This window comes from Pinus tabuliformis, chromosome 4_1 (genome assembly GCF_031772625.1).
Source record: "Pinus tabuliformis cultivar Carrire ecotype Pingquan chromosome 4_1, CPIR1, whole genome shotgun sequence".
Lineage (NCBI taxonomy): Eukaryota > Viridiplantae > Streptophyta > Pinopsida > Pinales > Pinaceae > Pinus > Pinus tabuliformis.
The window spans coordinates 128871794-129015972 of record NC_142303.1 but is presented as its reverse complement, the minus strand read 5'-3'; positions in this window follow the sequence as shown (position 1 = coordinate 129015972).

The window sequence follows — 144179 nt, the reverse complement described above, 5'->3', positions numbered from 1 at the left end:
GACCCAGGTTCAACGTTAATTAACCAAACAAATCCCTACACTACTGGCCCTTTCTAAATCAGTCTGCAGAGCGCGGAATGAAGTCTCGCTCGAAGCCATATGAGGGGACGTTGGAACCAAGTTTTCGCACCCTGATATGGTTGTGATGTCAATTGATTCCCTCTATCTCTACCTTCGCGCATCTTGCTTCACTCTAGGGCTTGCAAGACGAGCCCTTTAGTTCATCCTTCAATACCTCCACAAAAGGGTATGATCGACCTTCGTGCAACCCTAGCCTGCTACTCAAGTACTTTCGCACTGCTATGGCAACGTGCCGTGTAGATTCCCCAATTAATCTAAGTGACTTGCTTATCTTATCAAACAATTATAGTTAACACCGCGTAAACAGATATTCGTAAATGTGTTTAATTATTCAATGCAATTGCATTGATTCACGCATAACATAAGCATAATAAAGGAAATTCATACATAACGTATCAATATGCATCAACAGAGCAAAGACACAGGAATTTTCGAGTATTTCTCTTTATTAATATCTTCCAAGTGTTCATAACTTTGTCCACCCTGCATACACAGCTACAGGCGTCCGCGCACTCAGCTGTGACTTCTACCCTAGGTCTCTGTGTACTCAGCTGTAGAGCCTCTACCTACGCTACATCCCAAGACTTAGACTTCTTACCTTAGAGCTACGACTCTCTTACATTGTGTGTCTCTAAAACTACTTAGTGCTTAGCTCTTTTTATACAATCCCATGGTCCTCGGACCATGGGTAGATCTCTTACAACCGACTTCAGTTTAAAAAACTAAGGGCGGGCAACCCTTTATGACTTATAACACCTACGCACTCCACGACCACAAAATGCAGAGTCTTTACACTTTTACTACAAAATTTGACCAAAATATGGGCTTTTAGCCCCAAAATTTCCCTTTGGGGGATCCTGTTCCCAACATGGTGACAACATGGGTGATCGAATTAGAGGCAAACAGATTTCCCAAATGTAGGAAGGCAAGTGGCAAAGAGAAGATATCCCAAACTCGACATGAGATACATATGAGTCTCATGTTCAAGAGCGACATGCTGCCTTTACACAAAATACAATACATGTTTAATTCCATTTTTCCCCACTATCGCTAGCGACTACCTCATTATTTTTAATCACAAGCTTGAAGAGGATACCATATGCTTATCATATAAGCTCATCTTTCGGATGAATCCATCCTAGTAGGTTTTATGAGCCCTAGGAAGGAGTAACTTGGTCTCGTCATGGTGACAAGTCTCGCATCGTTTAAGTTTTACGAGTTTGACAGAGGGGTAACTAGACATCGTTTTCATGTTTAGAAACTTTTAAAAAGAGGCAAAAAGGAAAATTCAAAGGCCCAATTTCATAGGTAGTCTCTTGAATCCGAAAAGGTAGAAAACAATATTCAAGATAACCTCTTAGCCATGTTCAACTAAGGTATTCCTTTTTCGTAGCTAGTCTATCTCAGTCTGGAAAATGGTTAAACTTATACTAAGTAGACATCTTTTCATTTACTTTTACGAGTTTGAAAAGACAAGTGATCGATAGTATTTTCATATTTATGGAGTCTGACAAGAGCTAAAAGAGGACTCCTCCTAGAGGAATGAGTGGTATAAAAGTATAGAAATTGGTTTCGGTCATGATAGAACTGCTCAAAATGTTAGGGTCCAACCCTAAACCCTCTATTTATGTAATAGGGCTGAGTCATAATTATAGTTAGTTAAAGAGTCAATAAATCCCGTACTAATAAATGTAAGTGCTTGACCCCCATTTAAAGAAAGGGACCATAGTTAGTTGCAAATGTGCCATGCTATTAGATAGATGGTATTGAGAGAACCATGGTATTGACCCATGGTATTGCATGTATGAATCCTATATAAAGAATAGAGCCTCCCCATTGAGGAGTGTGGTGTCTTATTTTGTAATCGAGCTCTGCTATGTTGGAGGTTTCCCCCTCAAAGAGGCAAGTGAACATTGCTTTCATCTCTGAATAATAAAATACTTGTTGTTTTTTCTCATTTTGTTCTATGTTCTAGGTTGTATTTCTTTGTATATTTGGTATTATGGCATCTGCTAGCAAGTTAAGAACATAACAAGTGGTATCAGAGAGCTTTCCAAGGCCAGTGATATCTCCATTTTTAGAAGAATTGTTTTTTTAGGCTAGAGACGTGTTCCAACATATTTAAACCACAGGATTTGGGGAGGCATGGACACAGGAAATACAAGAGTGGTCACTCTTGTTGGACTCCCTTGTAACCCCTGTGGCCCTTCGAGTAGTAGTGCATTAGACGGAACCGTGCACAGACTATCTTCCACGTACCCTCTAGGTATATCGGAAGCCCCCTAGGCTTACCTGAAACCTCGCCTTAGATAAATCGTTGGCCGTCTTGCTACTATAGTACACCGCGAACAACACTCAGGGAGAATACTCGTGCGTACGATAGGGTAGTCGGGTAGTATAGCTAAGGGTGTCGAGCCTCATCATTGGGTAATTATATGGGCCTCAATTCACCTCCTAGCTTAGTCAATCCAACTATTCTGATAACTTATTGCATACTTTTGATTATATTTTGTTTATGAGACGAGTTAGAGTTGGATATTTTTCTTTGTGGTCTAATGTGTATTTAATGCAGGATTAAAGGATAAAAGCAAGGAATTTTGGAAAAGACCTTGGTCAAAACTTGAATGGGACAAGGGAGAGGAATTATAGGAGGGAAATCCTCCTCATTTACTACCCTTCCATTCAAATATTCCTCCATCAGCTCAGAGTACAAACAACCAAATCATGAGGACTAAAAGGTAGTCGAGCAAGTGAAAGACAAGGCACCAGTTTATCTCAAGTTTGGGAGCCAAGCCTCCTTAATTTTAAGGAAGTCATTGGAGACTTCAGATGTATAAGTAGAGAGGCCTAGGAAGTCAGTAGGATTCACATTTTTTATTGTAAAGCTCTACTCTATTTTTGAGCTGCAAGACTTGGGACAGTTTTTGATGTAATCCATTGTTTTGATAATAAGAATGAGTTTTGTTTTGAGCCAATATTGAGTTAACTCATACGGCTAAAGCTCTTGGGTTAGGACGCAACCCTAGCAGCCAAGGCTCCTCTTTATTGTACATGTATGTTAGCATATATTCATAGTTTAATTGTTCATTTGCATAGTAGCTGCATTTCCGTTACAATAGGGTAGATTAGATTGGTTGTATGTTAGTTTTCTTCCATTTGTGCCTTCTTTCAATTAGAAGGTTAGCAAGGAGAAAAAGGATCACCATAAGGTTGTTAGCATTTGTCTTAACCTCACTTCCTCCCTCTGGGACCATGAATTGAGGAAGAGGCCCTTCAACAGCCCCAAAAACATAAACTTCTAGTTCTTGCATGAGCTTTGGAGTTTGTTGGCTTTGATTCAGTATTTGGTTCATTTCATTATCATATTTTTCCATATTCATTTATGCAATAATATCTCACTCATTCTTTCATTCCCTTCAGCACTTTCTTCATGCAGAATATAGGCAATTGATTCATGATTTTCTATTTTTTGAAAATGTATCGTATTGCATAGTTCTTGGAAAACACACATTTTTTAAGGAAAGCACGTACTTCAGGAGGAAATCCAGACTTCATCACCAACAACCAGCTTCCACTTCATCCACCCTAGCTATCTCATGTTCCACCATCACCCTCACTAGTTTTTTTGTCACTTTTCATTGAAATTCCCCTAGATACAATGAGTGAATATAGCCATCTCTTATCTTGGATATTGACTCCTGAGTTCTCCTAGACCTTCTAACACCCCATCCAACTCATCACACACCTTTTTCAAGCTTCCCAACACCTCACAATGAGATCTCGGTTATATCCTGTACGTTTCCTGTAATTCCTACAGGATCATCCTATAGGTTTCTAGTACATCCTATAGGTTTTCCTGAAATGGCCTGTTTTGAGGCTGAATTGATGGGGAAGCTCTAGGAAGTCACAAAATTCCTCCTAGGACCCTTCCGCACCATCCAACCACTCCATATGACTTTTAGCCATCCTCAATCACCTTCCATCCACCTGTCACATCCACAAGAACAATTAATTTGCATACTTGATTTTGCCTAAAAAAAAGAAGTGAAAGCAGATTTAGTTTAGTTTTCTTGCTTACGCATTAGTATGGTTTTATGTTATTTAATTTTGTAGCGTAGAGATTAGTGTTGATTTAGTAATTCTTCTTAGCATAGTTGTTTAAATGGTTAATTAGGATATGGTGTGATTTAGCATTACATGTTGTTTTCTTCATTATTGTATTAGAGTAGCTCTCTTAGAATAGATTTTCTCTTGTTCCATCAAAGAATCAAGCTTCCTCTAACTCTATAGAAATCTGGCTTGGAACCCCTGGGGTCTCTCGCCAGATGAATAGTGACAACAGGCAGGACCTTCAATTTTACTTGTGCATATAGCATTATCACCTCCAAGTTTGTACAAACCCTGGGTTGATAAGTAAAGTTGGTAGCCTAGGAGTTTCATCATTCTTGCTACAATACTGGTGCTCATCACTTTTTGGCGTCATTGCCGGGGAAGTGTCTGTGTAGCATGTGATTACTGCTTTCTTTTCTTCTATTCCTTGTCTTCAATTTTCTGTCATTAGTTTATTTCTGCAAAAATAATCTAGTCGCTTCCTTTCTTTCATTTTTCATTATCTACTTTCCTTTCCATTTTGCAAGTAGGATTTCAATTGAGCAAGTAGCTTTATCATCATGTTAGTGATTTTAGTTCAATCATCAATTTGATTTCTGCAAGTACTTTCCAGTTTAAAAAAAATACAAAACCAACCCAAAAACATTTCCTTTCATGCCTCGTAGGAATAGGGACAATTTAGGGAAATTTTTGCCAAATACCCCCCACTGCATTCAACTGCAAACCTTCTCTCTTCTTCGGTGGCTGTGAACTGGAGGAAAACTTAGATGAGAAACCTGGCATATTTGAAGGACCTACGAGAAAAGAAGAAGAGGAACCCATTCCTACTGAACTAATGGTTGAAAACTGAAATGACAGATGTAATAGAGAGAGAGAGTTGAGGGTGTCTTCGCCATTAGGGAAACCAACGGGGACACTAAGATGAAGAATATAAGCCCCTTTGCCCTACCTCATTTCCATAGCCTAACCACAGAGGACCCCGACAATTTCCTATTTGAGTTTTTTGTTATATGCCGAACCTATGACCATATAGATGATGAGAAAAAGTTAAAACTATTTCCATATACCCTCAAGGATGCAGCATTGCGCTGGTTCATGGGCTTACCTAGAGATAGCATCACAACTTGGGCTCAGATGCAACAACTTTTAATAACAAATATCGAGACTACTGTAGGTCAAAGGATACTAAAGAAGAAATTTTCAGGATGACCATAGGCCAGAATGAATCCTTAGAAGGCTACGAAGAAAGATTCCAGCTCAGTTACAAAAGGGCCAGGTGCACACTTGACCCTGAGTCACTAAAGCTGATCCTGCTCAAGGGAGTTAGAGAAGACCTTCTAGATACCTTACACTTGTTAGCAGAAGGATATATCTACCAATTACCCTATGAGGATATCAATACTGTCTTTAGGAACCATTCTAGGGAAGCCAAGAAAAAGGGTATGGGTAGTCAACCTATGGCCAGTACATCATCTTCCAACTCATCCATCAAGGGTGAAATTGGAAATATATTGGAAGATTTCAAAAGGGGTATGTTGCGAACCCTTACCTTGCAAATGGAAACCATGAAAATCAAAAGGAATAAAGAGGAATTAGAGAGAGCCTTGGCCATCTTTTGTCCTAAATGCACCAGGAGGCATCCTAGGAACGAATGTCCATTAAACTATATTGAAATTTGCTCAGTCTGTGAAGAAAAACACTCCAAAGACAAGTTCCATTCTTTACTTGGACTCAAAGCTATATATATCAAGGAGCTGAAGGGATCACTGAGCAGCTTTACTACATCAACAAAAGGATATCTCCTAGGCTAGACCATACCGGCAGGGCATGCAAGGGTCATCCCATGCATATTACAACCCAAACCAAACCATAGCTATAACTTCTTGGGGACCCCCTCCTCATCCTTCCTAGTCTACAACTCCTCCTTGGTCCTAAGCATCTCAGTATCATTCCTAGCTAGTCAACTAGTTATTTCAGCCTTACACTCCACCACAACCTCAACGGAATACACCACTCCAGGGGTGGAGGCCCCAACACAACAATTCTCTAGCTATATTGCCTCCACCACTTGCACAACCACAACTCCTACACTCTACGCCACCCAAGAAACCCCAGATGCCTGCCCAGCCAAATCCAAACCCGAACAATAGGTAGCCTCAGCAAGTATACAGTGGAGAGACATCATATCCAACTTATGCTATGGAAATCCAGGAGATTAACCTAAGATCTGGGAGAGTTATCCCGGATAACCAACCTTCCCCTCTACATAGGGAGGTTGAGTAAGAAAGAGAGGAAAGTAACCTTAAATTAAATCCACCCTTTCCTAAGAGATTAGCCCAACCACTCTAGCCTGCCTCGAAAGAAAATGAACTTTTGGGAGAATTGAAAAATCTATGTGTAAAGATTCCCCTTCTCTAGGCAATAAAATATGTTTGCATTTAGAATAAGTTGATTAAGGAGAAATGATTCAAGCATCCAAGAACAAGAAAAAGGGATGCCCCTACCATTAATTTCATTGGGCAACTGTTTGACCTAATGATGGGGCAGGTAATATGTCCAAAATATTTGGACCTTGGAAGCCCTGTAGTAGATATGCACATCAATGATGCAACCTTAGCCGCACATACCCACAATATGCATATAAAATGCATGTCATATACATGTCCCAGGAATTTTAAAATTCCATACTTAGTAAAACCTTCACAAGTTAAGGTTTAATGCTCCTTCAATAAACTCTATGTGGAAACATTTCATTTAACTGTCCCATAGGTTTCGACTATAGGTTATTTTCACCTCCGAGACTTATCAACCATACCCTGGATTTTAGACTTTGGTTAGAACCCAACTTAAACCATAATACATTCCCGCTTATTTCTATTATAATTCCCATATAATAGAAATATTTCATAAACCACACTTAAACCTTACTTTTCCTCCATTCCACAAACCTTCGCACATATATCGATTCTCTCTTTAGCACATCAAATCTTCGACATCAATCTCATTCCTCAATCCGACAGTTATCTCACAACAACTCATGACAACTAGCCTAGCCAATCTCCACCATCGATCAATCTCATTCGATCCAACGCTACCGCATAATCTCGTTTGAAATCTTGGACGACTGGTACCACGTCAAGAGCGCGCGAGAAAAGTAGTTTTCTCGTGCTATGTGTTGCCCGCTAAGGGTAATCACGTGAATTTTAGGAATACCACTTACCACCTTGAGACCACATGAGATACTACTTACCGCCTACAAATACCATGCCACTATTTAGCTAACACGTGTTTTTAATCTCCGCCATTCATCCCCTTGACTTTATTTTGCGCGACTTAATATTAGCCTTCTATCACACACAATCTTCTTCATTGATCTGACTGATCCAAGGGTTCCTGTGTATTATTACATTCTTTTGTTTCTTACTGTGCAATAGCCCCTTCGGCTTTCTGCCTGAGTATTTGTTCTCTCCTTACGGTCTTCACTTATTCCGATCTCGATCTGTAGCTCTGTTACTTCAATTCTTCGTACCTTTACGCTTCCTTTGTAAATCCTTAGGTTTTTAGAAACCTTATAGTTATACCTTCATTGTAACATTGAAGGTTGTCTCCAGTACTATCTGTGTGTAAACGCATACACTCTTCTCTGCACTTCTTCTCTAATTCTACACACCTGTAAACCTATGTTACATAGAATTACTCTAATCCACACACAATTTATAATTCCATTAATCGATACACACCACAAAACTCAAAAATCAAATTCTCTGTCTTTATAAATAATTCTTTACATAATGAATCTCTCTCTCTCTGGGTTGATTTTCTAATCAGTGGCGTTTTCCTTTCCTGCTCATAGGCTTACAGTCAAACCTATCTAATCTCTGAACACTAATTCTCACTCTAACTAACTAACTCTCTCTATGCCTTTTGGGCTTACATTTGTACAAAAGGTTCTGTAACCCATTTTTGGTTCAGATCCTTAATCTTCTCATCAATTCCTAAAATCTCTCAATGATACCTTGGGGATATCAATAACTCAACTAAATCCTAAGGATTCTCTTTAATCCCCATAATCATGAAACCAATTCCTAATCTAAGATTTACAATATTTCCAAATCTCTCAATCCTCACTAATCGCTCATCATCACTCATGTTCTCCTACATTCAAGAACATTTACAAATATCCTCACAATATTTAATTAATTCCTATTCTAAATATCTCTCATAAACTTACTTAGAAACCTTAATAATTACATTAATTTAATACTCAGGAAACCAAATTCCTTGAAAACACAATACCCCCTATGTCTACTAAAATACAATGAAATTGTTGATCTGGTTGCTCCTGCATCAGACTCCCAAGGTTGAAAACATTCATGATCTCCAGATCATGTGTTCTCATCTGTTGATAGAAAACCTCCAGGGTCCCAAACTTTATTTTGTAGTTCTTTGAATGCTCTGTTCCTTTTTTTCTATTGTACGTTTGTTGTCTTTTGTTTCACCTTCTTCTCCTTGTCAATTAGTTTCAAATTCTGACTGATCACTCTTCCTATTGCTGTCAATCTCCTCCATCTGGACTGCTTCATCATTAATTTCCATAATTCTTCAATATCTATATCCAACACATCCTTGGGTTGGTACATACTCTACCATTGTTGTTGTACTCTATCCACTCATCTTCAAACTGTTGTTCATTATCTTCTCTTTGAAGTTGTCGAATTATTACTACCGCCCTTTCATCCCTACCCTCTTGTGATTTTCCAAACAAACTCTGTTCAATACATGTAAATTTACTTTCAAACAATAAATGGTCTTGCAATTCCCCTTGTACTTGATTCCTCTCAACTACATCACTATGATTCCTTGACTGATTATGACAGTCAATTTAACTTCTTCAAGCATGGTATCTTCATGCTTTTCTTTTTCCTCGTCAACATGTCCAACCTGGAAACTTCCAATCTTCTTCAGTTCTAAAACTGACTATTCAACTTGGAACATGTCTGTCTCATTTTCATCAAATCCTGTAATCATAAAACAATTATCAAAATTAAAAATATAAGGCCTCATTACCTTTTACTTTTCTGCCATCATCTCAGTATGCTGCTCTAATTTTTCCTTCTCCATCATCACATCAGTATGTTGATTCAATCTCTCTAAAGAATTCTCTAAAGGATTCTCATGGCTGTTAGCAAATCTCTCTTCCACACCATCTGCTTTAAGGATGTCTTTCTGCTCTTGTCCACTATAGTGAACTCCTCCATCTGCAATCACACTAGCATACTCTGACTTTTCCAGCAAATATTCCAGTAATTCAATTTCTCTTTGACACTTCATAAGTACTTCATCATCACTTATAATTCCTGCACTTATACATAGTTTATCAATTTGAGAATTACAATACTCAACAGTCTCAACTGTTGCTTCACATATTAGTTCTTCAAACTAACTTTCATCTCCTTCTTTCACAAGAAATTGTTCCTGTGTTGTAATAACGTCAAACATCAATGTATTACTAAATTATTTCTGCTACAATAATTCACTGCTTTTCTCATTCAAGAGACATTCTCCATCATTCTTTACTTCAGATTATTTATCTTGTAAAAGATACTCTTCCATATTGTTGACAACTTCAAAAGACTTCTCATCCTCTGCAAAACCTGTAATCACATCAAAATTATTAGATTCAAATATACAAGGTTTCACATCCTCCTGTTGATCTGAATTTGTCCAACAGTTCAAAAAATCATCAATAATTCCTCCCTCAGCAAAGCAAACTTCTTGTTGTCTTGAATTCGCACAATTGTTCATAAGATCTTTCACAAATCTCCAATCTTCATCTTCACCCAGAATTTCACCTTATTCTGCTTCACAAATGGAAACTTCCATTTCCAACTCAGCTTCTATGAGTTCTTCATACTTCAATTGAACATTCATTACCTACTCAAGCTTCATCAGCTCTTCTACTAACTGCATATTCACCTGCTAATTTCTCTTCTCTTGTAGCCTCTACCACTTTACTTCCTTCCTCATGACACAACCATGTCTCTGGTCTTCCTTATTTCTCTGCAACATCTTCATCAATAACTCAAGATGGAAATTTATCTCAGCTTTTCCTCTCTCAATTCCCTCTCGACTCATTCTCTTTCCATTTGTCTTGGAATCCTTCTTCTTCCCTTTTCTTCTGTTGTGGTCTTCCTCAAAACCTATATTATCTCTACTATGACTGTCAGTAGCCATTTTGTCTCTCTCTTCATGGGCTCCTCGCTCAGTCACTATGAGTTATACTAAGCCTCTACAACAACAATTCCTCCCTACTGCCACATACCTCACCAAGATTTCCATTGTAATTAGTCTTTTGGCAAGCACTTGGTTTGCTATTCTCTCAAACATCTTTGAGCACTTCTCTCTGCTCCTTCCAGGATTCAACTCATCTGCACCTTTTAAGAACAAAACTGTCCTCTTGCATTTCAATCCCGAATGAAATACTACGTTTTGGTCACCTCTTCTTTCACTTAGAAATTCTTACTAGCTTCCTTCATCCCTTAGAAATTCTACCCACATCCTCTGTGGAATTTCCTTTATGATATTTCCGTGAGCTGCAACAAGACCCCTGCAGTAACAAGTCCTCCTTGCTACACGATACCTCACTAAGTTTCTCTCCTCTGAGCTTAGTCTTTCGTTATCTTTCTAGTTCTTTTCTTTGGAACCAATTGAGCACTCCTTACTCTAGGTTGCTTCAATCTTCTCAACTTCTTTTGTTGCTACCTGTGTGACAATATAAAGACCACAAAATATCCAATATTTAAACCAAATTAAAACAAAGACATATCATCTCACCTTCAAGACTTATGCATGATCTTGTTATACCATTCACCTGCACTTTGAATGGATTGTTCTATGTTTCTTTGCATCTGTAAATTATGCTGCACTTTATCTCTGTGTGCCTACTGTTTTCAGATTTAAAATTTGATATCCTCTTGCGTGTATACATACCTTCAAAACATAACTTTGTTCAAAGTTTTCTCAAAGAATTCTTACATGGAGAATTCCTTGTTCAGCTCTGATACCAATTGATGCAGCCTTAGCGGCACATACCCAGAGTATGCATACAAAATTCATGTCATATACATGTCCCAGGATTTTAAAATTTCATACATAGTAAAACCTTCACAAGTTAAGGTTTAATGCTCCTTCAATAAACTCTATGCAGAAACATTTCATTTAATTATCCCACAGGTTTTGGCTATAGGTTATTTTCACCTCCGGCACTTATCAACCATACCCTGGATTTTAGACTTTGATTAAAACTCAACTTAAACCATAATACATTAATCCCGCTTATTTCTATTATAATTCCCATATAATGGAAATATTTCATAAACCACACTTAAACCTTACCTTTCCTCCATTCCAAAAACCTTTGCACATATATCGATGCTCTCTTTAGCACATCAAATCTTCGTCATTGATTGCATTCCTCAATCTGACGGTTATCACACAATAACTCGTGCCAACTATCCTAGCCAATCTCCGCCGTCGATCTATCCCATTCAATCCAATGCTATCGCATAATCTGACTTGAAATCTTGCACGACCGATACCTGGTTGAGAGTGTGCGAGAAAAGTAGTTTTCTAATGCTACATGTCGCCCGCTAAGGCTAATCACGTGAATTTTAGGAATACCACTTACCACCTTGAGACAGCGCGAGATAATACTTAACACCTATGAATATCGCGCCACTATTCAACTAACACGTGGTTTTAATCTCCGCCATTCATCTCCTTGAATTGATTTTGCACGACTTAATCTTAGCCGTCTATCGCACACAATCTCGTCCGTTGATCTAACTGATCCAACGGTTCCTGTGTACTCTTACATTCTTTTGTTTCCTACTGTGCAATAGCCCATTCAAATTTCTGCCTGAGTATTTGTTCTTGCCTTACCATCTTCACTTGTTCTAGTCTCGATCTTTAGCTTCATTACTTCACTTCTTCGTAGCTTTACACTTCCTTTGTAAATCCTTAGGTTTTTAGGAAACCTTACAATTATACCTTCATTGTAACATTGAAGGTTTTCTCCAATACTATTTGTGTGTAAACACATACACTTTTCTCTGCACTTATTCTCTGATTCTACACACATGCAAACCTATGTTATGCAGAATTACTCTAATCCACACACAGTTTATAATTCCATTAATCAATACACACCACACAACTCAGAAATCGAATTCTCTGTCTTTATAAATAATTCTTTACATAATGAATCTCTCTCTGGCTTGATTTTCTAATCAGTGGCCTTTTCCTTTCCTACCCGTAGGCTTACAGTCAAACCTATCTAATATCTGAACTCTAATTCTCACTCTAACTAACTAACTTTCTCTATTCCTTTTAGGCTTACATTTATACAAAAGGATTTGTAATCCATTTCTGGTTCAGATCCTTAAGCTGCTCATCAAGTCCTAAAATCTCTCAATGATCCCCTCGGGATCTCAACAACTCAACTAAATCCTAAGGATTCTCTTTAATCCCCAAAATCATGAAACCAATTCCTAATCTAAGATTTACAGTATTTCAAAATCTCTCAATCCTCACAAATCACTCATCATCACTCATGTTCTCCTACATTCGAGAACATTTACAAATATCCTCACAATATCTAATTAGTTCCTATTATAAATATCTATCACAAACTTACTTAGAAACCTTAATAATTACATTAATTTAATATATAGGAAACCAACTTCCTTGAAAACACAAGACCCCTATGTCTACTAAAATACAATGAAATTGCTGAGCTGGATGCTCCTGCATCAATCAATGGCACCATTGTCCCACACACTCTGATCGATCTTGGGGCTACCATTAATGTGATGACCAAGGACATCATGCTCAAGCTCAACCTCCAAGGGTCCTTGAGGAAGACCACAGCAGTTCTGCAACTTGTAGACCATTCCACAGTCAGCCCTAAGGGATTTGTGGAGGATGTGATGGTATCCATTGACTCCTGGGAGTACCCTTTAGATTTTATAGTTCTCCAACCTAAGGCTGAGCTTACTGGTTACCCTCTCATCCTTGGGAGGCCATGGTTGGCCACAACCGAAGCTTACATTAGCTGCAGAGCTGGGAATATGAGCATCAAGAACCAGGAATATGTCCAAGCAGTTAGTCCTATGCCCTCCTGCTCAACCTTCTCTAGAGCATGATTTACCTTTATGGTTGGAGGAGGTGGAAGAAGATGAGGTTTATTCCGCCCAACTTTATGGTTTAGAAGCAACCATGAGAGGAGGACAGCAAGATGAGGATGACTTGATCGAACACCTACTCCAAAGTCCAACTCCTGGTTCATTACCATCAGAAGAGGAAGTAAGGGAAACCCAAAACAATCATCCAATTGACTTATGCTTGGCCGATTCTAACCCACTCCGTGCCAAAACCATAGAATTTGGCCCAAATAAAACCCTGAAAATTAATCCATCCCTTTCTGTTCCCGAAGAGGAGAAGCTATGCAACATGTTAAAAGAAAACCTAGAAGCCTTCGCTTGAAGTTACAAGGAAATTAAGGGAGTACACCCCCCAATGTCTACTCACCACATATACATCAAAGAAGGTTGCAAGCCGGTCTAGTAACCACAAAGGAGGATGACTCCAACTCTTAAAGATATAGTGAAAGAAGAACTGCAAAAACTGCTAGATGTGGGATTCATTTACCCTATCTCCGATAGTGAGTGGGTGTCTCCACTTTAGGGTTAGTTCCCAAGAAAAATGGTAAGTGGAGGATTTTTTTCAATTACAGGGAGTTGAACAAAGCCACAAAGAAGGATCATTTTTCTCTACCCTTCATTGACCAAGTGCTAGACGACGTGGCAAGATTTTTTTTTTCTTTCCTAGATGGATTCAGTGGGTACAACCAAATCCAAATCTGGCTAGAAGACCAAGATAAGACCTCATTCACCTGTCCTTGGGGTAATTTTTCCTATAGGGTCCTTCCTTTTGGCCTATGCAATTCTCCTGCCACTTTCAAGAGAGCAGTCTTGAGTATTTTCGTCGAATTAGTCCATGATGGAGTGGAAATTTATATGGATGATTTGAACCTTATGGCTGTGATTTTCAAGAAGCCCTGACTAACCTAGGAAAAGTACTGCACAAATACGTTCAAATGAACCCGTCTCTCAATCCTGAAAAATGTGAATTCTTAATGGCTGAAGAGACCGTGCTAGGTCAATCAATATCTCAACGAGGACTGCAGGTGGACCCGAACAAAATAGCCATCATCCAAAGGGTCCCACCTCCACAAAAGTAGAGAGATGTTAGGAGTTTCTTAGGGTTAGCTGGATACTACCGAAGGTTCATAAAGGACTTCAACAAGTTGGCCTATCCTTTATTTGGGTTGTTGGCCAAATATTCTGAGTTGAAATGGTCAAAAAGTTGTCAAGAGGCCTTAGACACTTTGAAGGGTAAGTTAACCACTGCACCAATTCTCTGAGGCCCAAACTGGGCCCTCCCCTTTCATATTCATGTTGATGCCTGACACAAAGCCATAGGAGTAGCCCTAGGATAGGTAGAAGAGAAACTACCTTATGCCATCTATTTTATTAGTAAGAAGTTGTCAAAGGCTGAGCTAAATTATACTGTGACCGAAAAGGAACTCCTTGCTGTTGTGTATTCATTAAACAAATTCAACCATTACATTACAAGCTATCAAACATTTGTGCATATTGACCCTGCTACAATCAAATATTTAATGAACAAACCCAATGTGAATGCTCAAATTATAATATGGTTGCTTTTATTATAGTAGTTTGATCTAACCATTGTTGATAAGCCTAGTAAGGAAAATGTTGTTGCAGAGTTTTTATCTAGGGTGAATCTGCCTGAGGGTGGATGACCAGTTACCAGACGAGCACTTGTTTGCTATTTCAGTTCTCTCTCCATGGTTTGCTAATATAGAAAACTATTTGGTATCAGCAAGGTTCCCACCAAACTTTCCCTCCAAAGAAAAGAGCAAGATAGTCAGGAAAAGCACCCCCTTCACTTGGATTGGGGGCAATCCTTTCAAACTTGGCCTAGATCAAATTTTGAGAAGGTGTTTAAGGGAAGAGAAAAATTTTGACATCCTTCTGACCTGTCATGATGGGCCTTGTGGAGGTCACTTTGCAACAAAGAGGACATCATTCAAAGTGTTACAAGCAGACTATTATTGGCCCACTCTTCATCAGGATGTGAAAAAGTACACTAGTCAGTGTGATCGGTGCTAGATGATGGGAAAGCCTACTCCAAGAGATGAAATGTCTCTACAGCCTCAAGTGACTTTCGAGCCATTTTAAAAGTGGTGCATGGACTTCATTGGGCCTATCGACCCTCCTTCAAAGAAAAAAAATACATTATTGTGTGCGTTGATTATTTAACTAAGTGGGCTGAAACAAAGGCAATTAAGGTAGCAACAGAAGAGAAGGTGGTTGAGTTCCTAAGGGAGAATGTGTTCTACAAATTTGGGTACCTTAGAGAGCTAGTCACAGACTAAGGTAGCCAATTTACCTCCAACATGATCGAAGAAATGCTCAGCCATCACAAAATAAAGCATAGGACCTCTACTCCCTATCATCCACAAGCTAATGGGCAAGTGGAGGTGACTAACTAGGCACTGGAGGGCATATTAACCAAGGTAGTGAGTAGCAGCAAGAAGGATTGGGTAGAAAGACTAGTTGAGGCCACCTAGGTCTATAATACCACATGGAATACCATCACTAGATTTACACCCTATGAGATGGTCTATGGGAAAAGGGCCTTGTTTTCCATTGAGATTGAATATAACACATTAAGGATGGTAGCCCAACTAGATTTGGATCCCATGCATGCACAAAAAGAGAGATTGTTCCAACTGAATGGCTTGGATGAATTCAGAATATAGGCCCTCCTACATACAAAGATAGTTCAGCTTCAGAGGAAGATCTGGCATGATAAACATATTAAGGAGAACCAATTTTAGGAGGGTGATTGGGCATTGTTATATGATTCTAGCTATAAAGGCTTCAAGAGAAATCTAAGGACAAGATGGATTGAACCTTATGTTGTGGAAAGATGCAATGATAAGGGTTCAGTGCAAATTAGAACTATAGATGAAGAATCCATTCCGTTGCTTGTTAATGGGCACCGATTAAAAATGTACAAGAGACCTTCATCGAAACAAGAGTTCATTTGACAATATCAATCAAACAATGATGATGGTGGAGCAAGTTCCATCTCCTCCCTCATCAAGTCACTGAAAAAAAAAAAAGGACTCAGGTGAAAACCTCCATGAGGTGCCTGAGTCCCATCTATGGGTTGAAAACCTCGTGAGGTGGCCCAATGATTAATATATATATATATATATATATATATGTTACAGAGTAATTTGTCACTGTCTCCCTGTTAGTCACCCTACTGCGTCAGGAGTTCATAATAATCAAGTTCATGCCCTCTGAACTGGCCAAAAACCCACTTTTCCAAAGTTTTCCTCATCAGCGCGACTGTTTTTAAAATATCCGCGCTGACTGGCGCTTAATAACAGACCTCATGCGCTGCCAGCGTGGAAGCACATGACTTTTCCGCGCTGGTCGAATTTCATGGCCAGCGCAGCCTCTGTTCATATTAAGTCGCGCTTCCATGGCCCTGTCCATTATTACTTTGCGATGTCAGTGCGCCAGACCAGTTTTGCACCCGCGCTGATCCAGTTTGGGCGAGTTTTTTCTAACAGCCGACCTTTCAGATGACTCTAGACCTGGTTGTTGGCCTTGTGAGTATCGCCCTCCTTTCTATGGCATGTCTGTTCGTCATTTGAAACCACCTCCCTTGAAGATAAGCTCATCCTCCCACCATTCATGGAGACTCCTTCTCCTATTTAAACCTCTACCATTGCCATGAGCAGCTAGTTTTAGTTTTTAGTTTGGATTGTGTGGAGTTTATAGTGCTTAGATTGTTGCTACTATAGGTAGTTGGTGTGATAAGTGTGGAAGTGCTAGATAGCTTAGGGAAGGTTGTGGAGTGTTCCTTGTGTGAGAGAGAGAGAGCTCTTGTCTTGGGAGATTCATTTCCAAAGGTGGATGCTTAAGAGACTTGCTGACTGGACCCTTTTGAGAAGGATATCGACGTCAGAACATTTGGTTGTACTCTTCTCTGTTATTGATTAATAATAGATGACTACTATTATGGTTCCATTCTCATTTGTCTCTGCAATGGTTAATGTGAATTACATCCTTTCTGACTGATGTATAGTTGCTTTTATTAGATTTCACGCTTGTGTTTGTCTTTCTCTTCGTGTGTGCAGGTATCTGTTCGTGGAGATCGCGGGGGATCGTGACCGGCCAGAGCGAAGGAGTGAGAGCGGCATCTCTTCATCAAACAATAGCGTTGGAATCCAAGTAGGTGTTCTTTGCCTACCTTTTAATTGGAATTAGGAACTTGCATAGTAGAATTGACTGATTGTTGCTAGACCCATTCTGGGCTAGTAGGGATCACCTCTATCCGTAGAGGGGATTTACCTCTCCAACAATTTGGCGACTCCGCTGGGGAGCTGGCCTTTTGTCTCTTGTGTCCATTTTTGTGTTTGAGTTTGATTGTTCTCTCTTTTCAAAATTGGAGATTAGTTCTCTGCTTTTAGACTTCCTGGTTCAGTCTGGGAGGTGTATAAATTGTTTAAAGAGTTCTGGCCTTGGTTTGGGAGTTTTTGGCTTGATTTTGCCTCTTTTTTAGCCTCAGCACGGTTTATATCAAAACAGTTGCGCTGACAGCGCATAGCTGTTTCTTTAAACCTGTTGTCATCACGCTTGTACGTAAAACAGTCGCGACGGTTCTGAAATCGAACCAGCGCGCTTAAGTCGTGTCCTTCCGCGCTGACAGCGCCAAGTTGCTACGCGTGACCTCTTGTCAGCGCACAGTTGCTGAGCGCTACCCGCGCTGATCCTGTAAAATTGAATTTGTTTCAATTTTGCCTCCTGAGCCTGTTGGTTTGACTATCTCCAGCTTTTTCTACTTGGTTTATGACTTGATATTTATTGTTTGAACTGTTACACACTTGCTTGCAAAGTCTTGTCGAACGAATTTCGTTTTTGTGTCTCGTGACCTAGTGCCATCATCCAGTTTTCACTGGACTGACCTTGTTTTGTTCGCTTGTTCACTTGTTCGCAAAAGTTCTTTGCTGCTTGCCTTTGCTACTGTGGAAACCTTCCTTTTTGCTTTCTTTGCTTGGTTGTTTAGGTGGTTGTTCTCGAACCAGTCCTTCGGTTGTTTCAGTTACTCCTCGCCACCCAGACATAGATTACAATTGCTTGGGTTCAACCAGCTCTTTTAACGCTTGTTGTGTGTTCCATTGAGTGATTTTTGTTTCCTTTACTCGGTGTTGCTGTCTCTCAAAATTCATTGTAAGTGCATTGTGCCATTGAAAAGGAAATCGAACTAGTATCTTTTGCATTCGATAGTTAATCAAAGGAAGAGAATTTTGTTAATTTGCATTCTCAAAGAAAAGTCTTGTTTCTTTGTCATTAGTTGCATTAGATTGTTTGATCGTTTGAGTTCGTTTTGTTTGATTGAAAACTCTTAACCTTCTCGTAGTTAGAATTCATCGAACGAAACGGTGTTCTGTGGCATATGGCTTGCATCTAGGTAATTGTGAGAGATCACACGATAAGGCCTGAAATCGAAACTTAAATTCAAGATCAACCATAAAATGAACTGAATAAACCTAAAAACGCATTGGAACTTAACGCAGATATCTAGAGGTCTAGGTTAGAGACGTGTTCCGGCGTCTTTAAACTTAGTCACTATTGTTTCACATTACGGTTGGGTGATTCCTCCTTTTGTGACTCGATAGTGGTCTAACACGGACTGTGCTCCCACGTACCGTCGCATATATAGGGAGACCCCACTAGGCTTTTATCCTCGATCCATAGGAAGCCGAGTCTGCTGCCTTGTGAACCATAACGCACCGAACACAGCATTCGGGAAGATTGACTGCAGTACAGAAAGTCCTTGGTTCTCATACAATTGCCAAGGTGTATAAGCAGTTTTACGGATTGCTTGGTAAACCCTTCAACTAGAGTCTCCAGAGCAGTCACTTTTGATCCTTTTCGGACTCCCTAAAAGAAAAGGTGCCTGTGAGAGTCTTGTCACTTTTTGCTCATTAAACATTCGAAGGAGACTAGAGTCATCTTTTCGTCCTTTTCTCGACTCTTGAAATATGAAAAGGTCAAGTTTGGTTCCTGTGTCTTAAAAATTTATTCGGCCACGATAACATCACCTGGTTAAATCTTGTGTTAGCTTGAATAGGTTTCTTTCGCTATGGCAACTTTTCCAGGGTTCACCAACCCAAGCTCCCCTCCTGATGGGCATCTTGGTCATTTCCCTCCTCTCGGGAATGTTGGTGCTCCCTATATGGCAACGTTATCCCTTCCAGGGTTAACTGTCGGGTTGCCTGTGTGGTTGTTTTCAACCTCTCTGGTCCCTGTCGTGTCGGCTGTTAGTCCATCAGTCCCTCCACCTGAACAACGTCATGTTGATCCTAAGGTGGATCTCTCCCCTTCGACGCCTTCTTCTACGTCTTCCTCTTATACTTCGCCTGGTGAAAGTCTCGATTCGCATAACCAGGTGGCTAAGAAGAAGAAGAAGAAGACCAAGAAGAAGAAGTCTCCTAAGGGAGAGCTTACACACGCCGTCCCCCCCTCAAGTCCAGCTATCCACTCCAGTACACCTGAAGTCGGGTCACCTTCTGCTCCTCCGCGGAAGGTCAAGTTTCCTTGTCGATTATGCAAGGAGGACCATCTTCTTCGCGATTGTCCTGGCATCCCCAGGATACTAGAAGTATGGTCTCATGATCCGGCCCACCCCTCATCGTCCTCTGAAGCTCACGGCAATGCTACCTTATCAGTTGGGAATGGTAAGGGAAAAGGGAAGATTCGGATCCCCTGTAGACTTTGTGAAGGCAATCATCCCCTTCACCTTTGTCCACTAATGGATAAAGCCTCTAGTGTCTTGGAAAGTCTTACAGCTCCCTCACCCTAACTCCCCGTTGGATATCAACGTCTTTCTGCAGCTGTAGATCCTCTGCCTCCCGAAAATGAGATTAGTTCACATTCTTCTCTTGTCCAGGCCCCTCTTCCCAAACCCGGCTCTGCCCAGCCTGTTCCAGACCAACCATTGGTCGGAAAGAGTGTCGACTCGAGTCCGCCGCTCGCTCACTCTGTTTCGGAAGAGAATCATGCTCACGTTCTTCTCGTCTCTTCAGATTCCCAGGAGTCCCGAAATGACTCTCCTAACCCAGCTGCTCCCGAAGGTTCTCCTTCATTCCCTTTAGCACCTGGGGGCAATCATACGATTCCCCCACCAAGTAGTCTGGTCACTTCCTTTGATTGGAATCGCCTAGTCGCCGGTCGCCTTCCATCCCATGTGCCTTTCCAGATTACAGTACTTGCCTGTGATAAGGCAGTACCTGGCACTGTTCTGGATGAAGGTGCGTCGGTCAGTCTTATGTCGTACACTACTTGGCAAGCTTTAGGTTCCCCGCAGCTCGGGCCGGTCACGCAGAATCTGTTGGCCTTCGACGGAGGAGCCTGTCCATCTCTAGGAGTTCTCCCGAAGTTCCCTATTACTTTGGGAGTAAAAACCGTCTATATAGACGTTTTGGTTACCCAAGGTGTTTTAGACTTTAGTCTTCTCCTTGGTCGCGACTATGTTTACGCCATGGGGGCACTTGTTTCTTCGCTTTTTCGTGTGGTCTGCTTTCCACACGATGGAAGAATTGTGACTGTCGATCAATTGTCGTTCGTTAGTCCCCCAATGCCTCCTGCACAGTTGTCGCCCCCTCCTGGTTTTTATCCACCAGTTGTATCTGCCCCACCGCAGATCAACTACGTGGCCACCTACCCTGTGCCTGTATCCAGTGATGACACCGTCGTGCATAGTGTCCTGGGGGCATTGGGCCCGGACTTCCAAGATGTTTCCCTTCCATCGGGAGTGGTAATCTTGGAAGCCCCGACTTCGTATTCATTATGATGAAGTTCGGGCGGAGCATAGTTCATTTTCCTATGTCAAGCTCCCTAAAAAATGAAATTGGGTCTGGTTGGAGCATAGTTCCTTTCCGGTGTCAAGCTCCTTAAAAAAATGAAACTGGGTCTAGCCGAGCATAGTTCCTGATCTCGTGTCAAGCTCATTAAAAAATGAAACAAGGGTTATGAGGATAGTTCTTTTACTGTGTCAACCTCATTAAAAAATGAAACACCTCCCTTTCCAAATCGAGTCTTTTGATTAAGATCTCGTAAAATACAAGTCGAGTCTTTCATCGATCTCGAGAGTGAACCTTCATTCCATCCACTTTGTTGAATGCAATGAAGCTTGGGGGGCATGTACCTCGATTTGCGTCATTATGCTGGGGGCATGCGAACTTATAACAAGCATAGTTTTTTGTTTCAAGCTTGTGTAAACATGAAACCGAATCCAAGCAAAGTTCTCCATGGTTCAAGCTTGTGTAAAAATGAACCCATACCCGATTTACATCTCGTGATTGCCATTTTTATCTGCTGAATTCTACTAGATGAGCCTTGGTTGTTTTCATTCCATCGCCGCCATCTCTTTGGGCGATCATATGCTTTCACTTGGTTGTTTTTCCTTTCCTGAGGAACCGCAGCGATGAGTGGTTTTATTAGCCAGCCTCTTGACCATTACATGTTTTGAGCAGTTCCACCATTGCCAGAACCAGTTGCTACCCTTTATACCACTCGTTCCTCTAGGACGAGTCGCCTTTAAGCTCTTTTCTGACTCGTAAAATATGAAAAGATTGCCAAGTATTTTTCCCTTTTTAACTCGTTAAAGAGAATAAAAATGGAGGTCTGCTTTCAGCTCTTTTCCGACCGTTTAAAGACGAAAAGATAGCCGAGTCTCCCTCTCAACTCGTTAAAAAAAAAAAAAAAAAGCGAGAGGTGGTCGCTTTTAAAGCTCTTTTTTCGACCGTTTAAACTAAAAAGATTGCCGGGTGTTTGTCATTTCGCACTCGTTACTGGCTCCAAAACGACGTACTTCCGACCGCTTTTCTACTTTTTTGGGTCGAAGTCACTACTCATGAAAAGTACTCCTCGATCATACTGGTCGGGCGGTTCTTTCGAGTATTATTTTATACTTTTTTCGGGCTCGAGAGACACAACTTTACGAAAAAGGACCCCCCTGGAGTTTTCTTTTCCGCTGTCTTTTCAGACTCTCTAAACAGGAAAAGACGCCGAGTTCTTCCTTTGTCAGACTCGTTAAAACTTAATGACATCGGACACCGTCGAAATGATGCCTTCCAAGCATATGCTATCCCCATCAAGCTTGTCATCCTAAAATAATCGGGGTACCTGCCATAAATGGCGGGGAAAATGGAACTGAAATAATGGTCGTGTCGGCAGTATGTCGCTCTTGAACATGGCACTAGTCTGCATTCGTGTCTGGGTGGGGATTTCTCATCTTGTTTTACACTAGCCTCCATGGGTTTGGGTTATCCTATTTGACCTCTCATCTGCTCATTGCCTTGTCACCATGACCTTTACTCATTTGATGTCAGATACTGCCAAATCCGCTGTCGTGCCGCCGATATGTTCAAGATAAGTTGACCTCTGCAAACTTACAACCTCTTCTGATGCCTCACACAAATCATTTTACCTCTGTCTCGTGTCGATGATGTAGGAAACATCATGGCCCACCTTCGATCAAGGTCACTTCCTGTCGACTTCAGCTCATTATCCAGGAAGGTGACTTAGAGACTCCCTTCAGGTGCCTTAGAGCCTGCATGCCTCAATAGCAGGTTCTTCGCATTCGACGCGAGGTTTTCATCAGTGGCCTCTGATCGAATGATTCTGCGGGTGTTCGACACCAGCTCATTGATTCACATGCCGCGGATTGTACTTATAGTACCTTGAGGACCATTGTCATTATTGGTGGTTCCTCTCGCGTATGTTAACAGTTTTCATCATTGACTGGGAATCAGATGATGTTCATGCATGTTCGACTTCAGCTCATGTATTCACATGCTTGGACTTGTACTTTGTTGGGGTCGGGACGGAGCGCAAGACCCTGGATCTCTGTCTGTTATGTTCCAGGCTGCGATTTTGTGGATGATCATTACATGACTCATTGATGGATGGCTGCGCCCATACCTGAGTCTTCATGGATGGCTGCGACCATACCTTATCATTACTATGGTCTCTTTAGCTGGGTAGCTTCGTCCATTCCACAGACATTTCGCATGTCTTTTGGATGGCTGCGCCCATGCCTAGACTGCATGTACTTGATTATCAGAGACATTCGGTCCTTCCTGGTGGTGTTCCAGTTCGGCGAGTTTTGTAAAGCATTTCACCCCTCCCACTCTCTCGGTCTTCATGCTTTAGGGGGCATCTGTTACACAGTAATTTGTCACTGTCTCCCTGTCAGTCACCCTACTGTGTCAGGAGTTCATAATAATCAAGTTCATTCCCTCTGAGCTGGCCACAAACCCACTTTTCCAAAGTTTTCCTCATCAGCGCGACTGTTTTTAAAATATCCGCACTGACTGGCACTTAATAACAGACCTCATGCGCTGCCAGCGCGGAAACACACGACTTTTCCGCGCTGGTCAAATTTCATGGCCAGCGCAGCCTCTGTTCATATTAAGTCGCGCTGACATGGCCCTGTCCATTATTACTTTGCGATGTCAGCGCGCCAGACCAGTTTTGCACCCGCGCTGATCCAGTTTGGGCGAGTTTGTTCTAACAGCCGACCATTCAGATGACTCTAGACCTGGTTGTTGGCCTTGTGAGTATCACCCTCGTTTCTATGGCATGTCTGTTCGTCATTTGAAACCACTTCCCTTGAAGGTAAGCTCATCCTCCCACCATTCATGGAGACTCCTCCTATTTAAACCTCTACCATTGCCATGAGCAGCTAGTTTTAGTTTTTAGTTTGGATTGTGTGGAGTTTATAGTGCTCAGATTGCTGCTACTATAGGTAGTTGGTGTGATAAGTGTGGAAGTGCTAGATAGCTTAGGGAAGGTTGTAGAGTGTTCCTTGTGTGAGAGAGAGAGAGCTCTTGTCTTGGGAGATTCATTTCCAATGGTGGATGCTTAAGAGACTTGCTGACTGGACCCTTTTGAGAAGGATATCGACGTTAGAACATTTGGTTGTACTCTTCTCTGTTATTGATTAATAATAGATGACTACTATTATGGTTCCATTCTCATTTGTCTCTGCAATGGTTAATGTGAATTACATCCTTTCTGACTGATGTATAGTTGCTTTTATTAGATTTCACGCTTGTGTTTGTCTTTCTCTTCATGTGTGTAGGTATCTTTTCGCGGAGATCGCGGGGGATCATGACCGGCTAGAGCGAAGGAGTGAGAGCGGCATCTCTTCATCAAACAATAGCGTTGGAATCCAAGTAGGTGTTCTTTGCCTACCTTTTAATTGCAATTAGGAACTTGCATAGTAGCATTGATTGATTGTTGCTAGACCCATTCTGGGCTAGTAGGGATTGCCTCTATCCGTAGAGGGGATTTACCTCTCCAACAATATATATATATATATGTATATCTATATATATATATATATATATATATATATATATATATATATATATCTATATATATATATATATATATATATATATATATATATATATATATATATATATATAAAGAGAGAGAGAGAGAGAGGAATAAGAAGATCCCTGGGTGAAAACCTTCCTTGAGGCGCCCAGGGAAAATAGCTAGGGTGAAAACCTCTCTGAGGCAGCCTAGTTGTTTTTCAAAAAAAAAAGAGAGAGAGAGAAAAATATATAATTGTTATTTGCAGGTGGGAGAGAAAGACAATCAAGGAGAAAAAGGAGGATTCAAAGGGAACCCTGCCTCACCCATATGCATCTCCTCCACTCCTTACCATGCATCCCTCCATCATTTTTATCATTTTTCCACTCCATTGATTCGATTTATGCGAAGATTGTGTTTTCTATAGGATCCCCTGTATTCCTACAGGATCCCCTGAAAACCTATAGGATGATCCTATAGGAATTATAGTGGCCTAGAAAACCTATAGGAAGAAATCCATGGGCACATGATAGGTTTGTTAGGTCCCTAAAATTCACCCTATGCATGATCTAACACCTCACCTCATCCACCATCAACATCCCTACTCTCACCATTCAAAACAAAAAAGGATCGGTTTCAACAGTTTCTCCTAGTCATAGAAGAAAGAAAAAAAAAGGAAAACAAAGAGGAGTAAGAGAATTACTGAGTGTCCTTTACTTTACACACACTTCTACTCTTTCTTTCCATTCATTTCACCATCCTCACAACCCCATCTAGCAACAGGATTAAAGATTTCTAAGGGAGAAACAGCTACAGGACATCGTATAGGAAATCCTGTAGCAGCCTATCCCACATAATTCCAATCACCAACAAAAAGTATTCACTAGGATGATCTAGGAGCTCCATAGCAGGAGCAACATCAGATCTTCAATCACAGATACCTGCAAAAGCTAAGAAACCATTACCAGACAACAAGAGGAGATAGAAAAATGGCATGCAGCAAATAAACAGCGCAACACCTCTGATATTCAACAACTATAGCATGGCATCGAAACCATAGGTAAGTATCTTGTTCGCTCACTCATATGCATCATTTAATCAAAATTTGTAAGGGTTACAAGATATTTGGTTTATATGTGAAAAGTTGGCTAGTTAACTTGGCCACCTTCATTCAGTCAGCACATGCAGAACCAGGTGTCCTCTCACACATGGTTGTAGTCAACTCAAAGACCGAGGAGGAGTAGCACAAGAAGTGGTTAAACTACGGATCTACGGGGTGAGAGATGATTACCAGGAGTGGGAAATGATGAGGTGGTAGTGGGGAATAACAGTCCAAAAATGGCAATGTACTTATGTTGCCAGCACACCACCTCACCCCGAAACACCATAAAGGGAAACAAAACATCGTTCCCCTGCATTCATGCATTTCACCTCCTCGAAACTCCCTCACTCAAGTCTCTCCCATAACCTAGGCCACCCACCTGAAGCAAAGATCCATCGTTCTGCACAGGAATTCCTACAGGAGCATGCACATGAATTCCTATAAGATACAGTCTACAGGATACACAGAGGCAGTCTGCAGGATAGGCAGAGAAGAGTTTAAGAGGGGATATCACGGGAATTATCCACTGCCACCATTATAAAGAGGTAAGCTCTAAAACTCCATCCCCATTTACAAGAAAATGAACCAGAAATACTCTAAAATCTAGTGAATTTAGCAATTGTGAGAGGTGAATTACATACATAGTCAACTCTGTTTTGCTCATGCATAAAAAATTGTGTCAACCCTCTCATTTTCTCCTCAAGCTTCACTAGCAAGATGAAAGGAGGGTTTAATAGGAGAGAGCCCACAAACACTATGAGAATACAACAACACCCCCAGGTGCTTGAAATATTTACAAGACACAACTGGATGGGGTTTTTCAAAAAATTCACAGAGTATGATGATGAGGTGGCTTAGGAATTTGCTCTCCCTCACTCCACACAACAGAATTCATGCCACTATTTTAGTAAGAGGCCTCACTATAGATCTCACCCTAGAGCTCATTAGTAGGGTCACCACACTTGCCCTAGGAATTCCATGGAGAAAAGAAGACAAAGGAGATAGTTAGGTGGAAAAAAGGAAATTCTTTTTAGAAAGTGAAGAACCCACTGAGGACAAAAATGGAGTAAGGAGGGACAGTTTGCCATACCCATGGAGTGAGGTAGCCTACCAACTCATCAAATATATCTCATGTGAGAGTAGATATAGTGTTTTTTATGGCTATCATTTTAGTATCCTTGAATAATTAAGATTTGGGGTAGAAACACTAGTTCACCAAAGACTTAACATACCCTATTTCTTGTTGCAATCACTCATAGACTCCAGAAACAAAGAGATGGAAGGGAATTCCCAACAATTGGCTCACCATGGGTTGATTAGGATCCTCATTGAAGATTCCCTCCAAACCCTCAGAATCTCTATAACATGGTCATTCTTCAAAGACTTGCCAGTAGAGGATGACATCAAAACCCTCACTTATGATGTTAGTCCTTCGGTGAGTGAGGAGGAGGCAAAACAGGAAGAGGAAGATACAGAGATAGATGAGGATGAGATGGATGAAGAAGAACTTGACACAGAGGAACATGATGAAGATGAAGAAGAAGAGGTAGAAGAGAAGGAGGATGATGATGAAACATAGGATGAAACTAAGGAAGGAACTGATGGAGATGAGGAAGAAACACAAGAGGAAGAAGATAGAAAAACAGAGAGGAATAAGGCATTGAAACAGAAGGGAAAGAACACAAGGAGGATTCACCTAGGATGTCCCCAAAGGCCACTGAGAGAGATTCGGCAGCTGCCTTCACTGCTCTCAGCACCCTAGTCAAGAAAAAAGGAAAAAGGAGGAAAACCTCACTATATTTCAGAACAAGAAAGAGCACAAGAATCAAACAAGGGAAGCCACAAATATCAACAAAAATTCCTATTGAGATTGAAGATTTCCCTACAAAAAGAGATGAAATTCCTTCCCCTAAGTCATCAATCACATATGTAAGGAGGCCTAATACTAAATCAACTTCCTCAAAGGGTAAGGAAATCCTACAGGATCCACAACAAAACCTACAGGAAGAAAAAATAGTCCTACAGGATACTCTGCTGAAACTACAGGAGGCACAAAAATTGGAAAGCAAGGTAGGGGAGCAACAAGAAACAAAAGAAGAAGACCCAGAGACAAAGGAACCAAGCCCCCAACCTAACCTAGACTCCTATTACCGGTTTATTGAAGGAGGCAGGGTAATACCTCAAAAATTTTCCATCCCATTGTTTTTCGAACTTGAGAAGGAGAGGGCCAAAACCCACTGATGGATGCAGATCACTAGATCAAAGGAGGTGGAAGACATTGGGCACATGGAAGAGAAACTCAATGAAATGGGCAAAGATCTAAGTGGCTCAAGGGACAAAGAAGAAATCATGAGAGGTCAGCTTGAGAGAGAAAATGCATGGCTGAGGGGACAACTACAGGAAAGAGAGAACAAACTATCATGCATGGCCAGCCTCTCCTTCGAGGCCATCCAATGTAGGATTCCAACTAAACCCTATTCTCTTTACCTTAAAGAATAATGGCTACAATTTCAGATTAAAACACTAGCACAAAGGGGCACTATGCCATTTCAGGACTATAGGAAATTTATTGATCTTTGTGATCAAAGTACACTAGAGGGTAGGGCCAAAATGGCTGAGTTTTATTTTCACAACATGGCCCTCACATACATGAATGTTTGGGATCCTAATTCCAAGCTAGGAGATCTACAATTAATGGATTTAGCATCATGGATGAACCGTGAGGAGTCAAGAGATGCAGAGATGAAAATAATATTGGCCAGAGAGAAAAATAAACCTCTTTTCATCAGAGCTGAACAATCAAGTCCCATGGCGCTCATTAGTACCCATTACTTGATTGCAAATGATCCTCAACTGGCACCTAGATATCTTGCTGCCAAAGGGCAAGAAATTTCACATTTTGAGGATATGTTTACGCTGCTAGGAGATGATAGTATACATGCATGCCTAAGGAGATGGAACACACTTGCACACAACTTGAATATAAGAGAATATCACTCCCCTCAAATCTTGAGAGAGGAACTCAACAGGAAATCTATGTATAAACAATCAATGCAAAGGTGGAAGCTCAATTGGATAGGCCTAAAACTCAGTACACCACTACTCCTAGGGATGCTAGAAGGGAGAAAATAAGAAGAAGAAAAGAGGTAGTGGGAAGAAGTAGAAAAGAAAGTAGGCTTCTATGAACAAGAAGAAGAGATGACAACAGAGGCATGGGATGTCAGAGAGGCTACCAGAGCCATGAAGGACATGGATATTGACTAAGTTGCTTAGAGGATGAGTAACAATTTCAGTAGGGGGTTATGATGAGCCTTATCATTGGGTAATTATATGGGCCTTAATTCACCTCCTAGCTTAGTCAAACCAACTATTCTCATAACTTATTGCATACTTCTGATTATATTTTGTTTATGAGATGAGTTAGAGTTTGATATTTTGCTTTGTGGTCTAATGTGCATTTAATGCAGGGTTAAAGGATAAAAGCAAGGAATTTTGGCAAAGACCTTGGTCAAAAATTGAATGGGACAAGGGAGAGGAATTATAGGAGGGAAATCCTCCTCATTTCCTACCCCTCCATTTGAATATTCCTCCATTAGCTCAGAGTGAAAACAACCAAATCATGAGGACTAGAAGGCAGTCAAGAAAGTGAAAGACAAAGCACTAGTTTCTCTCGAGTTTGGGAGCCGAGCATCCCTAATTTTAAGGAAGTCATTAGATACTTGAGATGTATAAGTATAGATGCCTATGACCTTAGTAGGATTCATATTTTTTATTGTAAAAATCTACTCTATTTTCGAGCTGCAATACTTGTGACAATTTTTGATGTAATCTATTGTTTTGATAATAAGAATGAGTTTTGTTTTGAGCCATCACTGAGTTAACTCAGAGAGCTGAAGCTCTTTGGTTAGGGCCCAACCCTACTAGCCAAGGCTCCTCTTTATTGTACATGTATGCTAGCATATATTCATAGTTTAATTGTTCATTTGCTTAGTAGCTACATTTCTATTACAATAGGGTAGATTAGATTGGTTGTATGTTAGTTTGCTTCCATTTGTTCCTTATTTCACTTAGCAGGTTAGCAAGGAGAAAAAGGATCACCATAAGGTTTTCAAAATGTGTCTCAGCCTCACTTCCTCCCTCTGGGACCATGACTTCAGGAAGAGACCCTTCAGTAGCCCCAAAAACACAGATTTCTAGTTCATGCATGAGCTTTGGAGTTTCTTGGCTTTGATTCAGTATTTGGTTCATTTCATTATCATCTTTTTCCATCTCCATTTCTACAATAAGATCTCACTCATAATTTCATTCCCTTCAACACTTTCTTCATGCATAATATAGGCAATTGATTCATTCTTTTCTAGTTTATGAAAATGTATCTTGTTGCATAGTTCTAGGAAATCACACATGTTTTAAGAAAAGTAGGCACTTCAGGAGGAAACCTAGACTTCATCACTAGTAGCCACATTCCACTTCATCAACCCTATCCATCTCATGTTCCACCATCACCCTCACTATTTTTTTTTGTCATTTTTCATTGAAATTCCCCTAGATACATTGAGTGAATCTAGCCATCTCTTATCTTGGATATTGACTCTTGAGTGCTCCTAGACCTTCTGACACCCCATCCCTCTCATTGCACACCTTTTACAATCTTCCCAACACCTCATAATTAGATCTTGGTTGTATCTTGTAGGTTTCCTGTAATTCCTATAGGATCATCCTATAGGTTCTTAGTACATCCTGTAGGTTTTCCTGAAATGGCCTGTTTTGAGGCTGAATTGATGGGGAACCTCTAGGAAGTCACAAACATCCAGCTAGAACCCTTCCACACCATCCAACCACTCCATAAGACCTTTAGCCATCCTCCATCACCTTCCATCCAACTGTCACATCCATAAGAACAATTAATTTGCATACTTGATTTTTCCTTAAAAAAATCAAAAAAGGAACTGAAAACAAATTTAGTTTAGTTTTCTTGCTTACGCATTAGTATGCTTTGATGCTCTTTGCTTCTGTAGCTTAGATAACCGAATTAGGTTAGTGTTGATTTAGCAATTCTGCTTAGCATAGCTATTTAAATGGTTAATTAGGATATGGTGTGATTTAGCATTACATGTTGTTTTCTTCATTACTGCAGCAGAGTAGCTCTCTTAGAATAGATTTACTCTTCTTCCATCAAAGAATCAAGCTTCTTCTGACTCTATAGAAGTCTGTCTTGGAACCCTTGGAGTCTCTCGCTGGATGAACAATGACAATAGGCATGACCTTCACTTTTACTTGTGCATATAGCACGATCACCTCCAAGTTTGTACGAACCCTGGGTTGATAAGTAAAGCTAGTAGGCCAGGAGTTCAACATCCTTGCTACAATAATGGTGCTCATCAAAGGGTACAGTTGATCGTCCTTAGTTAGTGCCTTGAAAAATTGGGCCGAGTACTACTGTTGGACCCTTATGGATATTTCGGTTTGTAGCACGTGACACTCCTTGAGACCATTGTTCCCTCGTCTCTCTGAAGGTCACCCATTATATTCTTTGCTAGATCAGATCTAGCAATTGGGGTTCTGTCACAGCTGCAACAATTAGATCCATGAGTTGAGGGTCTACCGCTATAGTACCATTTAGATCTAGTAGCTGGGGTTTTGTCGCCACCACAATCCAACTCACATTTAGTAGTTGAGGGTTTCGCAGGAAGATCTGAATATTTGTGCAGGGAGGCTTGTGGCTCCTATACTCTGGGGCGATTCTCGCAAGACATTGGGTAGGATTAAGTTTTCTAGAAATTGGCCACTATAGTATTGATAAGCAGGGAGTAAAACTCCTTTCAAAGTTAAAAAAAATGAGTCTGGGGCCTGCCCGGGACGCCTATAAGAGACTTATCCCATAAGAATCAGGATGATAAGGTGTTTGAGGTGGTACCATTCACTTGTCAGATTCAATTTTCGAGTGGTCCCAATTTTTTTCACAGTGAAAAAAAGTGAGCAGGATCTGTGTATGGTAGAAACCACAGCTCAAGCCATGGCCAACAAGAAGATCGAGAGCCTTGAAAGACAATTGGCTTCTTTCAAGAGCCTAGTGGACCAGATGCAACAATTCATGGACACATTCAGAAGGGGCAAGTTGGGGTTGCAATCGGAGGCACATGGGTTTAATGAAGACCTTGAAGGTGAATCTAGCCATCATATTCACTTCCATGGAAATCACCAACATTACCAACCTCGACCACTCAAGTTGGACATGTATCCCTGTCTCAAAGAGAAACAGGGATGCATCTCACTCAATTTGTGCTGCAGGTGAGATGCATCCCTGTTTTCCTTAAGGACAAGAGCAATGATTGAATGAAATTGTTTCTACCTCCAGATTTTGGTTTTTTCTTCATTGTTTTCATCTCTATTAAGTAGTTTTGCTGTCTATGATCAGTATATCACTGTTGAAACCTTCTTCCTTCACATTATTCAGCCTCCATTGATAAGTAATTGTGAATGTTTTTTTATGTATTTTTCATCATTTACAGTCCTCCTTTGCAAATAGTAGCTTAATCAAACTGTCGTCTTTTGATTTGAAAGTGTCGCAACTGTCATTTTCAGTCAAGAAAAAGAGTGTCGTAAAGTCTTCCTCTTTTAGATAGTCGATTACACTTTTTCCATTGTATATGATTTGAATTATCAATTCTTTGAAGTGTCGAAAATATTTTTCATTCGAAAGAGAAAGTGTCGTCTTAGTCTTCCTTTCGTTTTGAAAAGAAATTGTTAAAGTTTCGCTTTGAGGAAAAATAGTTTAGATTTGTACTTAGTTTTCTTTTTGTCATTCTCACATTAAGGGAACTCAAAAAAAAATACATGCATGTGCATTTGCATTTAGAATTCATGCGGAAATTGATTTAGGAAAAGTGCATTTAGTGTGTGCTCTCTACTCTATGTTGAAAGAATCGTATTTTTCTTTCCTTAGTAGCTAGGATTTTCATTGCTAAAAGAAAATAAACGACTGTTTATCATTTTAGATTGCATATTTAGGAGTTGTAAATCTACATCACGTGGTGAACCTTGAAAGGAAAACTTCTTAAGAAATATCAAATATGAAATAAACCTCAATGAACATAAAACGCTTTGGAACCTAATGCACAACATCTAGAAGTCTAGGCTAGAGACGTATTCCAGTGTCGTAAGGCCTGGTAACTATCGTTTTAATCGTAGGTTGGATGATTCCTCCTCTTTGATGCGACAAGTGCCAATATGGACTTGTGCTCCCACGTACCGTCGAGTATATATTGGGAGACCACAATAGGATGATATCCTTTATCCTTAGGAAGCCGTGTCTGCCACTATCGATCGCAATGCACTGAACACAACATTTGGGAAGATTGACTGTCGTACATAAAGTCCTCGATAATTTATCTATAATTTACCACCGAGGTGTATATTGTAGTTTTGCGATTGGTTTGGTAATCCCTCTGTCTAGATTTCCAGAGTAGTCACTTTCATTCCTTTTTAGACTCCTTAAAAGAAAAGGTCCATCTAAGCACTTGTCAGTTCAGGCTCATTAAAAATCGAAGGCGACTAGAGTCATCTTTAGCTTTTTCTCGACTCTTAAAAATTGAAAAATCAAGTTGTGTCAAAGCGTCATAAAATTTATTTTATTTGAAATAACATCACTGTTCCCTCATTGGTCTTAGGTTGAGAAAATGGAGTCCACCAATCAAGGATTTCCCCTTGGGGGCAATCCTAGTCCTTTCTCCTCTTGGGGAGATATTGGTGCTCCACACATGGCTACATTGTCCCTTCTAGGACTCACAATTGGCCTACAAGTATGGCTATTCTCGACCTCTGTCATTCAAAACACTGTAATTCCTCAACAATCAAATCAGTAACCAGATGATACTAAAGTTGCTCCCCCACCTTCCACTTCGTTTGTTTCTCCCTCTCCTTCTTCTTCTTCGCTTGGTGAAACTAGTAACACTAAAAACCAAGTAACTGAGAAGAAGAAGAAAGGGAAGGAGAAGAAGAAGAAGAAGCCAACGGCGAAAGGGGGCAGCCATGCATTGTCTAGCAAAAACCCACACACTGCACCATCCAAACCCAAATATCTGTGTGTCATTTGCAAAGGAGACCACTATCATCGAGATTGTCCCTGCATCTCGCGGATCTTGAGAGACTGGTCTCCCCGCTTGCACAATCTAGTGTCTTCAACCTCTGTCGATCATGTTGAGAGTACACCGTCAACTAGTGAAAATGAAGTCAATGGGAAAAAAGGAAGATCTAAGTTTCCCTTTCTTGAACGAAGATAAAAGAGTGTTGGATAACCGTCCTGCTTCACTGCAACAACTTCCTCTTGGATACAAGAAACTCTTGCCAAGTCCATCACTAGTTGAAAATCTGACTGACAAACCTCTGTTGTCGGTCGAAACACCTATCATTGAAGATATACCCTCTGAGTCCACAGCGGACCAAATTCAATAGGTCGAGACGACAGTCGACCCAGTTTTGTCTTTAGAATGTCCACCTTCAGGATATAGTTTCCAAAGAGAATGAGAACGACACCATTCAAATTCATTTTGTTAACACAGAATCCAATGAACATGGGGACAATCTACCTGTTCCTCTACCAAAGGAGGGAAGCTCCTCAGTTCAAGAGATTCATCCGGCCGTTTATTTGGTCCCTACTCCAAGCAATCTAGTCATTTCCTTTGATTGGAATCTACTAGCTAGACCCCACCTACCATCTAATGTACCATTCTGAATCATAGTACAAGCTTACAAAATGATCATGGCTGGTACTATCATAGATGAAGGGGATTTTTTTATTATCCTTTCCTCAACTGCTTGGAAAGTGCTTGGTTCGCTATCGCTTCTGCTTAAGATTCAAAATCTATCAGGCTTCAATAAAGGAACCAATCGACCATTAGGGATCCTTCCAAATTTGCCTATAACTTTGAGAAGGAAAACCGTGAATCTAAACGTGATGGTAGTCCAAGGGCATCTAGATTACAATCTACTCCTTGGGAGTGACTACATTTACAGCATGGGAGCTATTGCTTCCTCACTCTTTCGGGTGATGTGTTTCCCGTATGAAGGTAGAATGGTCCAGCTCGTTGACCAGCTTTCATTCCCTAGTTCAAACATGGCTATTAGTCAAATTCCATTCCTAAATGGTCTTTTTGCACAAGGAATGTCTCATCAACCTCCAGTCCGTCCACCCGATGATCGTGAGTGATTCTGTGAATGTGACAAACCCAGGGGGCATGCGCCCTGGTCTGCTTCGGCATGAAAACCCCATATATAAGTGTTGTGGTCACCAACAACCCCCCTCTTTGTTTAGTATTAGCAATAATATCAAGCAAAGGGGGACCCTTAACAAAAATCTCAAAAATATTTTTATCAAAATTTTTGTATTTAACTCCCTAAAAGCTATATCGCATCGCAAAGAGAGAGTGAAGCGTTTTTCTATGCGCGTAAGTAAGCTGCGATGAAGCGATGTGATATTCATCGCATCGCATATTTTGAAAGCGCCCTTAAAAGAAAAACCTAAGGAATCGCTGATGGCCGATATGCGACGTCGCATATCGCAACGTCGCATAAGCAGCACACAATGAGCAAATGAAAATTGCGATATTGCGATTTGCGATCTTACAAACTGCGATTTTGCGATTTGCGATCTGCGACGAATGAGACTATTAATTGCTGCGATACGAATCACAGAAACCACTCATCGCAAAGTTTCTTCGGCATGATCTGTAAACCCAAAATCGAGCGTGCACCTTAAGGGAAATTAATGATTGCACGCTTGAGTATCCAAAGATGATCTTGTTGCGTTTTTCAAAGAATCAAGTCATTATGAGTCTCATGATTATGCATTCATTAGAACTTAAAGCTTTCATGTCAATCTTTTCGTCATGTCTCTTTTCCTTTGCGTAAACTGTAAGGCAGCAACTAATATAAATCTATATGCAGGAAACATCTAAGGAAAAGGGGAAAGCGCCAATACTTGAAGAATAGAGAGGAGATGCCTGCGCAAATGGATGCCACATGCAGCAGAGCCGCGGATTGTAGAGTATCACTCCACAGACACTGATGAAAATAGACTATCCAAGACTCAGAGTCAAAGGCGCACAAAAGCAACATGTTTGCAAAAGATCCTGAAGCTCAGATTGGATAAAGCAAAAAGAAAAACGCTAAAAAGGGATGATGCTTCAGAAAAGCCTGGAACAAAGAATGGAAGAAATTTTCAATACGTAAGATTGTTCAGGCAACGAAATCCCTAACTCAGTGAGTCATTCGCATGGCCGGAAACCGAAATAGCAACATCACAATCAGTTTGAAAGAAATCTGGGTTATACTAAGTATACACACAACAAATACACCCAGCCAGAGGAAGATTTTCAAAAATATCTTCTAGTTTGTCAGAAAGAGGTGCCAGCTTTTGTTATTTCTACTTTTATCGCTCAAGCAAAAGGAAAAGACAACCAGTCGACTCTTTCTAGGTGAACCTCGCATTGCTTACAGCACTAAGGAGCAGATACAGAAACGGTTAGAAATTAGATTCAATTTTTAGAAATAATTTTTTTTTAGTAAAAGGGCGGTCATTGAAGCCGTTCCCTAAATTTGTGTAATTAAGATTAGTTAGTTAGTAGTATTTAACCCTTCTCATGGCATTTGGAGAAGGGTCCGGAAATTTGTCAAAAAACTTGTCCTCAGAACATGCACTTTTGCACCCTCGGAGGTGGTTTTTGATGAATGGATGGATCAAGATTTATTTATATTTGCATTTTAATGTCTGCTACTGATGTTTCACTTCTGTACTCTTAGTAGATGTTAGAAGTAAGTAGAGATAAATCGTTATTGCTTGAAGTTTGTGAGTAAAATCAGTCATAAATGGTACTTTTATCTCTTGATTAATTTCTGCTCATATTCTCAAAGTGATATACAACTGATTTGTTTATATGTTGATGTATGAATGTCTGGGTTACCATTTGGCACTTTTGTACGGTGGAATCATTTGTTTGTGCTTAAGATATGAATAACTTACCATGCGATATGCTGTTCACAACTGTTTTGCCTAACTTCTTATGTAGAATGGTTTATCTTAATTGATTTATATTCTTATGATAGCTGAATGATCTTTATTACCAGTTATTGTATGAAACCTTTCCAGATTGCATGATGAAAGAATCCTACCCCGGGTTAGTATAGATTAGATGTGTTGTTTTTGTTAGATTACAGTAGCATAGAGTCAACTTAGAGTTTAGAATTAGATTAACTTGAAATTACCTTTAGATTAGCATCATCAAAATCTACACAGACACACACATCCTTTAAATTGGGAAGCTGGTCCCATCATCCCCAGTTGGACCCGCTACACCAAACGGGCAAGGAGCCGCCAACCAGGTTCCGGACCGGGTGGGTATCCCCCTTGTTGTTGACCCGATTTTGGGGCCCTCAACATATTTAGCGCTAGAAGGAGGGCACGAACTATGAATGGAAACTAAGTCAAAATCCAAATACCATTTTGAGAGTAAATCACCCTCATCAACTCCCCCGACTTCTCCAATACGGTTAAACCCGGAGTTAGAAGTCGCTCGAGTATCCAACGCTGATACCTACCCTAATATATCAGACCAACTGATCATTGAACCCCCTGAAATTCAAACTTTGATTCGTAAACTCCAGGGATTCTCTATTTTTTCTCGGAGGTCTGATAAATCTCACAGCAGCGTGACTTCGCAGTACAATCCTGCTCATCCCCTGACCAGATTGAAGAGTGAAAAGTTTGGTATTCAACCAAGTGAACTCCCTCTCCCTACTAGGAAAAGAGCAAGGAAAACACCACCAGAGTCTGACCGTGAGACTCTTTCATCTACTTCGTCCATTTCAACCCCCTCACCGCGAAGTCAACCACCCACATCCTCATCCCAAATCACTCATCCATCTTCCACAACCCTTCCTCTTCAATCATCGAAGATCATAATATCTTCATCTCCTCAGCATCAGGGCCCGTCTTCTGCACTTTCATTAACTAGCGGCTCAACGATGGCCCAGTCTCCATGGAACAATCCTGGAGCGGTTTTGATGCCTCCAACCCTGAGCCCAATACCGTCCCATCCCGAGAAATGGCTACCCAAATTCAATCCAGAAACAGGCATGTTAGCCGAAGAGCATATCAATAATTTCATGCTTTCTGTTAATCTCAACGGAGTTACCAACGAAGATGCTGTCATCCGGCTTTTTCCTTATACAATGCAAGGAACAGCCGGGTCATGGTACTTTTCGTTACCTTTCGGGTCCATCACAAGTTGGGACATTTTTCAAAGTCAATTCCTCACCAAGTTTGGCGATGACAGATCAACAACGACATTGATCAATGACCTATCTAATCTTAAAGCTGAGACTAGAGAACCCATTAAAGATTTCAATTTACGGTTCAATAAGATCCTCAACAAAATTCCCGCTGCTTCTCAACCCAGCGAGGAAGTAAGATGTGAATGGTACATCACGGCCTTACCATCAAACTTGGCTATCTTCGTAGATAGGGCAAAAAAGACGACCTTAGTTGAAAACTTGACTGAGGCATTAGCAGTAGAAAAACGCGTAGTTGCCCTAGAAAAGAGATCTGCAATAGAAGAACGAAAATCTAAGAAAATCTCTTTCAAAGAAGACACCAAGAAGAAGCAAACAAAAGATCCTTTCGATATGGAAGGATTACAAAAATTGTTAAAGGCCATGTCCAATGAGATGATTGACATAAGAAAGCAAGTAGCAGAAACTTCTTCAAAAAATCCCTACAGATCTTTTAAAAGAAATCTTCCCATGGAGATGAAACCACCCAATGTTGTCTCAAATGTCGAATCTGAAGAAGAAGAAGAAGAAGAGAATATCACTGAAGGGCAGACCGATGATGAAGAAGTTGTGGAACTACAAGGAATGTGGGATTTCATCCTCCCACAAGAAGAAGATCAAGAAGCATTTCCGGTTAGCACACGAAGCAAAAATCAACTTGATCCTCCCCAAACTACCCCTAAACAGAAGGGAGCAAGCGCTGCAACAAAAGATAAGGTCACGACAAAGAAAACAACTGCTAGAGCGACCCAATTTAACCCAGTCCAATCAGATCAAGCACCTCCATCAAGAACACTGATAGTGTCGGATGAAATGGAGTATAACATTATCGATGACATGAAAAAGACTAGGGCTAATATCACTCTTTACGATTTGAGCAAATTGAAACATCAACAGAAAATAATGATGAAAGAATTACATGCCGTGCCTACTACATCTTTACCTACAGCTGTAGCTTCCCACAACATGGGAAGACCTCCAACCAACATGATCAATGAGATTGATCCAAATGACATTGCCTTGATTGGAGGAAGATCAAGATCTCATACCCCTCCTTTTCTTCTCACTTATGAAATTTTCAATAAAAACGTGCACAATTGCTTGGTTGATTCTGGTGCTTCAACGAATATTTTACCCAGATAAATATGTGCCAAACTGAATGTTCAGCCACAAAAATCCGCAGTGCGCATAGTTCAACTTGATCGATCTCAAGTCGAAGTGATTGGTGAACATAACCAGGTGACCATAAGATTGTCGAGTAACCCGAAAGTATGCCAGGTTATCGAAATTCTAGTAGCTGATATCCCTGAATTCTATGGTTTAATTCTTAGCAGGGATTGGTCCGAAAAACTCCACGGATATTTCTCGACCGACTAGTCGCACATGTGGTTACCCTACAATGGTAAACCCAATCAAATAAAGGTTGAACAAGAGTTGCACCAAAAATACATAGTGACTGAATTGGAAAGAGAGAATGAAGCAATAGCATACAACAACAGTATCATAGGCAATTACTCAGTAGATTCTTTCCTCGGCAATTTCAATGCTCACACCTCACCTTACTTAGAAAATTCAGTTTTGTCCCAAGTTGAAAATTTTTCCCAAACTGATGATTCAAAGTGTTTTAAATTTTTAGATAACTTTGTAAATACATCTTTGTTTTGGAAATTATATTTTGATGGCTCTAAATCTAACGAGGGAGCAGGAGAAGGATGCGTTCTGATTAGCCCAGACGGAAACAAGACCATGCTTACATGCAGACTTGAGTTTGATTGCACAAACAATACAGCGGAATACGAAGCCTTGGTGCAAGACCTATACAAAGCAATCGGGATGAATGTTAAGTATCTTCAAGTCTTTGGAGATTCTGAAATTGTCGTCAAACAGGTACGTAACACCATACATTTCCTGTCAATTCATTTAAAGCACTATCAATCTTTAGTACGAGATCTGACTTCACATTTTATAGCATTCAATATTTCGTCAATCCCAAGACTCCAAAATGCGAGTGCAGATCTGTTAGCTAACGTAGCCTCTAGACTTATTCCCTCCGAAGCTTTTAGTCCCGATAGGTTCTCAATAGAATTAATCTTTAGACCATCCATCCCTGACAACATCACCAACTAGAGAGTATTCAACGATGACCCTAACATTGTAAATTTCCTCACTTCTGAAGGATCCTACTCAAATCAAATAATTGACGAAGACCATCATGATCACCAAATTCAACAAAATAGCACTGATAATGCTATACCTAAATCGGTGGTTAAGTTATAAGATTTATATGATTTGAAAAGTCGGTTTAAAAGGTCTGCCAATTCTAAACTCTACAGTTCAACTCTGAATTATGAATTAGTGAACCTAGGAACCGACCAGAAGCCGCAAAACATTAATCTGGGCCACGACCTAGCCCCTGAAGAAAAATCAGCATATATCCGTCTTCTGAGACAATACAAAAACGTTTTTGCATGGAATTACGATGAGCTGAAGACATACAACACTTCTATCATTCAACACACTATCCCTATGATTGACAATGAAAAACCTGTCCAGCAGAAGCTCAGAAAAATCCACCCCAACTTAGAAAATCAGATAAAGACTGAGCTAAATAAGTTGTTGAGAGCCAGAATAATTTTCCCTGTCAGACATTCCAAATGGGTATCCAATATGGTGCCCGTTAGAAAGAAAAACAGAGATATTCGAATCTGTATTGATTTCCTGAATCTCAACAAAGCCTGCCAGAAAGACAATTTTCCCCTCCCACCTATGGAGCAAATACTACAGGCAGTAGCAGGCTCAGGATTAATGTCTTTCCTGGATGGATTTTCAGGATACAATCAAGTGCTGGTACATCCCGATGATCAGTTAAAAACCACATTCCGAACCAAATGGGGCACATACGCATATCGGAAGATGCCATTTGGTCTGATCAATGCCGGCACTACCTTTCAGAGAGACATGGACATCGAGTTTAAAGGTTTAGTCAATAAATCGGTAATGATTTACCTGGATGATATAACAGTGTACTCCAAGAAGCGAAGAGACCATCTCAAAGACTTGAAAAAAATGTTTCAAAGATGTTTAAGGTATGGAATTTCACTTAACCCAAAGAAATCGTTTTTCGCATTAAGTGAAGGGAAATTGCTCGGATTCATAGTGTCGAAATCTGGTATTCACATTGAACTTGACAGAATCAAAGAAATTTCCGAAATATCCATTCCCCATAAAAAAAAGGCCATGCAATATTTCCTTGGACAAATCAATTTTGTAAAAAGGTTCGTCCCGGATTTTTCACGTATTATTTCTCCTTTACAAAATATGATAAAAAATAATTCAAATTTTAAATGGGGCCTAGATGAGCATGAAGCATTCAACTTGATCAAACAAGCTATCATCAACGCTCCATCTTTAGCTACCCCAAATTTTTCAGAATCCTTTATCTTATACACTTTTGCCTCAGAGAAATCTTATGCCGCGATTTTAACTCAAGCAAATCAAGAGAAGGTGGAAGCTCCAATCGCATTCTTTAGCTCGAACTTACAAGGTGCTGAGCTCAATTATTCAGACGTGGAGAAACAAGCATACACTGTTTTCAAAGCGATCAAATATTTCAGACCTTTCTTCCTTAAAGCCCATACCAAAGTCATCGTATCGTTCCCAGCGATAAGAAACCTGTTGGTACAGAAGGATGTGGGCGAAAAGAGGGTGAATGGGATTACCGCTTTACAAGAATATGATCTTGAGATCAAACCAGCAAACATCGTAAGAGGTCAAGGCTTCTGTAAGATGTTAGCTGGAGCATCGCAAATTCCTGAGAACTCATCTGAAGAGGTACATACATATGAGGTAAGCCTAAACGACGCAGAATCATTATATGCGGACACCATTTATTATCTTAAGAATGGGTATGCTCCATCACACCTGTATCACACCAAGAAAAGAGCTCTGAGATTGAAAGCTAAACAATACCAGCTCATAAATGATGTTCTGTTTAAAAGGAATTACGATTCTGTACTTCTTAGGTGTCTTGAGAAAACTGAAGCCGAAATGGTTTTGTAGGAATTCCACGATGGATCAGTAGGTGGACACTATGCTGGAGAGACTACTGCGCATAAGATCTTACGTGCAGGATATTATTGGCCCATGTTGTTCAAAGACTCATACAATTACGTAAGGAAATGCCAAATATGCGAGACTGCTGCAGGGAAACAAAAGAAACCGTCCATGCCACTACAGCCGGTTAACATCGAGCAACCATTCAGCCAATGGGGCTTGGAAATAATAGGTGAGATCGTTCCTCACTCTTCTAAGCAGCATAGGTATATCCTCACGGCAACAGATTATTTTACTAAATGGGTAGAAGCAGTTCCTCTCAAGACAGTTAATTCTGAAAACATTATTGAATTCATAGATCAATTTATCATCACTAGGTTTGGATTGCCAACGGCCTTAATGTTTGATAATGCATCATACTTTTCTGGAAATGCAATGACTGAGTTTGCACTTAAAAGAGGGTTCAAACTGAAGTATTCTGCGAACTACTATCCGTAAGGTAACGTGTTGGCTAAATCAACAAACAAAAACCTAATCAGGATTATTAAAAGAACAGTTGACCAAAACCAAAAGAATTGGCACAAAGCGCTGGTTAATTCTTTATGGGTAGACAGAATTACGAAGAAAGCTTCGATCGACACTTCTCCCTTTAATTTAGTTTATGGGAAAGAAGTGTTTCTTCCTACTCACTTAGTCATCCCCTCTTTATCTTTAGTACAACACATCGATGAAGTATCTACTTCCTCTTTGCAATTGAGACAAATGGAGATAATCAAACTAGAAGAACAACGAGAACAAGCTAAGAAAACCCATGCTCACCACCAAGCACTAATAAAATCCTCTTTTGACTCAAACATCATAACCAGAAAGAACTTTCAGATGGGAGATTTAGTTTTGAAATGGGATAAGGCTCATGAAGAAAAGGGCAAGCATACGAAATTTCAGAAGCTGTGGCTTGGTCCTTTTCAGATTGTAGAAGTCATATGCCCATCGACGTTTGTGTTGCAGGATTTGGCAGGTAGAAGAGATTCTTTACCTGTGAATGGACAGATTCTTAAAATGTATTTTCCATAAGAAGATCATTCTTCTATTTTTTTAGGATAGTTTTAGTTTGTTTTTTATTTATTTTGTTTTTCTCTTTCTTATAAATAAAATCGGTTGTAAGTAATCATTGAAAAGGATTCATGAAAGAGCACACTAACTCTCTATCAGATTTTGATTTCACTTGTACAAATAGCAAAACTTTTCGAAAAATCTGATTTTTATTATTGACAAATAGAGTTAACTTTACCCTGAATATGATATTAGTTTCAACCTCTCAAAAGACTTTGATGAAAGCAACCTTTGGTAAAAAATTGTTTTATGTCAGCACAATGAAAGGTATCATCAATAATAAAATAAATATTCTCTGTAAAGCTGTTGTTTTCAAACTCTATTATTGTCGTCCAGAGCTTTCTTAAGGAAAAACAATGACTTCCTCCCTGCAAAAGGAAACCGCAGCATTCAGAGAAACTATCCGAGAAAACACTATATCTCAAAGAATAAGAGGTCTCATCACGAGCCGGCTTATCATGATCACAGATATTATAACTTGTTGACTTTGCCAATACTGTCTATCAAAACAGGGCAACGACTCAAGATTTTTGCAATCAAAAGACAAGGGGTCTCATCACGAGCCAGCTTGTTCAACAAAAGTGTAAATCAAGTGAATGACTGTGTCATAATTTGGCCACCAAACCAAGACATTGTTCTTTAGAGAATAAAAAAAGGAAAAAGTGTCAAAAAGATTTTTCTCTGAAGTGTTGTAAATAACCTCAACCAGGAAAAAGGATCATTGTTGGATAACATGGTAACCCTGTCGAGGCTATGGACGCTTTCGGGCAGCAGAGGCCCTACCTACGACAAATGAGCATATTTTAAAGCCAGTACGCAGAGAAGACCTTATTTTATCTTTTAAAAAGGACCGAGTAATGTCTGGTATGAATGCAAGAACTAAGCCTAGGGAAGTAGACAATTGGACAAAAGGAAAGGTTGAAACAAAGTATCATTGACAGGATGAGGGGTAATCTACTCTATCTATCCATAACAAAATTTAGGCATATGAAATTTTTTTCTGTTTCGGAAGTGGAAATGTCAATAGAAAAGCAGAGATAACTGGTTCTTCACAGTGAATCGCCATTGTTGTGGTCACCAACAACCCCCCTCTTTGTTTAGTATTAGCAATAATATCAAGCAAAGGGGGACCCTTAACAAAAAATCTCAAAAATATTTTTATCAAAATTTTTGTATTTAACTCCCTAAAAGCTATATCGCATCGCAAAGAGAGAGTGAAGCGTTTTTCTATGCGCGTAAGTAAGCTGCGATGAAGCGATGCGATATTCATCGCATCGCATATTTTGAAAGCACCCTTAAAAGAAAAACCTAAGGAATCGCCGATGGCCGATATGCGACGTCGCATATCGCAACGTCGCATAAGCAGCACACAATGAGCAAATGAAAATTGCGATATTGCGATTTGCGATCTGCGATCTTACAAACTGCGATTTTGCGATTTGCGATCTGCGACGAATGAGACTATTAATTGCTGCGATACGAATCGCAGAAACCACTCATCGCAAAGTTTCTTCGGCATGATCTGTAAACCCAAAATCGAGCGCGCACCTTAAGGGAAATTAATGATTGCACGCCTGAGTATCCAAAGATGATCTTGTTGCATTTTTCGAAGAATCAAGTCATTATGAGTGTCATGATTATGCATTCATTAGAACTTAAAGCTTTCAGGTCAATCTTTTCATCATGTCTCTTTTCCTTTGCGTAAACTGTAAGGCAGCAACTAATATAAATCTATATGCAGGAAACATCTAAGGAAAAGGGGAAAGCGCCAATACTTGAAGAACAGAGAGGAGATGCCTGCGCAAATGGATGCCGCATGCAGCAGAGCCGCGGATTCCAGAGTATCACTCCACAGACACTGATGAAAATAGACTATCCAAGACTCAGAGTCAAAGGCACACAAAAGCAGCATGTTTGCAAAAGATCCTGAAGCTCAGATTGGATAAAGCAAAAAGAAAAACGCTAGAAAGGGATGATGCTTCAGAAAAGCCTGGAACAAAGAATGGAAGCAATTTTCAATACGTAAGATTGTTCAGGCAACAAAATCCCTAACTCATTGAGTCATCCGCATGGCCGGAAACCGAAATAGCAACAGCACAATCAGTTTGAAAGAAATCTGGGTTATACTAAGTATACACACAGCAAATACACCCATCCAGAGGAATATTTTCAAAAATATCTTCTAGTTTGTCAGAAAGAGGTGCCAACTTTTGTTATTTCTACTTTTATCGCTCGAGCAAAAGGAAAAGACAACCAGCGGACTCTTTCCAGGCGAACCTCGCATTGCTTACAACACTAAGGAGCAGATACAAAAACGGTTAGAAATTAGATTCAATTTTTAGAAATAAATTTGTTTTAGTAAAAGGGCGGTCGTTTGAAGCCGTTCCCTAAATTTGTGTAATTAAGATTAGTTAGTTAATAGTATTTAACCCTTCTCATGGCATTTGGAGAAGGGTCCGGAAATTTGTCAAAAAACTTGTCCTTAGAACATGCACTTTTGCACCCTCGGAGGTGGTTTTTGATGAATGGATGGATCAAGATTTATTTATGTTTGAATTTTAATGTCTGCTACTGATGTTGCACTTCTGTACTCTTAGTAGATGTTAGAAGTAAGTAGAGATAAATCGTTATTTCTTGAAGTTTGTGAGTAAAATCAGTCATAAATGGTACTTTTATCTCTTGATTAATTTCTGCTCATATTCTCAGAGTGATATATAGCTGATTTGTTTATATGTTGATGTATGAATGTCTGGGTTACCATTTGGCACTTTTGTACGGTGGAATCATTTGTTTGTGCTTAACATATGAATAACTTACCATGAAATATGTTGTTCACAACTGCTTTGCCTAAATTCTTATGCAGAATGGTTTATCTTAATTGATTTATATTCTTATTATAGCTGAATGATCTTTATTACTAGTTATTGTATGAAATCTTTTTAGATCGCATGATGAAAGAATTCTACCCCGGGTTAGTATAGATTAGATGTGTTGTTTTTGTTAGATTACAGTAGCATAGAGTCAGCTTAGAGTTTAGAATTAGATTAGCTTGAAATTACCTTTAGATTAGCATCATCAAAATCTACACACACACACACATCCTTTAAATTGGGAAGCTGGTCCCATCATCCCTAGTCGGACCCGCTACACCAAATGGGCAAGGAGCCGCCAACCAGGTTCCGGACCGGGTGGGTATCCCCGTTGTTGTTGACCCGATCTTGGGGCCCTCAACAATAAGGTAGGTTTCCTTGTAGGATATATGACTAGTCTGACACTCCCGTCCGTTTAGGATACAGGATCAGTCTGGAATAACACTTCCTCGTTAAAGGTTATGTGATTGGCAGTGGATACACACCTTTCACCTTTATCTATTTCGATGGACAGAGACAAAGAAGTGTTTTGTTTGCGACGTGTTCAAAACAACCTTGCTTTAATGCAAGAAATTCCATATGGTAACTTGGAAACTTTAATTTTCTTTATACCTGGGGGCATGCAAACCTTTTGTACGCAAGTGAAAAGCGACCAGCATAACTCTAACCCTGTAATTTTTACTAACTTCAACTGCTTAAGTTAGGTGATTGGTCTGATCCACCATTCATCTTTGCCGAGACTGGCGACAACAGCAAAGAAAAGGAAAAGTTTTGTACGAAACTATCCTACCTAACCTCGGTAGTTCATTAACCCTTAGGACAGTAGTTGGTCATTCCTAGCCTACATACAAAAGGCTCCGAAAAAAGGTTTTGCATGGGACAAGCTCCCTAAAAAATGAACCTACTAATGAGAGACATCCTTAATGGATGACTGGTACGAGCAATGTTTCCGCAAGGTTCAAGCTCGTTAAAAAATAAACCCGCTAATGAGCATATGATCCCCCAGAGTTCAAGCTCATTAAACGAGTCTCCTTTAAGCTCTTTTTAGACTTGTAAAATATGAAAAGATTGCTGAGCAATTGGCCTCTCCAGCTCGTTAAAGTGATTGGAAGTGCCATCCCTCCTCTATATTTTAATATTTTCGGACCTGAGGGATCATTACACAAAAAGATCAAGCGCTTGTCTTGTTCGACTCGCTAAATGATCGAAAAGTCATCCCATTCATATTATTTTATACCTTTCTGGACTTAAGGGATTATACTACAAAAAGGGACTACTGGAGTTCCCTTTCCGTCTCTTTTCAGACTCTCTAAAACTAAAAAGGACCGAGTTATCTTTGTCTCTAAACTCGTTAAAACACTAGCGAAAAACTTGCCATACGAACAAGAGAAAGTTTCATTGTCACTAGGCTCGCTAAAACATAGCGACAGGTTTTCTTGAAGGGAAAATTATAGAACAAGCATATGTTATCCTCCTCAAGCTTGACAAAAATAAAGAGGTACTGGTCAGCAATGACTGGGGAAAAAGGGAAGAAAACTTGAAGAACTTCATTGGTAGCAGGCCTCTCTTGAACATGACACTTTCACTCCGTCACCATGATTGAGTCAAGTTGGGTTATTCCATTCACCATCACCATTGGTCCTCCGTACCATCCATGGGATTAATGCTACTGATCCATCACAGTGTCGCCAATATGTTCAAGAGTAGTCACTCAGAGAATTCACCAACCCAGCTAATGCCTCATCCACTACAATACCTTCATGCTCCATTTTTCATGATCGCCACCCTGAACCTTGTATCATCAGATCAGTTTTCACCTCCAGAAAATCATTTTCTTCATTTCATGTCGTAGATGTGGGATTCATTAAGGCCCTCCTGTGACGGGTCGCTTCTTGTCGACATCAGCTCATTATCCAAGAAGTTGACTTAGGAACAACCCTTTCAGTACTTTGAAGCTTGCATATCTCAATGGCAAGTTTCTCACTTCTGGCGACAGGTTTACATCAATGGCCTTCGACCGAAATATTTTGCATGGTGTTCGACGTCAAGTCCTATATTCACACCACGTGAATTTTACTGTAGTACCTTGAGGGTCATTATCATTATCGGTGATTCCTCTAGCGCCTGTTAACAGCTTACATCATTGGCTGGTAATCAGGCAATGTCTTTCCATGTTCGACTTCAGGACATCTTTTCACATGGATCGACTTGTACATCGGGTGAAGATTGAACGAGTTTGAAGACCCTAGATCTAGTTTCATCCATCCGGGCTGCGATATATTCAGGAAAATAAAAACATCAAATGTACTCCATAGCCGCACAAATAATCATCCAAGCTAAGGGATGATGGCTCTACCAGAATCATCAGTCTGCAACACAAACGGTTGTCTATCCTATGTACATGAAAATGAATTTATAAAGCTAAGCATGGGAATGCTCTCCTTAGCTATATCATGAAAATATTATGAAGATAATGTATTGTATTGTATCTTATTACAGGTCACCTTCCAGTTCGAAAAACCTTGAATCCTCATGATAAAGCATTTCACCCGACATCAAAAGATTTACGACCTCATGCTTTAGGGGGCACCTGTTATAGACATATTTTGGCACTGCAACCCCAATCACATATGTTGATAAACCAAGGGCTCTCAAACCCCTAAAAGTGTTGTTTCATACCCTAAAGGATCAAGGTCAGCTGATTACATCTTTTCCCAGAAGTTCTCCTTGAAAAACTACTCAGAACTGGTCAAAACTAGACCATACAGATTGCTCCATGGTGAGGGTGCAATGCATCTCACCTGCTACACACAAAGGGTGTGATGCATACTGAAAATCCCTTCTGTAGGGTGCAATGAGTGAGAGCAGACAAATGGCAGAGGCAGTTTTCTAGGTGGAAACTCAGAGAATCTTCTAGAAACTGCTCATATGACACTTGCCTCTCTAAATTCGCCCAGGGATGAGTAAGAGATCATGAAATCTCCAAGTGGAACCAAGAACTATCAGTGAAATGAAACTAAACAAAATCCCAGAAGTTGACTCACCCCGCTGCAAATATATATATGGATCCCTCATCCTAGAGATCCAAAGGCTGGAATTTTGTAATTTGTAAGGAAGTGTTGTTGGTTTCTCTTTGAGACATTGTATTGTTGGGTGATCTAGCTTTTCATGAGGTGAAGAGGGCTTTCATGCTGGGAGGATGGCACTAGATCAGACAACTGGGTTGTAATCCTCTCTTCTACTACTTCTATCAATAAAGCTATTTGAGTTTTCCTCCATATACTTGTATATTTCTGAATCTTGTATTTGTGTATGCATTTGTATGGTTAATTTACATCTGATTCTACATTGTTTATGGTTATAGATCTCTATGCTTTGATGGTATTTTGCTGCTTTGACTCTACAAGTTTTCTTTGAAGTGGGACAAGTGAGAAAGGAGTGGCGAAGTTCTATCAAAGGAGAGAGGAAACAAGCAAGGAGCCAAGTGAAAGACTGAGGTTGGTACTCTCAACTTCTCTCTCATCTATCTCTCATAGAGGAAAATACAAGTTACTTTGAATTTTTTGTTTCTAAGATAGCTACCCGTCTTAGTGGGACTAGAAGCTCTGAATGGACACTAGTTTTCCCGGAAACAACATGCCCCCTAAACTTCATTTCATTCACTGAATTAGACTATTGGTTACTAATAGGTCGATGGAATGAAGGTTCACTCATGAGATCAAGTGAAAGACTGTACTAGGAATTTACGAGACCTTAAACAAAGACTCGAATTGAAAGGGGATTTGTTTCATTTTTTAACGAGCTTCACAAGGGAAAAGAACCATTCTCATGACATGTTGTTTCATTTTTTACCAATCTTGACACAAGTAACGGAACCATGCGCATAGGGACCTCTTTCATTTTTTAATGAGGTTGACATAGTAAAAGAACTATCCTCATGGGGGCCTATTTCATTTTTTAGTGAGGTTGAAATAGTGAAAGAACTATCCTCGTGACCTTGATTATGGACTATAAGAGACCATAGCTTCCAAGATATGCTCATCAGATGGGAGGAAAATGCTCGAGAAGGGATACATTTCAAGGGATATAATGGAAAGATCGGGCTCCAATGTCCCCAATACATGGTGCACTATGACTAGATTATCAGTAGATGTAAGCAAGGAACAGGTGGCCACATAATTAACCTGTGGTGGGGAATATACTGCTTTCATGTAAGGACCATTTAGGGAAGATGGTTGATTGGGAGTTGAATTAGGACCAACGAATGACAGCAGATCACTGGTCACAATTCTTCCTTCATGCGACAAACACAACACACGAAAGAGACAAGAGACAAGAGCTACAGTGACATAAACATAGTCACGGTCAAGGAGTAGATTAAAATCTAAAGGGCCTTGGACAACCATCACATCAAGATAGATATTTTTTCCTCCCAAAGTAATGCAAAAATTAGGAAGGATACTTAACGGTTGATTAGTTCCACTATTAAAAGCTAACAAATTCTGGGTAACAGGCACAAGCTACGGAGAACCTAAAGCTTTCCAAGAAGTGGAGGAAAAAATATTAGCATATGTGCCTTCATCTATAACTTTGCTAGGTACAACCATTTATAAGCTTGCATCGTGCTCTGGAAAGGCACATAATAAGGAAGATGATATCCATCCAGTCGACTCCAATGAAACGAGGTGACCATAATACTTGGAGAGGGTGGCATGGGAATGGGAGAATTGTCGCCTTGCATTATTGGAACAGGAGGATCACCCCCTTGTATCGTGGGAATGGGAGGATCACCCTCCAATTCATTAGAATGTGATGATGCAAGAAGAAAATGAGTGGTATGAGGTTCACTCTCTATAGGAAAGGTGCGATCACTTGAAGGTGGAATCGATTCAACCATTTCCTCAACCAATGGTTGGTTAGAAATGGACTCATGAGATTCACTTTTAAAGAGAGTGGGATTGACTTAAGATGAGTTCTAATCAATCACTTGATCAACTAGTTTAGGATCAAGGAAAAGCTTTTGATAACCAATCGAAAGATGAGGTGGAGAAGCGGTACGGTTATCCAACACTTTTCAGGTTTCATCCATACAAGGACAAAGGTGAATAGGATGATTCCCTTCACATAACCTATAGGTAAATTTTACCTTTCCCTTATTCCCATGGGCCTTATTATTACTAGTTAAATTTTTATCACAAACATGATCTCTAGAGGCTGGTGACAAAGGTTGATGTGAACCTGTGGACCACACTTCTAAGACCTTGACAATATTAGGACATTCTCGAATAAGGTGGTCACCCTTACAAATATTTCAAGGGAATTTCACTTTACGAGGTTGATTGGAAGGTTTCTCAACATCAATTGCATCAGTAGAATCGATTGCTTGGTGCCCCCTTGCTTATTTTTCTTCTTCTTAATCTTCTTATTCTTCTTCTTGTTATTCACCTCGTTACTAACTTGTAGTCTTTCACTAGATGAAGAGGAAGATGTGGAAGAAGAACAAATAGGCGAAGAAGGTAAAGCGTCAACTTTAAGATTAACTGGACGCTGATACCACTTAGGTGGTGGAGATGTTGGTTGAGAAGTAGTTTGGACATTTAGAACCACAGGGGTCGGAAATAACCAAACTGGAAAACCAATGGTAAACCCAGGAAGGGAAAATGTTTCCATATAAGTAGCACCAACATTTCCAAAAGAAGGAAAAGGACTAGGATTCCCATCAGAGGGGTCTCCTTGGTTGGGGAACTTAGGAACTGTTGCAATTAGTCTGAACCAAAGATCTACTAAGGAGTATTTCCATAGGAAGGATGTTTTTCCGAAGTCAATTAATTAATTTTTAGAAATTAACAAAACAAAATAGAAAAAGGGGTAAGTTAGGAAAAACGGTTTCACCAAGTATCCGTGAAATGCAGAATACCTCCTAGTAACCAAGAATTATGGGTAGGCAATCTCCCTGAATGTTGTGTTTGGTGTATCACATTTACAAGGTGGTCGAATCGATTACCTATGCATGGATAGCAACCTATAGGGGGATCTCAATATATATGTGATGATACATGGTAGTGTAGTCCGTAGTAGTGTTGTATAATGTGTAACCATTCGATGAGAGCGGTCCCATATACTTACCATGTGTGGAGTGCCTATGATATACGTGAAAGTACTGGAGAACGGTCCTATACACTTCTCTATGTGGAATGAGATTTCACCCTCGGCAAACAACACTGGAAAATAACAACAACTCCTACATTTAATGACATCATAACATGTCTCTAGCCTAGACTTCTAAATTATTTTCGTTAATGACAAATGCTCCTTAGGCTAGTTGAGGTAAATTTTAAGTTTATCTTGAATTATGTTTCAATTTTAAGGCTCAAAACGATGTCACTTGAACTCCTATTATGAAACTATCATGAGAAAAGGATTCTTTTCATTTCGATGAAAACTAATCTAGTAAGGGAAGAGATTCAAACAATGATGCAACAACAAAGAATGCAGCAAACAAAGCTTTCCTAACTAGATCTTTCACTTTCATTTTCTAAATACAATAACCAAAAGCGAAATGATTTCAATTTTTCTAAGATGCACTTATATGAATTATGATTTTCTTTTCGCTTTAAATTATTTAATGAAAATAATGCACCATTTAGTTTTCAATTATTGAAAAATGTGATCTATTTCCAATAATTAATTCCAAAAACTAACTTTTCATGCAAGTGATCTAATGCAATTTTAACGAAATGTAAATTTTTCGAAATGAAAACTAATTCATTGAAAAATGGATTCTTTTAATAAATGCGAAAGAGAAACCACTATTTAATTAATGGAACAATCAATAATTCTCAAGCACACAAGTAGTAAACAAAGATCTCAATCAACTCAAAACTTGAAAAATCTCAATCAAAATATGATTTTTTACCAATTTAAGCAAGAGTCACTCTTTTGCATTCCACAAAGAAATAACAAGCATACAGACAGAGTCTGATGTAGATAAATCCAAGAAGAGACCTCAGAGACCAAGAAAAACTAGAGTTTTCAATAGAGACCCTAAAAATTCTCACATCCAAGTACCAACGCTACTTTATATAGAAAAATGTGTGCTGACAAGGTCATCAACGCTACTTTGCACAGAAAAATGCATGCTTGAAGCAGTACTTTCATAGAAAAACTCGTGCTGGTCTTCAACGTGGGTAATTAGTGGAAGACAGGGTCTTCAACACGATTGTATAGGGAAAATAGGTGTCGGCAACGTGACTATAACTGATAAAACATGCATTGAGAGAGGAAATTTTAGGAAAAACAAGAAAGAATCTAGAATAAACACTAGAACTGATACCCTAAGACACCAACAATTCATAGTACACACTAAAAATCAATCAAAACAAAGGGTCCTTCAATGGTTGGCCAAACTCAACGAGAAGGAAAAAATTGAAAGGAAGATGAAAAGGGTGTAGGATTCCCCAACAGAGTCGCTAATTTGTTAATCAGGTAATCTTTTCTACGGATAGAAGTGATCTCTGTAGCCCAATGTGTGGTTCTAGTAACAACTGTGACAAAACAAGAAAACTTCCCTAGCCTAGATTAGAATGACAAATGAGAAAGGGAGATGGCCTACCTCTCTCTTATGCACTCGACCTTTGATGATGATCCTGATCCCTTAACTCAGAGGCTTGCTCCTCGCTATTCTTTGCATCTAAATACATGCAAGAGAGATCAAAAGACATAAACAAGAGAGATCATAGCATATGTATTCCAATGTAATTTATACAACAAATCAATGAGCATTATACTAAGAAAACTATCATAAACAAGCTTATGGTAAGTAAAGCATGCATTGTATTAATTATTAAATCAAAGAGAGAAGCATACAACCATTGCCTTGATGTTGAAGGACTCCTTCGTGATGGTTCCAAGTCCAAACCAAACTTAACAAGATCTCCTTTCCTCTCTCAACGAAATAGTAGCATCTAAGCACAATTGAGCAGAAGAATAGAAACTAGTTGTTGGAGAGGCAAATCCCCTCTACGGATAGAGGCGATCCCTACTAGCCCAGAGCGGGTCTAGCAACAATCATCAATGCTACTACGCATGTTCCTAGTTGCAATTAAAAGATGGGAAAAGGACACCTACTTGGGGTCCAACGCTTGTCGTTTGGAGAAGAGATGCCACCTTCACTCCTTCGCTTTGGCTGGTCACGATCTTTCCGCGATCCCCGCGAATAGATACCTGCACACACGAAGAGAAGAAAAACACAAGCGTGAAATCTAGTAAAAGCAACTATACATCAATCAGAAAAGATGTAATTCACATTATACATTGCATAGACAAATGCGAATGGAACAATAATAGCAGTCATCTATTATTAATCAAAATAGAGAAGAGTACAACCAAGCGTTCTGACGTCGATATCCTTCTCAAGAGGGGCCGGTCAGCAAGCTCTTCAAGCATTCACCTTTGAGGATGGTTCTTCCAAGACAAGAGACTCTCTCTCTCACACAAGCAAATCAACATAACCTTCCCTAAGCTATCAATCACTTCCACACCTATCACACCAACTACCTACAACAGCAACAAACTGAGCACACAATACAAGCTATTCCATAGTATGCCAACTATTCCAACTAGCTGCTCATGGTAATGGTGGAGGCTTATATAGGAGAAGGAGTCTCCTAGAAAGGTGGAAGGATGAGCTTATCTTCAAGGGGAGTGGTTGCAAAAGGGTCGAACAGACATGCCATAGAAGGGAGGCGACATTCACAAGACTAACAACCAAGCCTGGAGTTATCTGGAAGGCTGGCTGTTGGAACAAATTCGCCTAAACTGGATCAGCGCGGGTGCATAACTGGCCTGGAGCGCTGACAGCGCGAGGCATCAATAGTAAAGCCTCGGTCAGCACGGGTTGATACAAGCTCAGGTAGCGCTGGTGAGTCAGCGCGGAAAATCTGTGTGCTTCCGCGCTGGCAGCGCACGTGGCTAGTTATAAAGCGCCAGTCAGCGCGTATATTTTACAAACAGACGCGCTGATGAGGAAAACTTTAGAGAAAGTGGGTTTTTGACCAGTTCAGAAGGCATGGACTTGGTTATTGTGAATTCTTGGCACAGTAGGGATACTGACTGGATGACAGTGACAAATTACTATGTAACAGATGCCCCCTAAAGCATGAAGACCGAGAGAGTGGGAGGTGTGAAATGCTTTACGAGACTTGCCGAACTGGAACACCACCAGGAAGGACCGAACATCTCTGATAATCAAGTACATGCAGTCTAGGCATGGGCGCAGCCATCCGAAAAGACATGCGAAAGGTCTGTGGAATGGACGCAGCCACCCAGCTAAAAAGACCATAATAGTGATAAGGCATGGTCGCAGCCATCCATGAAGACTTAGGTATGGGCGCAGCCATCCATCTATGAGTCATGTAATGATCATCCAAAAATCGCAACCTGGACCAAAACAAACAGAGATCCAGGGTCTTGCGCTCCATCTCAACCCGAACAAAGTACAAGTCCAGACATGTGAATACATGAGTTGAAGTCGAACATGCATGAACATCGTCTGATTACCAGTCAATGATGAGAACTGTTAAGAGACGCGAGAGGAACCACCAATGATGACAATGGTCCTCAAGGTACTATAGGTACAATCCTCGGCGTGTGAATCAATGAGCTGGCGTCGAACACCCACGGAATCATTCGATCGGAGGCCAATGATGTAAACCTCGCGTCGAACACGAAGAACCTGCCATTGAGGCATGCAGGCTCCAAGGCACCTGAAGGGAGTCTCTAGATCACTTTCCTGGATAATGAGTTGGAGTCGACAGGAAGTGACCTTGATCGAAGGTGGGCCATAATGTTTCCCACATCATCGACGCGAGACAGGGGTAAAATGATTTGTGTGAGATAGCAGAGGAGGTTGTATGAGTGCAGAGGTCAACTTCCCTTGAACATATCGGCGGCACGACAGTGGACGTGGCAGTATTTGACATCAAATGAGCAGAGGGTATGATGACGAGGCAATGAGAAAATGAGCGGTCAAATAGGATAACCCATACCCACGGAGGCCAATTGTGAAATAGAATGAGGAATTCCCACCCGACACGAATGCAGACTGGTGCCATGTTCAAGAGCGACATACTGCCGACACGACTATTATTACTGTTCCATTTTCCCCACCATTTCTGGCAGGTACCCCGGTTATTTTTGGATGACAAGCTTGACGGGGATAGCATATGCTTGGAAAGGTGTCATGTTGACAATGTCCGATGTCATCGAGTGTTTAACGAGCCTGACAAAGGAAAAACTCGGCGTTTTTTCTTGTTTAAGGAGTCTGAAAAGACAGCGGAAAAGGAGACTCCAGGGGGGTCCTTTTTCGTAAAGTTGTGTCTCTCGAGCCCGAAAAAGTATAAAACGATTGTCAAAAGAACCGCCCGACCATTACGATCGAGGAGTACTTTTCGTAAATAGTGCCCTCGACCCGAAAAAGTAAAAAAGCGGTCGAAAACACGTCGTTTTAGAGTCGTTAACGAGCGCGAAACGACAAACGCCCAGCAATCTTTTTAAGTTCCACGGTCGCAAAAAGAGCTTAAAATGACCGCCCTTCGTTCCCTTTAACGAGCTGAAAGGAGGCTTGGCCATATTTTCTTGTTTCATGTCGGAAAAGAGCTTAGCGACGACAATTTCGGAACCAAGTGTATCCAGGACCATTTTGACTTCACTGCTTTTGAGAACCTGCACAATGAAAAATACCCGCATAAATTCGTTCGACATATTAAAAACATAGTCAAGCATGCATAAAGACGTACGACATGGCAGAAGTGCTAAGTCCATGGTAAAAATATGACCAAAAAAACCATATTCATAAAATTCATAGTCAATTAAGCCATTTTTACTATAAATAGAAAGGTAAATAGTCATTTTCACCATTGTTACCAAATTGAGCCTTTGAGAACGTTGTGAAGCTGCGAAGTTGACGGAGCCAATTCTTCCTCGTGCGGACACCATTTGGCGAACGGCTTGCTCCAGGTAGGTTCCTCTTGCCATGCGCTCTGTTTTGAGTCCTTTTGTAAGCATTTTGGCGGTGGGATTGGCCCAATTGGGCAATTTTGTGAGCCATGGGTGCGCTCTCGGTCAGCGCGGGTTTCCCGCTCGGGACCGCACTGACCGGTGAAAATTACACGTACCAGTTTTCGGGTCAGTGCGGAAAACCCGTGTTCTTCCGCGCTGACCTGGGAAAAATACAAAGGATCCGCCATTGTTAGCGCGGCTATTTTAAAAACAGCCGCGCTGGCGCAGTCAAATTCCATTTTTTATATTTTGAACGTGAATTTTTTATTGGCTAGCACTCTAATTGCTTTTAATGCCCATGCAGGACGCAATGGCCTTCCAGTGGCAAGAGAGGGCTCATGATGTTGAGGACGTAGCCGCTTTTGCAAGAGCGGATTGCCGAGATGCCATGCGGGCGTGCGGATTCCTAAAATTCTTCTTGACTCCACGGTTGAGAGCTCATCATGACTTACTTGAGTTCCTGATCCGGTCATGGAACCCAATAGACGGCAAATTTACCATCCGTGGTAAAGACATTGAGTTTGACCACATGGATATATATTTTTTGACTGGATTGTCGCGCCGGGGTGCGAGGCCCATTCTGGAGGGGCAGTGGCCCAGTGGCGAGACTCTCGACCAAATCATGGCTCGAGTATGTCCAGGGGCAGAGAAATCGCGGAGTGGGAAGGTGTCAATTCCCACGGTGAGAGATATAGTCCTTCGCACCATCCTTTTTATGGTGACTCGGGCAGCGGGATGTTTGGCCAACCACGAGGCCTCGAAGACTCATCTGCTGCTAGCTCTTGATTGTCTACAGCCTACAGTGTTTGACTGGGCCACTGCGGTGACCAACAACATGAAGAGGCAACTCAACAACTGTCGTCGCGGAGAGTCGAAACAGTTTGGCTATGGGTCGCTCTTACTCCCACTCATTCTGGAGCGGGTGCCAGTCATGCGGCTGCAGACTATGGCCGTGGATCCACCTAGAGGTCCCCGGGAGACGAGGGCCTCTCAATGGGCTCGCATTATGCCACGCGGAGGTGGTGGCCGGCCAGTTACTTGGGGAGTGATCTTTCGAGAGTGGTTGGAGCAGCAAATTGTTTTCGTTGAGGACTGGCCGTACGCGGGTATGGAATTCCGCAACGATCCTGATATGCCACTGCCTGCAGGAGAGCATTGGGATGATGGAGGTATGACACTTGATTTTCTGAGTTTTTTAATGTTTTTTTATTTTTATGCATATGTCTTGATAATTGTCACGTTGTGCAAATGTGGGACCTGTTAGACCCATCGGCTTAGCCCCAGAGGCACGGAGAGAGGGGCAAGGAGCTGATGTCCTTGCCTTGGTCCCTCCAGGAGTCGATACTTCAGAGACCATAGCTCACAACCTTGAGGGGTTGCTGGAGGGCGTGCCAGACTATCAGGGAGTCGAGGAGGTTCCCATAGAGCACCAGATCCATACAGTGGGGGTGGCACCTAGGGTGCACCGCTTGTTGAGGTGGGTGGAACGAGCGGCTGTGTGCTATAGAGAGCACAACCCAGCACAGTAGTCGCCTAGGTTTCTTTTTGATGTTTTGAGAGACATATGTCTCAAATGTACGGAGAACAGTGACTCTTCATTTTTGACACATACATTTATTTTTGAGCGCCTCAGTGCGCCACACGATATATATATATATATATATATATATATATATATATATATATATATATATATATATATATATATATATGTACATATCGATTTTTTGGGATGGATCATTGTTACATGTGATGATGCTTTGTTTATGTTATGCGATTGTTCAGTACAACTGCGATCTTATGTATGAATTTGCACAACACATGACCCATGTATTTTAGTTTTTTAATGCAAGCTTAAAAGCACACACTACCCGAATGCAAACTATGCTTGGAAAAATATCTTATATGTATATGCCTATTCCCGAATGGATCTTCTTCTCACGAAATGATGTGTTTTATATGCTATGCGACTGTTCGACACACATGTAATCTGATGTATCTACGGCATAACAAATGACCCATGATGGAATGTATTTACACACACACACGCATATATTTTATTTTTATGAAAGCTTGAAAACACACATGATAATCATGCACGCAAACTATGCTTTGAAAGTGGATTTTATTTTTGATGCAAGCTTAAAGGCATGTATGTACATGCAAACTATGCTTGGTGGGAAAAGATGGGCATGCCCCCAGCATCGTGTCTCAATTCGAGGTGCATGCCCCCCAAGCTTCAAGCCATTGAAAATGGGTTGAAGGTTGACATAATGGTTATTTTGCTCGAATTGCACGAGCTCATGTTTCATTGTTTTAACGAGGGTGACACATGTAGCAAGAACTATCCTCGGATCCAAAGTTGTTTCATTGTTTTAACGAGGTTGATACATTAACAAAACTATCCTCGAGACGTCTTGATTCATTTTTTAGCGAGCTTGACACAAGACAAAGAACCGTGCTTCGTGCAGGCTTCATCATAATGAATGGGAAGCGGAGGTTCCCAAGAGTGCCATCCCGGAGGGAAAGGCAACATTTTGGAAATCAGGGCCTAATGCCCCCAGGACACTGTGCACGACGGTGTCATCACTGGATACAGGCACAGGGCAGGTGGACACATAGTTGATCTGCGGAGAGGCGGATGCAACTGGTGGATGGAAACCAGGAGGGATGGATAAGTGTGCCGGAGGGGCTTGTGGACGAACGAACGATAATTGATCGAGCACCACTATTCTCCCATCGTGTGGAAAGCAAAACACACGGAAAAGTGAAGAAACAAGGGCTCCCATGGCATACACATAATCATGACCAAGGAGAAGATTGAAGTCTAAAGAACCTTGCGTAACTGAGACGTCTATATAGACAGTCTTTCCTCCCAAAGTAATAGGAAACTTCAGAAGGATCCCTAACGGCTGACTCGTTCCTCCGTCAAAGGCGGTGAGATGCGGTGCGACAAGCACAAGCGATGGATAACCCAAAGCTCGCCAAGTAGTAACGGGCATAAGACTAACCGATGCTCCTTCGTCTAGCACAGTGCCAGGCAACGCTTTATTGCAAGCATAGGCGGTGACCTAGAAAGGCATGTTGAGATTGCAACAAGATGATGGAGCTTAGTGAAAAGAGTCGCCTTCACTAAGTGGGCCCGCAGGCTATTTTTGGCGCAAGTCTATTTTTAGACTATGTCTATTTTTAGACATATGGATCATGTCTATGTTTATGGATGATTGATCAAGTTGGGAAAAATAGATGGACTTCTATTTTTGATGAAAGTGTGAGTGATCACAGTGTGAGTGATCAAGTCTATTTTTAGACTGGCTGTCAAAAATAGAAAAGTCAAATATTATTATCTCACAATAATATTTGGACTATAAACTTAATCTTATTCTCTTGGAGCACTTCAGTTTGAGCTATGGAAGTGGCACATGCAGCTGTCAGAAGGAAATTCGTTTTTCTTATGAGTCAGTTGAGTTGTTGCATGCATGACTTCAGTTAGAACTCAAGTGAGTTGAGTTTAGTGGACTGGAGGTACAGTTGATGGAGTTGTGTTCAGTTTAACTTAGTTAAACTGGTTGGAGTTAGTCTAACTGTAGATAGACTAATGATGAGTTGTTAAACTAATTATTAACTCATAATACAACTAAAGAATACATCAGTTAACTCAGTTGCATGTCAGTGCATGTTTAGTTCAACAGGGACAGGTGGTAGAGAATCAAATTGCTATCAGTTGTGACTATAGTTGTGCACCAGATCTTGCACAATCAAGGGATTGAGTATGCCAATGAGTTTGCTCACGTATTTTGGCCCGCATTTTAGCCTTTGCTCACGTCCACAAAGAGTGAGTGACTATTTTGCAGGTGAAAATCGAGTTTGGGAAGCCAATTCTCATCAGTTCTTGAGCAGGTATTGAGCAGTGGAGGCAGGCAAGCAGTGGAAGAGATTTGGAGATCAGATCTGAGCTGTATTGTGTGTAACAGAGGTGGAGATACTTGTGAGAAGTATTATGCTGTGTAATGTTACATGACTCAATCATTAATATACAGATAGTGTGGGGTTTTTAGCGCGATGCTTTCCCCGTGATACATACTGTGTTAATGTGTGAATGCTCTTGATGTTTTATTGTTATTGATGCTGCTATATTCTTGATCAACATAGAGGAGCTTATGTATTGTGTATGTTTTCCGCATTAGTACATGATCAGGATAATCTCCATTGAATATGTGTTAAATTATTCAAAATTTCTACATGGTATCAGAGCTAGATAATTGTAGAAAAAGTTTCTACATGGTATCGGAGCAGCTTGATTTGTAGAAGAGATTTTTACAGGATATCAAGCGAGGGTTGATCGGAAGCAGTTGAGTTGGTTGCTGGTGGAATTTGAATTTGCAGCAGTGTTTTCTTGGTGACAACGCAGCAATGTCTTTCAACGGATTACGATTGGAGTATGCTCTTGAGGGCAGCTCAAACTATATTGCATGGAAGGACAGGATGGAGGCAGTATTGGATGATAACGGGCTGAAGGAATTCATAGATACGGATATCCCAAAGCCTACTGATGCTACTTAAGTTGATGCTTGGCAAAAGAAGATCGCAAAATGTCGAAGAATTCTGTTGGAGGGCGTGAAGGATCACATTGTGTCCAGCCTCCATGGAAAGGCTACTCCATATTTGATGTGGAAATCATTAACAGAATTATTCCAAAGCAAGAGCGATCAGAGGAAGCTGGCGCTCAAAGATAAACTCAGAAACATCAAATGCGAGAAGGGAGACAGTATTCCCAAGTATCTCACGAAGTTCACTCAGTGTCGAGATGAGCTGGGAAGTGTGGGGGTTACTGTCGATGATGAGGACTTGGTGAGCTTGGCTCTCCTTGGTCTTCCGAAGAGTTGGCATTCCTATCAGGACTCTGTCAATGGTCGGGAGAAGTTGCCAGGATGGGAAAGACTATGGTCAGATCTTGTGCAGGAGGAGATCAGGCGGAGTACCAGGGACAGATCTTCGTCAAAGGGAGCTGATGAAGAGAATTGTGCTTTGGCTGCCAAAGCAAAGAAAGGGAAGAGCAAGAAAGCTTCTCAGTCTGGTGCGAAAGGCAAGAAGCAGGATATGTCCAAGGTGAAGTGTTTTCACTTCACCAGCATGGACACTATGCCACAAATTGTCCGCAGAAGAAGAAGAACAAGCAAGCTGTTGGATCTGCAGGGGGAGAGGCTTTAGCTTCTCAGTTTGAGCTTGATTTTTCATTGATCGCATGCTTGGTTTCAAGTGTGATGGGATCAGTGTGGTTCCTGGACAGTGGTGCGTCTTTTCACATGACGGGAGATAGAGATTTGTTCTCTGATCTGGAGGACAAAGATCTTGGAGTGCACATCGAGATGGGCGATGATGGTAGATACAGTGCGACCGGTATCGGTACCATTTCCTTTGAGAGGGAGTCTGGTAAACCCTTTGTATTGAAGGAAGTCATGCATGTTCCAGGATTGAAGAAGAATCTCATCTCAGTGGCGATGTTAGAAGACAAGGGGTATGATGTTGTTTTCAGCGAGGGAAAGGCCTTCCTGTGCAGCAAGACAACTGGTGAGACCTGGAAGATAGGGGTTCGAGTGGGGAACCTTTATCAGTTGCATGTAGATGGATGCGCAGCAATGGCAGGCAAGGCAGAAGGATTGGTGAGCCGGGATGATGGCGAGTTGTGGCACAGGAGATTGGGTCACCTTCACCATGGAGCCTTGAAGATACTGCAGCAGATCACTACAGGGCTTCCTAAAGGCACACTTGCGTAGTCAGATCAGTGCAAGGGGTGTACTTTGGGAAAGTTTGTGAAAGCCACCTTTCACGAGAAGGATTTTCGCACCACGACGATCCTTGAGAGAATTCACACAGACGTGTGTGGACCTTTCTCAGTTGCTTCGACAGCAAAACACAGGTATTATGTGATTTTTGTTGATGATTTCTCTCGTAAGTGCTGGATCTTCTTCATGCAGAAGAAGAGCGAGACATATTCAAAGTTCTGTGAATTCAAAGCACTGGTCGAGAAGGAGTCGGGGAAGAAGGTGAAGGCTCTTAGGAGCGATAATGGTGGTGAATACATCTCGGACGAGTTCAAGGATTTCTGCAAGGCAGAAGGGATTCGTAGAGAGCTCATAGCTCCCCATAACCCACAGCAGAACGGGGTAGCTGAGCGGAAGAACAGAACGATTGTGGGTGCTGCACGGGCAATGTTGCATGATCAGGGCCTACCCCTTCACTTGTGGGCGGAAGCATGCAATACAACAGTTTATGTGCAGAACCGTTGTCCTCATAGGATACTTGGCATGAGTACACCCGAGGAGGCTTATTCTGGTAAGAAGCCTGATCTTTCTCATTTGAGGATTTTTGGTGCTAATGTTTACATGCATGTGACGAAGGATGCCAGAAAGAAGTTGGAGCCGACTGCAGAGGTTGGGATATTTGTGGGGTACACTGATACGCCTCACAACTATCATGTGTATTTGCCAGACAGTGGTAAAACTGTTGTGCGACGGGATATAAAATTTCAGGAGGAGAAAGCCATGAAGTGTTCGCTTGAGAGGGAGCTACACTTGCATGCAGATGAGGAGCTATTAGTTCCTAAGGATGAGCTTCAGGACGTGGATCAGCCACAGGACGAGGTTCATGGAGTGGAAGAGACCACTCATGCAGCGCCAACCATCAGAGGGCGAAAGCGCTTGACAGAAGCTGAGCGACTGGCTCAAGATGCAGAGAAAGTTGTAGGACCACCTACAGCCCAATGCAGGCAGAGACAGTCACCTGATCGGTACACTGGATACATGGCTCTTATCAGCAAGTGTGTTGTGACTGAGTCATCCTCTTTCGAGGAAGCTGTGGAGGATCCCGCATGGGTAGACGCCATGGTGGAAGAGTATGATTCTATTGTCAGAAACAGTGCATGGGAGATTGTTCCTAGACCGGAAGGGAAATCAGTGGTGGGTTTGAGATGGATCTACAAAGTTAAGCAGGCAGCTGACGGGAGTGTGGAGAAGTACAAGGCAAGATTTGTTGCCCGAGGCTTTTCACAGATTGAGGGGATCGATTATGAGGAGACCTTTGCACCTGTCACAAGGTATTCTTCCATACGGACGATTCTTGCTCTCTCAGTGCAGATGGGATGGCACATTCATCAGATGGATGTGAAGACTGCGTTCCTCAACAGAGTCATTGAGGAGGAGGTGTACATTGAGCAACCCGAAGGCTTTGAAGTCTTCAGCAGCGAGTCGCATGTGTGCAGGCTCAAGAGAGCGCTGTATGGGTTGAAGCAAGCACCACGTGCTTGGTACACACGGATAGACAGCTATTTCACAGGACTTGGATTCTCCAAGAGTGAGGCGGATCCGAACCTATACTAGATTGTGGTGGAGGGTAAGTTGCTTATCATTGTACTGTATGTTGATGATTTGATTCTAACGGGTGATGAGCTGTTGATACTATCATGCAAGAAGGATCTTGCTACAGAGTTTGAGATGAAGGATTTGGGCCTCCTTCACTATTTCCTAGGATTGGAAATATGGCACCGCAGTGGTGGACTGTTTGTTTCTCAGGGCAAGTATGCTCGGGAGATGCTGGAGAAGTTCAACATGCATGGCTGCAAGCCTGTTGATACTCCTCTTCCTGGAGGTTGGAGGAAGGAGGATGCCACTTCGGGAGAAGAAGTGGATGCCACTGTTTATCGACAGTTGGTGGGGTCGCTGATGTATTTGGTCAATACACGACCTGATATATGCTATGCAGTTAACCAGCTTTCACAAGCTATGGTTAAGCCTACCAAGCTCTTCTGGAAGGCGGGAAAGCATGTATTGCACCACTTGAGAGGCACATCGGGATATGGATCTTGGTACAGGCAGGAGGATGCAGAGTGGGTAGGGAGCCCAACGGACAGAAAGAGCACATCAGGAGGGGTCTTCAGTATCGGATCGACAGCAGTTTCTTGGTACAGCAGGAAGCAGGGATCCATGGCACTCATTTCAGCGGAGGCCGAGTATATGGCAGCAAGTTTGGCTGCATGCGAGGCTATATGGATGAGGAAGATCCTGGTTGGTTTGTTCGGTTCTCATTTGGATCCTACTGTGATTTACTGTGATAACCAGAGTTGCATTAAACTCTCAGCTAATCCTGTATTTCATGATAGATCTAAACATATTGACATCAGGTACCATCATATCAGAGATTGTGTGCAGCGGAGGATCATGTTACTTTCGTACATTCCAACGGAGGATCAGGATGCTGATATTCTGACGAAGGCTCTCACCAGGAGCAAATTCGAGTACCACCGAGGCAGGATAGGGGTTGCTGATAATCCATATCTTGTCGAGAGGGAGTGTTGAGATTGCAACAAGATGATGGAGCTTAGTGAAAAGAGTCGCCTTCACTAAGTGGGCCCGCAGGCTATTTTTGGCGCAAGTCTATTTTTAGACTATGTCTATTTTTAGACATATGGATCATGTCTATGTTTATGGATGATTGATCAAGTTGGGAAAAATAGATGGACTTCTATTTTTGATGAAAGTGTGAGTGATCACAGTGTGAGTGATCAAGTCTATTTTTAGACTGGCTGTCAAAAATAGAAAAGTCAAATATTATTATCTCACAATAATATTTGGACTATAAACTTAATCTTATTCTCTTGGAGCACTTCAGTTTGAGCTACGGAAGTGGCACATGCAGCTGTCAGAAGGAAATTCGTTTTTCTTATGAGTCAGTTGAGTTGTTGCATGCATGACTTCAGTTAGAACTCAAGTGAGTTGAGTTTAGTGGATTGGAGGTACAGTTGATGGAGTTGTGTTCAGTTTAACTTAGTTAAACTGGTTGGAGTTAGTCTAACTGTAGATAGACTAATGATGAGTTGTTAAACTAATTATTAACTCATAATACAACTAAAGAATACATCAGTTAACTCAGTTGCATGTCAGTGCATGTTTAGTTCAACAGGGACAGGTGGTAGAGAATCAGATTGCTATCAGTTGTGACTATAGTTGTGCACCAGATCTTGCACAATCAAGGGATTGAGTATGCCAATGAGTTTGCTCACGTATTTTGGCCCGCATTTTAGCCTTTGCTCACGTCCACAAAGAGTGAGTGACTATTTTGCAGGTGAAAATCGAGTTTGGGAAGCCAATTCTCATCAGTTCTTGAGCAGGTATTGAGCAGTGGAGGCAGGCAAGCAGTGGAAGAGATTTGGAGATCAGATCTGAGCTGTATTGTGTGTAACAGAGGTGGAGATACTTGTGAGAAGTATTATACTGTGTAATGTTACATGACTCAATCATTAATATATAGATAGTGTGGGGTTTTTAGCGCGATGCTTTCCCCATGATACATACTGTGTTAATGTGTGAATGCTCTTGATGTTTTATTGTTATTGATGCTGCTATATTCTTGATCAACGTAGAGGAGCTTATGTATTGTGTATGTTTTCCGCATTAGTACATGATCAGGATAATCTCCATTGAATATGTGTTAAATTATTCAAAATTTCTACAAGGCACATGGGATGGGAGAGGAGGGGTAGTCAAATGACTCCAATCGAAGGAAATGACCGAACTACTTGGTGGGGGAACCATATGGTTGCCCCCCTGCTCGGAAGGAACCGAATCTGAATTCTCCGGAGAGGTTGCAATAGGGGAACCCTTATCGAGCTCAGGAGAATCTGACGAGACGAGGAGAACATGGGAATGATGTTCCTCCGACACAGGGTGGTCGACAGGTGTGGGACACGAGTCGTCACCCTTCCTGACCAATGGTTGGTCGAGGACCGGCTGGGTACAGCCTGGTTTAGGAAGAAGGGTTTGAACAAGAGAAGAATGTGAATCAATCTCTTTATCAGGTGGGGGATGATCAGCAGTAGTAGTAAGACGCTGATATCCAGCCGGGAGTTGGGGTGAGGGAGTCGAGAGACTTTCCAAAACAGTGGAGGCTTTATCCATGAGTGGACAAAGGTGAAGGGAATGGTTGCCTTCACAAAGTCGATAGGGGAAGCGAACTTTCCCTTTTCCCTTACCATTCCCGACTGATAAGGTAGCATCGCCATGATCTTCAGTGGACGATGAGGGGTGGGTCGGATCATGAGACCATACTTCTAGTATCCTGGGGATGCCAGGACAATCGCAAAGAAGATGATCTTCCTTGCATAATCGACAAGGAAACTTGACCTTCCGCGGAGGAGCAGAAGGCGACACAACCTCAGGTGTACTGGAGCAGATAGCTAGATTTGAGGGGGGAATCGTGTGTGTAAGCTCTCCCTTAGGAGACTTCTTCTTCTTGGTCTTCCTCTTCTTCTTCTTAGCCACCTGGTTATGCGAATCGAGACTTTCACCAGGCGAAGTATAAGAGGAAGAAGTAGAAGAAGGTGTCGAAGGGGAGAGATCCACCTTGGGATCAACATGATGTTGTGCAGGTGGAGGGACTGATGGACCATCAGCCGATACGACAGGGACCAAAGAGGTTGAAAATAACCACACCGGCAACCCGACAGTTAACCCTGGTAGGGACAACGTCGCCATATACGGAGCACCAACATTCCCAAGAGGAGGGAATTGTCCTGGATTCCCATCAGAGGGGGAACCTGGGTTAGTGAATCCCGGAAAAGTTGCCATAGCAAACGAAAACGAAACCTACTCAAGCTAACGCACACAAGATCTAACCAAGGAATGTTATCGTGGCCAAATAAAATTTTAAGACACATGAACCAAACTTGACCTTTTCATGTTTCGAGAGTCGAGAAAAGGACGAAAAGATGACTCCAGTCTCCTTCGAATGTTTAATGAGCACGAAGTGACAAGACGCTCACAGGCACCTTTTCTTTTAGGGAGTTCGAAAAGGATCAAAAGTGACTGCTCTGGAGACTCTAGGTAGAAGGTTTACCAAGCGACCCGTAAAACTGCTTATACACCCCAGCAATTGTATGAGAGCCAAGGACTTTCCATACTGCAGTCAATCTTCCCGAATGCTGTGTTCGGTGCGTTACGGTTCACAAGGCGGCATACTGGGCTTCCTATGGATCAAGGATAAAAGCCTAGTGGGGTCTCCCTATATAATCGACGGTACGTGGGAGCACAGTCCGTGTTAGACCACTATCGAGTCACAGAAGGAGGAATCACCCAACCGTAATGTGAAACAATAGTGACTATGTTTAAAGACGCTGGAACACGTCTCTAACCTAGACCTCTAGATATTTGCGTTTAGTTCCAATGCGTTTTTAGGTTAATTCAGTTCATTTTATGGTTGATCTTGAATTAAGTTTTGATTTCAGGCTCTATCGTATGTTCTCTCACAATTTACCTAGATGCAAACTATATGCCAAAGAATATCATTTTGTTCGATGAATTCTAGCTATGAGAAGGTAGAGAATTTCTTAATCAAACAAAACGAATACAAGCAATCAAACAACCTAATGCAGCTAAGAGCGAGGAAAGGAAACTTTTCTTTTGAAAATGCAAATCAATGAAATGTTCCTTTCCTTTTCAATTCAAAAGCAAAGCTACTAGTTTGATTTCTTTTCAATGACACAAAGAACCTAAATGAATTTGGAGGAACCAAAACACCAAGCAAACTACTTAGTGGAAGCACACGAAGTTCTCAAAACACCCAAAAAGATCTCCAAACCAAAAGTAAAACCCTAGCTCTGCACAAGCTACGTGATCTAAGCTCGGCAAGACAAACAAGGAGGAAGCAAGAAACTGCTCGGAACACAACCAAAAAGACACCTCAACAGTCACTTGAACAAGTGTAAAACACAAATCTGAAGTTGACTGGTCAAACAAGAAAGCGAGATCCCTACGGAAGGCTTGACACACACACGACCGCTAGATGCCCTAGGGTTAGAGTGCGAAATCAATAGAAAAGAGCAAACACCCGGGGGATGCGAGTCACAACCAGTCAATCGAAAGTTCAACACAATCCAGCAACTGCAAAAGCGATGGCGGAAACACAAACCAAGCAGCGATAGCCAAGAGGAAGGTATTTGCAAAATCGAAAAATGATCGGAAACGAAACCTCGTGGAACAAGACTTCGCAAACAAGTATCTCAAAGTTCAGGCAATGAAAAACAAGTCATAGACCAAGTGGAAAGAAGAGGGGAAAGTCAAAGCAAGAGGTTCAGGAGGCTGATCTGGACAAAATTGAGTTTTACAGGATCAGCGCGGGTGGCCTTCAGCAACTCGGCACTGACGGGAGGGGTCCTGTAGCAACTTTGCGACGTCAGCGCGGAAGCACACGGGAAAAGCGCGCTGGCTCAAAAACGAGGTCAGCGTGGGTATTAAGTGTACAGGCGCGATGACAGGGAAAACAAAGAAGAAAGGGCGCGACGTCAGCGCGTCTGTTGTGAATTAAAGTGCGCTGAAGGTAAAAAAAACAAGTAAAGCCAAAGCAAAAACTTCCCAAACCAAAGGTAAGAACCTTTTAACAATTAAGACACTTCCCAGACGTACCCAGAAAGTTTATAAGCAGAGAAACAATCCCAGAATCTCGAGAAGAGAGAACAATCAAATTCAAACACAAAAGTGGACTCAAGAGACAAAAAGGTTGATCCCCAGCAGAGTCGCCAAATTGTTGGAGAGGCAAATCCCCTCTACGGATAGAGGCGATCCCTACTAGCCCAGAGTGGGTCTAGCAACAATCATCAATGCTACTATGCATGTTCCTAGTTGCAATTAAAAGATGGGAAAAGGACACCTACTTGGGGTCCAACGCTTGTCGTTTGGAGAAGAGATGCCACCTTCACTCCTTCGCTTTGGCTGGTCACGATCCTTCCGCGATCCCCGTGAATAGATACCTGCACACACGAAGAGAAGACAAACACAAGCGTGAAATCTAGTAAAAGCAACTATACATCAGTCAGAAAAGATGTAATTCACATTATACATTGCATAGACAAATGCGAATGGAACAATAATAGCAGTCATCTATTATTAATCAAAAGAGAGAAGAGTACAACCAAGCGTTCTGACGTCGATATCCTTCTCAAGAGGGGCCGGTCAGCAAGCTCTTTAAGCATTCACCTTTGAGGATGGTTCTTCCAAGACAAGAGACTCTCTCTCTCACACAAGAAAATCAACATAACCTTCCCTAAGCTATCAATCACTTCCACACCTATCACACCAACTACCTACAGCAGCAGCAAACTGAGCACACAATACAAGCTATTCCATAGTATGCCAACTATTCCAACTAGCTGCTCATGGTAATGGTGGAGGCTTATATAGGAGAAGGAGTCTCCTAGAAAGGTGGAAGGATGAGCTTATCTTCAAGGGGAGTGGTTGCAAAAGGGTCGAACAGACATGCCATAGAAGGGAGGAGACATTCACAAGACTAACAACCAAGCCTGGAGTTATCTGGAAGGCTGGCTGTTGGAACACATTCGCCTAAACTGGATCAGCGCGGGTGCATAACTGGCCTGGAGCGCTGACAGCGCGAGGCATCAATAGTAAAGCCTCGGTCAGCGCGGGTTGATACAAGCTCAGGTAGTGCTAGTGAGTCAGCGCGGAAAAGCCGTGTGCTTCCGCGCTGGCAGCGCACGTGGCTAGTTATAAAGCGCCAGTCAGCGCGGATATTTTAGAATCAGACGCGCTGATGAGGAAAACTTTAGAGAAAGTGGGTTTTTGACCAGTTCAGAAGGCATGGACTTGGTTATTGTGAATTCTTGGCACAGTAGGGATACTGACTGGATGACAGTGACAAATTACTGTGTAACACTAGCAATGACCAACCCATTGAGGAAAGTTAGCAATGTATTTATAGCGATGGAGACGAGGTTAGAGATCCACCAAAGGGGGAAGAAGGTCCTTATCCCAAAGGTAAGATCCCTAAAGGTAGGATCAAAGGATCTAAATGGGTGTACTCGAACATATCTTCAGCCAACAACTACCAACTCATCTTTCTCAAGGCTTTTATTAAGAGAAGCTTCTACTCCATTTTTGGAGAAACTGCCTAAAGAGGGTCAACGTGGATTTTCCTATCAAAAGTAGTGCTGTCAGAGCTAGTCACTGGTTAGACAAAAGGTTACCAGAACATATTTTCCTACTAAAAGTAGCACTAGTCTTGCAAACTAGAGTTTTCACAATTTTTTCCATAATTACTTCAAGACATTAGTTCTCCATCTCTTCAAGGATGTGTTGAGCATATAATTCATGGTGAATGAGTTTACACAACTTTTGTCTCTTTACGAAATTTTTTATGACAATGGCAAATAGGATGACACCTCAAGTATAGAGTTCGAAATATGACAAAATACTTTGTAACAACATATTCCACTACAAGAGTGTTTTTGAGCATGTTTCCCTTCTTCATCTATTTCTTCATCATTACACCATATTAGGGTAAGGTACTTGTATCTATAAATCACCCATGAAAAGGCGACATCAGTCCGATAAACACCTAGTCTAAGATGGTGCACATTGATCCACTGATTAAGCTAGAACCAGGTGGTAGGATGGGAAATAGGATCTGTAACTACACAATTGTGAAAATTAGGTAGTCATGAGTAAATCTTGAGCCTTGAGACTATGTAATGCATTTCTACAATAGATAAACACATGTATTTCTGTAAGAGTCTTCTTTATTGATATTCAATACGATGTTATAGACTCAAAAATGTCCTGCACACTCAGCTGCAGGGGTCCGTGCACTTAGCTGTAGAATCTAATCTAGGCCTCCGTGTACTTAGTTGTGGAGCCTTTTCCCTTCTATATACCCACTGCTACTTGCCCCTTTCCTCATATATAAACATAAGCATCCATCTCTATCTCCCTATGTTTTGCCTTAGAATCTCTAAGACACACCTATTTATAGCTTTTTACATAGAATCCCATGGTCCGTGGACCATGGGTGGATCTCAAAACTAACTTGACTTTACATAACCAAGGGGATAAAACCCCTTTTGACTTATAACTATCTGTGTACTCCGCATCCAAAAATTGCAGAGAATTTACATCTTTTTACCAACATTTACATCAAAACTTTGGTTTTTAACCCCAAAACTAACCCAGAGGACCTCATCCCAACAAGACCCCAACACAAAGGTCGTGACTCGCCATCGAGTCACTCGGCTAGCATGATTATCTTGCTGTTGAGATCCCCCAACTCCACTTGCACCACTCCAACCTCGCCAACGCTTTGCATAGCTACCTGCTTAACCTCTTCGACGAGCTACTCTGTAGCTAGTCCTTTCGTGGCCATCTTGAGCTTTTGCTATCTCTGTTGTAAGCCCATCAGCTTCTCCTGAATGTTGGTTGAAACTTGGCAAGCTTCTTCTAACCAAGGACCCAACCTGGCCTTAAGGACTACATCCTTCTTCTGAGTTGCTTCCACCTGTGCGAGGTGTTGTTTCCCCTCTTGCAACTTGGCGAGGCACTGCGTTGTAGCAATGGAGCACATTGTCGCCCTGACCTCGTCGTATTACTTTTGGAGCTTGTGAATATTTTTATTCAAGATCTGCAGGTTTAGGTCTTCCTACATATTCATTACCACCTCCATTTCCTATTCAAACAAGGTCGTGCAGTCAGTGACTGCACATCTAGAGTGCTCATCCCCTCCTTGATGGTAGCTCTGCACTGCTCTCTGACTTCAGGCGGAGCCGTAGGCTGTAATTTAAGCTGGAGCTTAATAATATTCATACTAAGTTCAAATTGAACTTTCCAAACTTTTGCCTTTGCTTCGCGCACTCCTGCAGCTAATTTTCAGATCTTAGCCTCTGGTTGTGCGTCCTCTGTGATGTGCAACTTCGACACTGTTTTGCATGCCTCTACAACCACGACCTCCAGCCTGGAACTCCGTGCATGGATAGTATCCTTTTCCTTCAAAGCTTGTGTTTTCTCGGCAAACATCTATTCATTTTTCACCCTCAACTCACTTATCAGGTTGAGAGCGCGTTTCTCCTGAGCTCTCAGTTCCTCCATTACCCCTGCCTGCAGCGCATGAAGAAATTCACTGTGGATCATTGCAATGTTCAATGCGATGTCCTTAAGGGTACTTAGTATGACTCGGTCATCATCCGACTCTGCACATAGGGGCCCTTCTAGTAGAGAAATTGTTTGAAGGTCCAATTTCCTTACCAGTTCTGTAGCCTGACTTTTCCCTGGTGATAAGCTCATTTGTGTTGCGCTCGCTTGACCGGTGCCCACCTGTATCTTGCTACTTTGGAGCTACAGTTCGCGCAGATCCTTCTAGATGCTCCCCAGCATTTGCATGTACTGCTGCTCGAACTGTTATAGCAAATCAATTGTGGTATCCCTGACTTTGTTTTCGATCTCATCAAGATCGCCCTCTGTCAAGGTCATGGGATCCACCTGTGTTTTATCCAACTTCTGCTACTTGCGAGAACCCTCCTATTGTTGTTCTATGTGGTTCCTTAGCCAAAATGGGGTGCTCTACCCCTCATCTCCTCCGGTGCCCTATTTAGATTGTTCTTCCTCCTCTGTCATGGGCGAAGGGGATTTACTACTTCTCTGTGATTTACACTACTCCTACTCATCCTACTCCTTGACAATGTTCTCCTGTTCCATTTGAGCCTTCTCGACGGCTTCCTTATTCCACTGCGTGGCTAACTTTTTCATAGCTTGTTTCGCTGCATCCTTCCTCTTTTTCTCAGCCGAGTTGCTCGCACCCTTACTAGTTCCTGCATCCAAATCTGATGGGGCATGCCACTCTATGGGCCAGCGCTTGATCACCTCCTGAATGTAATGATATTTGACCAAGTATGGTAAATCATACCATTTTTGTTGTGGGTCCTTGCACGCTTGAATGTAGACACAGTGGAAATCAGCTTTAAACGTGACATATGCTAACAAATGCTCATACAAGGTTGGGGACAACCTTGGGTGCTAGTTGATGGCCATGTGGAGGCTGGACTCCATCAACACCCAGAAAATATTTGTTTTGGTGATCCGCGTGGGATCCTTCATGCCCCACAAAGAGGCAAACTACACGGCCTCCGAAAACCCTTCTTTTAGTGGAGGAAAGTTGTTTTCCTTAGGCAGCTCCCATGCGACCAATACGATTGAAAGCATTAACCATGCATAGTGGAATGGTTTGGTCCCATCCTGGACCTTGCGAAAATTCGCAAGGAATTCACTGCATAGGTACCACAACTAGTAAAACTACACACTCTTCGCGCATTGTGCCGCTAATGATACCACAAGCGTTGGAAAATCGTCCTCATGACACTTTCTCATTACTTTTCCTACTAGGATTTGGGTGGAAATATGCACTGCGGTATCGTTGATAGACGTAATTGAATATTTGTGCGGATTTTTCACAAGTGCAAACTCCCTTTTCATTTTGTCTGCCGAGTATTTTTCTCCTGCCTCTTCGCCAAAATCCTTTGGTGGATTCAAGCCTTCATGCAATAGGTGCGTGATTTTGTGGATGAGCATGTCCGTGATGGGTATAGGCCCTCCTAGCCATAAAAAACCATCATGCACGAGAGTAAGTAATTTCCGCACACAGGTAGTATTAATAGTAGTGCGGTCATAGTGGGGCACCCGCAACAAGTTCAACAACTTGGAATTTTGCACTCTGCGGATCCATTCCACCATCTCCAACTTCGTGACACCTGAATCTCGGTAGTAAACATGCTTCATATAATTTGTGGTTGCTAGGTGTGGGGACCTCTCATGCTCCTCTAGGTCCCAATGCTCCATCTTCAACAAGGGGATCCACGCGAGGCGTGGACATACAAAGGGAACATTCTCTGACAATAGGGGCGTAGAGATGACAAACTTGTCAGAATCCAAGTCCTTGGTTACCTTTGCCTTCCCTTTGCATGGAGGGTTGTAATAAGGTAACTTGGTAAAGGGATCTACTCCCTCGACATTTATGTCTTCGGTGGCATGTCCCTCCTCAACCTCCAAATCGACAACCCTCTCAGACTACTTTTCCTTCTTCTACTTTTGAGTGGCATAATGTTTTCTAGGTGACTCGCGCACTAGCACCGGCTTATTCTACTTATCCTTCTTATGCTTTTGGGTTTCTATAATAGGTGTAGGTTTCAACCTCGGCGCCATAGGCACATGCGCCGAAGCTTCCATGCTTACAACCTTTGGAGCATCTCCTTCCGATGTGACATCTCTCCTAGTGCTCATAGTCTCAGTAGGGCCTGGACCTAACATCGTGTCAATGATAAAATTCTAGTTCAATTCTGGTAAGTTTGAAAATGTTGGGCTCGCGACCAAATCCTCAAAGAACGAGTGGTTCATAAGAAACAGAAAACACAGCTCAAAAACTTTAAGTTTTCAAAGTGTTCTTTGTTGGATCGGAATGCGTAATTTATAGGGGTTTTTGAATTCAAATCCGAACGTTCCCCCAAAAACGCGATCATTAATGCTATTTTGGCGAAATATATTCAAAGATTTTGGCCTTAAATGTCGCCATCTCACTCCTCTTAACCATATCCTGGCTATCAAATCATGAATAGTGACTTCAACGATCACTTTCCTGCTATGCTGCACGGTACCTTACTTTGTAGCATAGCTCCCTTCGCGTAGAGTCTTAGCCTGTGACTTCAACATTTTCCATGTAGCCCACCCACCGCGTAGTCCTTCAACTTGACAAGTGTAGTTTATAATCGTGCACTCCCTTTCAACTACCTAGAGCACTAAGATTGTCCTGCCGTCATATAGTCATTGAGTCGAATCCCTTGTATATGGCTTCAATCGGATGCCATTCACCCTTCCTGGTAAAGGTTCTCCATTCAGCTTTGTGAGCTTAACTATGCCTCTATTTGTAATCTCTTTGATAACATAGGGCCCAAGCCAATGCATCAGAAATTTCCCCGGTAACTTAGTGAACTTGCTATCATACAATAAGACCAAATCATTTACCTTGAACGTGCGCATGTTTATGTGTCGATCATGCCATGCTTTTTCGCACTCCTTCTGTACTTGCTGATGGAATCCAGCTAAGAATTTGTCTTCTTTAATCTCCATCAGCTATGTGAGCCATTCTTCCAAGGCTTCATGGTCAGCCATACCTGTAAAAGTTGCTATGTGTACACTAGGCATGATATATTCAATAGGCATCACAACTTCTATGCCATAGACCAATCTAAAAGGTGTTTGACTTATCAGCTTTTTGCAAGTAGTCCTCTATGGCCATAACATTGTAGGTATGCGAACATCCCAGTCATTCCATTGTGTGTTGTGTTAGTGTCGGTATCTTCATCCCTCTATCAGTGATCAAATTTCTTTTTTTGCATGCATGTTAGGTGTCCCATTTGATCAGCTGCTTTCCACTAGGTCATGGATCAACTGATGGTAGTGGTTTCACGTCAATTTCCCTCATGACATTCATCTACTGACCTGTTGTCACATTTTTTTTAGGTCATTTACTGTCATCCAGTTTCATTTCATTTATCAAAGCCAGTTTTAGGGTTTTAGTCTCACTAGGTCTAGGGTTTGTCATCCTAGTCATCCAAAACTGAATAAAAGGTTAGTAGGCACATGAGGAGGATAAATAAACTTATAAAATCATAAATTCTACTTTTTTTACACTCAATAAATTTGTTTTACCTCAAAACTCTGTTTTGAGGTGAAAACAGGGTTTTTTCCATTTCATGTACAAAATCATGTAATTTCAATGTTTTTATACGTAATATGTATTCAAAGTTGTTATTGGTGACCTGGTGATAAGATCCACTCCTGCCATGCAAGAAAAACAATGTAAGTGTCCACCTGCAAAAGGCAAAAGTCAGAATAAAGTGAAATGGGGCATTTGTGAAAAAGTTAGCACAACATTAGAAAAGTGGGTTTAGTTAATGAAAAAAATTAAAGGCAAGGGGATATAAACCTCATCTATGTGTTTGAAGTCTTCATTTCTTGCAAGTGAATGAGCTAAAGGAAAAAATCGTGTTTTTGGAAGAAAGAGGCAAAACTGAGAAAAAAACCCGAAATTTCACCGGCGCTGCGCACCTAGGCTTTGGCATTGCGCACCTAGTGCAGGTTTTACACTGCAATTTGTTCGGGTGCTGCGCAAACAAAGTGCACTGCGCACTTGAGAGGCAACACTACGCACCTGTCTGTTGAGCCTCAAAACGATTTTCATCATCTTTCTCTACTTCAGATTCCTCAATTGACCTCTCAACAAGTTAGTGAAGCTTCTCATCTTGTCTAGCAAGGAAGTTTTCATCAGTTGTGGTGATTTGTATGTATAAAAAACTAAAACCTAGCTATTCTCCAAATTGTCTTATAAGATTTGCATAGGGTATTGGTTCTGCTATTTTTATTCCCTTAGATTATCTTCCTACACCCCATTCCCTTAAACTAAATTTCCCTAAATCCCTTTCCCTTTCCCTTTCCAAAAATCATTAGCACTCCCAAAATCCCATTCCCATTTACCAAACCCCAACCCTTTACTCTATTCCCAAACCCTAACTCCCATTTCCTATTCCCTCACTACATCCATTCCATTATCAAAACCCTCATCTACATTCATAATATCAATCATTCCCTCATTTCCCAAAAGAAAACAACAGTCACTTCCTACATACATTATTCACCCTCATACTTTAAAAATCTCTTCATACTCATTAGTTTTCACTCCAAATTCATAATCATGGAGACAGATTCAGACTATGAGAGGGAAGATGAAACTTTTAGTGATTCTTCCCGAGAAGCTCATGTACCAAGAAAACCACATAAAGGAGGAAAAATCATCTGGGAGGAGCTCACCACTCTCACAGAATTACTTTCTTTCCCTCTTGCAGTAACTTGCTTTAAACACCAATATTGCTATTAGTTTTTTGAAATGGTAGAGAGGGTGAAATATCATCATGACCTTGCTAGGTTGTTTGCTATTCATCTTCACAATGGTCAGGTGAACCTTGCTGGTGTTTCTTTCACGTTGACACCCAAAACCATTGCAGCAGCAACAGGCATCCCTAATGTAGGTGAACAGTGGAATATAGGGCAGCATGTGGGCAAAGAGGATTATGAGCCTTACATTAAGGCTGGTTATCACAGGAAAATCGGCAGGGTTTTTCCTTTAAAATACTTGCAGAACACTTATGCTCCTCTCATGAAACTCATCATCAAGTATTTTACTTGTGAAGGGAGGTTTTCCTGTCTATATACATACCATGTCAGATTGTTGATGCACTTCACAAGAGTGAGGATGATGAACCTCCCATACTTTATATGCAGGAATATTGAGAAGGTGGCTCTATATGTGCAAAGGAAACCTTTTCCTCAGCAGTTCAACATCATTTACCACTTCTCACTGATTAAAATTGTTGTCTTGCATCAACTAAGCTTTCTGAACATATCATGGGATACCTTCATTGCACATGAGATTTTCAAAGGCCCTCAGGTAATTCCATCAGTGCTTCAAGAGAAAGGAGTGCCTTCAAGACACCCAGATGTTCATGAGACTAAACCTACAGGTGTGCCAGTGTTTGTCACCTATGAGAGAGGCACCAGGAGGCTTTTTGCTGCTGCCAGGCGAGTACTATATCCACCAGAGGTGGAAGGGGTCTCGTTTTCTTCACCGGACCACAAGAAAATGCTATCTTCACTGGGAGTGAAAGGGGCTTTACCTTCTTCTTTAGCCGAATAAGTACAGGGAAGAGAGAAGGGAAAGCAATAGGTGCATGAAGAAGGCCCTACTGAAGGGCAAGACAGGGATTTTGTTTTGATTGAGGATGATGACACTGATTTGGGCTCTCAATGCTCAAGACTCAAGGATACGATCATCAAAGAGAAGGAGGTTAAAATCCAAGCCTTATTACTTAACCTTGAGAGGGCCAAATAGATCATCAATTATCTTGAGTAGGAGAACAAGCAACTGGAGGACAAACAAGCTATTATGGAGCTGCAAACAATTAGAGAAAACAGGCAAGTGGCAAAAAGAAGAAAAATCAAGTTGACATCCCTTGAGCAAGAAATTGAGGCTAACCGGGAATCATGGTTAGAGAGGACAAACATTCACCTGGAGAAATTTCTTGAGAAAGCCAACAAAGAGAAGAAAATGTTGCGCCATATGGCCTATCACTACTTAACCCGGAATAAAATTTGCAAAACAAGGGTGAAGAGGTTAAAGGCTAAGCTAAAAAGAGTTTTGAAAAGAAAAAAAGAGCAAGATAAGCTCAAGATTTTGGCCGAAGCATCATTGGCCCAGCAAAGCACCTAAAAAGGATCACTCATGCCAAATTTCAAGAAATTTGGAGCATTTTTTGTCATTTTTGAAATTTTGAAGCAAAAAACAGGTTTTTTCAGCAGGTGGCGCTGCGCTTTTGATGGGGGCCTCCATTTGCAAAAAAGTTTTCATTTTTGGAATCAACATGAAAAATCATGCATGCTCAGAAATGGCTGAGAAATTTTGACAAGTTCTGGGTCTCCAAAAGGGAAAAAAAACACCTAAAAAGTGCCCTTTCTGCCACTTTTTTGCCACACAGGAAGCAGTCTCGGGCGATTCCATTTTTGGAGGGGCACATGGACTCCAAATCCAAAAATTCAAGTTGTTCCAGAAAGTAGACTCACTAGGATTTCCAATGAGCTATTCTGCACCTGATTTTGACTTCGGGAAGCCTTCCAAAAGTGCCCTAGAAAAAGCGCTACGCATAGAATCAGTGGTGTTACGCATAGGAGGAAATTTTGTCAGTTTTGCCTGTTTGTCCAAAATTTCGCCCAGTTTGACTATCAGTTGACTTTTTCTTTCCTCCTTGGTAAATTTGTAATGGTAAATCATGTAAGATGATGTAAATATTGATGAAAAATGACTTGTGGGAGTAGATACATCAGTTAGAGGTAGTTTGAGGTTGAATGAATCAGTTACCATAATTTTAGAGGCACGCTGATCCACTGCTTATTTTGTAGTTCCTAGTTTAGATGTTGTTGAAACAACCCCTTGATTCATGGATTCGACCCCTGATGGCTAGAGTAGGTGGTTTGATGCCTATATCATGTATTTTCTTAGTCATTTGTAAAGGTTGGACTCTTGTGGATGCATTGAGCACTATTGTAAATCTCTTCTGCAGTTTGGCAAGGAAATGAACTAGGGTTTTGCAGCATTTTGTGGGATTCTTGTGGTAATGTGTCTTGGCATTGTTTCTCCCTTTGTTATTTAGTGTTTTTCTTATGTGTATATGTGCCAGCATCTACTTATTTCTTCATCACTAAATGAATCAAGATAATTAGGTGGAATCCATTGACTTTTCAGTGCTTTGCCTTGAGGGTACATTTAGTTTTTAATGTTTTCTATTGTTTGAAGAGGAATCATGAATTTTGCATGCCCTCTCCAACTCCTCACCAGTCTTTAGACTCACCATCACATCCAATTCAAAGTGCTAAAATACTTGCCTACCTCACCCCGCAGGAACCTCTACAAATCTGAGTTGATTTCCCGGATGATGCGGGAGCATGTGACTCAGAGGGAAAAATATTCCAAATTATTCCAAAAATCAAAAAAAAAATCTACAGGCAAGGGAGTGGGATCCTTTAGCCTGCAATTTCTATGCTTTCTTAGTTTAAAATAGAATAAATTCTGGCAATAAATCATGCTATTGTAATAAAGCCTTCAAGCTTTAAATCATTCTGTAAAGCATGCTTTTCTTTGTATCGGATAAGGACCGAGAGGGCCTATCCTTATATAAAAATAAAAAGGCGGAAAAGCTCTCAAGGGGAGAGAGGAGAGAGCGAGCGCCTTAGCATTACTTTAAAGCAAGAAATTATTCTCTCGGCGTCCTTTTATTAATGCCTTTGTAATGTACATGCATAGACTATGGAACAGGGCGGACGGTGTTAAATGGCTCTTATTTCCTCATGCACAATTACTGTGTATTAACCATTGAATCAATTTCCCTTCTGTTTGATGTTTATACAGGCTTGATTTTACAGCTACGCACATGTCTCTGTTTTCCTTTATACAGGCTTGATTTTACAGTCACGCTTATGTCTCTGCTTTCCTAAGAACTCTTGAATTTTTTCATTAATTGGCTGTAACGATTTGAACTTTTATACCTGGAAGTTTTACCCATATCAGTTGGGGACCATATCAGCGTCGGAGAACCTTGGAGCGGTTAGTTGTGTGATAGGATTCCAAGGTCTTTCGGTTTAAAGGGAGCCATAGCATAACAGGGGCCGAGGTCTGAACTTAGAAGCCGAACGATATAAACTGTGGGTTATACATATTGCAGGTCCGTAAGAAGCTCGTTGGTTGTGCAATTGCTGACTTATATATATATCAATTGAAACCAGCATAGAGGCGGATATATATAACCATCAATCCGTAAGATCTGAGCCTTTGTACATGATAACGGCCAACCTATAACCGTCACCGATGTGAAAGAAGAAGGGAGAACATACCATGGGCATATATAACGTGGATATATATATATTGTGTGCGTAAGTCCACCAATTGTATGTTTCTTTTAAGAATTCCCTGAAGAGTCATTGTTTGTTAAATAAGCATGATAGTGGGTTCCTTAAGAAAGGAAATATCAGTTTAATGACTGATGCGACCAAAGTAGAAGAAAGGGAAGTTGATCAAGACTGAAGAGCTTGCTGGCAGATTAGGGAGATTGTCTCTAACTCTTGCACCCTCACCATCATTAGTGGTATCAGAGCCATCAAATGACATTGAATTGAATCTCAGGAGTAGAAGAAGGATGTCTTTCAGAGTTGGAAGAGGACAAGGACGTGGTGGAAGAGGACGACCTGCTGCAAATGCTGAACTAATGGCAACCGTAGAAGAGTTGCGAGCTAGAGTGGATGCATTAACTTCGGATAGAAATATAGATGATGGAGATGTCAGTGAGCCCGAAATTGAAGCTGCTAAAGAGGAGGAAGTTGTACAGGTTACTCCTGAGATGAGGTTCTTTCAGTCAGTGTTAAAATCTACAGCCAGGCCATGGAACCAATTAGTACCGGTATATCAAGGAGGACTGAATCCAGAAGAATTGATCGACTGGATTAACAGCATGGAGAAATTCTTCGATTACGAAGAAACAGAAGATGAGAAGAAAGTAAAGTTTGTTGTCACCAAGTTAAAAGGCCACGCAACGCTCTGGTGGGATGGTGTGCAAGCGGAAAGGAAGAGACTTGGTAAGCAGCCAATCAAGAACTGGAGCCGAATGGTAGAAAAGTTAAGAGGTAAGTTCTTGCCAAGTAATTATCAGCAAACATTGTTTAGACAGATGCAAAATCTTAGACAGAGAGCTTTAACAGTAAAAGAATATACAGAAGAGTTTTATAAAGTAAGCATAAGAGTAGGAGAAGCTCAAGACACAGATGAGAAGGTGGCTAGATATATGAATGGCCTCAGGATGGACATTCAGGATGAGATAAGTCTGTTGTCTCCAAAAACAGTAGAGGAAGCTTATCAGATAGCGCTGAAAGCTGAGGAAAAACTCATAAGGAAGCAGTTTTCCAAAGGGAGAGGGAATTTCAGAGGAAAAGGAAGTCAAGGTGGTAGAGGAAGAACTACAACACTTAGAGATGGAGCTAGCAGTAGCTCAACCCAGCATGCACCCAGAGAAGGTGATGCAAGAGGTAGAGGGAGTTTTTCCAGAGGAAGAGGCAGAGAAATAAGATGTTACAGATGTAACAAGCCGGGACACAGAACTTTTGAGTGCCCAGAGAATGCAGAAATAAAGCAGAGGAATGCAATTGTTGCTCCAGCTGAAGAAGAAGCACCAGTGGCAGTGGTAGCAGAAGAAGAAAATACACCAGAAAGAGGAGAATCTCTGGTGGTTAATAGAGTATTACTTAAACCAGTAAAAGAGGTGGCTGAACCGCCACAAAGGAAAACTTTATTCAGGACAGTGTGCAAAGTCCAAGGGAAATGTTGCCAGATGATCATTGATAGTGGCAGCACTGATAATTTGGTCTCTACAGAAGTAGTGGAGAAATTGAAGCTGAAGACAATGAAGCATCCAACACCTTATAAGGTGTCATGGTTACAAAAGGGACATCAACTGTTGGTAAGTGAACAGTGTGAGGTGGAATTTCAAGTGGGCAAGTACAAAGATAAAATTGTTTGCGATGTGATGCCTATGGACGTGTGTCACATATTTCTTGGAAGGCCTTGGCAATATGACAGAGGAGCCATACATGACGGGAAGAGAAACACCTACAAGTTTGGAAAAGATGGTGTTAATCATACATTGTTGCCTCTGCAAGAAGAAGATGTATCGGGACAGAAGACTGGTCCAAAAACTCTGTTACTTGGAGGGAAGGAATACTTGAAGCAGATTGAAGAAAATGAGGTAAATTTTGCTGTGATTTGCAAGCCCAAGGTAATATTGACTTCTACTAAAATTTCTGAATTACCCATTGAAATTCAAGAAATGTTGGAGAATTATTATGATATTATTGTTGATGACTTGCCTAATGAATTACCGCCAATTCAAAAAATCAGTCATCATATAGACTTGATTCCTGGAGCAAGCCTACCTAACAAAGCAGCATATAGAATGACTCCTGCAGAAAATGAAGAAGTTAAGAAACAGGTGCAAGAATTGCTTGACAAGGGGTTGATCAAAGAAAGCCTGAGTCCTTGTGCAGTGCCAAAGGTGCTGAGCCCGAAGAAAGATGGAGGCTGGAGGATGTGTACAGATTCAAAAGCCATCAATAAGATTACAATCAGGTACAGATTTCCATTACCCATAATTGAAGATTTAATGGATTGCTTGTCTGGCGCAAAATATTTTTCAAAGTTAGATCTTAAAAGTGGCTATCATCAGATAAGAATAAGAGAAGGGGATGAATGGAAAACCGCTTTTAAGACCAATGAAGGATTATATGAGTGGAGAGTGATGCCTTTTGGGTTTTCCAATGCACAAAGTACATTCATGAGGCTGATGAATGAAGTTCTTAAAGAATTCATTGGTAAATTTGTAATAGTATATCTGGACGACATATTAGTCTATAGAAGATCCAAGGAGGAACACTTGAGGCATTTAAATTATGTTTTACAGAAGCTGCAGCAAGAAAAATTATTGTTGAATCTGAAGAAGTGTTTATTTATGAAAGAGGAGCTGGTGTACTTGGGATTTGTTATCTCAGCTGAAGGATTGAAGATGGATCCAGACAAGATCAAAGCAATTGTGGAGTGGCCTTCACCCAAAAGTATTTTTGAGGTAAGGAGTTTTCATGGTCTTGCTAGTTTTTACAGAAAATTCATTAAGAATTTTAGTAAGATTAATGCACCTATTCTTGAGACCATAAAGAAAGATAAACAGCCATTGAAGTGGATTGTTGAAGCAGAGAGAAGTTTTCAGCTGTTAAAGAGGAAAATAACTGAAAAGCCTGTTTTGGTTCTTCCTGATTTTAACAAAACTTTTCAAGTTAAGTTTGATGCCAGCGCTGAAGCAATTGGAGGAGTTTTAAGCCAAGAAGATAGACCAATAGTTTATTTCAGTGAAAAGCTAAATGATGCAAAAAGGAAGTATTCTTCTTATGATAAGGAGTTTTACGCAGTTGTGTAGGCACTAAAGAAGTGGAGGCATTATTTAATGTCGAAAGAATTTATTTTTTATTCAGATAACCATGCATTGCAGTTTATAATGCAGCAACCAAAACTCAGCCAGAGACATGTTAAATGGGTAGAATATCTTCAAGGCTTTCATTTTGTGTTAAAGCATATAACTGGACAGTCAAACAAAGTCACAGATGCCTTAAGTAGGAGAAGTGTATTGTTGCAAGAAAGTCAAATCCATGTGCTGGGGTTTGATTTTCTTAAGGAATTATATGAGACCGATTCAGATTTTAAGGAGGCATTTGAGGCTTGTAAAAATACTGCTTTGATGGACAGGAGCAAGTGGCTGGATATTTTTATACAAGATGGACTGTTATTTAAGAAAAATCAGTTGTGCATACCAAACTGTTCAATGAGAGAAAATTTAATCAAAGAGAAGCATAGTGGAGGACTTGCAGGACATTTTTGTAGAGAGAAGACCTTTGAAGAGCTCAACAGATTTTACTTCTGGCTGAAAATGAAATCTGAAGTAGAGAAGTATGTAAGAAATTGTAAAGTCTGCCACTATGCAAAAGGAAGGAGCCAGAACACAGGGTTGTATATTCCATTGCCAATTCCAGACAGGCCTTGGGATATGGTAAGTATGGATTTTGTGCTAGGATTGCCAAAGACTCAAAGAGGCTATGATTCAACTTTTGTTGTAGTGGACAGATTTTCAAAAATGGCACACTTTATTCCATGTTATAAAACTAGTGATGCTTCTCATATTGCTAACTTGTTTTTTAAAGAAATTGTAAGATTACATGGATTTCCCAAAAGCATTGTTTCAGACAGGGATTCAAAGTTCGTTGGACATTTCTAGAGGACACTATGGAAGAAGCTAGGAACTAAATTAAGTTTCAGTTCTGCCTATCATCCACAAACTGATGGACATACTGAAGTTGTAAACAGAAGTTTAGGCAATCTTTTGAGGAGCTTTACTGCAGAACATCCAAAGCAATGGGATCAAGTGTTACCACAAGTTGAATATGCATATAATGACTCACCAAACAGGAGCACAGGACAGAGCCCATTCCATATTGTGTATGGAATGCACCCAACGGGAATATTTGAATTAAGGAATTTGGGAAAGGAAGAAATGAGAAGTGCAGAAGGTGAAGACTTTTATTCAAGAATGCAGGCGATACATGAACAGGTGAAACAATAGCTACAAGACAACAACATTCAATATAAAACCAGAGCATACATGAGGAGAAGAGAAATGAACTTTGAAGTTGGAGACTTGGTTTTAGCACACCTCAGAAAGGAGAGATTTCCAAAGGGAAAGTATAATAAGTTAAAATCCAAGAAAATTGGACCATGCAGGGTGCTGAGGAAATTCTCTGCAAATGCTTATGAGATAGAATTACCACCTGGTGTGGGAATATCACCAATTTTTAATGTTGTAGACCTATACAAGTATGAGAATGAAGCTGCAGATGATACAGCACAGGATCAAAAGACTCCAGAGATTGATTGGGTAAAACAGTTACCCACAGCCAAGGATTTACAGCCAGAAAAAATTCTGGATAAGAAAGTGTATAAAAAGACAAGGGGATGAGAATATTTCCAGTATCTGATGAAATGGAAGGGACACCCGATCGCTGAAGCTACTTGGGTTACATAAGACATTCTACAGAAATTGGGCAAATCTGTAGATGAGCTCATGGACAGGAGCCCATGAAGAATTTTGTCCTCAGGAGTCTGATGCGGGAGCATGTGACTCAGAGGGAGAAATCTTCCAAATTATTCCAAAAAAAAAAAAAAAAAATCTACAGGCAAGAGATTGGGATCCTTTAGCCTGAAATTTCTATGCTTTCTTATTTTAAAATAGAATAAATTCTACCAATAAATCATGCTATTGTAATAAATCCTTCAAGCTTTAAATCATTCTGTAAAGCATGCTTTTCTTTGTATCGGATAAGGACCAAGAGGGCCTATCCTTAGATAAAAATAAAAAGGCGGAAAAGCTCTCAAGGGGAGAGAGGAGAGAGCGAGCGCCTTAGCATTACTTTAAAGCAAGAAACTATTATCTCGGCGTCCTTTTATTAATGCCTTTGTAATGTACATGCATAGACTATGGAACAGGGCAGACGGTGTTAAATGGCTCTTATTTCCTCATGCACAATTACTGTGTATTAATCATTGAATCAATTTCCCTTCTGTTTGATGTTTATACAGGCTTGATTTTACAGCTACGCACATGTCTCTGTTTTCTTTTATATAGGCTTGATTTTACAGTCACGCTTATGTCTCTGCTTTCCTAAGAACTCTTGAATTTTTTCATTAATTGGCTGTAACGATTTGAAATTTTATACCTGGAAGTTTTACCCATATCGGTTGGGGACCATATCAGCGTCGGAGAACCTTGGAGCGGTTAGTTGTGTGATAGGTGCCCAAGGTCTTTCGGTTTAAAGCTAGCCATAGCATAATAGGGGTCGAGGTCTGAACTTAGAAGCCGAACGATATAAACTATGGGTTATACATATTGCAGGTCCGTAAGAAGCTCGTTGGTTGTGCAATTGCTGACTTATATATATATATCTATATCTATATATATATATATATATATATATATATATATATATATATATATATATATAGATATATAGATATATCAATTGAAACCAGCATAGAGGCGGATATATATATCCATCAGTCCGTAAGATCTGAGCCTTTGTACATGATAACGACCAACCTATAACCATCGCCGATGTGAAAGAAGAAGGGAGAACATACCGTGGGCATATGTAACGTGAATATATATATATTGTGTGCGTAATTCCACCAATTGTATGTTTCTTTTAAGAATTCCCTGAAGAGTCACTGTTTGTTAAATAAGCATGACAGTGGGTTCCTTAAGAAAGGAAATATCAGTTTAATGACTGATGCGACCAGAGTAGAAGAAAGGGAAGTTGATCAAGACATTGAAGAGCTTGCTGGCAGATTAGGGAGATTGTCTCTAACGCTTGCACCCTCACCATCACCAGACCCAAAGCTGCCTTCCTCATTTGATCCAGCAACCAACCATTAAAATCAATAAAAATCCTCTGAGCAAACATACCTAGCCTAAAATCATCATTCAATTCAGTCATCTCAAGCCCTAGTTTCCATATTCTAGTTGAGATTGACAAGGAGAGAGCCCTCTCCTGACCTGGTAGGGCTAGCTACTAGGTTAAGCGTGGTTTGATGTTACCCTAGACCTGCCTTTCTTCAGCCTGAGGTAGATTTAGGTACTAACATAGTGGCGATACCGCTGGAGAAGAAAGTGAAAAATATTACCCCAGTACATTAAAATTAATTCTATACTTTTGATGATAGGTTTAGAATTCAGTAGGCTGAAAATATTGTATGGTCCATTTGAATTTTGAGGACAATTCAACACACTGGCTTCCCGACGATACACCAGGGCCAATCCTAATCCTGATCCTCCTCCTGTGTATGAAAACCCAATTCTCATTCCAAGAATTCTCAGGCAAGAAAGTTATTTGAGTCCAACACCAATTTTCAGACCTCATTCATGCCCAGTAATTTTTCAATAACTCAAAGATCCCCTGCTTGATGAACATTTTGATCTATCTTTGTTTGAAACTAAATCTGAAAGTGTAGTTGGTGATACTATTTTAAATCCGGAATTTATCCAATATCTTAAGACTTGAAGAGCGAATAGTTCAATTGATGCTTATATTTTGAATTCACTTCAAACATCTATTATGGCTACCAATATTCCCAAGCTCTTAGAATCTACATATGCTACTCTTGGTTCATCTGCTATCTTCTCTAGTTCTAAAATTCATACTGAACCTCCATTTATCCCCACCCTTCCTGTGAAACCTACCATATCCAATCAGAGATTTTCTATCTCTTCTCCCCCTTTAACACCTCAAACATCTATCATTTCTTCACCTCCTTTGACACCTCATACACCCATCACATCGGCTGCCAGGGTTGTTATAAATCCTCCTGCTTCTCCAAGGCCAGTTTCCAATCCACCTGGAGCAATGGCTGCTAGATATGCACCTCTTGTTTTTCCACAGAACTTGGATGCTCTGCCTGCTGATTACCAAAGTAAAATTCCATTGTTTGATGCTACCCAAGGTATCACAGCGTAGCAAAATGTTGATAGGATGAGAAGCTTCTTTGATCTTCATGAGATAGATGAAGAAAATGTGACCATGCGACTATTTGTGCAAAGTTTTGGAGGCGAGGTGAGAAAGTGGTTCAGAGCACTGCCCAGAGGAACTATCAATACAATGCAGGTTCTTCAGAGACAATTTCTGGATCATTGGAGGTAAAGAAAAATCCAATCCAAATTCTTTCTGAGTATGAAAATATAAAGAGGAATGTTGGTGAAAGTGTTTAGGATTATTGTGTAAGATTCAATACTATCTATAATGCTATTCCAGCTGATATTAAGCCACCAATGGGGCTGGCTTTGATAAAATTCCCTGATGGTTTTGATCCCGACATGGCATATGAATTGAGAGAACGAGACCCCGCTACATTGGAGGATATGCAGAAAATTGCTGTGAGTGTGGAGGCAAATCTGCTAGCTAAGAGAGCTAGGACAAAGACCAAGAAGAAAGTGACCATAAAGGAAGAATCATCTTCCTTTGATCATTTGCTTCGTAAAAATGAGAAAATATTTGATAGACTTACAATTGTAGATAAGTCCAAGGCACAAATCAGAAATCCAAATTTCCATGGTCAGCAGCAGCCACAATTCAGGATTAAACAGTGGGAGCAAAGAGAACAATATCAATCATCACAGCAGCAAGTCACGACACCTCTACAGCAGAACTATGTGAATGGCCTGGAGTCAAAGGATGATGAGAATCCAATAGGAGAGGAGAATCACTTTTTTACAGCAGATGGTTTTCCTATTTATATCACGGAGGATGAAGAATATTCAAAAAGCCTGGCTGTATAGAAAGATGAGGATTTTATACTAGCCAATGAAACAATTTTGGAGGAAGAATCAGATGAATATCAGAGAGGATATATGAATGCAATTACGGCGCAACAAAGACAGTATTCACTCAGGAGCAGGGATGTACCAATCAATCCAATTCAAAAGCGGAAGGAAGCAGCACAACCAAAGAATGATTCTCAAAATGTTCAGAAAAAAGGAAAGGAGCCAGTAGATCCTACTTCCAGCAAAGTACAATCTGTGAACGAGAAGTCAAATCAGCCAAGTGTAGCAAAGGAAAAGTCTAAAAAGAAGGATGCTCCGGTCAAAGAGGTAGATAAAACTACAGCCTTTAGCTTAGAGAATGAGATTGCTAAGTTAAAAGTGTCAATACCTCTGACTGAATTAATGAAGAATAGCAATTATAAGAGTCAAGTGTCAAAGATTTTGAATGTAGATCCCCTATCTGATATGGTTAATGTGGAAGATGACCAACCCGAGCTTATTTTTGGTTCGGCATTAGAAGGTCAATCTGAGGACAGTGAAGTAGCCCCATTTTACATCAGTCTTATATTGCATGATTATGTCTTGCACAATGCGATGTTTGATTCAGGAGCATCTCACAACCTGATGCCAAAGGCAATTATCGAAAAATTGGGTTTGGACATCACTCGCAAATACCATGATATTTATTCCTTTGATTCCGGTAGGGTCAGATGTATTGGTCTCATTAAGGATTTGGTTGTGACTTTAGATCAGATTCCAGCAAAGAATGTTCTCATGGATGTAGTTGTGGCCGACATTCCCCCTAGATTTGGCATGCTTTTATCTAGGTCGTGGGGTGCAAAACTCAAAGGGACATTGCAGTTAGATTTCTCCTATGCCACTATTCTCGTGTTTGGTCAGTTTAGAAAATTATATAGGGAAAAGAAGATGAAGTATATGATTACAAGCAAGGAGAAACCTTTGAATCATCCAATTAACTATGTACATACAGATCTAGAATCTTTTGTTCTTTATTCTGACAGTGGTTTTAATGATGTAAATAGTCAACTAGTTGAAGTGGAAGATATTCCAAAGATAACAAAAAATTTCAGGTCAGTGCTTGATCAAGAGAGACAAAGGCTTGAAAGTACTTCTGAACAGTCTACATTCCGCCAGTAGCAGAAAATTGATGGACAATAGCCAAAGGTAGAAGAGCAGGCAGAATTCCAACACTTGGAGGAAGAAGTCGGTTTGTGGAGCATGGATTTTGATGGAGTAGTAGGTAAAGATGGTGCAGGAATATGGATTTGGATACACAGCCCTAGTTTCCTACCAAATAAAGTTCCAAGCAATGTAAGAGTTTTTTCATATAAATTGGTTTTTGATTGTTCCAATAACGAAGCCGAGTATGAGGCACTGATTGCAGGCTTGAAAATCCTCAAGAAGTTGAATGCAAAGATAATTTCAGTTTATGGTGACTTCGAATTAGTAATCAAACAATTCAAGGGTGAATACCAAGCCAAACATCCTCAAATGAGGGCTTACTGTAATGCGGTTCTAGATATTTTAAGGTTGTTTCCAGATCATACTTTGACATGTGTCCCTCGTACACAAAATGTTATTGCATATTCTCTTGCTACAGCTACAAGTAACTTAAAGATCCCAATGAATTCAAATAATAAATTTGAAATTCATTTGAAGCATCGCCCAGCTGTCCCTGATAATCTAAGATATTGGCAGGTGTTTCAGGATGACAAAGAGATTGAAGATTTTCTGCAAAATGAAGGAAAATATAAAGACATTTCTATAGATGGTGAGCAAGATGATGTGAACCAGAAATAGAGGTAAATAGTCTTACAGTTGAAAGATAATGTCATCCATAAAGGCCTCATACCTTTAGAGGAATTATTTGATCAAGATGATGTAGCTTGGAAGCCAAGCTTAGTGCCAACCGAGAAGGGTGTTGAAGATGTAAATATCGGAACAGTAGAAAATCCAAAGATGGTGAAGTTTTCAAAGGCATTACCTCCTCAGGTAAAAGCTAAATACATTAGTTTATTGTCTTCATTTTCTGATGTATTTGCATGGGACTATACAGATTTAAAGGAGTACGACAAAAGTATAATTCAGCATATCATTCCAATTAAGCCAAATTAGAAGCCATTTCGCCAAAAGTTGAGAAGGATAAATCCGAAGTTGCTGCCATCAATAGAGAAGGAGGTGAATCAATTGTACAAGGCTAGTATAATCGTCCCATTCAGATTTTCAGATTGGATATCCAATTTGGCACCCATGTGGAAGAAGACAGTTGAGAATAGATTGTGCATGGATTTCAAAAATTTGAATAAAGTGTCATTGAAAGATAATTACCCGTTGCCGAAAATGGACCACATACTTCAAAGAGTAGTTGGAGAATCCTGTATGTCACTGCTTGATGGGTATTCCAGCTACAATCAAATTTTGGTTCATGAAGATGACAGGGGCAAAACAACATTCACCACTCCTTGGGGGACATTCCAGTATGCCAAGATGTTGTTCGGTTTAAATAATGCTGGAGAAACATTCCAACGTGCCATGGGCATTTCCTTTGCAAATGAAAAAGATGTATTTTTAGTAGTGTATCTTGATGATTTGAGTGTCTTTTCAAATTCAGATAAGGAGCATCTTTACCATCATAAAATTGCTTTTCAGCGTTGCAGAAAATATGGAATATCACTCAATCCCAAAAAGAGCTTGTTTTCCATGGATGAGGGGAAGCTTCTCGGTCAAGTAATATCAAAAGAGGAATCTGCATCGATCTTGCTAGAGTGGAAGCTATACAGAAAATATATTTTCCTCGTAATAAGAAATACATTCAAGCATTTAATGGTAAGATGAACTTCTTACGTCGTTTTGTGCCTAATATAGTTGAACACTTGAGGGAAATTACGAATATGTTGAAGAAACATAGTGCGGTCAAGTGGACCGAAGAAGCTATGAAGTCTTTTAACCTGGTAAAGTTGGCTCTTTCTTCAGCCTCGATTTTGATCAGTCCAGATTATTCATAGGATTTCATATTGTTTTCATTCGCTTCTGAACATACTATGGCAGCAGTCCTAATGCATAAAAGAGATCAGCTAGAAAGGCCAATTGCCTTTTTTAGTAGGACAATAAGAGATGCAGCCTTGAAATATAACATCATTGAGAAGCAAGCTCTTGCCTTGGTGAAAGTTTTGAAAGATTTCCAGGTATATATTCTGCACTCTCATATTCTTGCTTATGTCCCTAATGCAGCAGTTAAAGATGTTTTGGTACAAACAGATCCAGAAGGGAGGCGAGGCAAATGGATCACAACATTGCTAGAATATGACTTGGAGATAAAGCCAACAAAGCTAATCAAGGGGCAGGGTCTAGCAAAGTTGATGGCAGAGTCTAATTTACATGCATTGGACATAAACCTGATTGTAGCCATGTCTGAAGAAGATGAAGGTAGTTCGCTGATTTAGGTATTTGAGTTTTTTCTCCATTCTCCTTGGTATTCAGATATTGTATATGTGCTCCAGCACCTTTCACCGCCATCGGGGATGGCTAAAAACAAAGGTAGAACTCTGAAACTCAAGGCTGCTAGATTTTTCATTTTGAAAAATGCACTTTATTGGAAAGATCCCGGAGGCATTTTGCTGAATTGTTTGACCGAAGAGGAAGCAAAACAAGTCATGAGTGATTTTCATGAGGGACACTGTGGAGGTCACTTATTTTGGAAAATGATGGCTAACAAAATTTTGAGAACAAGGTACTATTGGCCTACCTTGTTTGCTGATGTTTATAAAACTATCACAAGTTGTCATGAATGCTAGATTTTTCAAGGAAGGAGAAAGTTGCAGCCTCTACCTCTCAAGCTAGTCGAAGTTAGTGCACCATTTCAGCAATGGGGCCTAGATTTTATTGGAGAGATTCATCCCACATCTTCAGCTCAGCACAAGTGGATCTTAACAGCGATAGATTATTTCACAAAGTGGATTGAGGCGATTCCCACTTGGCAGGCTACAGACTCGGTAATAATTCAGTTTCTTGAAAATAATATTTTGTCACGTTTTGGATGTCCTAACAAATTGATTATAGATAACGCAACCTCTTTTAAGTCCAAAAAGATGATTGACTTTTGTAGCAAATACAAAATTACCTTGGGACATTCTACTGTATATTATCCATAAGGTAATGGATTGGTTGAACCTTCAAACAAATCATTGGTCAACATCATTAAAAAGCTGTTGGAAACCAATAAAAAGAGCTGGCATAAAATATTGGTTAATGCACTATGGGCGGATAGAGTAAGCCAAAAGAAATCAATCGGCATGTCTCCATTTGAGATTGTATATGGTTTTGACACAGTGTTCTCGACATCTCTCGCAGTCCCGGTTGTTAAACTTTTGCAGGAAGCTGGCAGTGAGGAAGATCATTTTCAGCGGAGAATAAGCCAAATGATCCATTTACAGCAGACGAGAGAGGAAGTTTTTTAGAATACCTTCAGGCTGCAAGAGAAAATTAAGAAGATTTATGACCGAAAGGTAAAGGCAGACAAATTTTAGATTAAAGATATAGTGCTCAAGTGGGATGCTAGAAACAAGGATAAAGGCAAGCATGACAAGTTTGAGAACCTGTGGAAGGGACCATATAGAATTGTTGCATGTAGAGGTCAAAATGGTTTTCTACTCAAGGAAATGAACAGGGAAGATTGTCCAGGAAGGCCGGTAAATGGTCGACTTCTAAAAAAGTACTATCTTTGAGAAGTTTTCTGCTGTCACATTTTGTCATTGTACATACCAGTTTATTTATTTCATTGCAAAGTTTGCACTATCATCATTCATTCGGTTTGGGGCCCGAAGTGAAGGCTATAAAGCTGAATGTTTGGCTTCAGTCTTTGGTTATTCAGTGTCAGTGGTTTGAGTCATAGTTGAGTGAGTTTTGAGTCAAAGTATTACTTTTAGTGTTCTGAAGTCATTGACTCCATATTGCCCAATGGATGAAGGCACTTATCTGCTTTTTCAGGGATCTGTGGTTCTTGGCACCTCCCAGGGGCTACCATCCCCATTGGAGCCAATGTTAGTGTCAGTATCTTCATCCCTCCATCAGTGATCAAATTGCTCTTTTTGCATGCATGTTAGGTGTTCCATCTGATCAGCTGCTTTCCACTAGGTCATGGATCAACTGATGGCAGTGGTTTCATGTCAATTTCCCTCATGAAATTCATCTGCTGACCTATTGTCACATTTTTTTAGGTCATTTAATGTCATCCAGTTTCATTTCATTTATCAAAGCCAGTTTTAGGGTTTTAGTCTCACTAGGTCTAGGTTTTGTCATCCTCGTCATCCAAAGCTAAATAAAAGGTCAGCAGGCACATGAGGAGGATAAATAAACTTATAAAATCATAAATTCTACTTCTGTTAGGCTCAATAATTTTTTTTACCTCTAAACTCTGTTTTGAGGTGAAAAGAGGGTTTTTTCCATTTCATGTACAAAATTCATGTAATTTCAACGTTTCTATATGTAATATGTATTCAAAGCTATTCTCAGTGACCTAGTAACAAGATCCACTCCTTCCATGCAAGAAAAACAATGTAAGAGTCCACCTGCAAAAGTCAAAAGTCAGAATAAAGTGAAACATGGCATTTGTGAAAAAGCTAGCACAACATTAGAAAAGTGGGTTTGGTTAACGAAAAAATTAAAGGCAAGGGGATATAAAGCTCATCTATGTGTTTGAAGTCTTAATTTTTTTCAAATGAATGAGCTAAAGGCAAAAATCGTGTTTTTGGAAGAAAGAGGCAAAACTGAGCAAAAAACCCGAAATTTCACCAGCGCTGCGCACCTGGGATTTAGTGTTGCTCACCTGGCACAGGTTTTACACTGCAATTTGTTCAGGCGATGCGCATAAAAAGTGCACTGCACACCTGTCTGTTGAGCCTCAAAACGATTTTCATCATCTTTCTTTGCTTCAAATTCCTCAATTGACCTCTCAACAAGTAAGTGAAGCTTTTCATCTTGTCTAGCAAGGATTTTTTCATCAATTGTCGTGATTTGTATGTCTAAAAAACTAAACCCTAGCTATTCTCCAAATTGTCTTGTAAGATTTGCATAGGGTATTGGTTCTGCTATTTTTATTCCCTTAGATTATCTTCCTACACCCCATTCCCTTAAACTAAATTTCCCTAAATCCCTTTCCCTTTCCCTTTCCCAAAATCATTAGCACTCACTTCCCAAACCCCATTCCCATTTACCAAACCCTAACCCTTTACTCTATTCCCAAACCCTAACTCCCATTTCCTATTCCCTCACTACATCCATTCCATTATCAAAACCCTCATCTACATTCATAATATCAATCATTCCCTCATTTACCAAAAGAAAACAATAGTCACTTCCTACATACATTATTCACCCTCATACTTTAAAAATCTCTTCATACTCATCAGTTTTCACTCCAAATTCATAATCATGGAGACATATTCAAACTATGAGAGGGAAGATGAACCTTTTAGTGATTCTTCTTGAGAAGCTCATGTACCAAGAAAACCACATAAAGGAGGAAAAATCATCTGGGAGGAGCCCACCACTCTCACAGAATTACTTTCTTGCCCTCTTGCAGTAACTTGCTTGAAACACCAATCTTGCTATCAGTTTTGTGAAATGGTAGAGAGGGTGACATATCATCATGAGATTGCTAGGTTGTTTGTTCTTCATCTTCACAATGGCTAGGTGAACCTTGCTGGTGTTTCTTTCACGTTGACACCTGCAACCATTGCAGTAGCAACGGGCATCCCTAATGTAGGTGAACAGTGGAATAAAGGGAAGCATGTGGGAAAAGAGAATTATGAGCCTTACATTAAGGCTAGTTATCATAGGCAAATCAGCAGGTTTTTTCCTTTCAAATACTTGTAGAACACTTATGCTCCTCTAATGAAACTAATAATCAAGTATTTTACTTGTGAAGGGAGGTTTTCCCATCTATATACATACCATGTCAGATTGTTGATGCATTTCACAAGAGTGAGGATGATGAACCTCCCATACTTTATATGCAGGAATATTGAGAAGATGGCTCTATATGTGCAAAGGAAACCTTTTCCTCAATAGTTCAACAACATTTACCATTTCTCACTGATTAACATTGTTGTCTTGCATCAACTAAGCTTGCTAAACATATCATGGGATACCTTCATTGCACATGAGATTTTCAAAGGCCCTCAGGTAATTCCATCAGTGCTTCAAGAGGAAGGAGGGCCTTCAAGATAGCCAGATGTTCATGAGACTAAAACTACAGGTGTGCCAGTGTTTGTCACCTATGAGAGAGGCACCAGGAGGCTTTTTGTTGCTGCCAGGCAAGTACTATCTCCACTAGAGGTGGAAAAGGTCTCGTTTTCTTCACCAGACCATAGGAAAATGCTATCTTCACCAGGGGTGAAAGGGGCTTTGCCTTCTTCTTCAGCTGAACAGGTATAGGGTAGAGACAAGGGAAAGCAACAGGTGCATGAATAAGGCCCTACTGAAGGGCAAGATAGGGATTTTGTTTTGATTGAGGATGATGACACTGATTTGGGCTCTCAAAGCTCAAGACTCAAGGATATGATCATCAAAGAGAAGGAGGCTGAAATCCAAGCATTATTACTTAACCTTGAGAGGTCCAAATGGATCATCATTTATCTTGAGCAGGAGAACAAACAATTGGAGGACAAACAAGCTATTATGGAACTGCAAACAATTAGAGAAAACAGGCAAGTGGAAAAAAGAAAAAAAATCAAGATGACATCCCTTGAAAAAGAAATTGAGGCTGACCGGGAATCATGGTTAGAGAGGACAAACATTCACTTGGAGAAATTGCTTTAGAAAGCCAACAAAGAAAAGAAAATGTTGTGCCATATGGCCTATCACTACTTAACCTGGAATAAAATTTGCAAAACAAGGGTGAAGAGGTTAAAGGCTAAGCTAGAAAGAGTTTTGAAAAGAAAAAAAGTGCAAGATAAGCTCAAGATTTTGGCCGAAGCATCATTGGCCCAGAAAAGCACCTAAAAAGGATCACTCATTCCAAATTTCAAGAAATTTGGAGCATTTTTTGTCATTTTTGAAATTTTGAAGCAAAAAACAGGTTTTTTCAGCAGGTGTGCAGCGCCGCTGGCACTGCGCTTTTGATGGGGGCCTCCATTTGCAAAAAAGTTTTCATTTTTGGACTCAACATGAAAAATCATGCATGCTCAGAAATGGCTGAGAAATTTTGACAAGTTTTGGGTCTCCAAAAGGGCAAAAAACACCTAAAAAGTGCCCTTTCTGCTACTTTTTTGCCACACGGGAAGCAATCTTGGGCGATTCCATTTTTGGAGGGGCAAATGGACTCCTAATCCAAAATTTCAAGTTATTCCAGAAATTAGACTCACCAAGATTTCCAATGAGCTATTCTACACCTGATTTGGACTTCGTGAAGCCTTCCAAAAGTGGCCTAGAAAAAGTGATATGCATAGAATCAGTGGCGCTGCGTGATGAGCCCCAAAAATGGATAATTATTTGGGCTCATTCGACCTCCTAATTTGACTTAATCCACCATTATCATTATTTTATTGCATGTTTTTGATTATATTTATGCTAATAGAGTGAATTTGGTTAGTCATTATGCCAACAAGTCTAATGGGTGCTTTGTGTAGCCTTTTTGGTCAACTTGGAGACAAAATTGAAGGTCTTAATGAGCACTTGGCAGCCAAATTTGTGGGAGAACAAGGGAGAGGATTTGTAGGAAGGTGTCCCCTTCATTTATGGGCCCTTACCTCGAATTCTCCACCATCAGCTCGGAGTTCAAAGGCCACCAAATCAATTAGCACAAGGGTAGCCAAGCAAGTCAAGTAGGACTGCTGTTGACTACAAGTTTTGGGCAGCCGAGTCCCTAAATTTTAGGAGGACTGTTGGGGTCCTCAATTTGTATAAATAAGAAGGCTTAGGACCTCATTTGGGTTAGCTGGTAGTTAGTCATTTCATAGTCTTGTTGTAGTCATTTTGTAGTTCGATTTTTAGGCAATAGATTAGTTTTGCTGTCTGCTCATTTTCGAGTTCTCCTTGTGGACAGTTTTGATGTAACTCTTCTTTTCTTGCTCAATAAAGATGAATCCAGCTTTGCACCAGCTCTAAATATCTCTTAGGAGGCTATAGCTCTTGGGGTTGGGCCCATCTCAAGCGCCCAATACCTCCTTTGATTATCTTTATGTGTTTTTGCTGCATTCTTAAGAGTAAAATGTGTTATTTAGATCTAAATCTTGTTTTTTTATTTAGTTTGTTTTTTGATGTGTAAAATAGCTTTTCATGCTCAGATTTAGTTGATAGGTCGTTAACAGAAAAAGCTTCAAGAAAAGGGCCAACAAACATCTGTGGTTTCACCTCTCCCTCAGTGGGATCAGAAGTTGTGACTAGGATGACTTTGCTGCCCACAAAAACATTGACTTTGCTTTGCCATGCAATCATTAGTGTTTGGTTTTCATTTGCAGAAGTTGGTTACATGTTCAGATCTTTGAATGCTTCATTGCATAGTTAATATACATGGTTTCCTTGCAAATAAAGCTGCTGTCCATTCTTGTTACTATTAGCTAGATCATATTAGGGTAGCATAACTAGATCTTTGTTTTCTTGCATGTCTTTGTTCGTTCAGTTGTTAACTTCGAAAAATAACTTGCAGAGCACCTGTTATCCTTCTCTATCTACCCATAATCCATCAGATAATATGCTCCAACCCTTAGTCCATGATTCGTACCCTTCATTTGCCATACTTTCCCCACCTTGCCCTAATTCCTACATTCTTGTGCATCATCGCTTCCTCCATCCTTGAACAAATCCAATTGCTCCTTAGCCTCATACACCAAGTCCTAGACCTCATCACACCCCTATTTCACCTCCATACTCATTCCTCCATCTTTTTTCCTCCATCCATGCTCCAAAATCCCATTTCGAAACATCCTGTAGAAATCATGAACAACCTGTAGAACCCCTGCAGACTTCCTGTAGAAGCTCATAAACACGGTTTCTTGGCAGCCAAACTTTGTGAGACTCTTTGGAAGGGTGTTAGGGACCCCTTAGACCCTCTCTGAACCTTCCCAACCTTTCCCAAGCATTTCTCCTCCTTGATCCACCTCTGCATAGTTAAAAATAGTTAGAAGCAAATGCATGATAATTCCAACAACTTAAACAAAAATATAAAAAGATGTTTTCTTCAGATAGAGTTAGTCTAGACACATGTATTTTACCTTCATAGAAGTAATGGCATCTCTTTTAGTAGTTTGCATGCTCTCCTTTGCATCAGTAGGACTAGCTGGTAGAATTAGGGTTTGCTAGGGTTTGCGTTTCGTTTTGGCTTTCAGTTTCTTTTTGCAATTAGATTAGCTTCCTTTGAGTTAGCTTTCATCCATCAATTAAAAAGCTTCTTCTAAGAGCTCATAGAAGTTGGCTTAAGCTCCTAGTTGACTTGTGCCATCTGACCAAGTGACAGCTGCGGCAAGAGCTAGTACTTGTGCATACAACACCGTCGCTTCCAAGTTTGTTACGAACTACCGGGTTGATAAAATTAAAGAAGGGAGTTCCAGGAGTTGTAGCATTATTGCTACAATACTGGGGCCCACCATCTTTTTGGCGCCGTTGCCGGAGAAGCGTAAGAGTATTGGTGATTTTCGCTTTTCTTCTATTTTCCACTACAATCTTCTGCTAAGTAGTTTATTTCATTTCCATTATGCAATTTCGTTTATGTAAAAGTAGATTAGCATTTCCCGCTTTCATAGATTAGCATTTCAATTCCGCAATTTCATTTCTGCAAGCGTAGATTAGCATTTCAATTCTGCAAGTGTAGCCTATCATTTCATTCCTGCAATTTCATTTGAGCAAAATAGATTAGTCCTTTCCTGCTTTCATTTCAATTCCGCATTTTCATTTCAGCAAGATAGTTAGTTGCAGTTCAATCTATTTTAGTTTTTGCAGGTACAAGCAGAAAAAAAAAATCAAAAATCAACCAAAAAAAGTTCCTTTCTTGTCTTGTAGGAGTAGAGATAAGTTAGAAAAATGTTTTCACAACATCCCCATTGCTTCACACAACCAACCTTCTCTCTTCTTCGATGGCTGTGAGTAAAGAACCCTTAGGTGGACAGCAAGACATATTTGAAGAAACTTAAGGGAAGAAGAAGAAGAAACCATTCCTCTGGAGCAAATGGCTACAAGAATAAATGTTGGGAGCAGCACCTTGTCCAAAGACGAATTTGAAGATCAGATAGAAGATTTCAAGAATGATATGAGGCAGTTTCTTGCCATGCAATTGGATACCCTATGGATCCAAAAGAAGCAAGAGGAAGCCAAGAGGGCTTTGGTCATATTTTGTCCCAGGTGCACTAGAAAGCATCCTAGGAACGAATGTCCAATGCACTCCCTAGAAGTGTGTTTCATCTGTGAAGAATACCATCCTACGAATCAGTGCCCTTCCTTACCCAGAATCAAAGCTGCATATCAGAGAGCCAAAGGAGCCATTGAATCCCTCTATTATATGAACCAAAGGAGGCCACATGGACCTAGATCTTACCAGCAGGAACTGCAAGGGATATCCGAGACCTATTATGACCCTTATCAAGCCACTTTCATGCCTTCTTGGGGTCCCCTTGCTCATCCTTCCTGGTTCACACCTCCTCCTTGTTCCTTCACAGATCCATATTATGCCCAACCAGTTGCTCATTCGTTTCACTCTTATGCTTAGCCACAGCCTCAGTGGAATGCACCTCATCAGGGATGGAGGCCCCAGTACAACACTCCTCCCACTTCGTTTCCTCCACCACCTGCTCATCCACAACCATCACCTCCTCCTCCACCAAGGCAACCCCAAATGCCTACCCAACCACAACCCCATCCGCATCCATCTCAAATATACACCCCCACTAAGCTACCCATACCACCATTTCCAAACTTATCCATTGGAGTAGCACAACAAGATTGTAATGCTGAGACACAACATGTCCAAATGACTCCTCTTGAGCTCGATGATCTTCACCATAGCTCAGGAAGAGTGTTGCAAAGCAGAGATTATCTTGAAAGCATTGAAGGACCACATCCGGCAAAAGAAGATTCAAAAGAGGAGATCAAAGAACCATGGGCTGCACTTGATGAAGAGAAGACATCAGAAGCAGAGATAAAGAAAGATCCCTCATGGTTACCATCAAATATTCCTGGATTCAAGATAAAGATCAGCAAAAGGAGGAAGATGAGAAAGTCATGTTAGAAGGTGACATGAAACATGATCCAGATCAGCAAAAGAACCAAGGATATCAAAGCTATATTGATACATGGTTCCAGAAAGTCACTAATTTGCAGTGGTACTCTCTTCCTCGGCTATGTTTGATCCCTTCAAAGTTAGATCATTTGGTCTCTGAAATCCGAATACCTGTCAAAGCATGCATTTCGAGCCTTCACATCATCTTGTCTCTAATCTCGATGTGCACATGGCTCCATTGGAAGTATTCTTATACATGAAAGGAATTTTGTTTTTCAAGTAGGGTAGGGTAGAAAAAAAAAAATGAAAATAAGAAGAAAAAAAAATAAAAATCTAAGGTGAAAACCTCCTCGGAGGCGCCTTAGATTGGCTCATTGATTGAAAACCTCCATGAGGCGGTCAATGGGTTGGGAAAAAAGAGAAAAGAGAATAAGATCTCTGGGTGAAAACCTCCCTTGGAGGCGCCCAGGGCAGGCAATTAGGGTGAAAACCTCCATGAGGCGCCCTAGTTGTTTTTCAAAAAAAAAAAAAAAGAGAAAAAGAAAAAGAAAAATAAAGCTAATTTCCATTGAATAATTTCATGTTGCAGCAATGACATTGCAGGTCAGGAGGATCACTCAAAACAAAGACAAAGGAGTTTTTGTGCCTTCTAGAGGAGGTTCTATATTTCTACAGGAAAGATCCTGTATAACCTTCAAGCGAGCCAGATTCAATTTTGGAAGGGGATCTAAAGCTTGGAATCCATTGGTTATGCCTGCAATCATCCATGTTCCCATTCCTCACCCTTTTCCATCATCTTTTCCACCTCATTGTGATTCTTCATTGTGCTTCTACAGGAAGTTCCTGTATAAATTGTAGGGAGCTAGAAATGGATTTCGAAAAGGTGGTTTGGCGAACATGGTAGCTTCCTCAAGGGTTCAGAAGTCCTCTTGCAATCTTCAAACTCCTCCTCCATCATCTCCATACCTGCATCACAGCCCAAGCTCAATTTTTCTTCCCATGCAAAAACTTGCAAAATGCTTTGAAGAGAAAACACATAGAACAAAATTTGTTTCTTACATAACTTGAAAACCATGCATCCATTTGAAAAAAGGTTTTATGGGGAATTGTACAGGGGTGATGGAAACATGCCTGAGAAGTTTCAGCAAATTCCGGTGCATGGTTTCCAAGAAACTAGCCTCCATCACCATCAGCCATTTTTGCATTTTCTCCATATCCATGCATCCGTTTCAAATCCTGTTTCATGGGGAGATGCACATAGGTGATAGTATCCTACCCAAGCAGTTTCAGCCAATTCCAATGCACGATTTCTGAGAAATTGATCTCTGAAATCTTCAGCCATTTTCCATTTTTCTCGAAATCTGTGCATCCATTGATCGCAATTTTGCTATCGGAGATGCATAATGATGATAGGAACGTGCTCAACAAGTTTCAGATCGATCCGGTTTTAAGTGCTTTACAAGTTTCAGATCAATGCGTAAAACAGTTTTTCATGCTCAGATTTAGTTGATAGGTCGTTAACAGAAAAAGCTTCAAGAAAAGGGCCAACAAACATCTGTGGTTTCACCTCTCCCTCAGTGGGATCAGGAGCTGTGACTAGGATGACTTTGCTGCCCACAAAAACACTGACTTTGCTTTGCCATGCAATCATTAGTGTTTGGTTTTCATTTGCAGAAGTTGGTTACATGTTTAGATCTTTGAATGCTTCATTGCATAGTTAATATACATGGTTTCCTTGCAAATAAAGCTGTTGTCCATTCTTGTTACTGTTAGCTAGATCATATTAGGGTAGCATAACTAGATCTTTGTTTTCTTGCATGTCTTTGTTGGTTCAGTTGTTAACTTTGAAAAATAACTTGCAGAGCACCTGTTATCCTTCTCTATCTACCCATAATCCATCATATAATCTGCTCCAACCCTTAGTCCATGATTTGTACCCTTCATTTGCCATACTTTCCCCACCTTGCCCTAATTCCTACATTCTTGTGCATCATCGCTTCCTCCATCCTTGAACAAATCCAATCAATCCTTAGCCTCATCCACCAAGTCCTAGACCTCTTCACACCCCTATTTCACCTCCATACTCATTCCTCCATCTTTTTCCCTCCATCCATGCTCCAAAATCCCATTTCGAAACATCCTGTAGAAATCCTGAACATCCTGTAGAACCCCTGCAGACTTCCTGTAGAAGCTCATAAACACGGTTTCTTGGCAGCCAAACTTTGTGAGACTCTCTAGAAGGGTGTTAGGGACCCCTTAGACCCTCTCTGACCCTTCCCAACCTTTCCCAAGCATTTCTCCTCCTTGATCCACCTCTGCACAGTAAAAAATAGTTAGAAGCACATGCATGATAATTCCAACAACTTAAAAAAAAATACAAAAAGATGTTTTCTTCAGATAGAGGTAGTCTAGACACATGTATTTTACCTTCATAGAAGTAATGGCATCTCTTTTAGTACTTTGCATGCTCTCCTTTGCGTCAGTAGGACTAGCTGGTAGAATTAGGGTTTGCTAGGGTTTGTGTTTCTTTTTGGCTTTCAGTTTCTTTTTGCAATTAGATTAGCTTCCTTCAAGTTAGCTTTCATCCATCAATTAAAAAGCTTCTTCTAAGAGCTCATAGAAGTTGGCTTAAGCTCCTAGTGGACTTGTGCCAGCTGACCAAGTGACAGTTGCGGCAAGAGCTAGTACTTGTGCATACAGCACCGTCGCTTCCAAGTTTGTTACGAACTACCGGGTTGATAAAATTAAAGAAGGGAGTTCCAGGAGTTGTAGCATTATTGCTACAATACTGGGGCCCACCACTGCGCATAGGAGGAAATTTGCCAGTTTTGCCTGTTTGTCCAAAATTTCACCCAATTTGACTATCAGTTGACTTTCTCTTTCCTCCTTGGTAAATTTGTAAAAGTAAATCATGTAAGATGATGTAAATATTCATGAAAAATGACTTGTGGGAGTAGATACATCAGTTAGAGGTAGTTTGAGGTTGAATGAATCAGTTTCCATAATTTTAGAGGCAAGTTGTTCCACTACCTATTTTGTAGTTCCTAGTTTAGATGTTGTTGAAACAGCCCCTTGACTCATGGATTCGACCTTTGATGGCTAGCATAGGTGGTTTTATGCCTATATCATGTATTTTCTTAGTCATTTGTAAAGGTTGGACTCTTGTGGATGCATTGAGCACTATTGTAAATCGCTTCTGCAGTTTGGCAAGGAAATGAAGCAGGGTTTTGCAGCGTTTTGTGGGATTCTTGTCATAATGTGTCTTGGAATTGTTTCTCCCTTTGTTATTTAGTGTTTTTCTTATGTGTATATGTGCTAGCATCTACTTCTTTCTTCATAACTAAATGAATCAAGAGAATTAGGTGGAATCCATTGATTTTTCAGTGCTCTGCCTTGAGGGTACATTTAGTTTTTAATGTTTTCTATTGTTTGAAGAGGAATCATGAATTTTGCATGCCCTCTCCAACTCCTCACCAGTTTGTAGACTCGCCATCACATCCAATTCAAAGTGCTAAAATACTTGCTTACCGTGCTCCACAAAAACCTCTGCAAATCTGAGCTGATTTCCCGGACCCAAAGCTGCCTTCCTCATTTGATCTAGTGACCAACCATTAAAATCAATCAAAATCCTCTGAGAAAACATACCTAGCCTAAAAGAAGCATTCAATTCAGTCATCTCAAGCCCTAGTTGCTATATTCTAGTTGAGATTGACAAGGAGAGAGCCCTCTCCCGACCTGGTAGGGCTAGCTACCAGGTTAAGCATGGTTTGATGTTACCCTAGACCTGCCTTTCTTCAGCCTAAGGTAGATTTAGGCACTAACATGTTGCAAATATTCATCAGCGCTTTACCCAATATCTTATTAAAGCCCTCAATTTTTCCATTTTCCTGAGGATGATACGGTGTGCTCTTATGGTTATAAACTTCGAACTCTTCAGTGAACGTGTTGATTGTTTTGTTTAGGAAGTGCGTACCCCGATCACTCATCAACGCCTTTTGGTAGCCAAATTTGGTAAACACATACTCAAACAAGAACTTTTTTGTTATAGCCCTTGTACAATCCTTCACTGACTTTGCCTCTGCCCATCTGTTTAGATACTCTGTCGCAATAATGATATAGTGGGCACCTGTCTTCTTTCTTGGGGGCTAAATTGGTCCAACAAAATCAATTGCCCATTTTTCAAGTGGCTGCAAATATACTTGAGGATTCATTGGAAACTCGTCCCTCTGTGATGGTTTGCCTGTTCGCTGACATGCATCGGATGCCCTACAATATGCTTTAGAATCTTTATGCAGCATAGGCCACCACAGCCCTGCGTGCAAAATATTTTGCGTTATCTCTTTTCTTACATAATGTCCTCCTGCAACCCCTCCATGATCTTCAGAGAGGATGCTATTTCATTCCAAATCTAGCACATACTGTCGTAATATCTCGTGTCATTCCTATTGTAGCATCCATTATTATTTAAGTCTTTTTTTCAGTTTTATCACAAAATGAAAGAAAAATAAAAATGAAAATGAAAAATCAAACCATTGTCTAGAGGTCATGTAGGGGGTTCAACCTTAATTAAGCTCCCATATATTCTTTACACCCGCAAAGTTTAAAAGAAATAAAGTGTTTTGTTTGATTGACGACTTTTAAATGTGAACCCTCGAGAAGATCTAGGTTGTCTGATCAATAGGCCACAGATCCGATGACAATTGGGTGGGTAACTGAAATGGAGTTTATTTCGGAAATCAGATGCGATGGCATATGACATACAGTTTAATTCGCTGAAGTCCAGGCCAATCTCAACCATCCATTGAAAGAGACAAGATCCGACGGATATCGGGTGGAAAATAAATTGGATTTTATCGTTAAAATTGGAACCGATAGATCATTAACTGGCAGTTTATATTTCCTATCGAGTCCGTATGGGAGTCAAAGGGGTATTGAAAAAGCAGACTTGATAAGGTTAGTTGAAATAGGTTTAAAGTTTCGTGAGTTCCGAAGGATCAGACCATTTATTGAATGAGTGATCAGACGGTGATCACGTACAACTCAGGCAGACCCAACAGGTTTATGAATCAAACTGTTAATCCTTTTCAGCTCCGCAATAAACTCTGTTCCGCGTAAATTAGTCAATTCCGTTGTTTTAGAAAAGTAACCAAAGTTAGAGGGAGATGATCAAAAATTCAAAGGGATGGTGATTGGTCAGGTTTCCTTGTGTTTTGGCCAATCAAAACACTCCCGATACATACGTGGGCCCAAGTCCATGCACGGGGTTTTGTCAAATACAATTTATTATGTTAAAACAATTTAACCATTATTAAAGCATCTAAAGAGAAACTTCATCAACAGCCAAGAAACAAATCTGAAAGCGAACAATCATCATCATTTTTCTAAATTCTGTTACTTCTTGTTATTTTATTTACGAGGTGTCTTTTATCCTCTATGTAATATTCTGTAATAACTTTCAATTTAGATAGTTAGGAGAATAGTTAAGTAGTTTGACAGTTTTGGTGATTACAAACTGTCTCATAATGTATAAAAAGAGGAAAATTTACAGAGAAGGGGTTTGAACTTTGGAGAACCTAGATACTAGGCCACTGTATTCCTGATACAACTATTGATTAATGAAAGAATAAGAAGTTTTCCACACATTGTTGGGTATGATTTTGTGGCTTCTATATTATGTGTCATCATGTGTTTTCTTCCTTTACGCATGGTAATGAATTTGCAGGTCTTTATTTGCTCATGTAAATGAAGTTAAAATCCCTTAAAAGAGTTCTCCTATACTTGAAGTTCTTACCTCTTCAATTCTTCTAAGTTACAGATAGTAGTTGCTGTGTAAGACAACATATTATCTTTAACTTCTCCAAGTGTCACAGATAGTACATTCTGTGTAAAACATCACATTATCTCTAAATTCTTCAAACTTTCTTCATTCATCATTTATATTCAGCAATCAAATGGGATTCTGATATTTTCATGTCACTTAAGTATTGAGGGTTAAAAACCAAGTCTCCCAGGTCCATCATTTGAGAACACAACATACAATTAAGTGACAAACAAGTGATAATCAATACAATCATTAATGTCTTAAGCACAATTTCTACACAACAAGGAAATTGGTTTCTTAAGGTACAACAGTTCCTATAGTCAAAAAGTGGATAATATCTGCAAAGTGGTTATTTGTGACATGCACCGCAAAGAGTTGCGCATCAGGCAAGCCTTCCTCCAAATTAGTAGGCTCCTATCCTATCTCAATCTGCGATAGATGGTCAGGTATTTCATTCAACCTACCTAGTTTCACAATCACCTCGAAGTCATACTCTTGGAATAGCAACAAACATCAATAGATCTTTCCCACCAACACGGGATTATTGACCAGGTATTTCAAGGAAGAACGATCTGTGTATGTTGGGTCCCTATAATACTAGTGATTACCCCATTACTATTGTAGTTATACCCCTTATTTATATTGTTGTGCCCCTATTACCCCCACTTTGTTATTTTTTTGCCCCATAGAATCCCTCTATTGTTATTTTTGTGGCTTTATATTATTATTGTTAGGTCGGCTGGATTATATTGTGACTCCTTAGACTCCTATATATAGAAAGGAGGTTTTGTCATTTGTATCATCAAAGAATTGTTCATTTATGTAATGTAAAGGAGGTTGCCCCCTCGAAGAGGCTGAATTATAAGGCGTTGATCTATCTTTTCTATCTTTTCTTGAGCTGGTTTCATAACATTTGGTATCAGAGCTTTGGATTCTAGGGTTTTGCTGCTCCAAACAGGTCATCGTGGCATTCTCGCTATAACTTTTTTTCTGTGACGTTTCAGAAGTCGCAAAAAAAACCCATTTGAGAAGAAATCACACTGAACCTTGGGTCCAAATGTCAGAGCTTTTAGCATGATATTTGCAGGGATATGATCTGAGGAAGTTGGTGTTTTTGCAGACTCCTGAATTACATTCAAAACAGGTGACCTGGGGAAAATCGTCATAACTGTCTCTCTCGGGATCAGATTGAAAATTCATAAGAACGTACAAAAATAGGACGGGCTTTAGTTTCTTGTATGTGTGTTTCAGATTCAAAGGTTGAAACAGTGACTCTTGGCATGTCATACAAGTTCGCTTTACTGAACTAGTCTAAAAGCAAGTCGCTGTGGGAGATTTCACATAACTCTTCCTTGGAGAATCCAAATTGGGTCGGAGTTGTGGCATTGGAAATAGGACGTAGAAGGCTACTACAGGTTGCAATTTCAAAACTAAATGATCTGAAATTAGAGAGATACATCAGATTCAATATCAGGCTTCTATAAAGTGAAAAAAGGTGCATAGTTTTTTTTAAATTTTTGTGTAAGCTTGGTTTAACGGAATTCAAAGGGCATTGTTACACAGTAATTTGTCACCGTTGGTCACCGTCCCTATCACCCCGTTTCCATACATTGGAGGACGCATTCCGGGACCTGTGAGCAGTGACATAACCCAAAAACACTTGCATTATGTTCCCCTGAGTATGTACTTCATGTTCCCTGAAGACACCTTCTGCAAATTATCCCTGAAAAGTGCTCTTTTTCCATTGGCGCAGGTCCACAGTATCTTACCTGCGCCAATAACTGAGATCCTCAAAAGAGGGCGCGACCATTGGAGCTCTGTCACAGAACAACACCCGCGCCAGCCCAGTTTGGTAATGAGTTTTGACAAACGCACGCCCATCTGCTTTTTCCCTTCAGATCACGAAGTCTTTTGAGGGTAAAATCCACCGGATAGAGGTCGAGAGTCATCATCTATCCACAGCAACTTTTCAGAGATAATGCCAATCCACAATGGGTGTCCTGGTTCATCGAATCTTTCTCCCTTTTCCATCTATAAATATCTGTCCTCATGCATTAGACAAGCTAGTTTTTTAGTTCTTGGAGGAATGCTAGTTGTGATTATGCTTGTCGTGAGTGATAGTGAAGTATAGAGAGGTTATGCTCCCGGAGAGGAGGTACATTGCAAGACACATATAGTTGCTCGCCCAGCCAGAGGAGAGGTTCAACGTCAGAACCTTGGTTGTAACTTTTCTTGTCTATTATTCATTAATGAACGACTTCTATTATAGTTCCAATCTCATCATCTATTATAGTGATGTTTGATTTATTTCCTTTCTGACTGAAATATAGTTGTGCCTTGGTGGATTTTATGCTTGTATCTGTTTCTTCCTTTGCATGTGCAGGTGTCCGTTTGCAAGGATCGCAAGGATTGTGACCTGCTGGAGCGAGGGAGCGGGAATACCAACTCTGCTTCGACTATAGCGTTGGATTCCAGGTTGGTATTCTTAATTCACCTTTAGTGTACAACTAGGAACTTGCGTGGCAGCGTGAATCGATTGTGGCTAGTTCTGTTTTAAGCTAGTGGGATCGCCTCTGTCTGCAGAGGGGATTTACCTATCCAACAATTTGGCGACTCCGCTGGGGAATAGCTATTTGGAGTTTGTCTTGCATGTTAATTTTCTCTTGCTTGCTTGAGTGAATGAGTTTTCTGGGTCAGTTTTGAGATTATTCTTTACTGTTTGATCCATCTGAACACTGTCAGCCCGACCTGGAGTCGTGTTATTTATTTTTTAGCCGGCAAGCTTAGTTGGCGCGGTTTTTACTCTGACAGTCGCGCCAGTTGGAGCATGTTGCCCAACAGAAACCCGCGCCAATCCTTTGGTAGCACAAGTTGCAGGCTGACAGTCGCGCCAGCCCTGTGAGTTTTTCCTGTGTGTTGGTTGGAAGCTCTTTCAACTCAGATTTTTATCTTTTTATACCTCTTACAGCCTCTGGAAGTGTGTTGAACCTCTGTTTGACTGGTTTTACCTTTATCCTTCAGTTGTTTGCTTATTTCTATTGATTTTCGTCTCAGCCCTAGAACATCTAGTGGCTTCGCATGTCTAGCCTTCTGTGGGAAGTTTCGGTCTTTTGATTTTCCAGTCAACTTGTTGGTTGTGTTCCGCACCTATCTAGTGGTTTGTTAAAGCTTGGTCTTCTATGCTTTGGGTGATTCACTTCTAGCCTCTTTGGATTTTGCTCGACTTCATTTGAACTTAGATTACATGGTTCATTGAAAGTCTTTGTGTTTTTCCTTGCTTGCATAGTTCATTTTGGTGTTTCAGAATTGGTTCTATTTCATTGGGTGAACTTGGATTGTGTATACTTGTGAATATCTCTTAATATTTGTTTAAATGCATCATGCCATCTTAAAGGAAAGAAAAACAAAAGATCTTTTGCATCATATTAGTTAGCGTTTATTGTTATTTGTTGCTATTAAAAAGGAAAAGGAAAAATTTTCATTTCTTGTTATTAGCTGCATTAGGATCTTTGTTGTTTGCTGAGTGATCATTTCGTTTGTGTAAAGATCTCAACCCTCCTGTAGATAGAATTCATCGAATGAAATGGTATAGTTTTGGCATGTAGTTTGCATCTAAGAAGTTTTTGAGATATCACATATGGTAGGACCAAAACACTGAAACATAATTGAAGATAAACTTTAAAATAAACTCAATGAACATAACAACGCATTGGAACATAACGCAAACATTCTAGAGGTCTAGGTTAGAGATGTGTTCCGGCGTCTTTAAACCTGGTAGCTTACCGTCGAGTGGTTGGGTGATTCCTCCACGGTGAAACGATAGGTGCCAATACGGACTGTGCTCCCACGTACCGTCGCGTATATACGGGAGACCCCACTAGGCTATTATCCTTTATCCATAGGAAGTCGAGTCTGCCGCCTTACAAGCCGTAATGCACTGAACACAACATTCGGGAAGATTGACTGCAGTACGGGAAGTCCTTGGTTTTCATCTGATTGCCAAGGTGTATAAGCAGTTTTACGGATTGTTTGGTAAACCTTTTGCCTAGAGTCTCCAGAGTAGTCACTTTTGATCCTTTTCGGACTCCCTAAAAGAAAAGGTGCCTGTGAGCGTCTTGTCACTTCGAGCTCATTAAATATTCGAAGGAGACTAGAGTCATCTTTTGTCCTTTTCTCGACTCTTAAAACATGAAAAGGTCAAGTTGTGTCTCAGTGTCTTAAAATTTATTTGGCCACGATAACAGTTACCCAATTAGATTTTGTTTGCGTTAGTTTGAGTAGGGGTTGTCTCGGTAGATTCCTTAGGTTTGTGAAGTTTCATCCTGGCGGAATTACCAATTTCGTCTTCTACCGAGATACCGGTTGTGAGTCTTCCTGTGGTTCTGAGTATACAACCACTTAGTTCTCGTGCCCCAGGTGACGAGACTTACCAGTTTCATTGGAACCCTACGTGGGAACCTTTTGAGGACGATGTCCCTTTTTGGGACTATACTTCTCCTCGTGTGTCAATCCCGCCTGTTTCATCTGACATGGATGATTTGTCCCCTACAATGACTGATGAGTCCGTTGCGACGAGCGGTGAAATTCCCACCTCAACGGACCCTATACATGTTAATAGTACACCTACTACTATAAATTTACCACCAGGCTATAAAGCTTTTTAAGAGATACTATGCCTTCTGGAACTCCATTCACGGGTTCCATTTGGTCACCACACACTTTTCCTACTACAGAGCCTTTTACTTCGCAAAGTCGCAGTCCATTTGTTACCTCAGTCACAACCGCTCCAACGGTCTGTGCAGCCTCTTCGACTCCTATTTTTAGTCGTCCCTCGGTTTCCTTGTTCGGAGTCTTTGATCCCATGAAAAATGTCCCAATACAGGGGCCATACGATCCATATTTGTCATCTCAACCGGTTGTTGAGGTATCAGTTCCATTGTCAATTGATTGGACCTCCACCTCTTTCCATGGTGGTCAAGTTTCATCGGCGCAGTCTCCAAGACAACCCCCTCAAGACCAACCAGGGCAATCCTTTCATGGAAACCCGTTCGCTACTGGTGCTCCCTTTTCCTCTTCTTATATGCAACCTTTTGGTAACTCAGGTCAGTCATCTTTTCAACAAGCCCAACCTGGTATCCAGCAAGGTTATTCCGTTGGACAAATTGGTCAACAAACTATTAACCCAAACCAATCCAATGTCCAGTATGGTCCAATATCTGGACAAGTTACTCAACCACTTGGTCAGCCTCAAACACAGTTGGGCCAACCAACTGCCCAGCCCTCTCAGCCATCTAGTCTGTTAGGACAACCTTCAGCTGTGCAACAACAGTTCCAATCCCAATAGGTAGGCCGATCTCAGTATCAGCAGGTACAACCTTCTGGACAGGTCGGCCAACCTCAGTATCAACAAGGTTTTCCTTCTGGCCAGATAGCCCAACCTACAGGACAGCCTATTGGCGCTGCTCAATCAGGTCCGTGGCCCCAAGAGGGACCCCAAAACCCATCCGGCCTTCAAATGCAGGCTGGGGCTCAATCACAAACTTTTTATCCAACCCAGCCTGGTGCTCAAACTCAATTTGGAGCCCCACCACCGTATGGCTACCAGCAACCTCAAGGGCAACCTTCGTTCGTCCCATACCAGAACTACCAACAACTGCAGGCGAATCCTTCGCAGACTTATCAACAATCGTATGGCGCATCTGCAGCATCGTTTGGTAATCCTTATGCTGGGGGGCAAAATACAAATCCCTATGGCCAATACACTATGGGGCCAAATCCGTCCGGACAAAACCCATGGGGGCAACCACCACCTGGTTGGAACCCTGGTGCTCCATCCTACCAGCAGCCCCAGATGTCTTTCAATCCTCAATTACATTCTTAGCAACTTTAGAATTACCGGATGTGTCCAAATTAACCAATGATCCTATTCTTCATAATCCTTATTGGCCTCCGGTTCCAACTAAAATTCCTGGTGACTGTCCAAAATTCGATGGTAAAGCCAATGAAGACCCACAAGCCCATGTCACGACTTATCATTTGTGGTGTTCATCTAATTCATGGCTTGATGATTCAATTCGGCTTCGCCTTTTTCAAAGGACTCTCACTGGCTTTGCCGCTAAGTGGTATATCGAACTTAATCGCAGGTCATTTCAGGATTTCAATTCTTTGGCTATGGCGTTCCTCACTCATTTCCAGTTACCCATTCGATATGAAACGGGTACACACCTTCTCACTTCCTTAAGACAAACGACGGCTACGCATATCTCTGATCATATCCATGAATGGAGACGGCGTAGACGTATGATCAAATTTTGGATTCCCGACCAGCTTCTTACTGATTGGTTTACGACTTCGTTCGTTCCTCTAATAGCCCGGGATATTGCCATGGGAGCGTGTGTTACTGAAGAGCAAGCTATTGCACGCGCTCAGTACCTCGATTTAGTTTATTCTCAATCAGGTACATTATATGATTATTTGCCTGATGTCCCAAGACCAGGAACGTCTAAAGCCCCGCCAACACCCACTGTTGACGGTATCATTGGTTCGGTTAGTTCATCCTCAAAGAAAAATCTCGCAAACCCTGGAAAGCAAAAATCGATTACTTCGAATGAAAAACCTTCCCAGGCACCATCTGTTTCAAATGCTACTTCTGAGGTTAATGCCGTCCAATCCAATACGGCAAACAAGGCCTCGAAAGAGAAAAAGAAAGGGAAAGCGAAAAATAAGCCAGAACAACCCAAACAGGAAGCCTCAAAACCTCAACCCGAGGACGGCACTAAACGCAAACCCAAATATCCTTGTCTTATCTGTGATGAGGATCACTATACCAAGGACTTCCCGAGGCGGTCCGAAGTTAGTCGTTTGTTAAAAGGCACCCCTGGGACTCCTGCGGTGCTCAAAGAGCCCTTTCCCACCCAACACACTCAAAAAACTCAAATGGTGGCTGACCCTTCTCAGCCTCCCTCTTCCTTTGGTTCTCAAGTGTTTATGGCTGGCACAGTACCCATTAATATCAGTACTCGAACAAAAGATTATCCGCAATCTGCCGGGAAGGAGCCCGAAGTTCCCTCTAGTGCTCCTCCGTTCAGTTCAGGCCCACTCCACATTGAGAGACCTACCACTGAGACGCCTCTTCGACCCCCTCCAAAAGGAGTACTCCAGAAATCCTCGTACAATCCGAATGCTCGTGCTGCACAGCACTACAACATCGTTGAGGACTTAGCATAGACTCTGTCGGCTATGTCCGCTTTAGAGGTTCTCCAGAGTTGCCCCTCTCAGAGGAAGTCCATGCTATCTGCCATTGGTGGCATCGACCCGGCTGATTCGGATTTAATCACTTTTGACTTAGAAAGCCATACTCAGAGACTGCCTCCCCAAATCGCCTTCCTCATACAGGTGATTATTGATTCCAAGACGATTCATCGTACAGTCATTGATGAAGGTGCCTCAACTTGCATCATGTCTGTTGCCTGTTGGAAAGCTATTGGATCTCCAACGCTAAGCCAGTCTCCTACTACCTTGGAAGCTTTTGATGGAAGAGCGTCCCATCCTTACGGTATACTCCAACGTTTACCAATCTCTTTGGAAGGGAAGATGGTCGAGATGGAAGTTGAATTCGTTGATGCTACTCTAACCTACAACCTCCTTCTCGGACGTAGCTGGATATACACGATGCAAGTTGTTGCTTCATCTTTCTTTCGAATCATTCGTTTCCCTCATCAAGGGAAGATCGTTACCGTTGACCAGCTCTCCTTCTTTGATTTTTCTTCCGAAGGTACCATCCCATTTGTAGAGCATACCTCCAAATTATCTGAGAGTCTGGGAGCTGGAATTTTCAAAGATCCCGCTCTTATGGGTATTTTTCCACTCCTCTCCAAATATCGCCTCTGTCAATATGATCACTACTGGTTCTGACCCGTGGATCATACCTCCCACAGACCAAGTCGATTCCTGGGGCAACCAGATGCCATTGAGTCCTGCCGAGCTTAATTATGTTGAAATCATTGCTGCCTCGGCTCCCTCTTCTACGCTTACTCCATCCTCAGGGCTTCTAGACGAGGCTTCTTCGGATTCCTTAGGAGAAACATTCCTCTCCGACGAAGCCATTATTGAGACCATGTCTCTGGAGGAACCTCCTTGGCATAATTCTCACCATCGTTCCTCATTTCTCCCTGCCCCGCAGCATTTTCTGACATGCCTCGAGCGGTTTGCTCCTTGTCTCCCATCACAAATCCTTCAAACGCCTATTCAAATTGATCAGGTATTTTCTGAAGGGAATCTGGCGAACATTACTCAAACCCAACCCATCGACATCTCTGTCAAACCAGGGATTGTCGAGTATCTTCACATTGGAGTCACTTGTACTCCAGAGGAGATTCAACTTTATTCCAAACTTTTTCGCGAATTTCGCGATGTTTTCGCATGGTCCTATGAAGAAATGCCCGGCATTGATTCTAGTATAGTGGTGGATGAAATAATCACGTACCCCGATGCTAAGCCTGTTCGTCAACGTTTACGCCCTGTACACCCCCGAAAGGCTGCAGCGATTAAGGCCGAGGTAGAAAAGCTTCTTAACGCCGGTTTTATTTATCCTATTCCTCTTACAGATTGGGTTTCTAATATTGTACCTGTAACCAAAAAACAGGGTACAATCCGGGTTTGTGTCGATTATCGTGATATAAACAAAGCCTGTCCTAAAGATAATTTTCCCACACCATTCATTGATCAAATCATTGACGAGTGTGCCGGAAGTGAAATGTATTCTTTTATGGACGGTTTCTCTGGTTATAACCAGATCAATATTGCTCCCGCTGATCAACACAAAACTGCCTTTATTTGCCCATGGGGGACTTTTGCCTATAAGAAGCTCCCTTTCGGTCTTAAAAATGCCGGTGCTACCTTTCAGCGTGCAATGTCTTATGCATTTCATGACATTCGGCATATTGTACAACCTTATCTGGATGATCTCCCTGCTCATTTAGCTAAACGTCAAGACCACCCTAAACACCTTCGCGAAATCTTTCTTCGCTGTCGATACTACCGAATCAGGCTAAATCCTCACAAATGTGTCTTCTGCGTTGAATCTGGCAGACTTCTCGGGTTTATCGTTTCCCGAGAGGGAATCCGTTTGGATCCCCTTAAAGTTGAGGCTATCGTGAATCTCCCTCCCCCCGCTACTTTGCATCAGTTGCAGAGTTTGCAGGGAAAATCCAATTTTTTACGTCGTTTTGTTCCCAACTATGCCGAGGTGGCCAAGGGTTTTACACGATTACAGAAGTGTGATGTCCCTTTTCATTGGGATGCCACAGCTCAGGAATCTTTTGAGCATCTCAAGGGTCTCCTTGTTTCTGCTCCATTGCTTCGTCCTCCGAATTATTATCGCGACTACACCTTGTATTTGGCTGCCGCCGATACCACTATCGGCATGGTTCTTGTCCAAACTGATGATGATAACACTGAGCATGTTATTTATTATCTCAACCGCAACCTATTAGACACGGAAACTCGATATGCTTATGTCGAGAAGTTGGCATTAGCCGTAGTTTGTGCGATACAACGCTTCTGTCATTATATTCTTTTGCGTACTACTACTGTGATTTCTGATTGCAACCCCATGACGTATATATTGTCACGCCAGTTGCTGGGGGCAAGTACTCAAAGTGGATTTTTATCCTCCAAGAGTTTGACTTGGAGTTTACCACTGCCAAGTCTAAGAAATCCCTTGTGTTTGCTGAGTTAATTTGCTCTTTGCCATCTTCTTCCTCGGCCTCGCCTGTAGAGGATCAAATTTCGGATGAGACCCTGTTCCTCATTAGCACCCTCGATCCATGGTACGGAGATATAATCACATATCTGCAAACGTCCTCCTTTCACCCGGGTGTGTCTAAAGACGCTCGACGAAGGATTCGTCATCAATCTCAACCATACCGTATCATTGGAGATACATTATATCGTCTCGGTGCAGACTCTGTTCTCTGCCGTTGTCTTACTCTCGAGGAAGCTGAATGGGTTCTAAATGACTGCCACTTCGGTGCCTGTGGCGGACATATGTCCGGATATGCTACAGCCCAAAAAATCCTTCGTGCTGGCTATTTTTGGCCCTCTATTTTCAAGGATTGCATCCTTGCCGTCCACTCTTGTCATGAGTGCCAGATATACCAGCGCAAAATGCGAGCGCCTCCTACTCCGTTGCACCCTGTTGTTTCCGTCGGCCCTTTTGCAAAATGGGGCATTGATTATATGACCTGTAACCCTCGCTCGGCCGGGGGGCATGGGTTTATCATCGTTGCCGTCGATTACTTTACTAAATGGGCCGAGGCGATGCCTACATTAACTGAAGACGGTCACACAGCGGCGCAATTTTTATTCAATCATGTTATTTCGCGATTCGGCGTCCCTCAAGCCATTGTCACTGATCACGGAAAGCATTTCCGTAATCATATGATGTCGGAATTAACAACCCAGCTAGGCTTGCAACACGATAGTTCAACTCCATACTACCCTCAGTCCAATGGTCAAGTTGAAGCTGTCAATAAGATCTTGGTTACAATGCTTCAACGCATCGTTGGTGTGCATAAGTCTAACTAGCATTTGATGTTATTCCCTGCCTTGTGGGCTTACCGAACCTCCGTGAAGGATGCCACTGGTTTCACTCCATTTCAACTAGTTTACGGACTAGAGGCTACCCTTCCAATTGAATGTGAGATCCCTTCATTGAAATTAGCTGTCGAGCTACTTCCCAACACCACTCCGTTAGAAGAACGCCTTCTTTACTTAGAACGGTTAGATGAGACTCGTCGCCTGGCCTCTTTGGCCATCGAAACGCAAAAGAAGCGAGTCAAGACTCACTTCGATCAGACCGTCCGTCCACGTTCTTTCGTTGAGGGAGACTTAGTCCTACTCTATGATCAAGCAAAAGATAAGCTAGGCGCAGGAAAGCTCGAGTCTATGTGGCTAGGCCCTTACATTGTCAAGAAAGTTCTGCAGAAAGGGGCCTACGAGCTGATTGATTATGAAGGAAACCCTCTTGGGAAGCCCCGAAATGGGCTTTATTTGAAAAAGTACTATGCGTGATGCTGGTACATTTTATTGTGTACATACATGTACTTTAGTGTGTTGTGTGTGTGTGTCAGTTTTCAAGACATAGCTACCACCTATTGTGTTTTTCACTTCTTGTGCAGATGCCGGATGCACCTTATGTTGGTTTCGCTGATGGTGCCTGCCGCAGTACCCGCAATGTGTCTTCTGCGGCATGGGTGATCTACGATCCTCATAGCGAGCTAATAGATTGCCAGGGTGTGTGTTTAGGCCGTACTACTAACAATGTCGCCGAATACTGTGCTGTAATCGAGCTACTTGCTAGAGCAATTAATTTCGGTATTCGCGCATTGGTAGTGAACCTGGACTCTCAACTTGTTGTCCACCAGCTCAACGGGCAATATTCCGTCAGAAACCATCATATTCTAAGGTTGTATTTACGTGTAAGATTGTTAGAAAGGCATTTTGATTTTATCACATATCAACATGTTCCAAGACAATTAAACACATTATCTGATGCATTGGCCAATCATGTATTAGATAGACATTTGCATAATTTGTAATTAAAACAGTATATAAGCAAGCACATGAAAACACAATAATGAACCATAAACATATGGATATATATACATGTGTGTCATAATGTTTGCGCCGCACGCATTACATAACCCAAAAATAATACATGTCCAAGTCCCATACAGCCGCTGACAACATGTCTCTCAAAATGTACAAAAATGAAACCTAGGCGTCTAAGCACGGTGATGCTCATGATAGCATGTCACCGCCCGCACCAAACGTCTCAACAGACGATGGACGCGAGTAGATACTCCCACCGTGTGCCTCTGATACGCTCTAGGCACGTCGGCCAATCTGCCATAATCTGGAATTCCTCGAGTAAGTGCCTCAAGGTTCTGAACTAGATCATCCTCACCCTCTACCTGAGGGTCTGCTGCAGGTTGTGCTCTCTGTACGTTATGAGGCAAGTCAGTTGGTCGCTCTGCACCTACATCTGCATACATATAGATGCTGTAAGAAACAGACATGTATTGCAAAAACGTGAATATGTAAAAACATTTAAAACATAAAGAGTTCTTACCTAGCTCCTCGTCCCAGTCCTCTCCCTCAGGCAATGGGAGGTCTGGATCTCCAGTAAAATTAGTGCCCGCATAGGGCCAGTCCTCCACGACGATCATCTGATGTTGGAGCCAAATGATGAACTCGGGCCTCCAGGCCATCTGTTGGTCCCCACCTCCTCTAGGCATAAGTGGTGCCCATCGAGCCAACCTCGGCTCCCGTGGCACCGGATCTGCCACTATACCTCCCGGGATCCGGAATATCGGTAGCCGCTCTAGGAAAAACGATACTATGATGGATCCATATCCAAACTGCTTATTTCCATCACGCTTACACTTGGTAAGCTGCCTCTTTATATTCGTTGTCACTGTCGATGCCCAATCAAACAATGTCGGCTGTAGACACTCAGTCGCCAGCAACAAGTGATTCTTGCTGGCCTCATGGGGTGCCTGTACCCCAGCCGTCCGAGTGATAGTGAATAGTACCACTCGTAGCACCAGATCTGGGATAGTGACAATGTCTACCTTGGCGCTGTTGGATCCAAAATGGGCCCCATGACAAACCCTTTCCATTACCTCACCCATCTTTTCCCCGGAAGGTCTGCTACCGGTCAAGATGGGCCGTGCACCCCGCCGAGATAGTCCAGTAATAAAATAGACATCAGAGACATCCAACTCCAATGTCTGGTCCTTCAGGCGGAATACCTGATCCTCAATATCCCAAGCATCCACAATGAACCTTAGTAACTCAGGCTGTGCACGTAAGTATGAGGTAAGAAAGAATTTTTTCAAGCCGCAATCTCGCAAAGCATCCATGCATGCGTCATCTTCCATTGCCATGGCATCTATGGCCTCATGTTCCCTTTCTCTCCATTCTATCGCCATTCTGACCAATACCTGCAACCAAAAACCGAAGATGTCATCAATAAATCAATGGTGAAACCAAATATCAAGGAAAATTGCAGGTTCAACGGTGAAAAGTGTGTAAAAACTTGGTTCGCGCAATTGGCGCGACTCCTTGTGAGAAAATTGCCCATTGGCGCGGACCCGCGAGGGAAACTCGCGCCAATGGGCGCAACCCTAGTTTTTGCAATCCCCCTTGCAGAGGATCATTCTGTGGAAGGAAAACTAAATAAATGGAATAGAAATGGAGCTAAGGATGAGGCCTCTTACCTGCTTCAGACGGCGGCTCGAATGGTCTCCTGGATTGATCGCAATCAGCACTTGAAATTTGTACCCAAAACCCTCCAATGGTAAACTCACAAGGTAAAAAGTGAAAAGTAATTTTATTTTTTACCATTTCACTATTTATAGCTTCTTTTGGCTTAAAAATACATTAAAATAATGTTTTTTTGGATATTTTTATGTCAAAGTGGGTTTTACGCTGTTTTTTGAATGTTGACAGGGTTTGGTGCAACTCAAGCAACGTAACGAGCCTCTTTTTTGACTTTTTCAAGCTCGGTAAAACATGAGAAAAGGTTACTTTAAGGTCCGCTTTCAGCTCTTTTCTGACCATTTAAAAATGAAAAGATTGCCGAGTTTTCCCTCTTGACTCGTTAAACGTTAATAAGGGGCGGTCGTTTTAAGTTCTTTTTGTCGACCGTTAAAACATAAAAAGATTACCGGGTTTTTGTCGTTTCAAACTCGTTAATGGTTACGAAACGACGTGGTTTTGACCGCTTTTTTACTTTTTCAGGTCGAAATCACTATTTATGAAAAGTACTCCTCGATCGTAATGGTCGGGCGGTTCTTTCGGGCATTATTTTATACTTTTTCGGGCCCGAGAGACACAACTTTACGAAAAAGGACACCCCTGGAGTTTCCTTTTCTGCTGTCTTTTCAAACTCTCTAAACATGAAAAGACGTCGAGTTCTTCCTTTGTCAGACTCGTTAAAACCTGATGACATCGGATTTTGTCGAAATGACACACCACAAGCATATGGTATCCCCATCAAGCTTGTTAAAAATAACTGGGGTACTCGCCAGAAATGGTGGGGGAAAAGAAAATTTTGGAACCATAATTATTATCGTGTCGACAGTATGTCGCTCTTGAACATGGCACTTTTCTGCTTTCGTGTCCAGGGTGGGGATATCTCATCTCATATTTTTCACTTGCTTCCATGGACTTGGGTACCCTATTTGACCTCTCATCTACTCATAGCCTTGTCATCATGACCTTTGATACATTGATGTCAAATACTGCCAATTCCATTAATGTGCTGCCAATATGTTCAAGAGAAGTTGGCCTCTGCAAAGAAACAACCTCCCTCTGATAGTTCGTACAATCTTGATTCACAACATTATCTCTCTGTCTCGTGTCGATGATGTGGGAAACATTATGGCCCACCTTCGATCAAGGTCACTTCCTGTCGACTTCAGCTCATTATCTAGGAAGCTGATCTAGAGACTCCCTTCCGGTGCCTTGGAGCCTGCATGCCTCAATGGCAGGTTCTTCGTGTTCGACGTGAGGTTTTCATCATTGGCCTCCGATCGAATGATTCTACGGGTGTTCGACTTCAGATCACTAATTCACACGCCGTAGATTGTACCTATAGTACCTTGAGGGCCATTGTCATTATTGATGGTACCTCTCGCGTCTGTTAACAGTTTCCAATATTGACTGGTAATCAGACGATGTTCATGCATGTTCAACTTCAGCTCACATGTTCACATTCTTGAACTTGTACTCTTGTTCGGGTCGAGATGGAGCGCAAGACCCTGGATTGTGTCTGTTGTAATCCAGGTGTGATTCTTGATATATGACTCATTCACTGGATGGTTGCGACCATACCTGAGTCTATTCATTGATCCTAACCAGATGGCTGCGTTCATACTATGGATCTAGATTATTTATGTACTCTCTTATGGATGGCTGCGACCATACCACGTACATCATGTAATTGAACTATCAGTCGTGTCTCTCAAGGCAGATCCTCGGCAGCAGCTATGTGTGTTCTTGTGTGTTCCTATAAAGCATTTCACCCCTCTCTCTCCCTCTCGTACTTCATGCTTTAGGGGGCATCTGTTACACAGTAATTTGTCACCGTTGGTCACCGTCCCTATCGCCCCATTTCCATACATTGGAGGACGCATTCCGGGACCTGTGAGTAGTGACATAACCCAAAAACACTTGCATTATGTTCCCCTGAGTATGTACTTCATGTTCCCTGAAGACACCTTCTGCAAATTATCCCTAAAAAGTGCTCTTTTTCCATTGGTGCAGGTCCACAGTATCTTACCCGCGCCAATCACTGAGATCCTCAAAAGAGGGCGCGACCATTGGCGCTCTGTCACAGAACAACACCCGCGCCAGCCCAGTTTGGTAATGATTTTTGACAAACGCACGCCCATCTGCTTTTTCCCTTCAGATCACGAAGTCTTTTGAGGGTAAAATCCACCGGATAGAGGTCGAGAGTCATCATCTATCCTTGACATCTATCCATAGTAGCTTTTCAGAGATAATGCCAATCCACAATGGGTGTCCTGGTTCATCGAATCTTTCTCCCTTTTCCATCTATAAATATTTGTCCTCATGCATTAGACAAGCTAGTTTTTGAGTTCTTGGAGGAATGCTAGTTGTGATTATGCTTGTCGTGAGTGATAGTGAAGCATAGAGAGGTTATGCTGCCGGAGAGGAGGTACATTGCAAGACACATATAGTTGCTCGCCCAGCCAGAGGAGAGGTTCAACGTCAGAACCTTGGTTGTAACTTTTCCTGTCTATTATTCATTAATGAACGACTGCTATTATAGTTCCAATCTCATCGTCTATTATAGTGATGTTTTATTTATTTCCTTTCTGACTGAAATATAGTTGTGCCTTGGTGGATTTTATGCTTGTATCTGTTTCTTCCTTTGCATGTGCAGGTGTCCGTTTGCAAGGATCGCAAGGATTGTGACCTGCTGGAGCGAGGGAGCGGGAATACCAACTCTGCTTCGACTATAGCTTTGGATTCCAGGTTGGTCTTCTTAATTCACCTTTAGTGTACAACTAGGAACTTGCGTGGCAGCGTGAATCGATTGTGGCTAGTTCTGTTTTAAGCTAGTGGGATCGCCTCTGTCCGCAGAGGGGATTTACCTATCCAACAGGCATAGTAAAGCATTATCATCAGTAACTGATGCCCTGAGGAAATAAAATGAAAACACCTAGTAAGGAACCTGAAAGCTCTAGCATGAATCATGAAGAAGAGGAAGAAATGCTACATGATATATCAAAATTACAAGAACAAGTGCAACAAATGTCACGCTCACAAAAGCTAACAGAAGCTAAGATAAGTGGCGTGGAATCTAAGATAAATGGCATGGAATCTAAGATAAATGGTGTGGAATCTAAGATGGATGATTTGAAGATAGATTTGAAGACAGATTTGAAGAGAGACATGGCAAATTTGAAGACAGATTTGAAAAATTTTCTACAAGAAATACTTACTAATGGTGAAAAGTTTGTAAAGGAAACTCATGATGTGAACAAAATTAATGTTAATCATGATTCCATAGACGCTAATGTTGGATCGAAGACCCACCATATTCCAAAAACCGATATGAGGAAGTTTGATGGCAAGGATCCCGCCACATGGATATTACAGATGGAGCAGTTCTTCAATCTCAATAATGTGCAAAACACACAAAAGGTACGTATGGCAATTGTATATTTGGAACCAAATCAGTTTGTATGGTATCAATGGCTTTGCTCTCATAAAACATTTATCACTTGGGCAATTTTTACGGAAGAATTGATAGCACATTATGAAGATACAAAAAGCAACACTTTTTTTAGCCAATTGATAAGTCTCAAACAAAAGGGTTTAGTAATGGAGCACATTGAAGAGTTCCAAAAATTGAACATAAGGGTAAAATATATTCCAGAGGAGCATAGGATTGATGTGTTCATATGGTCTTTAAATGATAATATCCAACATGATGTTCGCCTTTGGGAACATGATTCATTAGAGAAGGCATTCAGGTTAGCAAAAAAAATGGAAAGAAAAACTATGGCAACCAGGAAGCATACCACTCACAACTATAAAGATGGAAGTGTTGTTGCCCCTAGTCTTCCACAACCTATAAGGTTGACACCACAACAATTGGAAGAAAAAAGAGCAAAAGGGCTTTGTTACAGTTGTGATAGCAAATACACTAAAGGTCATAAGTGTGCTGAGAAGAAATTATTCTACATAGATTGTGAAGAGGAAGAAGAAAAGAAGAAGATACACTCCAGGAACAAAGCCTAGATGAAGAAAAAATAAATCCGACCATATCTTGTAATGCATTGGCGAGAATTACCACTCCTAAAACCATCAAGATAGAAGGACAAATCAAGAAGAAAAAGGTAATAGTGTTGATTGATTCAGGAAGCACCCATAATTTTATTCATTGTAGGGTAGCAAAAGAATTGAATTGCTTCCTATATCCAGCACCAGAGTGTTAAGTGATGATTGCAAATGGAGGAATAATAAATTGCTTTGGAAGGTGCCATAATATCAAGCTATCCATGGGAGAATATGTATTGACTAGCCCAATGCTTTCCACTCCAATGGGAGGTGTTGATGTTGTACTAGGAGTCCAATGGCTACAATCCTTGGGTACAATAGCTTTTAATTTTCAAGAACTTTTCATCAAATTTTCTACGGAAGGAAAGGAAGTTGAATTAAGGGGTATTGTAGGGAAACCAGGAAAGATAATCAGCTCTAATGGTATGACAAAGCTTCTAAAAAAGGAGCAAAGAGGTGTAATTGCACAATTATGTTCGCTAGATGTTTCCACATCGGAATCATCTATTTCTCTAGATCTCCAAAAATTCATGGACAATCATTCCAAGGTATTTGAGACTCCCAAAGGTATCCCACCTATGCATGATCATGATCATGCTATTCATCTAATTCCAGGAAGTGTTCCTCCAAACATCAGGCCGTACAAATATCCCTATGTCCAAAAAAGTGAAATTGAACATATGGTTGCAGAAATGCTAGAGGCTAGTATAATTCAACCAAGTCAAAGTTCTTTCTCTGCTCTAGTAGTATTGGTGCACAAGAAGGATGGATCATGGCGCATGTGTTCGGATTATAGGGAGCTCAACAAGCTCACCATTAAAGATAAGTTCCCCATTCCTGTCATTGATGAATTACTGGATGAATTGCATGGATCAATTTACTTCACCAAGTTGGATCTTCGTTCGGGATATCATCAAATCAGAATGAAGATTGAAGACATTCCGAAAATTGCACTTAGAACTCATGAGGGTCATTATGAATTTTTGGTCATGCCTTTTGGCCTTACTAATGCACTTTCAACATTTCAAGGTTTGATGAATTCATTTTTCAAACCATTCCTTAGAAAATTTGTGTTAGTATTTTTTGATGATATACTAATCTACAGCAAGTCTTGGAAGGATCACGTTGAACATGTTGACAGGGTGCTACAACTATTGGAGGAGAAACAATTATATGCAAAAAGATCCAAATGTTTCTTTGGAGTCTAGGAGGTGGAATATTTGGGTCATATTGTATCTCATGAAGGAGTTAAGGTAGACCCTAGCAAAATTAAAGCCATTAAGGAATGGAAAATCCCCACATCCATAAAGCATCTGCGAGGATTTCTTGGGTTGACAGGGTATTATCGCAAGTTTGTTAATAATTATGGGAGAATAGCAGCACCTCTAACAACATTATTGAAGAAAGATGCATTTTCATGGACTCCGGAAGCAACAAAGGCCTTTGAACATCTTAAAGAGGCAATGTGCCAAGCACCAGTCTTAGCTACACCAGACTTCACAAAAACCTTTATTCTGGAATGTGATGCTTCAGGAAATGGAATTGGTGTTGTTCTAATGCAAGATGAAAGACCCATTGCTTTTGAAAGTCGTCCAATCAAGGGAAAGCTTTTAAGAAAAGCTATTTATGAGAAGGAAATGTTGGCAATACTCCATGCACTTTAGAAATGGCGACCCTACCTAATGGGAAGACACTTCAAGGTAAAAACGGATCATGATAGCCTTAAATACTTTTTAGAACAAAGATTATCCTCTGAAGAGCAACAAAAGTGGGTCACAAAGATGTTGGGTTATGACTTTGAAATCATCTACAAAAAAGGGAAGCAAAATGTGGTGGCAGATGCACTCTCAAGAAAGGATGAGGATGTGGAAGCATTGTTGTGCGCCATTTCTATTATCAAACCAGATTGGATAAACGAAGCAAGGGAGGAATGGAAGAATGATGAAGAAGTGTGGGCACTTATTCGAAAGCTACAACAAGATTCCAGTACGTCTGTTACATTTAGATGGCAAAATGATTCATTATGGTACAAAGATCGCTTATTCCTTTGTAAGAATTCCCAGCTAAAACAAAAGATTCTTATGGAATTGCACACTTCTCCCTTAGGAGGGCATTCGAGATTTTTAAAAACTTACCACAGGGTTAAGAAGGAATTTTTTTGGGATGGCCTTAAATAAGATATTCAAAAGTTTGTGGCAGAATGTTTGGTTTTCCAACAACATAAAGTTGAAACAATGAAGAAATCGGGTCTATTACAACCTTTATCCATTCCAAGCCAACATTGGGAGGAGGTTTCAATGGATTTTATCACAGGTTTACCCAAGTCTGAGGGAAAGAGTGTCATCATGGTGGTAGTTGACAGACTTACCAAGTATGCACATTTTTGTGCATTATCACATCCATTTAAAGCTAGTACAGTTTCTACTGCATTTATGGAAACAATTCAAAAGCTACATGGAAACCCAAAGATTATTGTAAGTGACAGAGATCCCATTTTCACTGGAAATTTTTGGACAGAATTATTTTCTTGTCTTGGTACTCAGTTAGCTCATAGCTCATCTTATCATCCTCAATCTGATGGGCAAACTGAGATAGTAAATAAATGTTTGGAAGGATATCTTCGTTGCTTTGTATCTGATAAAAAGACACAATGGGTCAAATGGTTGCCTCTGGCTGAATGGTGGTATAACACTTCCTTCCATACAGCAACAAAAATGACCCCTTTTATGGCACTTTATGGGTATCAACCACCATCCATCACATCATATTTAAGAGAAAATTCTAAGGTTCAGGTAGTGGAACATCACATCGAACATCAACAACAAGTCCTCCAACTCTTAAAGGATAACCTCATGTTGGCACAAAATAGAATGAAACAACAGGCAGATCAACATCGCAGTGAAAGAAGTTTTGATGTAGGTGATTGGGTATTCCTACGGCTACAACCATATAAGCAAATGTCCCTAAAGCAAGCTAAGAAGGATAATAAATTATCACCAAAGTATTATGGTCCGTACAAGGTGTTGCAAAAGATTGGTACTATGGCATACAAATTGGAGCTTCCTGCAGCTTCTCGATTGCACCCAATTTTCCATGTTTCATGTTTAAAGAAGGTTATCATTTTTGGGATTCAACTGCGTTAAGTAAGTCATTCACGTATGACCATTTCCATGAGAGGTAGTCGTAACTAACTAATTTCTCATGATTTTTGAATAGTTCACTTAGCACTCATTGCATCGGGTGATGCTCACAGGGGTGAAGAAGTGGGATTGAAACTAGTGAAATGTGGAGAACGAATCACATAGCATCAATCATCACTTCCGGGGCTTGCACCCGGTAACCAGGACTTCCCAGGAGGTCACCCATCCCAGAACTCCTCTGGCTCAAGCACGCTTAACTGTGGAGTTTTTCCCCACAATCAAGCCCACTTAGCTTGCTACCCCATTTGCAAAACCTTAGCATGTATTGTGCCTACTTAAAGAAGGTTATAGGCGACAAGCTCCCAATGCAAACAATATTGCCAGAACTTGATGAGGAAGGAAAAATTATATTGTAACCAGAAGCAGTCACAGAAGCAAGAACTCGACAGCTACGAAATCGCTCAATTTCAGAGTATCTGATCAAGTGGAAGAACTTATCCGTTGAAGATTCCACATGGGAGGATGAGAATTTTATGCAGAAGTATCCAGAACTACTCAAGCGTTGAGGACAACACTTTTTTGAAGGAGAGGGGCATGTTGGGTCCCTATAATACTAGTGATTACCCCATTACTATTGTAGCTATACCCCTTATTTATATTTTTGTGCCCCTATTACCCCCATGTTGTTATTTTTGTGCCCCATAGAATCCCTCTATTGTTGTTTTTGTGGCTTTATATTATTATTGTTAGGTCGGCTGGATTATATTGTGACTCATTGACTCCTATATATAAAAAGGAGGTTTTGTCATTTGTATCATCAAAGAATTGTTCATTTATGTAATGTAAAGGAGGTTGCCCCCTCTAAGAGGCTGAATTCTAAGGCGTTGATCTATCTTTTCTATCTTTTCTTGAGCTGGTTTCATAATAGTGTAAATTTTGAAATGTTCGCCCAACAAGTAGTTCCTAAACTTTTGGAGTGTGTACACCATAGTCAATCCTTCACGCTTTGTCGTTGAGTAGCTTTTCTCAACTTTTGATAATTTTCTACTCACAAAGGCTATAGGGTGGTCCATCTCTCCTTCACTAGCCTGTGTTAGCACTGCTGCCAGCGCAACGCACGAGGCATCTACACGTACATGAAATTCCTTTTTCTAATACGGGAAGACCAAAATCGGCGCGGTGACCATATTCTCCTTCAATACATCCAAAATGCGCTAAAATTCTTCATCCCAACAGAATGTAGCATCCCTCTTTAGCAGTTTCTCCATGGGCGCGGTAATTTGAACATAAGCCTTGATGAACTTCATGTAATATCCTGTATGCCCAAGCATTGCGCACAACTGTCTGAAACTTCTTGGGGCCTCCAAATTTATGATCACCGTGATATTGGCAAGGTCCACCATCAACCCTTCTTTTCACACCACATGACCCAACATGATCCCAAAGGGGACACATAATAGACACTTCTTCAGGTTCAGCGGTATCTAGAATCTGCGACATGTATCCAGCTTCAAGCGCAGACTTGCTACATGGTGCTTCACTAAGCCAAACATTGTCCAGTCACTAAAATACACCTCCAATAACTTATGGATGAACTCCTTAAATGCTACTATAACTACGTGAGAGAATATCGCGGGTGAATTCTTGAGTCCAAACGGCATGAAAATATACTGAAAACAACCCCATTCAGTCACGAAGTTTGTTTTGCTCCTATCCTCTAGCGCGATCTTGATCTGATCATACCCTGAAAATCCATTAGTGAAGGAGTAGGCCTCCTACCCTCCAATGTTATCCAATACCTCATTAGTAAATGGTGTCGGAAAAGGATCATGAACGCAAGCATCATTAATTTTCCTGAGATCTACCTAAATCCTTATTTCTCCCTTCTGTTTCTTTTCTTGAACCACCATTGGGATCATCCAATCAGATTCCTCCATAGGTTTGATAATTCCTGCCTCAAGCATATTATCCAACTCCAAGTGGACCTTTTCCTTGTATTTGGGATTAAGGTGATACAACTTCTTCTTAATAAGCTTCACGTCTAGTTTCAAAGTAATTTTCATCACACCCAAGTCACCTATGATGCCTTTCAGGTCTGAAAATTTGGTAGGAAAAATATCCTGGTACTTGCGGAGTAACTTAACAACTTTATCCATTGTGGCATCATCCCAGTAGTCCCTGATCTTCACAAATTTTGGCTATGCTTCAGTACCCATATTTACTTGCTTGGTTTTCAATGGCGCAGTGATGTCTAGGTTCTCTGTGTGCGAACCTTCAACCTCACGATGGCCTTCTGCCCATGGAATATTGATATTTATTGGATCTTCATGCTCCCCCTCAGCGGTCACATTATAGCATTCCAGTGCATGGCGCAGCTGGGCGCTCCAATCGGGCCGCACCAAGTCCAAAGGATCATGTAGAATTCTAAAGATCATTGCCTTAATTTCCTGTAGAGCTTCATCAATGCATTTGAACCCATCTTCAAAATTGAAGGTCATTAACAATCCCTCCCTTAATATATCCCACACCGTGGTGACATGGTGGAGCTCTGTTTCCAGGTACCAATTCAAAGGTTTTGTATCCAAGGTATGACAGAATAACTGCACCCACTCCAGCTGCAACTATGTTCCATAAATTTAATCCACTTTGCTAAATGATCACGCAAATCATTTCTCCCATCATACTTCTCAGTCAGTGGAATTTTAGGACAGCCAAATCACAACCTCATCATCACTATGTAATCTCACCATTCCTTGTGCGTACCCCACCACCATGCGGGCGTAACACATGACACCAAATCCAGTGCTTGGAATTGATGATCCTCAGGGATCTCTCGCTGAAAGGCATCCAAAAACTTGTCTACATCAGTTAAACCATCATAATAGGGTAAATTTCTTACCTCCCATGACAAACAACATAATGATTTAGTCATCATGTTGTAGTGCAGTGTGGATACTTCATGCAACCTATTCTGCCAATGCTCCAGTTCTTCATCTGAATCTCAGGTACAGGAAATTTCCCAGTCCCATGCAATCCATCCCTCAGATGTTGGATTAATCCAGTCTTGATCTTGCACAATGATTTTGTAAATCTGATCCAAGTCATCATCACTTTCTTCATAGTCACGGACCAGTTCAGTATAGCGCAGTCCTTCCACAGGGTCCAACAGTATTACAACCGAAATAAATTTCCTTTCAAATCACATTTTTATTTTCTTCATGTTTATGAATCCATTCATATAATGGCTCTGTCAATTCCAAGGAGGGCAGGGTATGGATTGTTATCATCCACAATTTCTATTGCTTCAAAATTAGCCAGTGCATTCACACCTTCTATATCTACAGTGACTCCACGCAGTGATCCCATAGGGATGATTTTTTGCTGGTTCGCCATCCTCAGCTGAATTAGAGACACTTATAGTGCAGGTCTCCTCATTCTCTCCCATGTCTATTTGGGCAAAATGTTTGCGTCAGACCCTAGATCCAGAATAACTTGGTCCATCTCATAATCTCATATCTGCGCGATGAGCTTGATCTTGTGCCTTGTTCTTGCCTTATGTTTGTCAATTATTCATACTACGCAGTGTCCATTAGGAGAATTTTATTTACCATCACACTTGTTTATCAACTCCTACAGACCTTTCACAGAATTTATATTGCGTAGAAGTTTCATGCAGGTTTCGAGGTGTTGGGTGCAGGAATTGCACTTAAGCAAACTCCTCAACACTTAATTGTCAACCCAGGGGTTTCGTAAGCTTAGAGACGAAGCACAGGCAATGGCAGAAGTGGTATGAGCTTTTCCTATTCCTAATCCTACTTCTTGAATGAAATGTTGCAGAATTAGACAAAAAACAATCTTAAAGAGAATTGACACCAAAGCAATTCTAGTGCTGGAATGTAAAAGAATAATTTGCGAGGAAATCAAGTAAAGGAATTTTCACAAAAATGGAAGCAATCTTAAATGTCGAAATGAAATACTATGTTTATCTTCAGTATATATGGCTAAGAGTTTAACAAGTGGGCCCTTGCAATATCTGTTTCCCAATTCATCTTCCTTCTACACCAAGCAACATGTTCCTGTACTATTGCAATATGCTTTCACTAGTGCAGGTACAGTACTTTATGTGAAAAAGTATATTTTACCTTCTTTACTGAAGACTTATGTCTTTATGTAGGTGCTTTAAGCCTCAGGGCTTAGATAACTTTGTTCCTGTGACAAGATACCATCTCTTGCACCGAGACAAAGCTTCCTTCACCAAAGTTTCCAATTTACTTTTGAAAGAATTAAAAGACGTGTTGAAAGGAATTGCAATTGCAAGCCAAATTCTGAGATAAATTACATGTGAAAAAGAATACTTTAATTAAATGAACTTTGCAATGAAAGTAAATTTCATAAAGAAAAAGGAATTCAAAATAATCAAGCAGCAGTCAAAGTAATCAACTGACTTTCAACAATTCACTTATAACATTTATGTTCATTGTTCTTAAGTCATAAAATGGAAGTATAAAGTAAAGTGTTTGTAATATGTTCTTTCTTAATTCATGTAAATATCATTCAGAAGTATAATTCTTAACATTGAGAATGATTACTTGAATTGACAATACGTTTTCTTGCGGGAATAAATGAAATTATAAGCAGGAAAGGAACGTAACAATTTTTGTAAAGTAAAACCAGAGTGCCGGAAACTACATGAACTAGTACAAGAAGAATCTTCCTGCATGACCCGAGTGGAAGAAAACTAAGGAAAAAATTGCAGGAAACGAATTGCAAGAAGGAAATTGCAAGAAATTAATTTGTAGGAAATAATTTGCAAGAAAGAAAGAAACTTAATTAAACTTCCAAACTACAGATCCGTTCACACTTGACTATAAAATCAATTAATCTCAGAACTCTGAAATAAACATAAGAGCAATCAAAGCCACGCAACTGCAAATGGATAAATGTTCACAAAGACTTTTTAAAATGGCAAAAGCACAAGGGTAAACGAGTTGGGTTGGCTAGGACCTAGCCGACCAGCTCATTTCCTGTTTAGGAAACGAAACGAATCAGCACTTAATCATGCAGGAAATAGAAATTAAACACAACATGAAGAAAACATGGTGCGCTCCTTATATTAACTTGATCAGCAAATTTACATGATAGTTCAAGTCCAGCCCAAAATTGAGGGTGATACAAAAGTACAAATTAAACAAAACTATAACTCAGAGATCGCTTGCTTGGCTCTACTTACATTCTTCATTATATACATTCTCTCGGCCTTAGCCATATTCTGCTAATTACATTAATTTCCTATTCAAGCCTTTCAGCCGAATGGACTAACAAACGAACTTTACAAAACTGGCTAATGGTTATAATAAAACACAGACTTTGCTGGCTGTAGACCATATTCTCGACAAGCATCCTTGACTATATGCCGCCAATGTCAATCCTCGGATAGTCTGCAATTGAAATATGAGTTGTGGATCAAAAATGTCCACGTGGAATATCATGGACATCACAGAGCAACATCGTTAGCGGTGTAGGAATATGCTTGCACTGATCACACTAAATGATGATTAACACTAAGTTCTTCAATTACTTCTTAGGAAATTTAAACATAGGTTACAAGAGATACTAAAAGGTGTTGGATTGAGGGGACCTGACCTAGGTTCAAAGTTATCTAGCCAAACAAATCCCTACACTACTGGCCCTTTCGGCATCAGCCCGCGAAGCACGAACTGAAGTCTCACCCGAAGCAGTATGGGGGGATGCTGGAACCAAGTTTCTGCACTCTTGAGAAGTCTGTGGTGTCGATTTAGTCCAACTATTCCTACCTTCACATAGGTTACTTCGTGCACTTGTTCCAACCTTCAATACCTTCGTGATCTATTATAATCAACTTTCATGCAGCCCTAACTAGGGGTTGAGATGCTTTCGCGCTGCTAGGGCAGCAAACTGCACTATTTCCCCAAAATACACTATTTTTCTTACTTATCCTCTTAATAGATCTTAGATAACTTCGCGTAAACAGATATTATATCTTGTATTCACTTAATAAATACAATTACACGCATTCACACATCATATAAATAGTATAAGTGCAATTTATACCCAATATATTCAATGCATAAAACATGAAATAAATACACAGAATTGATATGAAAATTATCTTTATTAATAATTCCAACTGTTACAGACTTGACTCACCCTACGCACTCAGCTGCAAGGGTCTGCGCACTCAGCTACAGACTACTAGGCCTCTGCACACTCAACTGCAGAGCCTTCTCCTACTCTATGACTTGAAACTAGACTTTACTATTCAGATCTATCTCACATACATCATTCATTCTTCCATTCTAAATCTATCAAACTACTTAGAGCCTCACTCTATTTATACAATCCCATGGTCTGCGAACCATGGGTAGATCTCTACAACCGACATTAATAACAAAATTAAGGGCAAACAACCTTATGACTCTTTTACAAACTACACGCTTCGTGCCCACAAAATGTGTAGTCTTTACATTGGAATTACAATGTTTGACCAAAATCTAGGCTCTAAGCCCCAAAACTTGCCTTGGGGGATCTCGCACCCAACAGGCCCCCAACACAAACATCGTGACTCGCCCTCAAGTCACTCTGTTGGTGTGAATATCTTTATACAAAGACCTCCCAATTCTACCTGGATTGTTGCAAGATCGGCAACGCACTGAGCGACTTCCTGTTGTACTTCCTCGACGCGCTGTTCAAAGACCACCGCGTCTAAACTACTACCCTAAACCTTTTCCTGTGTTGCTTGCAGCTACGCAAGCTTTGCTTCAATGGATACTGTAATGATATATGCCTCATCAATCCATGGCTGTAAGCGCACCTTCAAAACTGCTTCCTTATGTCGAGCAACATCTACTTGTTCCTTGAGTGCTTTCGCTTGCTGCATACTTGTGAGCCTCCAAGTAAGGGTAGTCATCTGCGCGGTCCCTTTTACTTTGTCATATTTTTGCTGTAGCTCATGTGCCTCTGTCTCTAGGCGTTGTATGTTCAGGTCCTCCTACAGGGTAGTGAGAACCTCAAATGACTGCTCAAGCAACTTTTTGCAATCTGTCATTGCATTGTTAACCTTCGTTATTGCTGCTATAATCATGATGGCGTGTTGTTCCTTAACCTTCGGCAGAGTTGAAGGTTAAGCCTTCAATTGTATTTCAGCTATTTGAAGGCTCAGATCAAGATGAAACCCTGGCCATTGCTTCCTTTGCCTCGTGCATCCCTGCTGCTAATTTCTAGACACGCGCCTCCACTAGTTCTTTTGCTTAGATGGCCAACTCCGAGACCATCTAGCAGGCTTCCTCCAGCACTTGCATGATCTGAATGCTCTACGCCACTACCTCGTCACGCTGCAAGCTCAACTATTCAATGTTGAAGCACTGCTCGCTAATTACTTGGAGTGTGCAACCCTCCCTAGCTCGTAGTTCTGCATTGATTCCATCCTACAAAACATAGAGTGTCTCCCGAGGGAGTGCAACCACATTTAACCCGATTCCCTTCAACTCGTTGACCATAGGCTTGTCGGCCTCATTTTCTGTATCAATTGCTCCATTTGGCAGCACTATGGTGTTGGTCATCCAGGTGTGCAGCATTTCCTCAGCCGCGGACGTGCCTACTGTGAGGCTAGTTGACATAGTGCTAGCCTATGGAGTGCGCACTTGCAACTCCTCTATTTGTGCCTGGAGGGCCCCCAACACCATCTGGTGTTCTTGCTCGAACTGTTGGAGGGCCTCCGCAGTGACGTCACTCACCGTCTTTCCAATGTCTTATAGATACCCCTCAGTGAGGGCGATCAGGTCGAAAGAAGTCTTTGAAGCCTTTGACTTCTTTTGCGGCCCTACCTGCTCTCTTGGGCATGGACATTTGAACTAGGTGGATGCTATCTGCGGGTCCGTGCCACCTTGCTTTGTATCTGTCTCTGATTTAGGTGAAGGTGACTTTTTTCCTTCGCACTCTTCCTCTGCTACCTTTTGCTACTCTTCCACCAACTTTGCAACATCGCACGCCGCCTAGGCCTTAGTTTTTGCCGCTTTGTTTCTCTGTTTTTTTGCTAACTGCATCATCGACAATTTTGCCTCTTCCTTCTCCTGCTGTGCAGTGGACTTCTCTGCTTCCACCACAGAGCTAGCTGGAGCACGCCACTCCAGCGGCCATGACTCAAGGACCTCGAAGATGACATCGTCTATCACTAGATAGGGTAGCTCGCGCCACGTCTTTGCGGGGTCCTTCCGTGCCCTAATGTAAACATGGTGGAAATCTACCTTGATCTCCACGAAGCTCTATAGACTATTGTAAACCGTGGGTGATAACCATGGCTTGCGATTAATCCCCATTCTAACGTTCATCTGCATGAACACCCAGAAGATTTTTTTGTCACTTATCCTTTGTGCATCCCTAGTTTCCCACAACGAAGCATACTTCACTGCCTCTGGAAGGTCTTGCACGATTGTTAGGAACTGGCTGTCTTCGGGCAATTCCCATGCCACCAGTACTATGGACAACAGAAGCCACACATAGTGAAAATTTTTCCCTGCTCCTTTTCCTCGTGGCAGTTCTCAAGGAACTCTTTGCATAATTATTTTTCCCAGTTGACTAGACCCCTTTTGCGCATTGCGCTACTAGTGCAACCACCGACGCGAGAACCTCATCCACATAGCACTTTCGCATAACCTTCCCTACCAATATCTGCGTCGTGACTATAACTACAGCATTTTTGATGCTGGAAATGGCATACCCTCTCTTCTTCTTCTCCATCTTAAACTTCTTCTTCATGGCCTCTGCGATGGCCAAATCATCACTCTTGCCATGTTCGCTGGATCCTCCCCTTTGCAAGGGAACCAGGTAATTCTATGAATCAAATGGTTTGTGATGGGGATGGGCTCCTCGAGCCACAAACACCCATCATGCAACAAGAAGAGCAGCTTCCTGATGACAAAAGTTGTCACTGGAGCGCGATGGTAATGCGGCACCTAGAGCAGGTTTAACAGTCCTGTCTTCTCCACACCTCTCAGCCATTTACGCAGCTCCAACTCTATGATTCCAGTTGGCGCGTCCTTCTTCTAGCACATTAGCTGCGCGGCTGCCAAATGTGGGAACTTCTCATGGTTTGTGAGATCCCAGTATTCAAATTTCAGTACAAGCACTCGTCCCAGGTGCGCTCCTTCAAAAGTAATGTCATCAGGGAGCAGCAGAGTCTGCAGAGAGATTTTTCTCTCATCTATATCCTTGGGCACCTTTGCTTTACCCTTCCATGGAGGAACATATGCGGGCATCCTGGTAAGAGGGTCCGAACCCTGGGGTCTCAGCCTCCATTTCTACATCCTCCTCTTCTACCAGGATTTCTTCGAATTTTTCCTCCTCATTAGCCTCCAAATTGATAGCCTTCCCCTTTTCTTCCATGGTAAGCCTAGTCCTCAATGGATTTCTAGGTGATACGTGCACTGGTACGATGGCCTGCTTGTCTTTCTTGTGTCTCAATGTGCAGGGCGATTTAGGGATCATTGTGACTATCCTGACACTTTCTGGGGCTTCCACTTCCGTAATGGACTACGCGGTTTCCTTGGTGGTCATTACTCTGGTATCCATGGCGTCTTCAGGTGCTATCATAGTGCGATTCCACAAGTCTCTCAACGTCTCCAGTAGTTGCTCAAGCAATGAATTCACCTTTAGAAGATCGAACCAGTCTGGGTTCAGGAGTGTCTGTGCACGCAACAACTCAATCCTCAAATTTCTAAGTGTTGTTTGCTAGACAACCCTTTGTAATTTATAGCACCTTTTGAATTTGAATTCGACCGTTCCCCCCGCATTAGGTCCATTAATGTTCGATTGGTGGCAGATTTTCAAGAATCGAGCCCGTAAAGTTCACCTTAATTTCCTGTCGCCCACTCCATTTGGTCTCAAACCAAGCATCACATCATGAATAGTGATTGTAACAGTCACTTTCCAACTGACTCGCGTGGTAGTGTAGCTACCTTGGCGTTGTCGCAGACCCTATGACACTTCACTACTGCGCGCAATCCTGACATCGCGCAGCTCCTAGGTAGAGTAGTTTATAGTCCTGCACCTCCTTTCAGCTACCTTGAGCGCTAAGACTTTGCTTCTGTCGGCTATTCAGATGGTTGGGCCACCTGTGTATGGCTTCAAATTATTACCATTTACCTTTATTGGGAAGAGTTCTCCATTTAACTTTACCAACTGCACCGCACCACCATCTGTGATCTCCTTAATAACATATGGTCCCAGCCAATGCATTCTGAGCTTTCTTGGGAAGTTATTGAACTTACTGTCATAGAACAACACCAAATAATTCACCTTGAAGGTGTGCAACTTAACTTAATATGTCAATCGTGCCAAGCCTTTTCGCGCTGCTTTTGTAACTACTAGTGGAAGCTAGCCAAAAATCGTTCTTCTTCGAGCTCTTCCACCTACACGAGCCTCTCCTCTAGGGCTCCACGGTATGTCATACCTATGAGCGCTACTATCCACAGACTAGGCACAATGTATTCCATAGGCATTACAACTTCCACTCCATAGACAAGCCTAAAAGTTGTCTGTCCCATCAGTTTCTTGCATGTCGTCCTATAAGCCCATAATATGGTAGGTACGCACAGGTTCCAATCACTTCATTGCGTATTGCATACTTTGGTCAGTGCGGCCTCCAGTACTTTGTTGAACACTTCTACTGTCCTATTAACCTGCGGGTGATACAATGTGCTCTTCTAATGATACACCTGAAACTCTTCCATCAGTGCGCTGATTGTTTTGTTCAGGTAGTGCATACCACGATCGCTCATTAAGATCTTTAGACATCCAAACTGCACTAGTATGTGTTCAAATAGAAACTTTGTGGAAATTATGGCCATGCAATCCTTCACCAACTGCGCTTCTACCCAACGAGTCAGGTACTTTGTCGCAGTGATGATATACCTCGCGCTTGTTTTTACTTGAGGTTTGATAGGTCCTACAAAATATATTTCCCACTTTTTGAAAGGTTTCAATGTCATTTGTGGGTTTAAAGGCATTTTGTCCCTGTGCGATGGCTTACCTATTCTTTGACATACATCACATGCCTTTTAATGTGCTTTTGAATCCTGATGAAGCATTGGCCACCACAACCTGATGCGTAGAATCTTCTGTGCAGTCGCTCTTCCTGCATAATGTCCTCCCGTAGCGCCCCCATGAGCGTCTGCTAGGATGCTGCTTTTTTCAAATTCAAATACATACCTTCGCAGTATTTCATCATTCCACATTTTGTATAGATTCCCAACAATGACAGAGAAATCGGTCGTGTGCACCACTAGTTCCTTCTTCTGCTGGACAGAGTGTTCTTTCAACACAGTTCGAGTTGTTAGAAAGTGAATTATATCTTCAAAACGTCCATCTGCTACGCACATAGCAAAGAGCTGAGTGTCGGGTAATCCTTCCTCCAGACTAGTAGGTTCCTCCCCTGTCTCAATGCGTGACAGGTGATCTGGTCCCACGTTAAATTGTCTAGGCTTTACAACAACTTCAAAATCATATTCTTGGAACAATAAAATCCATCTACATATGCGCCCCCCAAACATGGGCTTATTGACCAAGTATTTCAACGCGGAATTATCTGTATAAATCTTAAAGTGTCCTCCTAGCAAGTAGTGTTGATACTTCTGGAGCGCATACACCATAACTAGTCCCTCACACTCAGTGGTGGAATAGTTCTTTGCTTCTTTCGATAATATACGACTCACGAACGCGATATGATGATCCAAGTCTTCTTCACCATCCTCTGTTAGTACTGCCCCCAACGTTATATATGACATGTCAACATGGACATGAAACTCTTTCTTCTAGTTCGGGAAGACTAGAATCGACGCAATAACCATCTTTTCTTTCAATACATCTAGGATTTTCCTACATTCATCATTCCAACAGAACGTGACATCCTTTTTCAACAACTTTTCCATCAGCATGGTAATTTGGGCATAGCCTTTGATGAACTTCCTGCAGTACCCCGTATGTCCCAAAGTAGTGCGTAGCTATTTCGCACTCCATGGCGCTTCCAAATTTAAAATCACCACGATTTTCACAGGGTCTACCATTAGCCCTTGTTTATAAACCACATGCCCCAATATGTTCCCAAAAGGAACGAGGAACAAACATTTCTTGAGGTTGAGCGTGATTTGGTATCTCCGACATGTATCTAGCATCAAGCGCAGGTTCACTACATGGCACCTAACCAGCCCAAAGACAGTCTAGTCATCAAAATAAACCTCCAAGAACTTATGAATATATTCTCTTAATGCCGCAACAACCACGCGCGAAAAGATAGTATGGGCATTCTTCAATCCAAACGGCATGACTGTATATTGAAAGCAACCCCACTTAGTTGTGAAGGTTGTCTTTCTCCTATCCTCCGACACAGTTTTGATCTGGTGGTACCCTAAGAACCCATCAATGAAATAATATGCTTCCTGACTGCCTACATTTTCCAACACCTCATCCGTGAATGGAGTTGGGAATGGATCATGTACACACGCATCATTCAATTTTCTGTTATCCACGCATATTCTTATTTCATCCTTCTACTTCTTCTCTTGTACCACCATCAGGCTTACCCAATCGGATTCCTCCACAGGCTCAATGATGCCTACCGTGAGCATCTTGTCTAGTTCTACGTGGACCTTCTCCTTGTATTTTGAATTTAAGCGATACAACCTCTACTTAACTGGCTTCGCGTCGGGTTTTAACATGATCTTCATTACCCCTAAATCTCTGATTATTCCCTTCAAATCCGTAAACTTGGTCGAGAATAAGTCCTGATATTTGCGGAGTAATTTAGCAACCTTATCCACCGTCGCGCCATCCCAATAGTCTCTAATCTTCACGAATTTAGGTTCTGCCTCCGTACCAATATTCACCTGCTTAGTCTTCATCGGCGTGGTTATGTCAGGGTTCTCAATCTATGGTCCCTGAACCTCACGGTGGCCTTCCATCTCTGGAATGTTAATTTTCCATGGATCTTCATCTTCTTCTTCAGCAGTTACATTATAACATTCTAGCGCGCAACTCAGCTGAGTAGCCCATTTAGGCTAAATCAATTCTACCGGCTCCTGTGGTATCCTAAATATGGTTTCTTTTACCTCTTGTAGCACTTCATCAATACTGTCCCACCCATCCACAAAACTAAAGGTCATCACAAACCCTTTGCGCAGAACATCCCATTCACTTGTCCCATGGTAGAGCTCTGTTTCTATATACCAGCTCATTAGTATAACATTCAGGGTATGACAGAATAGGTGCACCGACTCAGGTTGTGGCTTTTCTCCATAGGCCTACATCCACTTGGCTAGATGCACGCATGGATAATTCTACCCATTGTACTTATCTATCAGTCACACCCTAGGCTTCCTAAATCATATGTGCATCATTCCCCTACATTCACGCCACTCATCAAAGCTCCCTTTATGCGTACCCCACCATCTCGTGGACGTAGCATGCAGTACCCAATCTAAGGCTTGGAAGCATTTCTTTTCTGGAACCTCCCTTTCAAATTTATTCAAGAAGGTATCTACCTCACTTAGACCATCATAAGTAGGTAGGTCTCTTACTTCTGTTGATATGCAGTGCAGTGACCTTGTCATCATATTACAATTCTTGTAGTTACCTCATGTAACTGATTATGCTATCACTCTGTCTCCTCATCCGAATCCGAAGTACAAGAGCTTTCACGATCCCATGCAATCCACCCATCCACGGTGGGATTCACGCGGTCCTGGTTTTGCGTTGTTATCTTATATATGCAATCCAAATCATCATCACTTTCATAGTCGCGCACTGGCTCCGTATAGTGCGATCCTTTAGTAGGGTCTAGGGGTATAATTACGTGTAATGACTTCTTTTCAAAAATCATTTTTCGCTTTTTCAGATTGATCACCCCATTCATGTTAGTGGCCCAATAAATTCCTAAGATAGCGAGGTAGGGATTGTTTTCATCAATAATCTCTATCACTTCAAAGTCTGCCAGCGCGCTCACTCCCTCACTATCCACAATTATTCCTTGCAATCGCCCCATGGGTATTATTTTCTACTGGTTTTCCATCCTTAGCTGAATTGGAGACCACTGCAACGCAGGTCACCCCATTTGCTCCCATGTCTGTTTTGGTAGAACATTCACATCCAATCCTAAATCCAGGATGACTTGATCCATCTCATATTCTCCGATCTGCACGGTTAGTCTCATCTCTCTTCCCGTTCTTGTCTTATGTTTTCCGATCTTCTTGACTACGTATGGTTATCCTAGCGTGGTCCCAATGCATCTGTTAATCAGTTCCTGTAACCCTTTCACTGCCTTACTATCTCGTAGTAGCTTCATACATGTTTCCAGGAATGTTGTGAGCATAGATGGGTCCATCTCCAACTCCGGTTTATCTTTTCTTCCTGAAGTGGAGGCATCCGCAAAATTCTTCTTAGCTTCCATGAAGGTTTCCTAAGTGTGCTCCAAATCAAAATCTGCTTCTTTTGCTAGAGCCTTGCAACCCCAAGTACTATCTTCTGGTTGTTTTCCTTTGTCATCTCCTATCACGATTCCACTTTGGAGCATAATGTTCATATTCAGATATTACTCGCACAACTCAGACCTCATCATCTGCAGGTTTTGAGACGGGGGAGGCGGTAGCGCTCCTTTCTCGCATATCCTAGCTATCAGTGTAGGACAATCTTTTGTCTCATGATCAAACAAGGTGCAATACAAACATGACAGGTGCGTTGGAATCATGCATTCGCGGGCATAATGTCCTGGTCCTCCATAATTGGAGCATATCAACTATCTGCGACCTCTTCCAGGTCCTCGTCTGCCTCAGCCTTATCTGTGCCCCCTGAAATCCTATTTGCGCCATTCCCGTATTCTGGTCAAGGGGCCACATTTCAGCCTGAACTCTATAGGTGGGAGTTTTATCCATCATTAACTCATAGCTTCTACAAGTTCACTCATTGTGTCCCACTGACCTACAAAAGTTGCAAAACAACTATTGCGAATTTTGCGTATAATTTTGTAACAAGTGACAATTGTCCGTGGCATGTTCTCCTGCTATTTGACAAATCGCGCACCACAAAGCAGGTGCCACGCTAGGTACTACTTGCGCTTCTAGTCTTAAGGGCACCGGTCCTCCTCCTACAAGGTAGTTAGTGAAAACCAGGCAGTGTTCCTTGTCATGACCCTGACCCTTGCATTTTACACACCATACCGCTTCGCATACTTCTCGTCGAGTTGTCCTGTCATGTTTCAGACTCTGCATCTCAAGACATAAATTCGTCAGCGGTGCATGGATTTACTGAAATCCTAAGTTAGGATCCTACATCGGGTTCTCATGTAGCATCATAGCAATATCTAAGGCCTCCAACTGAGTCGTTATATTTTGTTGCAATAATGCACTCCTTAAATGTGGCATTAGTGAAGCTACAAACCACTCACGATGTTGTCCATCCGTCAGATTCATATTAGCTTTGTGAATCATACATTTCAGCCTTTGATCCAGCTCCCAGGGAGTCTCGCTTGGTAGCATCGTGATCTATTTGAATCCAATGATCGACTGTGCTTCAGACTTCGACCTACTAAATTCTCTATTTAGCACTACTTGGATATCCGCGATTCCCACATTTGGATTATCATTGAGTGTTTAATATACCAGGTCAGCACGCGGTTATGTAGGGTGCTAACCAGTGTCACTTTCTTTATATTGTCATATGTAACTCCTTGGGCTTCCCATACAGCCCTTACCACGAACCAAAATTTATCTGGATCCTCATTTTCCAAACCTTTGAACACAGGAAACTTCACTATGCTTGCCATATTGAATTGCGGTGGTGGTGGTATGGGTGAAGATGGAGGAGATGGTGGTGAAGCTGTTGGTGGTGTGGGTGGAGGTTGTATTCATGAAATTATTTGCCTTATCAGATGGAT